General features: G+C 39.5%; 1 protein-coding gene across 1 annotated transcript; it reads left to right on the forward strand.

Annotated features, from left to right (window-relative positions):
* Positions 1-500: 500 nt before the first annotated feature.
* On the forward strand, positions 501-121,023 carry LOC128737948 (hepatic leukemia factor-like). The gene is made up of 5 exons (XM_053832731.1): positions 501-2,916; positions 82,971-83,119; positions 94,417-94,642; positions 94,840-95,081; positions 115,643-121,023. The coding sequence occupies exons 1-5, from the start codon at positions 2,388-2,390 to the stop codon at positions 115,727-115,729; spliced, it is 1,233 nt and encodes a 410-aa protein (XP_053688706.1). The 5' UTR covers positions 501-2,387; the 3' UTR covers positions 115,730-121,023.
* The last annotated feature ends 23,156 nt before the right edge of the window (positions 121,024-144,179 follow it).

Genomic DNA, 144,179 nt, shown 5'->3' on the forward strand with positions numbered 1-144,179 from the left:
CAGCTTTGAAGATCGATGCTGTGGTTAGGTTAGCCTGTATATGTTCATTCGCAAAAAGCCAAACACTAGTTCAGCGGGGTTGCAAGAAGCGATCGAACAAACACTCGCCTTTCTGAACGACGGGGAAGGCAACATGTATTGGAACCCGGGCACTCCGGTAAGCAAGCGCAGGTGAGGTGTCCAGACTGTTTTGAACAGCAGTTGAAGCATGTGTTAACTATAAACATTCGACCGGTGGTGTAGCTGTGTGCTATTGTCACTGTTGTGCGCAGCACGTCCGAGTTTCCCCGCCCGCTCGCCAGTGGCTGCCACCCGGGATTTTGCGCCCGGTGGGGGCTACCTCGCGCGTTCCATTGTATATTGTCGCTCAAGTTGTGCGAGTAGCACCGCTGATGATGATTATGATGACGACGACGATGATGTTGGAGGCAGCTAGATAGAGTGGTAGCTAAGCGAAAAGTTTTCAGTTTCAATACACTTTCGTACGTCAGTCACACGGGGAAGTGCTCGCTCGCTCTTGCCGGTTGTTTTTGCAGCAGGCTTTCAGTCGCTCGGTCGGTGGCTCGGAGGCACCGTGCGCCGGAATACTTCCTCTTTCACTCTCACTCTCACTCTTCACACGGTTCGCGCATTTCTCCTACCTCTTGACCAGCTCGATCGTCGTCGATGGGTTCGAACGGTACGGAACTTCGCGGAATAGTTTTTGGGCTGTGTGTTTGCTCTAGCCTTTCTTATTTCTTCGCTGATAGTGTGCGGTGAGGTGTGTGTTGGTTAGTGCTGTTTGGCGTTTTTTTTTTGGCAATACGGTGGGGGACCCGAACACTTTTGCTTGTTGTTTGGTGGCGGCGGTGGCCTCTGGAGACCCTTGAGACAGTACTGCCTGATGAGTCGGGATCCATCGATCGCTGAAAACGCGCGTGCGTGAAGTGCTTTCTCTTTTACTGTGTGGTACACGGCAAACCCGGACGAAGGAGGACCTTGTGTAATCAATCCATTGCTCGAGCAGCGGTGGCGGATTCGGCTAGAGAGAAGAAGAGTTAGGAAGAGTCCATCTCAAGAACCGTTTTCTGTTCTAGTTCTTCAGCCGGTGCTTGCTCACACCGAGGCTTGTGAGTGAATGTGTGTTTGCAAGGGGGAACAAGGCACGTTTTGTTTTGGTTCTGCGAGGTGCATAATAAAACATACGGTCGGTCGTAGGAAAGATTCTTGAGACGCAGAACAAAACCAGCTGATTAAATTAGTTACAAGCGTGAAGTGACTGGTAACAGTAAGAGTCATGATAATTAAAATTCTAAATTCGCTCGGTCATAGGTAGACCGTGCCATTCGTGTGTGTGCCTGTGCAAAACGAACGTCCGGAATTATCGCTCCTGGGAAGCTCGGGAACACTGGGAAGCAAACCACTTTAGTGCAGCAAGCTCTGATAGTGCTCGACTGTGTGTGGTGTTGGTGAGAACGTAGTGTTGATAGAGAGTGCGCATGCGGCAACTGTGTGATACCTTGCCTGGCTGCCTGCTGCAGAGCCGGAGATGCAATTTGATTAATTAATATAAACAGATCTTTCTGAACAGCGCCGTTCCGGTGAGTGGGGTGAGGTGAGGTACACTGGTGGGACAAGGTGGGACGCTCCCTCGTGAGCCCTTTAGAACCTCCCAATAGCAGTAGTGCGCGCGTTGTGCGATCGTAGTGTGGAAGCTCCGCTTTTAGAATGGAAGCTAATTTGAATTGAAAAATGAAACGCATGGAATAGCACGTACAAGGTCACTTGGATTTGCATTCACAGGAAAAAAAGTGTTAGCAACCACTGCAAGTCGCCTGGGGAAGTGTACGCGTGCGGAACTTGTGCCGTTGTTTGATAACTAAGCGTGAGAGAACTGATCTAGATCAGTGGCTCGAGACAACCGCAGAAGAGGCGCCCCGAAAAGCGCTAATTCGCCAAATGTTTTTCAAGTTTGACAAGTGTTTACCGTTTTCCTGACGAAAAGAATCGCGGCCTTTGTTGTCGCACGAAGGCAATGCCTTGAAGAAACAAACCCCTTCCTACCGCCACCGTCGTTTCACCGTATTTCCCATGTGCCCGCTCGCTCGAACGCAAAATTAAGAGTGAACCCTACCTTCCGTTTAAGCAGCTGTGAATCCAGCAGGTTGTGCTGTGGTCATATATGAACCCGAATTTCCAGTTATTCGGCGATTGGACGCATAAACCAGCCTACTCCCGAAGAAAGAAAGGGAAGAAACAAGTGAAAGCATTGTGTACTTAAACAATTATCTCCAAACAGTTTGGTGGTTCGGTCAAATAGAAAAGAAAAGACAAAATTGAAGAACGTAACGTGGTGACAACCTTTATCCGGTTCGGTGTATTGCTTCCGTTTCGATCCAGGCCCACAAATGAATATGGAATTCCAGCCGCTGCCACCGGTTTCATCGATGAACATTGGTCCGCCGACACCTGCCCCATCGCCCCATATACAAATTATCCCGAATGGGACCGGTAGTGCAAACGGTGGCACCAACAGCAACACCAATGCGGTGGCCAATCAGCTGCTCAATTCGATGCCACCGCCGATCCTACCGGTCGGTATGCCGCTGCAGCAGGTGGTTCACAATCTGCAGCAACTGACCAACGTTAATGGGTTGACCCAGCAACATCACCAGCAGCAACAGCAACAACAGCATCAGCAGCAACACCAACAGGCGCAGGCTCACCAGGCTCTGCTCGGTTCGAACAATACCAACGGGCTTAACGGGATCCATCAGAACCAGAGCCTGCCGCCGACATCGCAGCTTCTGCAGGCGATCCATCACAATACGAGCAACAACAACAACAACAACGGCCTCAACAACAACAACAATAACAACAACTCGATCACACAGTATCAGGTGCAGCAGCTCTGGAGACATCACGCCTATCTAAACGGTAATGTGTTGAGTTTTCGTTGAATTTTTTACGGGTGGTGGGTTGAAAGACGGGAGGGAAACGAAACTGTGTGAAGCCAGTGGGAAGGACAGTGGAAACCAACAACAGGGCACATGTTTCGCATGATTGATGCTATCCGGAGCCTTGGCTGTAGATGTTTGCAATTATTTTTACACTCGGTTCGGTCTATGCTGCTATTTATGTAAGGCAACTTGTCGTACTGACCGAGAAACGGTGGCTGCTTGTTCTGTTTATATTTTAATTTTTTCCTGTTCGTGAGTACTAATTGAGAAATTATACATATATGAAATATGTTGGCTATTTGATGGTTAAGGAACGGTTCAGATGTTACAAGAATAGTAATTATTTTTTATATCATTTTAGAATTTACTGGATGCATAACTTACTAACTAATGAGAATTTCCTGTGACTATGAAAAGTGACTTAATTAAAAAAAATTGTGTCTTACATGAAAGAATCTTGGGTTGAAGCGAACCGTTAAGTGATTTGAAATCCAGGTCAATATTGTTCCATTTAGAAATGATGCTATTTCAACATATTGATGTGTCATTTTGAATCATTTTTTGTTTCCAAAAAGGGTTTATGCCAAATTCAAAAACGAAAAAAAACATCGCAGTTTAGAAAAATTGTTTTTGTTTGTGGCGAAGTTGTACCCTGAAATCGAGCTCATCGCACATATAATTTTTTCATTTTTTATGGAAAAATTCATTACATAAGATGTTTAAAACTCAAATGATGCTGAAGATACTGATGATATGAGATGCTTTCAAATATTACAACAATTTAAACCTGTTATACAAAAAACCAGCTGATTTCATAATAGATATAAATGTCTTCAACCCTTTACAGCGATACGATCTAATTGTAAATTGCTATTTGCAAGCAATTAAGATATTCTATTACGACGCACATCATAACGTCTAATAGGGACATTATAGAAAGGCTGGCCATTATCCAACTCCAGAGCCCTAGGCCATTGGACTAGGACTAGGCCTTTGCACACAACCGAACTTGCCAGTAAAGTTTTGGGTGGACGGCACCATCCATTCAGGGAGATTGTCAGAAATTCCCATGCGAAGAAATCCCAAACCGGGAACTTGAGAATCGAACGCAACGTTCTTGGCAAACAAGTACATACGTTCAAAACCGATCGAATTGCGAGAATTTCTCGACTTACCACCAAATAATCTGCTACTACTTCATGATTTCTCACAAAGTATGCAATGGCCATTTTTGTTTATCAATATTAGAAAGTCTTTTCTATGTTAACATTGAAAACATTTCTGTCTGATTTTCGATCTGCAAATGAGAGGTTCTATGCGTCTCTTACGCTTATCACGCTAATGCAAATGCACTTGAAACGCATTTTTTCGCATTTCGAAATGATTGCTAACGTCATAAGTTAATTGTTATAAAATGCATTGAAATGCTTTTGTGCCGCGGTAATAAGCGTACATGAAAATAACCCAAGTATCAATTCTAAAGCCACTTGGTTCTACTTGAATTTTATAAAGGTTTTATTGCGGTATTAATCATTATCTCTGGGGTCATTGTGGTATTGCGCAATACCAAGAGGATACGAGTCCAAACAAACTTATAGCTAGCTAGAAAACCATAATAGAACTGCTAATAAATCAAATTTATTGTGGTTGCTTACATTAGCACGTTAAAACTTGTTGGTTGCACCACGTCTCTTATAAACTTACCATAAGTGTGGCGTGGCAATACAAAATGGCGCACCAATCAAAATTGATCTTATCGCGGTTACTTGTCAAACCGCAATAAATCTGTTAGTTTTATAGAGCTATTGAAACGGTAACACCCTAACCAAACAGTTTTTTGGCTGCTATTATGAAGAATACCGCAATTCAACACCAAAATCATTTTTTTATGCGAAGCCATATTGCCATATTGTAGTATTTTGTTTTAGCTCGCAAACAACTGTTCATCAAAGCAAAGTGTTTTGCAGAAAGAAAGTTATTATCAATCGGTTTTCCTGTCAGAGGAAGCAAATAAAATGATTTTGCTAGAAGTTGAGATTGACTAACTGAATATTTTCAATTTGTTAAAACAACCAGTTTTTGAAAATTGCAAAATTTCACTGGCGCGCTGATCATATCGACCTATCATATCAATATGCACGCTGAAATTAAATGCGCACATGCTGCAAACCAAAGAAATTACTTAAAATTTAATAAATATTCTATGGGATATTTTATCCTGGTTGCTATAAACCAAATTGTTCAGAATGATCTGTCAGTAAAATTTAAACTTTTCTGATCACGGATATATTTTCAAGTTGACAAGTTTTATTTAGCTTTTGCCAGAAAGCTGTCAAGCAGCGAAAGCTTAACCGGTTTTATTGCTGCTTTCAGCAGAGCGTGATACGACTACTTGAGCTTATAACCTGATTCTTATAGCAGTTATGAAAACATTCTAAGGAGTGGGCCACTTGGTCAGAAAGCAGTTTTATACCGTGCCGTATCGAAATCCGTACACCTAAGAGCTAGACAATTTTAAATGGTCAATATAAAATTATGATATTATAATAAGCAATTCGTCATGTTTTCTTTTGATAGTCTAATGCTCATTTTAACGTTATTTGGAATAATAGGAAGCTAAAATTAATCCTAGTTATAAAAAAACGAGATCAAAATGTGCATCTCTTGATTCAAAATCCGTACACTTTTTTATGCCTGATTCAAAATCCGTACACCTGTGACTCAAAATCCGTACACCATGTTAAAAATCAATCAAAGTCCGCATAATTTTGAATCTAAATCCGTGTAAGCTTGATCGAAATGAGTTTAAAGTTTGTGGCAAAGTTGTTTTTCTTTATTTGACTAATTGCTTTATAAAATATGCTTTTCTCGATAATTGACGCATTGTATTTTAGTCCTGCTCATCTAAGAGTCGTTCACACGCACAGTAAGAACACTACAAGGAATCAATCTTTTTGTTTTTAAGCCAAATTATGGGTAATTGTTCATTTTCGGTCGGAAAGTTAAAATATCAGGTTTGGTACTGATTAAATATTGCCTCTATCCATCCCACTTGTAACAAAACCTTGTTTGTGTTAAATGTTCTTACATTCTTTTCCTAATGTCTCAGGAAATATTAGGCTTAGAAACAAACTTTTTTAACATTTTAGAGTAAATTAACTTCACTTATAAACAATATATAACATTTTTTCTTGATTTTTGTTGCAAATTGTACGGAAAGCTAAAAAATTGCAGAAGAGACTCCGGTATTTCGAGAGTTAACTTAAACTTAAACTATCTCGATGCTTTTATTAAGGGATTATCCACCATGTATTATCGTAATTGCCATCTTCCAGTTTATCGACATATATTTAGCTTTAGTTATTTCCATTTTGTTTGGCAAAACATAGAATAGAGTTGGATCACTAAGGATACTGCACAGGTGTACGGATTTAGATTCAACTAGTAAAACTGAATCAAAATCCGTACAGTACTAATTATGATGAATAAATATTATTTCAATGCCATAATGAATGAAATTAAGCTGTAGAACGATAAACACCTTTAGTTCAAATTGATTTTCGAGATTTTAAATAGGAAAATCACTTCAAATGCGCCTTACACTTCATTTTATTGGAAGTTATTTTCTTAGCAAATTGCTAACAACACAACCAATTTAGAGAGAAATCTGATAGGCATTAACGTTTTAATTTTTATTACTTGTATTTGATGGCCTACTACCTATATTTTGACATTGACGTAATGCTAATAAACCACGGGTCTAGGCCTATTATTAATATTTTGCATTTAGACTTTTTAATACATATAATCAAGCAAATTGTATTAGGTGTACGGATTTCGAAGCTGTACGGATTTCGATACCGCATGGTAGCGGTCATCAGTAGGTTCTGAGCTCCATAGTTTTATTAGCGGTTTTATGAAATTGATCATGAAAACCACTATACGAACGTAATAAAACTTGGAATTGTTACTAGGGAAGAGACACGAACGGAATCTCCTTTTTGCAAATAGGATCTAAATACCTAAAAAATGAAGGCAGCCAGTGTCTTCCTCTTTCAATGCAATTTGAATTCGCTAATATAATCATCCTGGAAAATGACGTTTACTTGAATCAATCATTTTTCTTGTCAACGGTCAGGCCAAGTGCGCAGCATGTACCGCAGAGAGAATTCCAAGGAATCAAGTGAAACCAGAAATAATACCTAATTTCACTAAACTCCTTGAAATCATGGGGAAGGAAGAAAGCATGACCTCCCGTACCAACCGCTTACCATATAAATAATGATTTATTTACAGTCGTTGGGTGTATCTTTGCTAATGAAGGTTCATTGAAACTCCGGACCCTAGGGGATGAACTAATGGCGCTTAGACCAGAAGCCAGGCTGCAATTGGCCAAGGATATAGAGCCTTATTATGCTTTCTGAAAATAGATTAGTCTACCAAAAATATTAGTTTAAGTAATATAACACATGGAAATAGAGTAGTGTGGTTCAATGGTTGCCTAAATTTTAGGCAGTTTAACTACAGTTGTAAGATTAGGCACTGAAAACCACACGACCCCGCACCTCCAAGTTTGGCTACATTATACAATTATACAAATTGAAATATTTCCAGGTATGGCCATATAGAGGCGCTAGGTAGGGGCTTGGGATGGCTAAAGCTATGATTGGCGCTGTTTTCTACTTGTATTCCCCATTTCATACCCAATTCGCAAAAAAGCTGGTTATATAGGTAATAAACTAAAGGGGCCCTAATACACTTCCTTGGGGCACCCCAACAACCGAACTTAAAATGTCTATCTTAGATTGTTTTAGTGTAAAAATGGTACAATTTTTGCTTAAAAAAGGCAATCTTTATATGTACGATTTCTACTAGAAAGATACTTATTTTAATGTTATCACGACATATCACAACAAAAAGATTAACAAACTGATTTAGAGTGGGTTTCTTCTCTAAATAAATCTGGTAAACTATATTATGTAGATACTTGGTCTCTTCAGCAAAGTTTCAAGTAATTTGTATTTCTAAAACTTTGCCCAAGTTTAACATAAAACACTTCACTTAATATTCATTCATTTCTAAAATTGCAAAGCAATAAATGTTCAAATTCAGTCTGAAAAAGTTGCTAAGAGCTATGGAATACTTTATTAAAATGTAAAATACTTTTCAATTGATTTTTTCCGGCATTTTTTCGGAGTGCTGTTGGTGCAAGTTTTTGTTTTTTTAGACATGATACAACATTTTTTATTTAAAGTTGTTTAGTTTGTCCGAAGTGACGCCAGGATAATTTTTTAGGAGTGTTGATTTAAAAAAAAATTATAACTTTAAATATGCTTCTTGGCGATAAACAGTCTTCAGAGAAAATGTGTACTTTAATATATTGAATAACTTTGTGGAACCCTTGAAAGCAATAAAAAAATCGTGTACAAAGTTATTAAGCAGAATTTATTTTTCAAATAAATCACTATATTTCGTAACTATTAAGAGTTAGACAGCTACTACATTCAGCGAAGTTGTTCAATTTAGTGTTTTCTACAACTTTTCCGAAGAAAATTTTTTTTACGCTTTTCCAAAACAAAAATTTGTATCACCTTAATAGGTGGATTTACGGTAGCATAGTGATGGACAGTAGAAATGATGCACTATATTATATGAATAAGGCTTGTTCGCGACAAAATCTGGACACCTCAATTTTGCAATAAAACAAATTTGCTAGAAGTTTAATCCATGAAACAATTTTATATCATTTATGTGTGTATCGTTAATAATTATCAAACAAATTAACATTACTTATTTGGTCTGCATGAAAAATTGGCGAACTTTGGAGTTTACTCTTGCCATGAGGGTCAGTGCAGACTTGTTGGCAACCAATTTAGCTGCGTTTGTCCAAGATTTACGAAAATTATCTATAGTTGTTGCTTGTTGTTTGTGATGAGACAGCTCTCTCTTCACCAAAGCCCAATATCGCTCGATGGGGCGTAACTCTGGACAGTTAGGCAGGGATGGTTCGATCACTTTGACTCAATTTTGATTCATTTGACAGTACCGTCTAAACGGGGCCAAATATGACAATGTTAAGTATGGGACATTTGAAGAACCGGTTATTATCTATAATTTTGTTGAAAAAAGTTTTGTTGTATCTTTTGTAGTTACGGCACTACAATGCTAGTATCTTATTAGTAACTAAATGAACGTTCATTCGCGCCACTGGCCGTCTTGTTCCTGCCGGATTTGAAGCGAACACTTTGCAGGGTAGTTGTCCTGCATTCTTGCAACATACCCTGCCTGTCGTATCTGTCCAACTTCAGCTAACTTTGGGATACTGAGTTCGCCATAGAGCTGTTCCAGGTGATCCTCCGCCTCCATACTCTGTTCTCCTGTACGCCGCCGAAGATCGTTCTAAGCACTCGTCTTTCGAAAACTCCGAGCACTCGCAGGTCCTTCTCGAGCATTGTTCATGTTTCATGCCTGTAGAGACAAACCGGTCTAATAAGCGTCTTGTACAGGGTACACTTTGTACGGGGGTTTAACCTGATCGACCGCAATTGCTTATGAAGTCCATAGTAAGCACATCTCACAGCTGGTGTCATGGTCCGCTGTTACCAGTGAGCCGAAGTAGACAAATTTATCGACTACATGTTTAGCCATCGCATCGCCACAGATATTCTACCGATAATATCCATTTCATCGTCATCGTCAGACTCAGACGAATTGACTGGATTTGTTGCTGATTGTGCCCCGCGCGATGATATCCGCTCGGTTCATAACACCTTGTAGCACTATGTTGAACAGCAGGCAGAGGAGACGATCACCTTAACGAAGCCCTCTGGCTCTGTGTGTTTCGAATGAATTCGACAATCCACCCGAATTCCGAACACAGTACTGTCTACCATCCATTGCAGATTGAATTAGTTTGATGCTTAGCTTCCTGGGGGGCCTGTTCTCGTCTATGATTTTGCATGATAGCTCTTTTCGATCGATGGTATCATATGCGGCTTTAAAATCAACGAACAAATGTTGCGTTGGAACTCTGTATTCACGGCCCTTTTGGAGAATCTGCCGCAGATTGCTGAACTGAAGAACGAGAAAATTTTGCGAATGATGCATGCATCTATTTGCATGTCGAGCAGAAGTTGTTTCACAATCTCCTTTTACCTTCTTCATTGATGTGTGCTTGTTCAATGAAACCGCTGAACCAACGCTTTCGTCGTGTTGAACGTTTTACTCATCAGCTATGCAGCTAAATAAAATGGTATCGAAGCGCAGGCCCTAGGAATATGTAGTAGCAAGTTGTTCAATGAAATCTCTGAATTAGTTAATGAGAAATTTCATACCGTGTTTGCAGTTGTAGAAAGGGGATAAAGACTGAAAATTTGAAGAAGTCCGGCATAGTAAAACTGTTGTAGAATTAGACGACCAAATTCTTTTTCTGAGCTTTCGTGACCTTTGAGGTTCTAGATGCCCTCGGAGAAGTGTTTTTGAAATATTTTTTGCATCTTTTAACACAGTGATGGCCAAACAGCGGCCCTTCGAGATAATTCGTGCGGCCCGCGGACCGATTTGAGAGATGGTTGAATTTATGGATAATTTTTTAGTGACACAGGGATCACTCAGTTTAGTCGTAATGCCTCGTGCATGTTGTTGATCTGAATGCTTTCCGGCTTAAATCTTGTGGTGAGTCCTAGAAAATGGCTTTTGCCACTACGCAGAAATAAAAGAAAGCAACGAGGGATTAGTAAACCCCAATCGTGATTTGAATATACGACGACTTCATGGTAAGACACATTCATGATGTTCAACATGTTGTGTTACTCTCACTCAGTGACAATACTCAGACAACTGTACAACTGTACAAACTTCACAACTGTACAAAATCTGTATAGCTTAGTCATTCTGTTTTTAATCAGTATGTAAGAACTGTTAAGAGGTGTCAGTCCCGGCGTAGTGCTTAGCATTCACGCCGAGGACCCCGGTTCAAATCCCAACCCCGCAGAAGTCACGAATGACCCAAACTGGTTAAAGTGACTATAATCAAACAAAAAAAAAGAACTTTTAAGCCTCCCAGCTGGCTTTGACGTACAATACTGGTCTGACAAACCAGTCGTTATATGCTCGAATCTCAACGGTAAGGTAAAACAGAGGGTCTTACTCGTTGGGCTTCCCCTGGTCCGGTAGTCAATAATGTCTGTCGCTGTCCCTGGCTGTCTCTCTGTCTGCGGAAATTTCATATAGATGACATAAAACTTATTCTATGGAATCTAAATATTCATCAATTCTATGTTCCCGGTAGATTTATTGTCTTAGTGAAGGCACAGTCCATGGCGAAGGAAGTGTTTTTAAAATAAAATAAAAGCACTAAACCAATCCGAGAGAAAACAGACAATTGTTTGTCCGCAAATTGGGCAGTGCTAAATTTCATCTTTAATTGAAAATTGCAAAACATAAAAGGAAATTATAGCCACCAATTTTTCAATACTCATGATGAGGGTTATAAATTCGAATGTTCCAACCTTCAAGGCCCAAAACGAACCGAACCGAATATTCGGCAGGACCGTCGTCGGTAGCTTTTGGCTATCTGCCAGCCAGCCAGCTAGCCAGTCAGTCAGTCAGGGCAGGGAAAGTAAAAGTGAATATATACCAATCACCCGGCCGGCGGCGAGCAGTTCCGCATGAAGCGGTTCCAGCTAGAGATAAGTCTCTCGTACGGATCCGGTGCTGACCGAAAACGGCGGTTCCACCACCACCAACAACAACAACAACAGCCACAAAAAATCACCAACCAACCAGCCAACAAAACCCGACGACAACGCAAACGTGCCGACCTTTCTTCGGAATGAAGAACCGGTTGGATTCGACTCGTTGATTGCTGAGTCCACCATTGCACGCTGGCTGCCTGCTTGTTGCTGCTGCCGCTGCTGGTTTGTCTAGCTATGCAGAAGCGGAAGAATGTGGCACTGTCTCTGCAAGTAGGTACGGACCCACAGGCTATATTGCCAAACTCTACCGGAGAGTTCAGCGAGTGCGATTCGGCCGCAAGCAAGACAGAAACCGTCTGCGTCCCCATCATCGTATCGTCATGATCATCATCATCATCATTCGTGGTGGAAACGAAATGGAAAGTTGTTCGGCCAGGTAGGGATCGATCGGTGGCTGATCGCCGCACCGCTTGCTTGCCCGGCAGCAGCGGGTTGTGGGTGTGCGCAGGTATTTTTCGGAAGTTACCTAGCGAAAACACAACCTATTGAACTAAGTTGCTTAATCGATTTTGAATTGCGCCCATTAGTGGCTTCCGACAGATGGCCGGCTGATGATGACATCGACATCGGCGGTGTGCATGACTGCATAGATAGAACCTAATTTGCAGACTAAATTTCTTTTCTCACATCCACTGGAATTGAAAATATTCGAAATGTCAGCACAGGCTAGGTTATAGTTTTCAGGGGTTTTTATCAACCTGAGTACAATTCGCAATCTGTGAAGTTGTCATTGCAATATTTTTATCTATTATGATTATATATACAACCGTGATTTCTCTGTTTTGCTTTATTGCAAGTTAGCAAAATCGACTAGGAAAATCAACAGTTTGATTTTTCTCTTATTGCTCTTTAATTATCAATTTTGGTCACTGAAACCGTCATAATTATGTCATAGAACCTATATTGCAACTTCTGTATTACTTATATGATATTGAATGATATTCGTTTGAACCTGAACATGGCAAGAGCCTTGTTGTTTTATGTTTATATTCACAGTGTTACAAATAGCACTAAACTAAAAAATATAACCGGGAGTTTATCCCGCTTGACCTATCCTTTTTTAAAATGTACCTGAACGTTAGAATTACAGTAATGTAGATGATCATTATAAATAAATTTACTTCAGTTCTGTTATAAACGCAAAGCAAACCCGTGGTACAGGTATACCTCGATAGTACGTACCCTCGTTAGTACGTACCCTCCATAATACGTACATTTTGCCTCGATAGTACGTATCTTGGATAATACGTGCATTTTCCAGCAAAACTTTATTTGTTCCATTTCAAGCTTCACAAAGGGCAAAATCATTGATTAAAAAAAATAAAAATTAACTGCTATATCAAATCAATACCACTAAAATATATATTTATTCAAAGGTGTATACAAATTTGCAAATTTTATGCAATATTAAGCATAATACAAGAATGTTTCAAAGTCAAAAATTGTGATTCGTTAGTACGTACATTTCGGTAATACGTACGCTAAACGATGCAAAGGTGTACGTACTATCGAGGTATACCTGTACTTCACGGACAGAAATTCAATCTCCAAAATAAGCAAAATGACTCATGATTTAAGGATCCTCGCTTTTGTTTTATGAAAATATACCATGATGCACCATCATAATATCACGAATTTCTTGCGGTACAATACAACACAAGATGATGGGTTATTATTCATGATTTGGTGTTGCTTGATATGGCAGTTTAATCATGATTTCACAACAATCAACAGTTTTTGATTTCATGATTTTATTCATGGTATCTGAATCGAATTTCTTCCCGTGTACGTTTCGCTTTCAGAACGTGAGCAAGACTGAAAATTACCAAACTGCAAACAATAAATAAGAATCGAATATCAGGACAACATAGCCCAAGTAAAAAAATTCGTTTCAAGGTACATTTGAAGAGGTTTTCAGCACTCGCTACTTAAAACTGATAGAAAGTTTTGTTTTTCTTCAAAATTACAATAAAATTGTCATAAAACTGTTATGAAACTAGAGAAATCCATACTAACGAAGATTCTCAAGCCAAATTCAAAATCAAATTTCGATGTGTAACTATTTGAATAAATATTTGTAGGCGTCTGATGATAGTTGAAGCATAGTAGACTGAAACGTCACATCTCGTTTAAACTTGGGGCGTAGCAATATATAGTGGCGTATCTATGCAAAATTGATCTTATTGCGGTTTCATGTCAAACTACAATAAATCTGTTAGTTTCATAGTGCTATTAACAGAGCAACATCTTGACCAAAGAGATTTATTGCTGCTATTTGGAGGAATATTAAAGACCACAACTGAAAAAATGTTTTACATATTGCCACATACTAGTGTTTTTTTAACGCGCAAACTTAAAATCAAAGTTACGCGAAGTATGAGTTGCAGAAAGAAAGTTTTTATCAATCGGTTTGCATATCACAGGAAGCATCTAGAATGATTTTACTAGAAATTCAGATTGACTAATTGAATAGCTTTATTTTGCTAGTTTTTAAAAATCGCAAACTTCTGATGGTGCGTTAAGCTTACCCACCTATCATACCCATGTGCACGATAACATTTAATGCGTATTTGCTGCACAACTACGGAAACTGCTGAAAAATTATTATTCATTCTACCGGATATTCTACCGGATTTAACTTTTTTCTCACGGTAATATAATTTTCACTCAACGAAGCTGGCGAATCGAATGAATTTGGGTTGTATTTTCTTTAACCGATCAAGGCCGTTGAGATGGCGGGAAATCCACACCACCGTGCAATAACTATTCCAGCGTTGAACGGACAAACTTGCAGTACAAATTCTTCAAGCAATGTGAAGCTTTTCGCGGTTCTTATATACAGGCCAAAACTGCGGTATACTTTAGCAACGATATAGTTGATGTGCTGCCTGTAGGTGAGCTCTGAGTAAAGGAGGACCCCCCGGTCTTTGATGCAGAATTTTCTTTTAATTAGTTCACCACCGAGCTGATAACCGATTGGCCGTTTTTTCCTCCAGAACGATACAACTGAACACTTGCTAACGTTGAGCAGCATTCTATTTTCGCTACACTATCTTGAGAAGCTCTCCAGTTGTTATTGCAGGAACATGGCATCTTCTACTTTTTTGACCTCGAGATTAATGTTAAGATTATCACCAGCGGAAATCCAGGGCGCTTGTAGCGAAAAATTTACATCTCCGAAATCTAACACAACGATGAGTGGGCCGAGATAGCTGCCTTGTAGAATTCCAGAAGTATATAACTCGCAATAAACTCGCAGGATATTGAATCTCCGATTTGAACAGTCAGATGTCCATCAGCCAAGTAAAACTTCAGCCAGATCAGCAGGCTGCCGCCAAATCCCATCCTGTTGAGTTTGGCAACCGCAATATCACGATTTAATGCAATTAAACAGCAAAGAGGTCGGTGTAGATTGTATCCGTTTGGAAAGGCCTCTACTAAGTATCCGTAGTATAGGTAGTAAATGAAAAGAGATTCGTCGTGGCAGAGCGACATGGCATGAATCCATGTTGAGAATCGTCGATCCACTGCTTACTTTGGTAGAACACGGGTCTTAAAATTACTTTTTCGGATAGCTTGGATGTTGCACATAAAACAGTGGTACCTCGATAATTATCAATGTCCTTTTTGTCACCTTTCTTGTAAACCGGAAACTTAAACGCTGTTTTCCATAGCGTCGAAAAACTGTCACTAGATAGAGACAAATTGTAAAGATGACGAAGAGATGATTGTTAATCAAATAAGACAAAATTCCATTGAGGAAAACCATTATAAAACCGGATACGCTTTGCAATGCTCTGATCAAATAAAACTACTATAAGAAATAAGCAAAACCAATTTGCTGTTGGATTGTTACTTCCCGAGCAGGAGCGAAGAGCAAAATGATATCAAAATGTGTTATGGAAATCGAATAACTCGTATCAAAATTTGGTCTTGTTTTGGCTAACATAGTTGGTAAAATAACAAAAAATAATATCAAAATTTTGCTCCTTTAAGGCCAAAAGAATATCTACTTGTGTTATCTGAATAACAAAGCAATAACATGACTGTATTCAGAGTTTAGAATATATTAGTATTATTAAGGTATGGAATAACAAATGCAGTAGTATATGAGATATTAAAAAATCATTTTATACAATATTTATAATCTAAAATTTCTTTAATCAATAAAAAATTTTTTATGAAATATGTCGAATGTCATTGTAAGTTTAAAATAAGATATGATAACAAAATCAGTTATTAAACTTATCTTACAATCACTGTTTAAAATATCTTCTCAACAACAAAATGTGTTATCAATGTATCTCCATATTTGTTCAATAACAAAATATAGCATTATAACACAGTTTGATATTGTTTTGATATTATTTTGCTCTTCGCTCCTGCTCGGGTTGGGAGCCATAGAAATGAAACTGACACAATCGTTACTGGGATATTTTCTTAGCCCGAAAGAACCTTATCTGATAAATTGGTATTTTTCAAATTTACCGCACTGCACAGTAGTCCAGTTTCGAAAAATAGCGGACATTAGTAATTCTCGCGTAAGTTTTCAAAAGGACCTAAGTAACTATGAGAGATTCTCTTTGTGCCTCTCCTGTTTCGCTTGCCACGGCGATGCAAATGCACTTCAAGGCATCAGCTTTGCATTAATCGGTTGCTAACGTTACTATTTAGCTAATCGGTAAGAAAATTTTAGAAACAATACATTTATGTCGTCGTAATAATCGAAAGAGAGGCACATCGCACATCAAAGAGAATCCCTCAATGTTACTTAGGTCCTTTTGAAAAGTTTCGCGAGAATTGGGTGAAAATGCACATTTTTTGAAGGATGAAGAGACGGTACGGGAAAGAAATGAACATTTTTTGGAAAAATGGAAAGGTGAGAAGGGGGGGGGGGGGGTAGCTACGCTTGACAAGTAGTCGTTTTAACTCCTACTTTTTGTCCTATAATCTGAGATTATAACCAGATTCGAACCCACAACACCCGCCAAGGCATGCACCTTTGAACCATAGAGGCGCTGACAAAAGGAGACTGCAAAACCCACTTATTAAGATAGCGACGCGTCTGGTTGGGTTTTAGACAGAAATTATGCCTCTTCTTCCGTCTACTGTAGATAACCACCGACCGAGAAGTTTAAACCTAACTTGTTTTACTAGCAAGACGACGAAACTGTGCAGGCCCTTACGACTTGCAAGGTACTACACGTGACATAGATGCCATTTTCACAGATTCTTTCCCACGCATAAATTTGGGACCCTGTCATTTCCTCCGTAATATTTAATTTTTCTAGAGTATTTTTTCTGTAATATACATAGTTTATGAAGTATTTTAATTATCAGACACATTGGTAGAACCAGAACTCACAGGAACTGAAATAATTGCTGGATCCCAAATTTATGCGTGTGAAAAAATCTGTGATTCTGGCATTTATGCACGTGACGTTGTCCGTCTGTCAGCATGTTTTCCGCGATTCTCAGCGCGGGTTTTCGAGGAAAGGCCCCGTTCCTATGAAATAGACTAATCTCATGTTTTTAGTCCTAACCTTGAAATTTGGAATCGGTTGTGGTTTTAAATACATGGGATACACCTACAAATGTTCACTTACCCCTTTGGAATTCTGCATATCAAAAGAACCCGCTAGGTTCCCAACATCGTCATACATCGGACGATCGGACGTTCTCAATTGTCATACAAATGCGCTTTTCCATTCCCCTGTACTATTCAATCTTGCACGTGCTGCCCGGATTGAAAGGGCGGAATACCAATCGAGGTGGTACAACCAATAAAACAATTAAACTTCTTTGATTGCAATCACACGGCGCACTGCAGCAATGCAGCAATGATTCGCAATGGATCATTCCACCGCTAAACCCGTCGTGAAAACCTGTTTTGAATGACTTTTAATTATTATCAAATCGCACCGTCATGTAGGTACGCCTTGTTGCAACTGCCAAGATGCAAAATGCTTTTTCCCGGATGGAATAAAACCTTCCGGGCTTCTTTGACTTTGACTGAGATAACCACGCACATCCAAAGGCACACAAACACAAATATTTACACCCGCACGATAAATTGTCAAGCAAGTGAGTCTTAAGCTACACGAATTTGGCATACCGTGCCGTATCAAAATCCGTACACCTAAGAGCTAGACAATTTTAAATGGTCAATATAAAATTATGATATTGTAATAAGCAATTCGTCATGTTTTCTTTTGACAGTATAATGCTCATTTTAACGTTATTTGGAATAACAGGAAGCTAAAATTAATCCTAGTTATAAAAAAACGAGATCAAAATGTGCATCTCTTGATTCAAAATCCGTACACTTTTTTATGCCTGATTCAAAATCCGTACACCTGTGACTCAAAATCCGTACACCATGTTAAAAATCAATCAAAGTCCGCATAATTTTAAATCTAAATCCGTGTAAGCTTGATCGAAATGAGTTTAAAGTTTGTGGCTAAATTATTTTTCTTTATTTTACTAATTGCTTCATAAAATATGTCTAAAAATAAAAAATAAGAAAACTTATCCAATTTAATTCTACTATGTGTAAATTGGATAAGTTTTCTTATTTTTTATTTTTAGGTTTCGTATTCTACTAAGACGCTCCAAAAACTTCAGTCATAAAATATGCTTTTCTCGATAATTGACACATTGTATTTTAGTCCTGCTCATCTAAAAGTCGTTCACACGCACAGTAGGAACACTACAAGGAATCAATCTTTTTGTTTTTAAGCCAAATTATGGGTAATTGTTCATTTTCGGTCGGAAAGTTAAAATATCAGGTGTGGTACTGATTAAATATTGCCTCTATCCATCCCACTTGTAACAAAACCTCGTTTGTGTTAAATGTTCTTACATTCTTTTCCTTATGCCTCAGGAAATATTAGGCTTAGAAACAAGCTTTTTTAACATTTTAGAGTAAATTAACTTCACTTATAAACAATATATATAATTTTTTCTTGATTTTTGTTGCAAATTATACGGAAAGCTGAAAAATTGCAGAAAAGACTCCGGTATTTCGAGAGTACCAATTCAATATCTACTATATCTACTCTTATCGTAGTGACCGGAACTTAAACTATCTCGATGCTTTTATTAAGGGATTATCCACCATGTATTATCGTAATTGCCATCTTCCAGTTTATCGACATATATTTAGCTTTAGTTATTTCCATTTTGTTTGGCAAAACATAGAATAGAGTTGGATCACTAAGGATACTGCACAGGTGTACGGATTTAGATTCAACTAGTAAAACTGAATCAAAATCCGTACAGTACTAATTATGATGAATAAATATTATTTCAATGCCATAATGAATGAAATTAAGCTGTAGAACGATCAACACCTTTAGTTCAAATTGATTTTCGGGATTTTAAATAGGAAAATCACTTCAAGTGCGCTTTACACTTCATTTTATTGGAAGTTATTTTCTTAGCAAATTGCTAACAACACAGCCAATTTAGAGGGAAATCTGATAGGCATTAACGTTTTAATTTTTATTACTTGTATTTGATGGCCTACTATCTATATTTTGACATTGACGTAATGCTAATAAACCACGGGTCTAGGCCTATTATTAATATTTTGCATTTAGACTTTTTAATACATATAATCAAGCCAATTGTATTAGGTGTACGGATTTCGAAGCTGTACGGATTTCGATACCGCATGGTAGCTGCCATTTTTCAGATTTGATTTCCAACTGCGGAGATTAAAGTTGAAATATTCTTTAAGACGAATATAGTGATCTTGAACTTAACTGAGTCTCATTAACATTCAGCAGGTACACGGTACCTAATCACCTGCATGGTGAATATTTTCACGCTTTGCATGATATTATTTTCTGCATTGCTGTCATATACGATTAGATGTGCAGTTTGAGTGACAGATCTTTTACGTTCGAGCGGATTCCGAATGCAGGGCGCAATATGTTTCAAGTGAAATACCTTTTGCAGCTCCAATTGACGTCAAATATGACATATGGGTGCAAATTTGTTGCCGTAAGAATTGGCCATTGCAACTCAAAGCTAATTTCTTCGAAAATAAGCTCAGTTTCTTGGTGTAGCGTCAAGTGCACCGCAAAAAAAAACTTTCTCTTTTTCCCATGAACAACGAACGGATCACGGTTCAGCACTCGAACCGCCGCGAGGTTGACCTTTCCACTTAACAAAAAAAATCACCAACCTAGTCTATCAAATCGTATTGGATCAAAAAGAAAAAAAAATAATGTCACCAATGTGACCGTCGTCGGACCTCTAGCTAGTGTACAGTTTCGCCAAAAAAGACAACAAAACCGGTTCGTCTTCGATACGCACTCAGCTCTTTTTCTCCACTCGCCGAATACCGGACCGAAATGACCGAATGCGTAGATATTGTGCGTGTGCCGCCGTCGTCGTCGCCGTTCCCGCCACCGCCGGTGGTGGTTTCACTTTCTAGCATTTTTAATTAAATATTAATTAGCTGGTTCCGAAATTTTCCGGTTGCCAGAGGCTAGATCCCCAGAAACTGCTGGCTCCGGCTGGCGACGAAAAGTGCCATTCCAAAACAGTGCAGCGCCTGCGCTGTACGCACGCGGCTTCGGTTGGCTGTTGATTGTACTGGGACAGTTTTTCCTCTCAGCAAAGCTACCGGATAAACGATTTCTGATCAGGACCAACTAAAGCGACAAACCTCCTCTGCAGGGGAACGTTCATCACGCCATTTTCAGACACCTATTGACTGTTCCGATTGCAGAGCAAATCATTAAATCCGCATTTCTTAAGATTTACTCGCTCTGTTACGCAGTACCAAACCTTATTCATGCTTCTACTGGTCCTTCACGTGAAGCCTCAAACAACTTCCAACCACTAGCACTCGAGTCGCCTCGTTCGCACTGCAGCCTATGCGTGTTGCGAACAATGTCGTCGGGTAGGGTTGGGTATTTGCGTCGCCCACCGCGCGGCCCCGTAGGCGCTGGGTTGCGCGGGGAAACTTTCTCCAAAATATGTTTTACGTTTTTTTGTTTTCGTCACAGTTCGCTGCCTGCCGAACCGGGCAAGGAGTTTGTTTTTCCGTGTGTGCGATCGACGGACGATTGTATATTGCATACTTCTGCTGGGTACGAAACAGATGTTTGCCAAAACAAACGGCAAAACATTAGAATGCAGCACGCCATTTGGGTGCTGGAACGTGATTCGAGTAGTAAAATTCGATACCATTCCAAGTTTCCAAGCACCGAAAAACCGTTGTTCGACGACGTTGACAGATTTATTGACACATTTGACAGGTTTGTCTGCAAGCTTACGTTTCGACCTGTTGCGCCACCATCGCACCGTGTTGTTAGCAATCCAAAAGTATCAAACGAAATCGAAAGTGAGAAAGAAACATCATGGTGAAAAGAAACGAAAAATAAGCACCATTTTTCTTCCGCTTTCTGTTTCACTCGCTCGCTCGGGCCGTGCGCCGCCGTGCCTTCTTGGCGAGTTGTGGTTTTGTTTTGTTTACTTTTCGGCGTCTTCACTGCACCGATCATTCGTGATTCGCTCATTTCCGTCTGTTCCGCAGATTTGCATTTTTCGTGGACATCGCCGACATCGTCGTCGTCGTCGTCGTCGTTTGCTTAACCGCATCATTATGTGCTGCGGAGCAGCATAGGGGGGTTTAACCCCGTCGTCGCTCGGTCGGTCTCGATTGATGGTGTGGAACCCGGCGTGATCGATCGAATTGCTGCGATTACGCTGGCATCCTGGACGAAAGAAAGTCTTCCTAACCGATCGATTCGAGCAAGCGAGTGGGAGAGCGAGCGAACCGGTCCGGAATGAATCTCGACACTACCGACACCGGACTGAATGATGGTGCTGGCTGTCGGTGCTGGCTCGGTACGGCGGTTCGAGCTGCTGGCGAACGCGTCATCGCGCAACCGTAATGAGACAACCGTGCAATTGGGCAGGTAGACTTGTAGCTGCGCGCGGAAAAGGTTGCAGGCTTCCCAACTTTGTTGCCCGCCGATCGGCTGGAAAGGTCGAAGAGAATGCGATGATTGATATTGGACGATTAGATTGGTAGTCATGGATGTGCTATGGTTTGTAGTACCTATATTTGGGCAAAGTACAGTGACAGTGATGTCAATTAGGAGTTTGATTAATTCAATAAATTATGTTGTTGAATCCATTTTCTGAGTAATTTAGACTGGATCGTTTCCATTGCCCTGATATTGACATCATATAGAGCATGTCGTTTTTTAAACCAGAGTGTCTGTTATACTTTTCCGTAGTCATTAGTCTTCACTAGATCAAACACCACATCAATACCAAAATCAAATAACCAAATAACTCAATTCAATTTGATTGAATTTGCGGTACGAAGCTTAAACCTAATTTTCGGAGCTTAAAAATTATGCCTCCCTATTGTTTCTGGGGATTTTAGGACGAGCTAGTATTGGTGCTGCTCTGCTACAAATTTTTCGCTGACCTTCTTGGAACAAACAACCACGCGTCTCCTTTTTCTTTTGAATGGATAAAGGCCCCATGTACCGGGCGACTACCGCACTATTTTAGCCGAGTAGATAAACAACCATCCGTCAGTTCTTCTTGTAATAGATGTTTCTCGTAGACAATTCCTTACAAAAACTTTGACAAAAACTATGAACAACGGCTGGATTTTCACAATTGGACCTATCACCTAAAATACTGTACTTAAACAATGTTCGGGGTCTTAACCCTTCATATGATCGCTTTTCAGCTGGTAAAACCACTAACTACAACTTCCATTTTCTCAAAGTCTCCTAATCAAAGCAGAAGGAACGCAATAGTTGTGCTCTCTAAATGTTAATTTAGGGTCGTTTAGAACCACTAAATCAGTAACTATCGAGTCACGTTGTAACCGGTTTGTATCTTCAAAAAATTCAAAGACCTATTTTCCCAGAAAACCCCAAAGGAAGTTTTGCGATTCTGCCGGACATCTACTTACTTTACTTTAGTGACAACGGTGCGTTATCGATCCGGCGCCGAACGAAATATGGTCCTCCATCGTCTTGGCATGCAGTTTGCCAATTCCCTTGACCACCCCTAGAACGAGCATCATCCACGACAGCGCACATCGGAGGCTACGGTCTCTTCTTGGTTCTCTGTTAAAAAAATATTTGGCTGCCTTTGCGTCAGGCATTCTGGTTACGTGATCAACCCAACACAGGTTGCCACATTGTACTACCTTCACTATCTATACCTATAAAAAATTATTCTGTTTGTCTGGATGACCATTATGGACTCGGAAACTACTGAACCGATCGGCGCGAAATTTTTTAGACAGAAGTTTTTGAGGGCGGGAAGGTTCTTATGATGGTTCGAGGCCCTTTCATGCTTTGGAAGGAAAGGAAAGCACCCATACAAATGTAATACGAGTTTCTGCATAACTCTAGAACCAATCCAGCAAATGGAACCAAATTTGACATGTGAAGGCTTTTAAGGGCCAGAAATGTTTCTACATGGTAGTTCGAGACCCCTCACCCCTCTGAAAGGGGGTGCTCTCATAGAAATGAAACAGAAATTTCTGCCTAATTCAAGAAGTAATCAAAAAAATGGAACCAAATTTGGCATATGGATATTTTCAAAAGTAGGATTTTTTCTATGGTGGTTCAGAACCCCTCTCTCCTCTAGAAGGAGAGAGGGCTCCCATACAAAAGAAATAGAAATTTCAGCATAACTCGAGAACTAACCAAGCAAGTGGATCCAAATTCTATGGTTTCTATGCAGACCCCTTCGCCTCTGGAATATAATCGAAGTTACACATTAGAAAAGAAAAATATCGACCAAACCTCATGATTTTAGTCATGACCTTGAAATGTGGTCAGGCATATATTAATATTTTTTGCAACGATGGTTCTACAATTGATGAAGGGACAGTAAAGGAAAGTATTGAAGAAGGATTTTTTGGGAATGGTGGGGAAAGAATGGAAAGAAAGGGGGGGGGGGGGGGGTAATAGGTAGCTATGCTTAACAAGTTGTCTTTGTGACTCCTACCTTTTGTCTAATGCTGAAAGGTCCGAAATAATAACCGGATTCGAACCCACAACACCCGCCAGGGCATGTGTCTCGCTGGACCAGCGCCTCTGTGGTTCATAGATACACGGGTACCAGCGAGCCACATGCCCTGGCGGGTGTTGTGGGTTCGAATCCGGTTATAATCTCTGATTATAGCTTGGTTCGGCCCATGCACCTTCCAGCATTGGACAAAAGGTAAGAGTCACAACTACAACTTGTTAAGCGTAGCTACCTATTACCCCCTACCCCCTTCCTTTCCACTCTTTCCCTTCCATTCCCAAAAAATCTTTCTTCATTACTTTCCCTTACCGTCCCTTCATGAGCCATACAGAACCATCGTTTCAAAAAATATTAAAGAAAAATATTTTAACAAGACTCATTTCAAAAAACAATCATAATCGCGCCAGTTCTATTAAATTTTCATTCATTTAGTTGCAAGCGTAGCAACGCTCGCAACGGGTTTAGCTAGTATCAACATATTAGCATACTTAATACAGGTCGTGGTTCATGTGTCTGTGCCACACTCCATTTTCTATTTTGCCGTCAAATATTGATCATAGAATTTTACGCTACAAATACCAAGCGCTTGTGCGAAATTACTAAGTATACCATTTCAGCTAGTTACGTACTCTAAAGAAAATCAAATTTACGAGCGACAATTCCTCGTTGTACTTCGCGGCTTACCATCAAGCTATTAAGGTACATGAATTCTTTTACTATTTCATACCGTTATACAGCTCCACCTCGGAGTCAACATCATTTGCGATTCTGGCGGACATCTAGTTACTTTACTTTAGTAAAGTAACCAAACTCCCACACTCTCTACCAAAAACCATGTACCTCATTGTAAAAGTATTGATAGTTAGTTCCAATCTCGTTGCTTCCAATTTCGTTCATTTCGTTTGACAAAATCGTACGCAGTCTTGAAATTAACAAACAGGTTATGAGTCTGAAATAAACAGGATATGAGTTTGCATTCTGAAATTAAGAACTACATGTAAACGTATTTTGCTAGAGGCGTTTTTTTTCCTGTGTGGACTCACCACTGCGACCAGTATAGTTGATCTATTGTGATATCGCCCGGGTGTTTGCTGTATGACCTACACTGCATTTCTTTTTGCTATAATCGCTATTGAATGAGCGATATGCTGATTAAATTTTATGCGTGCTTGTGTGTATTGTGGGGTTTACCCTTCCTTCAAAGCATGATCTACTTTTCCCACTGATTCCTCGTTGCCAGTACTATCCCATATTATAGCTGTCCGAGGACTCATTCGTTCCTCTGACCAGTACATTTAACTATAGGAGGGACTTTTGCACTGTCAATAGTGGGTAAATTTAGAATTTAGCATGAAGGAAAAGTAAATGAGGTGGGAGGGCCTGAGAATAAACCCATGCTAAAGTCACTTGACATCGAATGGCTTGATTCTACTAAGATTCGAACCCACGACTACTCGCTTGTCAAAGCAGACTCGGTAACCTTGCTGCTACGGAGCCCCCCTTGCTAGAGGCTATAATTAAGATAACAATTTGTAAGATTTTAGAAGTTTTGACTGGAATGTGTATTGCGCAGAACTAGGCGTGGTTGCGATATATTTTACCCCATGGAAAATTTTATAAATATTTTATTTTATAAATATTGTGTATCGAGTTTTACCGAGTTTTGATGATGAAACTTTCATGGTAGGTTTTGTTGTTCGATCTAGAGATACGGCCAAAACCTAATGATTACCTACTTGGAGATGTCTGGGAAAATATGCACGAACACAACGTCGTTGGGTTCATACCACTCCATCACCGGTTTCCCATAATGGCACATAGGTATTCTTCATATTCTTCATGGCATAATGGGTATTCTTATTAATATATTTGGCCGTAGATAGTGTCGGGTGTTCTGTACGGCACGCGAAGTTTGCCGCACGCACAGATCGCCTGCCACATCAAGTACTTCTTGGCAAATTTGTCGAACTTCTTCTTCCCAAAGTTCTCCGGAACATCCAGGCGAGACTTGCCGACAAAAAAAAACTCCAGCTCGGGGATTTAGTTGGCGTCCGCTTTGCTGTACGTCACATCGTCCATTATGATGCATTCCGTATTCTCACAAATAACAATTCTAAAGCCACTTGGTTTTATTTGAATTTTATAAAGGTTTTATTGCGGTATAAATCATTGCCAAACACACTTATAGCTAGCTAGAAAACCATAATAAAACTGTTAATAAAGCAAATTAATTGTGGTTGCTTATATTACCACGTTAAAACTTGTTAGCTGCACCACGTCTCTTATAAACTTACCATAAGTGTGGCGTAGCAATACAAAATTGCGCACCAATCTAAATTGATCTTATCGCAGTTGCTTGTCAAACCGCAATAAATCTGTTAGTTTTATAGAGCTATTAAATGGGTAGCAACAGTTTTTTGCTGCTATTATGTAGAACACCGCAGTTCAACACCAAAATCATTTTTTTATGCGAGGTCATACTGCCAAATTCTAGTATTTTGTTCTAGCTCGCAAACAAATATTCATCAAAGCAAAGTGTTTTGCAGAAAAAAAAGTTATTATCAATCCGTTTTCCTGTCAGAGGAAGCAACTAAAATGATTTTGCTTGAAATTGATATTGACTAACTGAATATTTTCAATTTGTTAAAACAACCAGTTTTCGAAAATTGCAAAATCTCAGTGGCGCGCTGATTTTATCGACCTATCATATCAATATGAATGATTAAAATAAATGCGCACTTGCTGCAAACCAACGAAATTGCTGAAAATTTTATAAATATTCTATGGGTTATTTTATTTTGGTCGCTATAAACCAAATCGTTCAGAATGATCTGAGCTTTTTTAAATTATAGCGATGGCTGTCAGGCAGCGAAAGCTTAACCGGTTTTATTGCTGCTTTCAGCAGAGCGTGATACGACTACTTGAGCTTATAACCTGATTCTTATAGCGGTTCCCGATCAGCTGATTCTAACAAAAATGTTACAGAATTGTAGCTCCAGTTGATATTTCTATCAAAGTGTGTTAAAAATGTGATAGCAAAACTAGCGACACACGAAATGTTTTACAAAGAATCTATCTCGTTCTGCTACTTATAACACGGTTTGTTACATTTTGGTTAAAAAGCAGGGCCGAATACTGGTTTTTATAACTCATCTTGAAATAAACTTGATCAAATTATATCATAAATTGATATAATTGTGATATGCCTAGAGCGGATTTTGTTACAATTTTTGTTATTTTAACCACTAACGAGACCAAGTTTATAACAAAACACATAGGAGATTTTGTTATAAAATACTTGTTATTTAGAACTCATCCTGTTATAAATTTGATATTTTCATTTGATCGGGTTATGAAAACATTCTGAAGAGTGGGCCACTTGGTCAGAAAGCAGTTTTATAGTGGTTATCAGAAAGTTCTGGTGGAGCTCATAATTTTATTAGCGGTTATATGAAATTGGTCACGAAAACCACTATACAAACGTAATAAAACTTGGAATTGATACTCGGGCTGTTCATTGGTTCAGTTAGGTGCTTTTCTTACCTTGAAGACATGAAGTCCGGCCCGCTTCATTGTCTGTAGGACGAACCAGAGGGAAGAACTGACCTTTTTCAGCCACGTCCCTAATCGAAAAGTTCGGATTGTGCTTGAAGCAATCCCTCACCTTCCTTGCCTTCACGGGGTCCGTCGTCTTCGCTCACCCCTGGGTCGTCTGGGTCTCCTTGAACGATTTTACCACGCGGGGCACGGTCGAATGGTCGATTCCTAATTTTTATGGCCATTATTTATGTCCATTTTGGCTCATTTTTTACAATTTTGAAAAATTCCTGCTATTCCGCGAAGATTCCCACCTGTTTTTGCCGAAAATCTATGTCATGTGGTAGCTTTTTCGTGTACTATAGCTACGTACGAGAGTTTTCGATAATGTCAATTTATATAGAGCAAGAATAAAAACTGTCCAAAGGTTCTTCCCTGTGGAAGCCTGAAACGTGACTATTTTTAACTAAACTTGACGTGTTAATTTTTTTGAGTGTACACAGAACGAAAAAACGAATCTCACATTCGACGTAAACAAAAATCAGATATATTTTTCTGTCAAATAAAACGTAAATAGACTAACCCGTTTTTAAAGATATATTTTTACATCAAGCCAAATGTAATCGGTAAGCGTATAAGTGAAATAACACGTAATTTTACATGATTTACGATGCTCCATTTATGTGCATGTCAAAAGACGTAACCTTAAAAGATTTTTTCAAAGTGTGTAGGTTAGTATTTTTTCCAGAAATCTTGAATGAAAAATCGCTTATTCTAAAAATGCATTATTTTTTGATCAAGCATCGTGAACCAAACATTTTGCTTAGAAAAAGCAGCAAATTTTCTCAATATTCCAGCAAAAATATCACCTGGGAAATATTTTTCACAAAATAAGTTTGTTATTGTTGTTTAAAAATTTTAGTTATCGTATTCAAAAAGAACAGTAAATAAAATTGGCGTCTGTGTTAAAACTAAGAATAAGGAATGTAACAAACGGCAATGAAGCAGTGAAGCATTTTCCTTTCGATATATATTATTTGCAATGTCAGCGAGCGAGCAGAAAAGCAAAGCTATTTATACCTATCGCGACTCATATTGTAAAAGTCGTCCTACGACACGACGCGTCATATTGTGGAGCTCAACGCTATTGAGATCTGTAGTATATTTTAACGAACCGTTATTATATTTCAGCAGCTGTCAATATTCACACCATTTGCTCTGCTGAACTTGACGACGTTTCAAGTGTAGTGTTTTTCATATAGTGGCCTAAAAATTATACACATGATTTTCGTTGTAGATTTGAATTGTTGTAGACAGGATGGATGATCTTGTAGTTTCAAAATTCTTCGAATGTTTACATTTGCTATTTGTTTGTAGCACAAACAAAAAAATATGATTTTCAATAATAAATGCATTGAAATCATAAGAGTTTTCGTGATTTACAACAGTAGGCAATTGGCAATTGAGGCATTTGTATCAGTTTGTTGGCTCAGTACTTATTATAATATTAATTTTTTCAGTCGTAAAGAATGAAAACATTACAATAATCATAAGCCTTTCTTGACAAGATAAACTAAAGCTAGGAAGAAACCCTTTCATTTTTGTTGTCGTACAAATACATTGAATTATGTAAGGCGCTGCTGCTATTAAGGTATAAAATGATGAATAAAAGTAATAAAAACGAAAGATCCAGAGCAACTCCGTCTAAAACATTACCCAATACCAATATTTTACAACCATTTGTGCACAGAGCATGATTTACGACGTCTATAATCGTGACAATTTAGCAGGTTGACTGGCATAAACTTCCACTAGTTTACTCTACAACGAGAAAAGAAACCTTTGTGATATCCCTGGGCGAGGAATTTCTAATCCAGTAGTGCCTTCTACTGGATGAGGAAGTTAACCCGATGCACATAGGTGTACTTGTCGTGTGCTTTTTTAATAAAGAGTCTTGAGTGCTTTGAAAAAGTGCCTTTTCGAAAAATGTATCAATTGAATTCTATTGTTTTGAACACAAAAAACTACTTTTAAAATATGAAGATTCCTTTTATCGTATTGCACTCGGTTGTACAGCGCTATATGGGTTGATTGAGTAGAAACTTTACATTAATTTGTCCTATTGCTGTCAGTTTTAGGGTGAAAAAATCATACAAACATTAATCAACGCTACTTTCTACGCAGATAAATAACGCTTCTAAAGTATCGTAGCAACATAACCTATTAATAGTTTTGCCAGCAAGTTAGGAGGATGCTTTAAAGTAACCGGATCTGGCGGGCGGTCCAAACGCGTTGGAAAGCTCTGTAAGCAGGTGTTTACAACATTCAAAAAACGCTGTTGCTGCTGCTGCTAGGTGGAATACATAAAATTTGAATTTTTACAACTTTCCGACCGAGAAGGGTTCAGGTTCAACGCTGCCATGGCACTAGTAAGCATATGCTTGAAATCCTACAAGACCCAAGGCATTTGCTTTGATTTAGCATCTGTGGAGCGACTTGTGACTTTTGTCAAGGCCGGCACAACTATAAATGAAATCGATCCGGAAGAAAAGTTGATTTATTGCATCCAGACTACAATTCGAATGAATAATGTATTACAAGGCAGTTGGAAGAAATTATTGCATTTTAAAGGAGGTTTGTTCTGAAGCGAGTTTACTTTACTTTAAAATCGATTTAATATAATCGATTGTTTTAACGGGGGTGAATTTACACATTTTAGGTTTAACCAATGTTCACTTTTCCTCCAAAGTTATTATCAAAACAAAAATCCTATTAGGAGGTAATTCATAGTTGTTTGTTGGTTCCAACTACCCAAGTACAATGGTTTGTAACGATTAAATTTTATTGCCTTTGTCCAACAGCAAATCTGGTCAAGGATTTCCCAATCCGTTCCAATCCAACCCCAGCATGCTCGAACATGATGGTCTCATACTTCCGAAGCTCCATCGAACGTAGCTAGTCACTTTCGCAGTGATTACACAATTTGCGCAACCAAACCGACTATCCGACCGTCGTCGTCGATGGCCTCTCCTCTCCTCTCCACCCGTCTTCCGTCACGTCACATTCGCCAGCGTCATCGCATCAAATTGACAACCATCAACCCCCGGTCGGCGGTGGAGCTACTAAGTGACCGGGTGGTGCGGCGGGGGGTGGCGTGGTCTGACCAGTTTGCGGAGCAAACTCTCGCTTTCTTTCGCGAAAGTAGTTCGCGCTGCGACGTCCGTCACTGTCTCCTGCCGCCGAGTCCGTAGGACGATGAATCAAAGCCGGACGAAAGTAGGCTACCGATACACAGTACCATAGTTAAAAGTAGGTAGGGTACGGCTGGTAGGTTTGTTTATGCGAATCGAGGTACTGCGTGTTGTGCATATCGATGATTCGGTGAGCATAACACTATCCGCAATCCAGTCGACACTGACCAAAGGTGTTAATTGGAACTAGTCGATCCGGACGAGTTTCTGCGAAGGAAAGGAGGACACCACTTTTGCTTTCGTTTATGAGTGTTGAACGGACGGACACTCATCAGGCTATGATGGAACTTTCCGTCCGACCGTCGAATGTTCGGTCTAAGCTGGCTGCCGTGATCGTGATCACGTAATCAGCCGGACACATGGGACCGATGTTCAGAAATGAACACATACCCTCTGTGCGGGAATTGTGTCTTTCGCTTTGCTTACTGATCCACTTTCAAATGTCGTTAAAGCCGTACATGAATGCAATTGCACCATTCGCCGTTTTATGGACTCTTTTTAAGGCAGCGAAAATATATGCCATAACCAGACTGCGGAAGTGGAATGAACTGAAATGAAATAGAACGGCTGCTGGTTGTTAGAAATCCAACAAGCAAACAAAAAGTCCTGGATGATGATATTCACCTTCTTCCGGGTACAGTACCGATAGTTTACTTTGCTAGTTCGATCTGTCCGTTCCGATCTGCAAACCGACCGAGATTCCGAAACAATCGTCTCCGACAAAGACCGGAATTGTTCGGCACAAACCGCAGAAATTTAGTCTAGGGTGGGTTGCGAGAAGTGTGGAGTGGTGTGAAGTCAGTCAGTCAGAAATCATTTCCTCTTCGACGAGCTTTTGCGGAGAGCGTGCGGGCGCGGCAGTTGCTGCCGCCAAGGAGAACTGTGGGAAGAAGGTTTTCCAAAACCGCAACGATCTGGATCGCGCACGAGCTGTGCGGTAACCAGCCGGGCCGAGTAAATAGAGTGGCGGGCTTTGAAGTCACTTCGGCAAGGAAAGTGCTGATGCGAATGCGCCGCGAATGAAGTAATTACAAACAATAGAAAGCTGAAAGGAAGAGTTTCTCGCTCGGGGCGGCATGCTATTACAGTGGTTCGGTGCTGCTGCTGCATTACTGCATCTAATGTATGTGCGTGCATTATTATGTAGCTGCGCAGATTACATCACCGGATGATTGCCGTTTGATTGGAATTGCAGCATCAGTTTGGAATGGTTTTGTTGGGTTTTCTGAAAATTTTAGGATTTTTTTTGGCGAAATGCAGCGGACAATTGACATTATTGCAAATAATGTTACAGAGCCTGTAAGAATAATCTATCAGAATACGATTTTCCGCAACTATCCCCTCTTGCACCAAATTGTATATCAATGTCCGAAAATTATTGTAAATATCTCTTAATACATTCGGAATCGTGAATATAGCTTAACAAATCACGCACAAGTAGATATTCAATCGCCCATAATCATAATTATTGGCTGACATAAAATTTTCAGTCCAAAATCGTATAGCAGTATGGACGCAGTCGCGCTTAATCGTGTATTATCGCATATAAATACTTATATAAATAAATCGTTTACAATTATTCATCAAGCCGTATATCACCTGGAATGGAACGTATATGCCAGTTTTGCTCATTGAATTGGATATTTTAGGTACATATTTGTGCGTAATTCTCATTTGAAACTTCAATATGCATAGTACAGTACATACTAGTACAGTACATAGTCTTAGTACAGACGGCTGTATGAGCAATCTACACACTGTGCAACCTGCTCAATGAGGATCAACAGAATGTCAACTATATGTAGACATCGATGCATGTCATATGTTGGATATATGTAGCAACATTCGTTTTCCCACGCCTCTTGGCACGAATCATTTTGCAGGGATAATTCCTCCTCAGAGCAAGAAAAGAGAATCGCATTATTTGCAATTTGCTTAGTTTTCAATGCGATGCTTTCTTCTACGTTTTGTTTCTCCTGTGCTCTTTCTAAGTACAGACGGCTATATAAAGCAAAGCCTGGGTGCTAATTCCGTTATCGAAATTTGACCTCCTGTTTTTATACGACAGACTTCACAACCAGCTGTTAGAATACAGGACAGACGACTAAATAAGCAACCTGCAATTTCTGCAACTTGCTCATTGAGAAGCAACAAAATGTTAATAATTTGAGCACATCGATGCATTTCATACTAGCGAATGATGGATATGGTCCGTGCCACTGTTTCTTGACACCGATCTGTTTGTTTCGCGTTCACGTCTATGAGTTGTAATCTGCGGTAGCTGCCAAGAACAAACTCTAAAGTTTCTCATATAACGTGTACAAAGAGTAAGAAAACAACGTTGCAAATCGAGCGAGAAGCCAACGATGTCTAATCTCCCCGAGAGAGTATGAGTATGAGTATGAGAGCATTCAACGCCTACGCCGCTCACATGCACGCTGCACACACTCGCGAACGCACAGCCTTATATCGTCTTTCTGCATAGCCCACTCGCGAGTCAAATAACTCGTGAGCAATAAGCATTACATTTTGTTTTCTTTATCATCTGCGTCCTCGATTATATTATTGAGCGGGACTGTTTATCCCGGCGTGTTCATTAGAATGACACCATACGAGTGTGGGCTTCACAACACTGCACAGTTGTCCAGACACGAAAACTAAGTGGAAATTTACTTTTGCGGCTAAGCGTTTCATAATAGCTTCCTACAATGTTCAGTAAATATTTTCAACTCTAAAAGATAATTAATGTGAAATTAACGGCTAAGTTCCAGTTTGGCTTGTAAACATATACCACATAATAACTTTTTCTAGAAATGAAATAGAAGGATAATTTCTTCGATGAAGTTGTAACTAAAGATTATTTAAGTAACTTTGCCAAAGACATGGTGGGCGTATTTCTTATAGTTTCTATCTCATAGGGCGTTTTATGTGAAGACCTCTCAAAAATCACTTTTTCGCTAATTACTTCAAATTTAATGGTTTTATTGCATCATAATGTTTTACAAGCTTGTTTGTCTTATCAAAAGACATATTTTTGTAGAACTCTGTAAGTTGAAAACTCATACGTATAACGAGTTCTAACGCTTTTCCTGTGTTTTTTATTCTTTTTTATTTAGAATAGAATATCTCAAAAAGGGGTAAACGGAAAAAATCAAACTAGGCCGTTTCTGAAAGCTTGAAATTTTATTTCAAACATATGTGAAAGTAAAAAAACTGTTTTTTTCTTTAACTCGAGTGATTTCAGTTTAATTATTCCATGTTTGGCCATTTTCCACTGTGCAACATTTTCTAATATCTTCTTGAAGACGATTACTTACTTACTTACTTAGGTGGCTTGTCGTCCTAAGACAAAGCCTGTTGAACAAAATTTCTCCGTGTAACTCGGTTGAGGGCTACCGCTCTCCAATTTCTCGGACACCGAGTACTCTCCGCTAGATCTCGCTCCACCTGGTCTAACCATCTTGCTCGCTGCGCTCCTGGTCGTCTTGTTCCTACCGGATTTGAGGCGAACACCATCTTTGCAGGGTAGTTGTCCGGCATTCTTGCAACATGCCCTGCCCATCGCATCCGTCCAGCTTTAGCCACCTTCTGGATACTGGGTTCGCCATAGAGCTGTGCGAGCTCATTCATCCTCATTTCAGCTCATTCAGAGCTGGTTCATCCTCCGCCTCCATACTCCGTTCTCCTGTACGCCGCCGAAGATCGTTCTTAGCACTCGTCGTTCGAAAACTCCGAGCACTCGCAGGTCCTCCTCGAGCATTGTCCATGTTTCATGCCCGTAGAGAACAACCGGTCTAATAAGCGTCTTGTACAGGGTGCACTTTGTATGGGGACTTAGTCTGCTCGACCGCAATTGCTTGTGGAGCCCATAGTAAGCACGACTTCCGCTGATAATACGCCTCCGAATCTCACGGCTGGTATCATTGTCCGCCGTTACCAGTGAGCCAAGGTAGACAAATTCATCGACTACCTCAAACTCATCGCCGTCGATCAATATACTACTGCCCAAGCGGTGTCGTTCGGCCTCGGTTCCGCTGGCCAGCATGTACTTTGTTTTAGACGTATTTACCTTTAACCCAATCTTTTCTGCTTCGCGCTTTAGTCTGGTGTACTGTTCAGCCACCGCCACAGATGTTCTGCCGATAAGATCCATGTCATCGGCAAAGCAGACGAATTGACTAGATTTGTTGAATATCGTGCCCCGCGTGTTGATATTCGCTCGGTTCATAACACCTTGTAGCGCTATGTTGAACAGCAGGCATGAAAGACCATCACCTTGACGAAGCCCTCTGTGTGATTCGAATGAACTTGACAATCCACCCGAAATCCGAACACAGCACTGCGTACCATCCATCGTAGATTTAATCAGTTTGATGAGCTTCCTGGGGAAGCTGTTCTCGTCCATGATTTTCCATAGCTCTTTCCGGTCGATGGTATCATATGCGGCTTTGAAGTCAACGAATAAATGAATGAAGACGATTAAAGCCAAGTCAATAGTGCAAAAGAAAATTATCGTACAATGACATAATTTCTTCTGATTGTCACGTAAAATAGTCTTCGATTTTCAGATATAACATCAGTTTTATATCTGCACCAGCTGTTTTGGATGAATATCAATCTTTCATTACTTCATTACAAATGTGGTTAATCCCTACCATCAATAATGTCTTTTTGAGAAAATTTTCAATCGATAATAAAAACAAAATAAGTTTTTGTTGGTTATTCCACGGAATATTGCAAATTTCAGTTGTTTATGACATTTTTTAATCACAAGTAGGTATGTCGAGAGAGGCAAAAGAGAAAATAAAGCATAGAAACTTTTTGAAACTTCAACCTACTTGTATCAGAATATCGTTGATTTGGAAACACAAACAGTACTAATTTATTGAAGAGAATCAAAAAATGTTTTGTTTTTGATTTATTTTATTGTTGATAGCAATCCAAATTGGCAATTTGGTTGAATTTCCTGGCGTGAGATTACCTGAATTTACGCATACATTTATTTCGCGTTTGTTATAGGTACGTGTGGAAAAATTTGCAGCTGGTGCAGATAGAAAACTGATGTTATATCCGAAATTCTAAGATTTTTGGTCGGTGTTAAGTCAGACCGAACCAAGTGACAAAACTCTGACTTCGATAAAAATGCGTTCAGAGTATGCTGCTCTATATGGTTTATAGCTATTAATCTTTCAAAATCATCTCAGAATTCTGGCTGTTTGTAACATTTATGTAATCTGATAAGAGTAAAATGTAGCTAAGAAAATTCTTGATCGTTCGCTGTCATTAACTCAGCTTTTTAAATTATGCGACTTGGTCCGGTCTGATTTAGCACCGACCATTTTACGTGACAATCAAAAGAAATTATGTCATGATACGACAACTTTCATTCTTGCCATTGACTTGGCTCTAATCGTCTTCAAGAAGATATTAGAACATGCTGCATTGTGGAAATGGCCAAACATGGAATAATTAAACTGAAATTAATCGAGTTAGAGAAAAAGCCAGTTTTTTATTTTTACACATGTTTGAAATAAAATTTCAAGCTTTCAGAAACGGCTCAGTTTGATTTTTTCCGTTTGCCCCTTTTTAAGATATTCTATTCTAAAAAAGACTAAAAAACACAGGAAAAACGTTAGAGCTCGTTATACGTATAAGTTTTCAACATACAATGTTCTACAAAAATATGTCTTTTGATAAGACAAACAAGCTGACAAACATTATGATGCAATAAAATCATTAAATATGAAGTAATTAGCGAAAAAGTGATTTTTGAGAGGTCTTCACATAAAACGCCCTGTGAGATAGAAACTATAACAAATACACCTACTATGTCTTTGACAAAGTTACTTAAATAATCTTTAGTAACAACTTTATCGAAGAAATTATCCTTCTATCTCATTTCTACAAAAAGTTATTATGTGTTATGTGTTTACAAGCCAAACTGGAACTTAGCCGTTGATTTCACATTAATTGTCTTTTAGAGTTACAACTTTGGTGAACATTGCAGGGAGCTATTTTGAACCACAAAAAACTTTCCACTTAATTTTCGCTGCTGGACCACTGTGCACTGTAAGGAAAAGAGAAGTCTGTATTTTTATTCGTTAAAATATTTATCATTTCTCTCTCTCTAATTCTCTCTCTGTTTCACTCTCTGTTTTACTCTCTGATTCACTCTTGGATCCTCTTTTTGATTTTTTCTCGGATCCTCTCTCTAATTCTCTCTCTAATTCTCTGTCTGATTTTCTCTCTGATACTTTCTCTGATTCTCTCCCTGATTCTTTCTCTGATTCTCTCCCTGATTCACTCTCGGATCCTCCCTCTGATTTTCTTTTAGATTCTCTCGCTGATTCTCTCTCTAATGGCCCATTCCAGCGTTACGGGACACTATTCCTACTGTGCAGATCGATTCCTGTTTCATCAAATCCTTAGCGTTCTAGTGGAAATTGAAATACTCTTTAAAGTTAAACAATTATTTTACAAGGTATTTGTCAAGAAATTGGTGAAACAGGAGGCGATTCACACGGTAACAATGGGTGTCAATTGTGTCTCGCAACGCTGGAATGTGACTAATTCTCTCTCTCTGATTCTCTCTCTGATTCCCTCTCTATCACTCTCTGACGCTATATTTCGATCTCTCTATCTGATGCCCTATCTCTATCCTTCTTTGACCCTCTCTGTCCTTCTGATACTTTGTTTCTCTCTCTCTCTCTGAGTTTCTTTCTTTGACTGCACAATATGTGAGAAAATAACAAGCCTGCTTCGGATAGTTGAGTTCTGTTGAGTGGTCTGTGTTTAGAACAATATTTTTCATATAAATAATTTCAAAAAATGGTTAATATTTATTCAAAAAGCTCACACTTGCTCTAACTTTGTCAAAGATATCATTTAAATCTGTAAAAACCCTTTCGAGGTAAGAAAATTTTAAAAATTTCCAGCCAGCAAAAAATCGTGTTTTAGTTAACTTCTTTTTTCAAATTGAAGTCCAAAATAATGTTCGACATCGGAACGAAAATTGAAGTCCGGTACGGTCCGGTCCGGTTAAAAATGGCACGAACTATGTTATTCCGAATTTATTCCGGTCCGATTTGGCTCTGTTCCGGTTCCGGAACCTGAACAGAGCCAAATCGGGCCGGACTATATTAGTCTTTATAGTCAGAATAACAAAGTTCGTGCCGACTTTTAACTGGACCGGACCGGACCGAAACCCGGACTTCAATTTTCGTTCCGATGTCGAACACTAGTCCTAAAGAAAGCATGCTTTCAAGATCACCTACTAAATCATTTCGTTCGCAGCGTTGCCAACCTTCCAGTCTGGGTCTTCCAGACTGGCTGGACAAACAGACAATATCTTCAACATTTTTGACAGTGTACTAAATTTCCATGCCAGCGCCTAAAATTTTGTGTCTTCCGTGAGCCAAACCCCAAAACCATGGCTAAAAACTGTTTCTATGTCAGACTAAATGACCAACAGATTTTTGTCAAACATTTTTATTCTCGTTTGCCATATTTGCGTAAAAATTTGTTGGTAACCCTGGTCGATACAATGCCTGTCCGACATTCCCTCTTTTATACGAAGCCAATTGATTGGTCTCTAGGGTATGGAGAGAACATTTGCTCAACTTCCAGATATGTTACATTCAATCTGCACAACACGGGCTGTGACAACAGAAACTAGCATTTGGCATCATTCGGGGGCGGAAAAAACGGTTGAATAAAAAACTGAAAGCAACTAGTCGCTATGAGGAGCAAATTTTTCTGTTTCTTTACTGCTAAGTTAAGCAAAAAGAATCCTGGAGCAAGTAATTGCAGTAGAGCGTGACCGGAGGATATCCGTAATTTTGGTAGCCAGTTTTTATAGCAATATTCCGTATATTCCGTATACTCCCGGTTTTATTTTCGTCATTTAGCAGTACCTACCATTTGAAACCTGATTTCGGACATATTACCACCGACTTTGTCCTATTCTTATGATCCAATTTTTGATCACTTTGTCCAGTGAGTCTCCAATGATGTGCGTTATATTTACTTCCAAGGCCTAAATCGATGCTACTTTGTCAATCTAGGTCGTAAATTCTACTTAGCGCCATAAGAAGAGATCGGAGGCTCAAAATCACATGACCTTGGTAGCTAGTTGGTATGTCCGGTTTGCAAGATTATGTTAGCGCTGAACCTTTTCCTCCATAAATTTATTGTTTTGTGCACAGTTTGGTCTGGCAGATTTAATTTTGTAAGAATGTAGGCTTAAACTGCTGAAATTGATGACGATGACTTGTGATCTAAGTCACATTTGCAAGATCATCGCCAGAAGCGAACATTTCTTTAACTCAATGGATTGTACAACATTAATTGAATGAAATCCCAGCAAATATCGTTCTGACAATCGCTCGACCATCGATAAAGTACCCCATCTTTTCGAGGAAAGACTATTTGTGTTTACTGTTTTACTGCCGTCACCATTAACCGTTGAAAACGGTTGGAAGCTTTACTTTAGTATAAACTTGTTACGAGCAAGTGGCGAAATTTGACCCCTAAAAGTTTTCGTAACTGGCTTGAGTGCAGTGTGCGATACAGGTTTATGGTAGTACATTAATTCTCGGGAAATAGTAACTCTATGAAGTTAATAGCTTTGAATTAGAAAAAAATTATCTTCAACATCGGTTCGTCTTGCACAGACCATCAGAAAAAATGACACCTCACGGTTCCGCGCTTGATGTTGCGGCCAAATCCACCGCACGGAAACTCCTCTCGCAGTCCATAACTTTCCTGATACGCACCGAAAAAAAAAACAAACCTCAAACGCTGCCCCTTCATCGCGTGAAATTATGGGTGGAGAAATTTCCCATTTGAAGGCGCGTTCAAAATTTACGACCACCTGTCAAAGCCGAGAGCCGTCGTCGTCGTTGCGCAATCAAATCACTCTCTGATAACGCCAATTTACCATAATCCCAACGGCAGCAATCCGACCGATCGGCAATTTGAGTGGCCGAAATCTTTCACGTCAGCACGAGCGCGCAATATCATTACGCAACCGCCGAATCGGGTTCGGCTCAATTTCACACTATACCAGCGCAGCGCAGCGCCAGCAGCGGTGCCAGCGAGCGGTTTTTTTCGGCACCACTTTCTCTATTTTAATTAGCTGAATCGAATTATATGGCCGTTGCTTGGCGGGTTGTCTCGAGGCCGGACTCTTGATTCTGGCTTTCACAGGCACGCCAACTGGGCGGAGAAGCTGAAAACTGAATGAAAATCGCGCGCTATCAGCGCGGTGTTACCTAACGTCCAGCGGGTTGACTGAAATAAAAATTGATAAACAAACCGATTGGTCGGTGGGAAGCCACCACTAAACCATATTGGCAACCGGCCCCGGTAAGAAACTTGTTCAAACCGACTAAACCGGCTGGTTCCTGCCGTGGATTCGATAACATTGGGTTTTATGCTTTTTTTCTGCTGGTAATCCAATATTATTATGAGCACATTTCCCGCCTTAAGCGGGAGAAATTAATCGCGCGCGGCAAACTCATTTCCATCCCGTCTATTAAAAGCTTCCATCCTTACCATGGTGTTCAAATTGATTGCACTTTACGTTAATCGATGTTTCTCGAACGACCGGACCGGTGCGGTGGACACACACTTAGCAAACAGTAAACATGGAGACACATAATATGCCATTTTTCCTTATTGACCATAGAAATTTTTTTAAGATAGTCATAACTCTTGCTGAATGTAACACGAAGGAAGAAGAAAATCTTTGTTATTATTTCGGTACATTCAGCATCAAGAGCACCTCAAAAGAAAAAGTCACAAACATAAAGAATGAATAGAGTACACAGTATAGTACAGTATAGCACGGTTTTTATGGATTATTCCACAGATAAAATTTCGTTACAACTACTGACTTACAACTGAGAAAAACTGTCGATATTGAGGTTGCAGTTGTTAAAAAAAACTGAAAACTAAGCTTATGTAATCATTGAATGATCCCCAGCTTGGGGGTTGTGTTGGTTGGGCGAGTTGCTGGCTGCTCTTCATTGTTGTTGGTAGCACCCTGAGCCTGAGCGTAAAGCTTAACGTTTGCTTTTTCACCCACTGACTGAGTGCATCGCGCGAATGCTGAAGTTTGCTGTGCGCTTTCAGTTTACCACCTACAGTGCAAACACGTTGCAACTGCGCTCACTAGGTTTGTGTGGCAGAAATGAAGGAAAAGAAGAAAAGGGAAAAATATAAACAAAGTAAAACAACAACAACAACGCGAGAAATGTCGGAATCGAAATTGGATCCCAAACATTCTCTTCCCTGTGTGTTTGGTCACGCGGAAGTTTCTTCTTCCAAATGAGCGGGGTAGGGGAAAACTAGGTTTGTGGTGTTATTGCATTGGTGATTCACTTGGTTTCTGAAGTTCCGCTACAGTGAACTCGGCTCGACTTTGTGTCCATGTTACATTGTTCAATGTAAATCAGAGAAAAGAAGCTTATGTTTGATCAAAAAGTAATTAATCATAACGGCTGATCATAAACAAAGTTTTTGCGTTTTTCGGCCTTAGAACATCAATGTCAGTCGTGGGAAAATAACAACATTTCAAAGGTTCAAATCCCATGGTGACACTCCCTAACATCAGTGTTCGTGTAAAATGCAAACTAAACAGAGATGTCAAACAGTTGTGCTACGTTCGATGCAGCAGCACGATTTGTTGTCACCGTCGTCGTCGTCGTTGTTGTTGTTGTCGAGCGTGTTAAGAAAGAAATTGTCGCGATTTCGTGACCGAAGTTCACTTGTGTCGATTCCGGTAGGGGGACCTTTCCCTTTCGTTTCCGATGCAATCTGTGCATGTGCATGCGCATCAAACAAGTTTTTATATTTTCCTTCCACTTGAGTAGCTTCACATTTTAATTTCTGAAGGAAATATTAAACATGTTTGGCAAATAGTAATAATAAAAAAAATCTTTAAAAAAAATCCAAGTAAACAGTTCAACCTTAAACGGTTTGATTAACTATAGTTTAGAGGCCAAGTTGCAAGACAAATTTGACAAACTAGGTTGATCATATTCACTTTTGACCACGCGCGTCCATGATCACTCTCATGGGCGATAGTGTACCTCCGCTTGCTAATTTTTGCTTATTATCACACCCTATTATCATATCTGAATTATTCAAATAAATTTTAAGAGAAAGTTTGTTGAATAATCTAATGGAAATCTGTTTTTTGCGCGAACTCTTTCATCTACCGTTGTTTTGGAAAGTTTGGAATATTTGGGAAACATAATCTAGGGTAAGTTAACCTATAATGGACCCTTTACCTGTAATGGACATCGGGTACAGTTTCGGCCTTTATTAGTTTGTACTTCTTATTTCCGAGGTTATATGACATGAAACAGAAAGTACTAAGCATACAACACATTTCAGTTCACAAAATTTTATCTGCATTTAATTATTAATGCCTTAAAATCGACATTTTTAACAAGTGAGGGTTTATTATACGGTTAAAAATGCAAAATATGTGCCCATTAGTGGACCCTCTCCGTGCAAAATACACTAGAATTCCTATAATGGATGCGGTTGTTATCCTATTATAAACCACAAGAGTCCATGAAAGGAAAACAAACATTACAATGTGTTTTAAAAAATATGTCAAATGTAGAGATTTGCAACATAAATTAATATTCTTTTAAGGTTAATCAAAAGTTACTTGTATTGAAAGTGCCATCGTTTGGGTGTTGAGCGTTACCAGTTCAAAATAATTCATGGAAGAAGACAGCTCAAGTACTAAAGGGTCCACTAATGGTTAATTAACTCTACATTTATGTGTGTCATTTTTGTTACTTTTTTCAACAGTATTCAAATTAAAAGAAAACCTTCGTTACATGACATAGCAAAAGTTTAGTAAAACGTAATACTCTCTGTTTTTGAAAAACAGTTTTCTGAAGAAATTAAGTTTTGGTAGTGCAATGGAGACGCATGGTGTTTTACCAAATATTTTTTAGCAAGGAAGGGGACATTTTTAGTTCATTTTTGCCAAAGATTGCCGAAGGTCAAGTTTCGATAAAGAAATGTAACACCTAGGCTTTGCTATGACTAGGGTATTGTCGTTATCGTCGGGCCACTGTTATGGTCGGGCCATCACGATTTTACAGTTTTAGTAACTCACGATATATACGACACAACCATTCTTACTTCTTACTGTGATACATAGCTAACTTTTCACAATATTGTGAGTTTTAATCGTGTATTCAAAACACCCGTACTGAATTCAGTGGCTAAATTTTACAAAAAAAAAGTTTTCCAGGCGCAATGAACTTTTCTTCAAGAAATGATTCATGAAAGGCAATTATCGAGATAAATTTTGAAAATGTATGAAGCGTGTTGTGCTGCACACGAAGACTTTAGAAAAATCCCCTCCAGTAAGGTGTTTGGGAAGGCTAAGGTGAAATACTAGAAAAGCACTATTTGTAAAGGTCGGGCCACTTGAGTAGTCATGGATGGGCCACCATAATTTTAAGCGCAGAAGCGCAATAATCGCTAGAGAATGTCAGTCACGTAAAATGTGATGAAATAAAGCAAAATTAATACGATAAAAACCAAGATTTTTGTTTTTTTTTCATTACAGTTGTACACTTCGGAAAAGACGACTGTAGCAATATTGATTTTCCAAGATCGCCAAAATTTCGCAAAAATGCAATTAAAAATAGGGTATTTGTATCTATATGAGGCGTTGTTCTCGGAATTAATTCTGTTCATGTGTCTATATAGAATTTCAATACGTTTGTCTTACATTTTCTGCGGTGGCCCATCCTGTACAACATGGCCCGACTATGACAACATTTTTTGTCTTCACGTAAATATCTATAACTTTTTAATTTTTCAAGCAATCAGTTCAAAACTTTGCGGAAATATACCTTATTCTTAGACCTTTGCAACGATGTACTTAGATTTCCAAAATTCCATTTAAAACGAAAGCTATGGGCGAATTCCAAAACGTGGCCCGACTACGATGGCACTCCCCTATACGCGGTCATGACGTAAAGTATTTTGAAAAGGGAGGAGTGTGTGATGCGAAAAAGGATTAATTGGATGAACTGAAAATTTACTATATGGACCCAATCGGCATGTTCAATGGCATATGGGGCTCGCACCTACGCTCTTTCGGTTGGTACACAAATGTTTTACTCATTAAACTACTGCCGCCCGTTATATTAGGTAGTCTAATACCTAATTTTCTTTAATTCTCCCAATTTTATCATTCTCCGCATACACACCACACAGTTCCTATGCTACAATATTAATTTTGCATGACATGACTCTTTGTTTCTACCGCCGGAGAAAAGCACATCCGGTGGTGGTTTTGCTTACAAGACCTGCCGCAGTGATTGTCGGCAACGCACTGTTTAGTTCTATCGCACTGACCGAGTAGATAACAGTCTATCTTCTCGGCGGTAGAAACAAAGAGCAGTCATACAATAATAATGTCGTCACGTAGGAAGTGTGTGGTGCGTATACGGAGAATAAAAGAATTGGGAGAATATAACAAATTTAGATATTAGACTACCTAATATAACGGGCGGCAGTAGTTTAGTAAGTAGAACATTCGTATATCAACCGAAAGAGCGTGGATGCGAGCTCCACCCTCCATTGCACAACCCGATATTATTTGGGTCTATATCGAAAATTTCCAGTTCACAAGGCCGCGGGAAGCTGCAAAGTTGACGCAATGCTGGTCGTTATCGTTCGTATCGGTGTTTAGTTTGGAGCCTAACTGTCGGCGTTTATATCGCCAAAGACGATCTTGATATTCTGCTGCAAACAATTGTCGTACCTTATCGGGTCTACACGTATCTGATGGTCTAAATAAAGAAACGATCTTTTATTCTCAGCATCTTCTCGTCGATCGCGATTCAATCCATCATGCGATACTGCATTCTGTCCATCACGAAGAAGGTCGTTCCCAGTTCGAGGGACACTCCATCCGCCCTTGTAAGAAATACGAAATATGTTCGTCCACACCTTTTCTCCATGGCGACAGATCGCATATCGGGATTGTAGTTGTTCGAGCAACACCTGGTTTCCACCAACGAAACTTGGTGATTTGCAGTTCTAGACAGGGACCTCGTCGGTTGACACTGTTTCTTTATATTTACCAGTGTAGGGTATTGTCGTTATCGTCGGGCCACTGTTATGGTCGGGCCATCACGATTTTACAGTTTTAGTAACTCATGATATCTATGATCCAACCATTGTAAAACTTCTGACTGTGATAGCTAACTTTTCACAATATTGCGAGTTTCAATCGTGTATTCAAAACACCCGTAGTGAATTCAGTGACTAAACCTTACAAAAAAAGTTTTCTAGGCGCAATGAACTTTTCTTCAAGAAATGATTCATAAAATGCAATTAACGAGATAAAATTTGAAAATGTATAAAGTGTGTTGCGCTGCACACGAAGACTATAGAAAAATCCCCTGCAGTAAGGTGTTTGGGAAGGCTAAGGTGAAATACTAGAAAAGCGCTATTTGTAAAGGTCGGGCCACTTGAGTAGTCATGGTTGGGCCACCATAATTTTAAGCGCAGAAGCGCAATAATCGCTAGAGAATGTCAGTCACGTAAAATGTGATGAAATAAAGTAAAATTAATACAATAAAAATCTAGATTTTTGTTGTTTTTTTTTTCATTGTAGTTGTACACTTCGGGAAAGGCGATTGTAGCAATATTGATTTTACAAATCTCCAAAGTTTCGCAAAAATGCAACTAAAAATAGGGTATTTGTACCTATATGAGTCGCTGTTCACGGAATTCATTCTTTTCATGTCTCTATATAGAATTTCAATACGTATGTCTTAGATTTTCTGCGGTGGCCCAACCTGCGCAACATGGCCCGACCATGACGACATTTTTTGTCTTCACGTAAATGCCAATAACTTTTATATTTTTCAAGCAATCAGTTCAAAACTTTCAGGAAATATACCTTATTCTTAGACCTTTGTAACGATGCATTTAGATTTCCAAAATTCCTTTTGAAACGAAAGTTATGGGCGAATTACAAAACGTGGCCCAACCACGACGACACTCCTCTACAGTGTCATGTCGTCCTTTAAATCAAAACCGTCGCTGCACACTGTTTCTGTACAATTACTGTGCCTATTTTTTGCGAGAGTCGAGACCAATCTGAAAACGGACATAACATTACAAAAAAACTTTCTTTTATATACGTCATGCTAGTCTGTCATGCGAAATGTCACGACATTTTTTCCTGTCGTGACTTTTTTCTTGGTTTTGTATAGCAATTACCCGGATTTGTCGTTTATTCATACCAGTCATGGTTGCAGTTTTTGACAGGCAAACGTGAACAAGGCGTACATGTAAATTATCAATACGGTTTTTACTTAACATTACCATTTGTGCGATTTAAAATTTTGAGAAGACTGTTTCTATGTGACCTAGAATCGATACATTAAAAAAACATTAAAAAAAAATTAAGATGTACTCAACAAAATGCATACCAAGAGTTACTTAATAAATTCCGTTTGTACTTAGGTATACAAAAGTGAAATAAAATACCAAAATTACTCATGTGTGAGTATGTCTTTCTATGGGACTGGGCACCGGACATTCGATTCTATTCGATCCAGCTGATCTCGATACAACTATTTCTATGAGGTGTATAACAGCGGACACAATCCAAATAACAATTCTATAACCGCTTGGTTTTATTTAAATTTTATAAAAGTTTTATTGCAATATGAATCATTGCCTCCGGTTTTATAATGATATTGCGCAATACCAAGATCATACAAGTCAAAAACTACTTATAGCTAACTATAAAACCGTAATAAAATTAACAATAAAGCAAATTTTTGTGGCTGCTCATATTATTACGGTAAAACTGGTTGGCTGTGACACATCTCATATAAACTTACTATAAGCGGGGCGTAGTAATACAATATGACGCACCAACCAAAGTGAATTTCACTTTGTCACACCACAATAAAACTGTTACGTTGCCATTAATATGGTAACCAAGGTTAGTCAAGAGAGGTTTTCTGATGTTCAAATTTGTTTATCATCCCCGCTGGGTTACCTTTGACGATCATCGAAATTTTCAAAGCGGAAACTATTGAATGTATATAAACAACGTCGATGGTTGCTAACCAATCGCTCCGCGCACTTCTGTTCTACAAACTGTGAAAACTAGATCACCTGTTTTAACTCACCTTGATGATAACACCCTGACCAATTCATCAAAGAAAACTGTGATTTTCAAAAAGGAAGTTATTATTAAACAATTTTCATGTCAGATGGCAACTAGAATGATTTTGCTAAATACTAAGATTGACTAATCGAATATTTTTATTTTGTTTAAACAACCGATTTTCAAAAATTGCAAAATTTCGGTGGCTCATGCTGCTTCAGCTTCAGCTTTTAAGTTGAAAAAGCTGACAGGGTGATTTGGATTTCTACGCAGCTAGATTTGTGCTTTATACCTTTGTCGAACAAAACGAAAAGCATAATCAGTTTAAATGCTACTTTCGCAGAGCGTAATAAATCTACTTGAGTTTATGGCTTGACTCTTCAAGGGCTTATAAAAAGCTTTTGAAGAGTAAGCCTTTTGGTCGGAAGGGAGTTTTATAGCGGTCATCAGAAGGTTCTAGTGGAGCTCATGTCATAGCTTTATTAGCGTTTTTAACTTAAATTTTTAACTTATCTTTTCCTTTAGAATGGCTTGCAAGTGTTCTTTTGCTTATGGTGCAAGGTGCTTTATTTTCACTTACGAGCAAGGAAAGAAATCTTTCCGGTTCTTTTTGCCGAAAATATCCTTGCAGGTAGAAACCAAACACCATGCCCCTCCATTGCATTATCACCACAGTATTGCTTAAGAAAAACAAACCAGAATATGTTTCTGAATTTTGAATGTATAGTGTAACTTTCACTTTCTAGAAAAGTATGGAAAATATGCGTGTCAAACGATACAAACACTAAAAATGGTGAAAAATTCTTTAAAAAAAATTACCTGAAAATTGTTTCCGGAATATCCACCGCAGAGAATCTTTCGTTACATTTCTCAAACTAATGAATATTTTCTAATCTAATCTAATCTCACATTAACGCAGCCAATTCTTGAAGGCATCCTGGAAAATGACAATTACTTGAATCAGTCATTTTTCTTGTCAACGGCCAGGCCAACTGCGCAGCATGTACCGCAGAGAGAATTCCAAGGAATCAAGACGAACCAGAAATAATACCTAATTCCATTAAACTCCTTGAAATCAAGGGGAAGGAAGAAAGTGTGGACCTCCCGTACCAAACGCTTCCCATATACATAGATAATCATTTATTTACAGACGTTGGGAGTATCTTTGCTAATAAAGGTTAAATGATGCTCCGGACCCTCGGGGATGAACTAATGGTATTTAGACCAGCAGCCAGGTTGTAATTGGCCAAGGATATAGCGCCTTATTTCGCTCTCTGAAAATAGATTAGTTTGCCAAAAATGTTTGTTTAAATCATATAATACTTGAAAAAAAAGTCGTGTGGTTTAATGGTTGCCTAAAACTACATTTGTAAGGTTAGGAACTGAAAACTGCGCCATCCCGCACCTCCTAGCTTGGCTACTCAATTATACAAATTGAAGTATTTCCAAGTATGGCCACGAGGAGGCGCTAGGTAGGGGCTTGGGATCTCTAGAGCAATGTTGGGCGCTTTTTCCTAGTTGGCTTCCCCATTTCATACCCTCAAACTAATAAGGCCATTACAAATATTTCATAAAGTTTTTGTCCTTCCGGTGTTCGGCCACTGAAGGGGGGGGGGGGGCGAAAAAAAACAAAGTGAATTTTTTAATCAAGCAAAAAAAACATGGATTTTAAGAATTTTTATTTAAGGTTTAAACGTGAAAACCGAATCTATTCTTGCTTATAATATACACTCAAGTCGCTTTTTACGCGCAGGATACGTCCCGCGTAAATCAAAACCGCGTAAAAATAGTCGCGTAAAAAAAACCGCGTATAAAAAAACCGCGTAAAAAGCGACTTCAGTGTATACGTTATTATTTTCTATGCAAAAATATACGAAAAAAGACAAAAACGAAGGAAAATTTTTTTGGACGATTTTCGGAAATTCCATTGTTCGAATTTCTATTTCTGTTTCGTGCTAGAAGCGTTAATTCAACTCTGAGACTCGTTTTTCGAGTTTTTCATACTGTAGAGCCCACCAGGGCCCGACAACGTCACTTTTAATTGCATAGCGTCACTCAACAATGAAGTAGTGAAGCTTCGGTTTCAACAGAAGCAGCACTGCTTCAGTTTCAAACTGGCTTCAGTTAGCGTCAGCGAAACGGGTTTCACTTCATAATGACTATCGGTTTCAACTTTTCGTTTGTATTTTTCTATCAAATATTCAGAAGAAGGCCAGCAATTTTGATTGCAAATGGATTGAATTTGAGTAACATTTCCTAAAATGCAACGCATATTAAAGTGAACCTAGTCAATGTCCTCAAATCGTGCCTGACTTTCTGCCGTCGTCAATTGAAGCAGCCACCAACTTCAACTGAAGCTTGCATGAAACGTTCTGTTCAACAAATGAACCAAGTCACTTCATGTATGAAGCGAAGGTAAGAAAAAGTCAGTTTCATTTATTTGTTTCGACGATGCCGGGCCCTGGAGCCCACAGACAATTGATTTTATAAAAAGAAATTTGACTCATATCCTACAAATTATTTTTTTGCCCCCCGATTTTTCAAGTCAATTTCCATGGGGGGGGGGTGACAAAAACTTTAAATATGATTTGCAATGGCCTAAGTATTTTCATGAAAAAAATTAAAATAAACTGTACAATGGAAAAGACCTACAATTTGAATTAAAAATTCAATAAGAAAATAATCTTATTAGAAGTTAGTCTTAAGTCGTAACTGACAAATGATTAGAGTAAAATACATTTTTTTTCCTTTTTTTCATTTTTTGTTTTCGATCAAGTTGAAAATTTCATTCAAACCATCAAATCAGTGAGGGTCATTCCTGATTTTGTCTAGCAGATATCGCTTGAAAATGTTCATATTATGTACTAACATTGTGTATTTCATCATAATAAAATTGGTTGAACTAACAAACTCAACTAGAGATTGAGAGCTGTTAGTTCGACTCTCACTTTCGCTTAGTCAACATTTTTCGTCTGAGATTAAGTAAGATTCTTAGTTAATCCAAGTTTCCGTTCTTCATATGAAGAACTAGATCTGCTCCGAAAAGTGCAATATTTCAGTTTGTATTCGCATCTGACCACAAGCATCAAACCGTCAAGGTCCCCTCGAATTGAGGTCACAGTTTTTCTTCTCCCAAAAGGGAGAAAGCTTTCACTTGAATCATTTCGCTATTTATTACACTTTTTTATGACACTGCTCGCATGATGATGCTTCCTATTTCGGTATATTTTTTCTCTACTAAATATCTGAATAACCTACCGCGGTATGAGATTTACTCTACGCAAGCGGAAACAGCCCGAAAGACGAGCGTTGCTGCAGGTTCTTGATGAAATACGACTTAAACGAGGCCTAACGAGCTGTATCATTTTTATTACTCTGCGGCTTAACATTCGCTCCTGTCTACCTACATGACGCTTTCGCTTAGAAAATGGACATTGATGTGCCCATAAATCAAGGAAACCGTTCCAGCTGAGAGATGAATGTGTAGTAAGTTTGTTGCAAAATTGTTTCTATTTGTACTAGCGAATTTGCTTATGAATCAGGTATTATATCTCAGTTGGGTTGGATGCGTAGGTTAGAGCCAAACGTACAACTTTGTAATTGTTTTTCTAAGAAAATATTAAAATTATTTTATACAAGCCATTTTAAATTAAATCGATTTTTTAAAATTGCTTGAATCCTGTTTCGCCCGCACCAATCAGCGAACAGCCAGATCCAAAGGCTCTAATTAATAAAAATGTCTCCTCGATCTCTTATCGAGATCTTGTTAGGCACGACTCACGATTTTGCGCCGACTGGTAAAACGCAAAATCCAATTCTAGCCTCGTCACTAATCGGCAGCTACCTACCAGCCGGCAAACGTTCGGTGATATTTGCAATTCAGCTCTCTCTGTCTTTCTGTGTCTATACACCCCCGTATCCACCCGATCCGGTTCCTTTGCAAAGAGTGAAAGTGGCACTATTCACCTTCAAATATTGCAGTCCAATATTTTACCCTTGGCTTGTCTGACTCTACCTGACACTTTCTTCGCGCCGGCTGACGTTCCCTTGCTAAACTCGGACCGGACGATATGATGACTAACAACAATTGGCCCTTTTGAGCTCTGGCAAGGTCCACTGAAGAGCAAACCTTGCTGAGTACAGCAGATATGACAAAGAAATACATAGTTGCATATCGTTTCTCCTCTTCCGAATTTATTAATCAATTTACTAAATAATTCATAGATTAAATTGACCTTTGATTTCGTGCGCATACAGCTTTTGCCATCTGCTAGAGCCAAGTTAAGGCTGACTTCACTTCCTGGGCACCTGATGTGCCAACAGACTGTGAGATTCACATTGAAATCCTAAAGACAACTTGTTTACTTTTATCTTTTATTTTCTTCCTTCCAAGACATGCGACTTAGCCTATCTTTGGCAAATGTCACCCGACGCAAGGGTTAACCGGGGTGGTAACAGATAGGAGATAGAAACAGTGTACCGCAGATCCGCAAGCTTCATTTGGGCTGTCACCTTGAATGTTGCACCGCACCGCACCGGTATCGGCATGGCCGCCGCGGCCCGGCAGAAAGATTAAAACTTTAGCGTACGGTGAAAGTTCCGATTTGTGATATGGCGAAGAAATATGAAACGAGATTCGATTATTCGGTGTCATTTGGGGTGCGGAGGTGTCAGTTTTGATTGGCTGTTAAAATTTGTTGATCCAAATTTACGGCTAGATTTTACGGTGCGTCGGTTTCCGGAACTAGACCTGCCCCGAAATAGTCGATTTATGGTAAATTGAACAATTTGCCACGTTGTTACTACGGAGAAATTTTTGCTAGGATCACGAACGGTTTGGCATAAAGGTGGTTGCTTATCACTGACGAGTTTATTTCATATTATAACTGGTACGTTAAAGGTCATGATAATATGTAAAGACTCAGGCAAAAGGAAAATAACCTATATGATGAAATAAACGTGGGTGAATTGTGACCGAATGAAAATATCAAATTAAATTACTTAACGCTAATCGCCCGTTGCCCACAGCAACGATGTTTGCATACAAAGTAGCTGCAAACTTATGGGATGGAATGTGACACAACATAATTGACGAAGTTGAGCACAACATTAAAGAGTAGCCATTTACATATAAACTAGTCCTCTGTTTTGGGCGATGTTTTCCATATTTTAGCCCAGCTTTTTCTTTGCATTTCGGCACACTTTACATAGATTACGAAATACTAAAATATGCACACTAATCTTTAAAGTCACTAAAACTAGTAGGTATATCATAGCAAATAACAGCCCATTTCATTATCAAACAGGCTTACCAACAGTGTCAGTGCACTTCCGGAAGTGAACTCACCGGAACCGGAATGTCTGAGCATTTGCAATAACCTCAATTAGCATCACAATGGTCAATGAAAATCATCTGCTACCGTTACTCAGCCTATACAAAATGCAGACATTAAACATAGCTCTAACACTAACCACTGTCACCGCGATCAGTTGACCCATTTCCATGTAAAATTAGTCACTGCCTAAGCTTACACCCGTTGCGTTGTTTCAAAAGCATACAAAACTTTTCAACAAATAACGTGCTTTTTTGCTGTGTCATTGTTCCTCTCACCAGTTTATTACGTGCAGCCAAAAACCAATAAACAAAAAAACAAACGCCCAAATTAAAGCTCACTTTCGATTTTGTTTATTTGTCTTTTCACTTCTTTCACTCTATCATTACAATTACAAATCGCAAACACAAAAGCCGTCAAACTAATGACAGTGCGCGGTGCAACGCAGTCAGGCAGGAATCGGGTGGCGAGTTCGCCGTTTGAAGCTGCGTAAAAGTCTTTTCGGATTGGACAGTTTAGACGGTTTTTTCGGCAACATTAGAGGTTATGTAACCATATGGTCGGCACGATGCGATGCTTTCTGCTTTGTACCTACCTATTGGTTGCGATGAATAAATTACCGTGATTCGTTTCGTTTCTAATTGGACATTTTCCGGGGCAATTCCGCAAGCGGAATTGGTTTTGTGATTAACGGGGCGGGCTGGTCAGGTGCTTCTGTTGGTTGAGTGAAATGGAAGCGGTATTGTTTTAACGTTGGCGATCTGGCTGATGTGAGTTTTAGTTTGAGAGGGGTCAATTAATTAAATCGAACTCGTCGTTTTAGTTGGTATTGTTTTTGAAATGTTTCGGTTGTGCAATGATTAGATTAGTGATCAAGAAAGGTCCATACCGTACTATCCCCAGGTGACGTTAAAAATGCGTAATTGAAGGGAATTTACAGATTTACAGACGAGTCGAGCAGTCAAATCAAGCAATCGAGTCAAGCAGTTGGGCAGAGCAATCGAGTCGAACAGTAAAGTCAAGCAGTCAAATAGAGCAGCCTAGTCGTGCAGTAAAATCAAGCTCTTCAGTCAAGCAGTTTGGTCGAACAGTTGAGTCGAGCAGTTGAATCGAGTGGTCGAGTCGAGCAGTCAAGTTGAGCAGCCAAGTCAAGCAGTTAAATCGAGCAGTCCAGTCGGGCAGTTGAATCGCGTAGTCTAGTCGAGCAGTCGACTTCGAATCGACTATCGAATGGTTTAGTCAAGCCGTCGGGTCAAGCGGTTAAGTCGAACAGTTGAGTCGGGCAGTTGATTCGAGCAGTCGAGTCGAGTAGTTGAGTCAAGCAGTCCAGTCGAACAGTTTATTCGAGCAGTTGAATCGAGCAGTCCAGTTGAGTAGCTGAGCCGAGCAGTCGAGTCGAGTAGTCCAGTCGACTAGTCCAGTCGAGCAGATGAGTCGAGTAGTCCAGTCAAGCAGTTGAATCGAGCAGTTAAGTCGAACTTTCGAATCAAACAGAAGTCAAGCAGTTGAGTCGAGCAGTTTAATCGAGCAGTCCAGAAAGCCGATTAATCGAGCAGTTCAGTCGAGCAGTTGAATCGAGTAGTCTAGTCGAGCAGTTGAGTCGAGCACTCGAATCAAACAGTTTAGTCAAGCTGTCCAGTCGAGCAGTCGTGTCAAGCGGTTCTGTCGAGCAGTTAAATCGAACAGTTGAGTCGAGCAGTTCAGTCGAGTAGCCCAGTCGAGCAGTTGAATCGAGTAGTTAAGTCGAGCTGTCGAATCAAACAGTTAAGTCAAGCAGTCCAGCAGTCGGGTTGAGTGGTTGAGTCGAGCAGTCTACTCGAGCTGTTGAATCTAGCTGTCAGTTGAGTCGAGCAATCAAATCGAGTAGTCTAGTCGAGCAGTTGAATAGAGCAATCGGGTTGAGCAGTTGAATCGAGCAGCCGATTCGAATAGTCCAATCGAGTAGTTGAGTCAAGCAGTTAATTAGAGGAGTTGAGTCGAGTAGTCCAGTCGAGCAGTGGCATCAAGCAGTTAAATCGAGCAGTTGAGTCGAGCGTCGAATCGAACAGTTGAGTCGAGTAGTCTAGTCGAGCAGATGATTCATGCTGTCCAGTCAAGCAACCCAGTCGAGCAGTCGAATCTAACAGTCTAGTCGTACAGTTCAAGCGTGCAATTAAGTCGAGCAGTCGGTCGAGTAGTGAGTTAAGCAAATGTGTCAAGCAGTCGAATCGAGTAGTTAAGTCGAGTAGTCCACTCGAGTAGTTAAATCGAGCTGTTCAGTAAAGCAGTCAAGTCGATCTATCCAATCAAGCAGTTGAGTCGAGCAGTCGAATCGACCAGTCCAGTCGAGCAGTCTAGTCAACCAGTTGAGCAATCGAGCAGTCCAGCAGTCGACCAGTGAGGAGACTGAGAATACAACCCATTGCTACGAAAGCATGACGTCCTGTCAGGGACCTGTTTTTAGTAACCGATAAGCCCCTTATGACATCCTGTCAGAGACCTGGTTTTCGGTACAGACATAAGCCTCTTATATAAATAGAAGATAGAAGGTGGAGTGTATCTGGGCAAAAGTAGAACAATCTCACCAGCAATCCTTCGAGTGAAATAGAATTGAGTCATTTGAGTTTCCATCAGTGCATCTTATATCCAATAATTAAGGGGGCATAGTACTTTTTACACCATATTTTTTGTTTTATTTCAAATATTTTTTTCTCGATAGCGCGAAAAGCGAATCGATTCGGGTTTTTTGCATTTTAAACATTGCACTTTATACTAATACTAGAGGACCCGGCGCGTGTTGCTGCGCCATTTTAAAAAGGGGGTAGATGCATAATGCTGAAGGTAATTGTAATCTTGCAACCAACAGCTTTCTTTTTGACAAACCAAGATATTCCTAAATCATACCGTAAATTTCTAAGACCACGTAGCAATTTTAGATTTATTACTAACCCTTAAAATAGCGAAGTTGACAAAATCGCAATAAATATCAGTGAAGTTCGTTTGAAAGCAGTTGAAAACTGGTCAGAAACCATAAACTTAGAGTAATTTCAACATTTTTTCTTTATATTTGCATTTCAACAAAGTATTTTTCCTCCAATTTTGTTTTTAATATCATTATTACCTTTTGTCACATTTATTTAATTTGATTCATTATCTAGGCTTCACCGATTTATTATTAACAATTTGTTCCAAAATTATTCTATCTTTTCGTATGGACGGAATCATCTAGTTTTTGGTGGTATTGTTATTGACTAATGTTTTATGGAAGAATCTAAAATTTCTCAAGCTCAATTACTTTTTGAATTATGCAAAAATTTCTGGTTAATTTGTATTTGTAATTTGTCACAAACTACCGTAAAAAAACTTGCGTCCAAAAACCCCCATATGCCACATTCGGTTCCATTTGCTTGATTAACAGTCGAGTTATGAGGAAATTCATTTGTGTTTCATTTGTATGGGGTCCCCCCCTTCCAGAGGGGAGAGGGGTCTTAGTCCGCCTTAGAAAAAAATCCTGTCTCTAGAAAACCCCACATGTTAAATTTGGTTCCATTTGCTTGATTAACAGTCGGTTTATGCAGAAATTTTTGTTTCGTTTGTATGGGAGCTCCCCCCTTCTAAAAGAGGAGGGGTCTCAAATCACCACAGAAAAAAGCCCTGTCTCTAGAAAGTCCCACATGTCAAATTTGGTGCCATTTGCTTATTTAACAGTCGAGTTATGCAGAAATTTGTGTTTCATTTGTATGGGAGCCCCTCCTCTTAAAAGATAGAGGGGTCTCCATCTACCATAGACAAAGTTTCTGCCTCTAAAAACCTTCACATGCCAAATTTGGTGCCATTTGCTTGATTAGTTCCCGAGTCATGCAGAAATTCATGTTTCATTTGTATGGGAGCCCCCCCCCCCTTCTAGAGGGGGGAGGGGTCTCAAACCATGCTAACAACATTCCTCACATCAGACGTAATGCGTATGCCATGTTTCATCAAAATTCGTCGAGCGGTTTGCTAGTCTATACCGTTGCCTTCATTTCTCTCCGCTCGCTGCTCAACACTTTCAGTTCTTCTCTTAATCCCTCTACGTTCTGTTTCCCTTCTTTGTCTACCAAGATTGGTCCTTTTTGGTGGCATAGTGTTAAAATATTATGTTAAGTATTGTAAAATACAGACAATGCTGCTAAAGCTTTGATTTTAGGTTTGTAAAATTCAACAAATTAATTGGTGTTGACATGAGATTGCTTTGATGTTTTTACTTTTTCGACAGTAGTGAATGTATGCGATTGAAATGCAGTTTGTTCCATATGCAGTATTTTCGAAATTTTGAAAACTTCCACATACAGAAATTGAACAAAACCATGCTAACAACATTCCTCACATCATACGCAATGTATATGCCAAGTTTCATCAAAATCCGTCGAGCGGTTTGCAAGTCTATACCGGACACACGAACAGCATTTCATTTTTATATATATAGATTTACAATTTTGTTTGCATATGCGAACTTCTTCCCCTCTCCCCTACGGCTCCTTGAACATGATCATTCGAAAAAAACATGATTTGCGGTACCATGGATTGGAGCTGGTGGGCTTATCCGAATTGAAAAATTCCAAAACGACATGAAAGTAAATTAAATTATCTCGTGTTTGACCCATCCTTTTTTTTAAAATTCGAACGCATAACAAAATGGCGGACATTCAAACATAAAAGTAAGGTTTTTAGTCGAAAAAATTGACTTTAAACATTTCTAAAAAATACAAAAATTGTAATATCAAAAAAAGGATGGGTCAAACACTAGATAATTTTGTTGGCTTTGAAACAAAAAAAGAATCATGAGAATTGCTTGAGTCGTTCTCGAGATATTTATGGTACCGACTTTCAAAACCTGGTTTCGAGAAAAACGACGTTGAAGTTTTTATACGCTGTGTAATCGCTCCAGACATGCGCGGTACAAATAGCTGTAACTTTGCCAATTTTTGGAATTCATCGAAATGACTTGAAACACATATGGTCAAAATGTTAATCTTTCGAAATAATCAATAAAAAAAATTTCGAATTTTTTAAATTGAAAAAGTACTATGCCCCCTTAATTTAATTTTTCCTTCTGATATCCATGCGCATTATATAACCTTATTACGGCCGAAGTTTTTATTGTACAGATAGGAGGTGCTTTATGAGCTAAAACGAAACAAATAATTAAAATAACATATTAGGCTTACCTGCTTCTAAGACCGTCTGGCTCAGCCGTCTATCCAAAATCTCAGTTTTGAGATCAGGCATCTGGGAACCACGTAACATCGCACCCCCTAGCTTAGCTACTCAATAGAGTTAATACTCTATACCCGGTAATCCGGGTATGGCCGTGTGGAGGCGCTAGGTAGGAGCTAGGGCTGGCAAAGCTATTTTGGTCACTTTCTTGTTTGCCTTCCCCATTTCATACCCACTATCTTGTTGATTTGAGAATTTCACGAACAAGCTCGAAAATATTGTTGAATCTTAAGCCCCAGACACAATGCATACAGATTTTTCTACGTTGCGGAAATTTGACAGTAAACCCATGAAAAAACTGTCAAATTGCCGCAACGTAGTAAAATCCGTATGCCTTGTGTTGTGGGCCTTTAGATTGATACAAAATACGCTTTTAATGTAATAATTATTCCGATACATCAGGAACTTGCGATACACCCTATTCGGTGATGCCAGATCAACAGATTTATCCGTAGATCTACACATTTTTCCGTAGATCTAGGGATTTAGGAATTTTCTATAGACTTACGGTTCAGAGGCTCATATTTACCATAAGCTTTACGGAAGCATTGAAAGTTAGTTACACAAATTTCACAAATTACACAAACGGAGGCGCTGGAACTAATTTTAATCTGCCCGAACATTTAATTCACATTGCATTTTAATGACCGAGGTGCTTTCTTAAGCAGTCCTAAATTTTACTGACTTGTCCCAAATTATCACTGTTATAAGCTTATGACAATGACATCAAATGCCGCAAGTGCTCACATGACTGCTACAACATGGTATGTTAAAATTGAGTGCCTGACTTTTAGAAAGTTAGTAATCAGTGTTCAAAACAGATGTGTGGAGATCCTTTTCAGCAGTAGCTAGGCTAAAGATTCGCTTCAGCAGCTGAAATAATGCAAGGTTTTTGAAAGCAATTTTTAATTAGGCACTTTTCTTAACGAAACACGTTTTACATGGAGCAAAAAAAAATAAATAAACGTCCTCAAATGTAGTGAATATGGCAGGTGTGATAAAATTTAGTAAAGGTCTGTTTTGCGCGGATATTCCCGGGTTGCTTCACTTCGCACACCGTTTCTTGCACTTTAGGCTATCATAATCCAGCATTTTTCGTCGCAAGTAGCAAAACGATACAGAGGCGGCTTTTGACGTAGAACTACGTCTCACGGCATGGTTGTGATTTTGAGATTTAAGTGTTACAAAAGAATAAATAAAAGATTTTGAACGCTAACTTCCAATTTAAATTGGATTTTGATGGCTTGCATTCCGTTCGAGTCATAAAATATGCAGTAATTGTACGGTATTTGCTAAATGATTTCCCTAAAGATTTTTCGTGTGATCGGTTTGCTTCCCAGACACAGAAAAGTACAGACCCTTCTACTTTTTTGTAGCGCGCTCCAGGCGCACTTTAAACATTCAGAATCGGCTTTCTACATGTGCGGAAAGGTACAACAATATGTTTTTGTGGCTTGACAGCACTGCACTGGTACACTGTGCCTGGATATAGTAAACTGAAGAGTTTGTATTGTAAAAAATTATTACAGCGATACCTCCGAACATGCTCTCTTTCGGCGAGATTTTCGAAATTTTCCTTGATGATGAAATAACTTTTGCGTACGTAATGTAAACGAATAGCCTTTTTTTCGTTCCGTGTGTATAATGTATAAATGAAAACAATAAAACTAATAGTTGTATACTTATGTGAACGCTATTCAATAATTGTTTACCTTTGCACTTTTCGAATATGGTTTTAATAGCTACATTTTTTAATAGCCATCAAATAAAAGGGAACATACACATCCTATAAATCTGTGCACATTTTTCATCCTCGATTTACGAAAATCAATAGAGTACGTTCACGTTTATTAGTCGCATCGTACCCGTTGAAAACCCTTTTTTGTTCAGCACTCAAACAAACCAGTTGTCATTTATATTTGATCTTCCGGTTTTTTTCTTATCGATGTCCGCTGGCACTATTTTACGCAGGTCAATTGTCACTTTTTATTTCCACTTTATGGTTAAGTCTAGCCTAGTGTTAATACGTACGTACGTGTTGCTGCTCATCATCAATCTATGCGTCAAATGCGAACAAAAACAGCTTCAGCCAGCAATAGGTGCAATATTGGTAAATTGGTTCAACGGTATAGAAAATGATAGCGAAAAGCAGCAGCAGCAGCATCCTTTTACGGTGATGACTAATGATGAATAAATGGATGATAATGTATGAATGCGAGTTTCGCACGGCGCAAATTTCCGGTCATACGACACAACGCGTAGTAGTATTTGAACGTTTGTACTGACAGCTGAAGAAAAGACTGTACGCGAATAAAACAAGACACATTGATTAAACACATTGAAAATTGACGAAATTTTAACTGAGACGAGCTGATAGTGTAATGCCTGTAGCGTTGGCTGAATTTCATCATAATCTATTTAGCGGTAATCGCGATGACATCGCAGCAAGAGCAGTTCCGCAAAAAAAAATCATGTTCGCAGTCGTGAAAAACTCGACCTTGTGTCCCGAGTGGTGAACTCATTCAAGGAGACTCAAACAACCCATCAGCGGAGGTCAGACAGCGGCAGAATACCGAAGGCAGCTGACAGCTTGGTGTCGACCAATAGCTTTCACGGGGTCGTTCGGTATGGTCCGAATCAACAAAAAACAGACTTGTGAAAGCATTCTTTATCGATAGATTTCTCAGCCGACTATCAGAGTACAGGACCATTATGGGGCTAGTGCAACAATCCTACTGACTTTATCTAGTCAAAATTAGATAGGACACTAGGCGAGGGTAGTTTAATTGCAAAAACACTTGGGTATCGACCGAGACAGTGTCGATAGGCACGGCCAGCAAGAATTAGCTTCCGGTAGCATCTTAAGTAACAATTCTAAAGCCACTTCGGTACACTTGATTTTTATGAATGATCTATGTTACTACCTCTGGTTTTATTATGGTATTACGTAGTACCAAAATAATATGATTCAAAACAAATTTATAGTTAATTATAAAACGTTGATTTTCCACACCTGTAAATATCAATATGCACGATAAAATTTAATGCGCATATGCTGCAGGAACTACGGAAACTACTTGAAATTTATTATTTATTCTCTCTGACATTTTATTCTGGTCGCTATAGGCCATATCGATCAGCATGATCTGACAGCAAAACTCATACTTTTCTTTTTATGGCAATATATTTTCAAGTTAACGAAACTGGCTGACTGATTTAGCTTCTTTTGCCAAGCTAATAAGTTTTGTCGAACAAAGGGAAAAGCTTCATCAAAATATGGCGGTGGCTGACAAGCAGCGAAAGGCATAAGTGGTTCTAGCAGAGCATAATAAGCTTACTCGAGCTCATGGCCTGAAGGTTATAAAACCCTTCTGAAGAGTGGGTCATAAGGTCAGTAGGCAGTTTGATAGCGGTCATCAAAAGATTCTAATGGAGCTCACAGTTTTATAATATTGAAAACCTCTAAAGGAATTGTGAATGCTGCTAACGAGTTGAATTGGTAAATTCCACATACAGTCAGTCCACAATCATAAGTCACACACAATTAATCTCTATATATAAAAGTTAGCGTGAGTTTATTTATATGTTCCACAATAACTCCAGAACGCCTTGACTGATCTCCACCAAACTTGGCACACTTATTCCTTGATATAAGGGATTCAGCACGGGGGGGGGGGGGGTTGATAAAAGGGGAGAGAGGTGTTCGTAACACGGGGGAGGCCATAACTCCGAAATGCCTGGTCGGTTCTTCATCAAACTTGGCACACATGTTCCTTGACATAAAGAACTCAGAACTTAAGGGGTTGACAAAAGGGGAGGTCCTAACTCCGGAACGCTTGGATGGCTCTTCATCAAATTTGGCACACTTGACATAAGGGAATCAGCATTGGGAGGTTGCCAAAAGGGGGAGCTTCAACAAGGGGCTAAGTAAAAGGGAATGCGTTTTTCTTGCATTTAAACCGATTGCAGTTGTGCGAATAATTTTGAGAAAAGAGAGATTCTACTGAAGAGGAATATATGGTAAAAAAACCTTTGTTTAGTTTCCATTATAGTGCTTTTCATAGAGGAAACCAATGGATAATTAGCTACGTGACAGAAGAGGGAGCTGACTGGGAACGAATCGACAAGTAGGGGGACGAAGATCGTGTGTATAAATGTATGTTTCGCCATAGCTCCGGAACTTCTGGACTATTCTGCATTAAACGTCGCTTGTCAAACACATGTACTTTGGCATAAAAGAATCAGCGCAGGGGGGTTGACAAAAGAGGGAGATGGTCTCTTACAAGGAGAAAGAAAGGTTCAAATAGGTAAAGGGGCCCGTTTCTCTTGAAATTGGAATGATGACAGTTGTACAAGTTGCTGAATTTCTGAAAGAGGGGATAGGGTGGCCATTAACAAAGGGAAGGTTCAAAAACGGTTTTTTGTCGATTTATATGAATTACCGGGAAGAAGTCAGATTTACAAGTGGCTGGGGGACAAAATGAGGGAAACTGACAAAGAGAGTAGACACTTTAAAATGAAAAAAGGGTTTTGTTTTTTGCATTATGAGAATTTTCGTCACAATAACATATGTACAAGTGACTGAGAGGCGAAGAGGCCCCGAGTAACATCAGGTAATCAGCTAGTTGATTGATAACATTGTTACTTATAAGTAGCACTAACAATTTGATCAATCATTGGGTGATATTTAAACGGAAATTAGCAGTTAAAGCTAAAATGACCCACATTTGTGTGTGACCCATGATTGTGGACTGACTGTATTTGTAATTGTACTTCGGAAAACATGTGTTAACCGGTCGTTTGAGAATTGGAAACTGTCTGTTATTCTGAGGCAACGGTTGATTGGTTGCCTTCCGCGTGTTGAGTCGACAACTATCAAGTTTTATATCGACTTTCCTAGGCATGTCTACTATGGTTGGAAACTCTTCAAACGGTTTTTATAACCTCTTTAAATGTAAGGTTATATACTCTAGCTCAAGTTTTATTACGCTCTGCTGAAAGTAGCAATAAAACCGATTATATTTTTCACTGCTTGACAGTTAGTGCCAAATTTAATGGAGCTTTTCGCCTTGTTCCACAAGTCTGCATAAAAAAGCTAAATTAGCCAGCTAGCTTTGCTTTACTTTAACATCTAACTGATCGATTTGGTTTATGGTGACCATAATAAAAATTCTGAGAAAATAAACAATAAGTTTTCAGTATTTTCCGCAGTTGTGCAACACATACGCATTAAATCTTATCATGCATATTGATATGATAGGTTGCTAAAATCAACACGCCATCGCAATTTTGCAGTTTTTGGCAATCAGTTGTTCAAATAAAATTAATATATTTTCTATTAGGAAATCAGAATTTCCAGCAAAATCATTCTGGTTGCATTCTATGACATAAAGACCAATTGATAATAACTTTCTTTCAGCAACTCACACTTTGCTTTGATGAATTTTTGTTCACGGGCTAAAAAATGCTAGAATATTGTTAAATTCTAATATTCTTCCTAATAGCAGCAATAAATTTTTTTGGTCAAGGTTTAATGGCACTATAAAATAAAATTTGTTTATTGCGTACTAGACATTTCCTCACTTCCCAAAAAATGATTAATGCGGTGTGAATGGCAACCATAAACAAAATCTAATTTGTATCCATACGCCATTGTATTGCTACGCCTTCTCAAAGAAACACCTTAGGTATTTGTATAAGAAGTGTGGAACAGCCAATTAGTTTTATCGTGCTAATACAAGCAACCACAATAAAATTGCTTTATTAACAGTTTTATTATGGTTTTATGGCCAGTTATCAGTATTTCTTCACTCGTATCATATTGGTATTGCATAATACCATAATAAAATCAGAGGCAAACCAACTGGATTCAGAAATGTTACTTGAGATTTCGACTCTGGTTAGACCAGTATTATTCTCAAACATTTGACTGAGATTTTTTTCTAAAAAAGTCGTTTATCTCGATACCTCCCCATGCCACTGACAGTCAAGACTCGATCTTATAAAAAAAGCTTAAAGAGTTTTGGCCGTGTTAGATCGACTGATAATCGTAGTACTTGAACTTATGTTTAATTACCGGGATAAAAGTCCAAGTTTAAAAACAAATTTACTAAAAGCACGTCTCTTCATATCGAAAAGACTAGGATAAAATTCCTTTTAGATATAAATCTCGATCTCATGACCGATTCCAAAACTGATCGATTATTGTTTTGATTGCTTGTCTTCTTTCACAATGAGATGAAAAACAATTGTTCTTTTCTATAATTAGAAACGTCAAGCAAACGGAGAATAGTTCAACGAATGTTTATCCGAAGCTGAGCATGAGTTTCCACTTAGTAATTGTTCCTAATAATAATCACTTGGCTGCATTCCTTCCTTCAGTCAGCTGTTTCGGTTGGTCTAGCTCGCGCGGTGAAAATGAGTTTCGAATATAATTACCGCTTAGCTTAGACATTAATAACTGCTCTCCATAGAATGTTGTTGTTAGACAATTTAAACCAGACAACCTACTACAATTTGTGAGTGCGATTAATCATCAACGTCCGGGCGGTTGAATGCTGCCAACCCTCGGCCACCATTTGCTAACGGTTAGCTGTCTTCAACAGCCGCCTCAATGAACGTTTAGCTTTTTTACGATCCGAAGCCAATAAATCTACCGGTTTTGTCGTGGCCGGTAGCCTGTGGCAGACCTCGCGTCTCCATTGGCCCCAACCGATGACGGTTAACGATACAACCACACAGAGGCACACTCACAACACAACAGCAAAACTAATCTAACCCACATTCTATCGTTGATTAGCTTCATCGAACAAGCTTCCTATACAAAACGGCTAATCTAATAATGGGAAATAATCGGAAAAACGAATAACGACCGGCAGCAAGCAACGACTGGTAGACACTTCCGCCAATTATTTTCCCCCAATGTTCATCTATCTCTCTCTATCTCTCTCGCACTTTCAATCTCTCGAATATCAGTGTTTACATACTTGAAGCTGGTTTACTAGCTACTAGCCTAGCACCTGTAGCAGTAGTGGCAGTTATGTCGTTCCAAGTACCCATTGTTCCGAGCGCCACCCACCCGATCCGATCCGTACCAAGCAGATAGCCGGGGCCCAACCAAGCTGACAGGCCGGCTTGGATATCTACAACAACCAGGAAAAAGATGCCGAAGAATAGATGCAGCATAGATTGCCTCGCGGCGTGCGGCACCGTGCGATAGATGTGCTACGAACACGTTGTTTTACTCGCTTTTTATGTGCGGCAATTGTGCGAATCTAGCTCAAGGCAGGTGGACGTCCGCTGATTTGCTGGGTTTTTTCGTTGTTGTTTCTAGCATATACTACAACGACAAAGTACAATCATCATTGGACAGGTTGCAGTGTTTTCTCTGCTGGTGCAGATTGGCCGGTTGCAAGTTGCAAGTAAAGCTAACTACCGGTTCATGATTTATGTCACGGTGCGTTTGAAGCATGATTAGTGGAAATGTATGTTCTGTACATGCAATGACAGTGCGTATTGAGCAGTATTAATCACTCGAACGGTCGAGGTGAGCTGGATCACGTGCTGTCATTTCCGATAGCTTGTTTCTTTCCATATAATTGAATTCTAAAGAAAAGTCATCAATATTTCACTGATGGTGAAGAAACTAAATGTTCGCATTTATCGCAAACAAACCTTAAACCAGGCGTCTCCACCGCCCTTTCGTTGTTTAATATTGATATTTGTCCACCGTAAACTAATCATTTGACAAACAGAAAATTGGAGGCAAATATTTATAATTCCAAAGCTGCATCCAACGAAAACTATCTCCTTTCGCTGATCGGTAAACAATTGCATGACCGTGATCAAACAAAACTATCACTTCTGCAAATTGCATTAGTAAACATTGCCGGCCGATGGACGATGGCGAAGTTATGCGCCAAACCGATAAGTGTCCCCATGAAAAAATTAACAATGAAAAACCTGACTCTATTTTTCTTGGCGAAACCTTTGGACCCTTAGCTAAAACCTTAGCCACGGACGTAAACTACGGGGTAAACAAATCATCAAAGCGCAATAAAAACCTAGAAATAATGTGCGAATGAAAAGTGGAGTAAGTGAAAACTATTACCTTTCCCTCAGTTCCTTTCTGCCCAGACCAGCCCAGCCCAGCCCAGTCCAGCCCAGCGCTCCACCCGTGGTATTCTGTGGTGCAATTCACCTCCTTTTTGCACTCTTTCTCCTCGTATCACGTACCTACACACACTCGCACACTTTCTTCGCGCGGCCTTCGTCGATGCCATTTATTGTTGTTGTTGCTCGAGGAAGCAAAAGGGTTGTGTAATTGACCATAATTGTAATTATGTATTTTGCAATATTACCTCATACGCGCGGCGGCGGCTGGTGCGGCGCCGATTGAACAGGTGGGACCGGGGCGTGCACCCTCCTCCCTCTCAGGTGGACGGGGGGAAATATTCGTAACACCGACATCGCATAGCTGGGCGCGAGTGTGCCCAATGCGATGAATCTGGTGGTCGGTAGGCTAGGTAGGTGCATGCGGTTTGCGATTTTCCACTGCACTGTAACAGAATAATGTGAAGCTGTGCGAAAGTTTTTTTTTTCGCTGCATTAAATGGAACATCGAAGTGTTGGGCATGGCATGCGGGAGTGGACTGTGATATTATTTATTATTTGGCTCGTGTTTTGTTGCGAAAAGTGGGCCAGGCTGGGCCGCATGCTTCCATCGTTATTTTTGCAATTGAAAAACCCTTAATTGCGGGGTTTTAATGGGTGTTTCTGTGAATAGACTGTCGATTAGATAGGTGTTTGTTGAAGGAAGGTTTGAAGATTTGCTGTGCAATCAATGTACAATTTAATCAAAACAATTATCACAAATTATGATTTCATTTGTAATCGCTTGTTCAGTTAACTAGGGAAACATTCGTACAAACGTGGCTGCGAAAGTATTATCAACTAGAATTTATAACAGGTTTCGACCGCTGCATACCATTTACGAGCTACTGAATGGTTGTAGGCACTATAAGTGCCTTATTTCGTCTGTAACCAAAACCAGACCTCTGACAGGACGCCAAATTTTCGTGGTAAGAATCGCCTTAAGCGAACGCCCAAATCAATTACGCCCAATTCCAAATTTAGTTTGAAGTTCAATTTGAGTCCAATTGCTAGTAACATTTCAAACCACATTTGAAGTCTAATCTAGGTCTAATTTCCAATCCAAATTCAATTCCGGTTTCAAGCCCAACTTCCTTCAAATTGGCCCAATTTAGTTCAAGTAGTAAAATAAATCTAATATCAAATCCATTTGGAATTCCTACCGCTTCCCGCTTTCATGCCCATTTTCCAGTGCACTTTTATGTTCAATCTCAAGTCCACTTACAAGTCTAATTTTAAGATCAATTTCATGTTCAATTTGAGCAAAACTTCCAATTCTCTTTTAACCGAGTTGATGTCTAATATCAAGAAAGTTTTCATATCCAATTTCAAGTCTGGTTTGAAGTTCAATTTTACATTAACCCTGAAATTACAGGGATACCTCGATATAACACAATTTATAATTTCTAAAAGTTGTCTTATATCGAAATTGTCTGATATCGAAACATGGTTTTTTCAAAAAAAAAATTGCATTAGCGGTCGCCAGTTTTGCTCTGGGTTATGTGTTTACGGTTTTTGAACTACTTATTATTGTTTTAACTATTAGTTTTTTACTATTTTTGGGGTTATTTTGAAATAATGAACATCTTCATGGTACCGATTTCAGAATGGAAAATCAGCACTAGTATCGTTACCAGCTATGTCAAAGGGATTTGTTTCGATATAAGACAAAATTGTCTTATATCGAGGTTGTTTTATAACGAGGCTGTCTTATATCGAGATATCCCTGTAAATAAAAATAAAGCCATTACAAATATTTAAAAAACAATCCTACAAATTATTTTTTTGTCCCCCGATTTTTCAAGCCAATTTCCAAGGGGGGGAGGGGGGTGACAAAAACTTTGAAATTGATTTGCAATGGCCTAATACGAAAAGCGAAAAAGAAAATTTAATTGTAAAAAAATCTACTATTTATATTTATTCGTGACAGATACGCATGGTACATAATGCGTACCTGTCACGAATAAATATAAATAGTAGAATTTAATCGGAAAGTTTTCTTTTTTATTTAATTTCAGGTTTCATATTCTACTAAGACGCTCCAAAAACTTCAGTTTAAATTCAATTTAGTTCAATTTTCCTATTTTCAATTGGCTTTTAAGCAAAACGTTGACTTTTGACTACTTAAATTTTACTCTGATTTTGTCTATTGATTGATTGGTTTTCCAATTTTGGCTTTAACGTTTAAATTTTGGCTTTTATCTTTGAGCTTTGACATGTAATTTTGAATTTTTGGGTTTTGAATTTTTACTTTCAACTATCGATTTTTAATGTTTGATTCTGTATTTTTGACGTTTGTTTTTTAATTGTCAACTTTACCCTTTGATTTTTCATTTTTGGCATTATGGTAAAGTTTTGACTTTACTTTTGGCTTTTGACTTTTAACTTTTACCTTCTGCCTTCTACCTTCTGCCTTCTGCCTTCTACCTTCTGCCCTCTATCTTCTACCTTCTACCTTCTGCAATCTGCCTTTTGCGTTCTGCCTTATGCCTTCTGCTTTGAGCGTTTGGCCTTCTGCCTTCCGCTTCTTGCCTTTTGCCTACTTTCGTCTGCCTTGTGCTTTCTTCCTTTCACTTTTTGCCTTCTACTTTCTGTCTTCTTTCTCCCACCTTTTGACTCTGGACTTTTGACACAGAGTTTCAAAGTTTTTTTACTTTTAAGTTTTGACTATTGACTGTTGTCTGTTGGCTGTTGACTGTTCACTGTTGACTGTTCACTGTTGACTGTTCACTGTTGACTGTTCACTGTTCACTGTTGACTGTTCACTGTTCACTGTTCAATGTTCATTGTTCACTGTTCACTGTTCACTGTTGACTGTTGACTGTTGACTGTTGACTGTTGACTGTTGACTGTGGACTGTTGACTGTTGACTGTTGACTGTTGCCTGTTGACTGTTGACTGTTGACTGTTGACTGTTGACTGTTGACAGTTGACTGTTGACTGTTGACTGTTGACTGTTGACTGTTGACTGTTGACTGTTGACTGTTGACTGTTGACTGTTGACTGTTGACTGTTGACTGTTGACTGTTGACTGTTGACTGTTGACTGTTGACTGTTGACTGTTGACTGTTGACTGTTGACTGTTGACTGTTGACTGTTGACTGTTGACTGTTGACTGTTGACTGTTGACTGTTGACTGTTGACTGTTCACTGTTGACTGTTGACTGTTCACTGTTCACTGTTCACTGTTCACTGTTCACTGTTGACTGTTGACTGTTCACTGTTCACTGTTGACTGTTCACTGTTGACTGTTCACTGTTGACTGTTCACTGTTGACTGTTCACTGTTGACTGTTCACTGTTGACTGTTCACTGTTGACTGTTCACTGTTGACTGTTCACTGTTGACTGTTCACTGTTGACTGTTCACTGTTGACTGTTCACTGTTGACTGTTCACTGTTGACTGTTCACTGTTGACTGTTCACTGTTGACTGTTCACTGTTCACTGTTCACTGTTGACTGTTCACTGTTGACTGTTCACTGTTGACTGTTCACTGTTGACTGTTCACTGTTGACTGTTCACTGTTGACTGTTCACTGTTGACTGTTCACTGTTGACTGTTCACTGTTGACTGTTCACTGTTGACTGTTCACTGTTGACTGTTCACTGTTGACTGTTCACTGTTGACTGTTCACTGTTGACTGTTCACTGTTGACTGTTCACTGTTGACTGTTCACTGTTGACTGTACACTGTTGACTGTTGGCTGTCGACTGTTGTCCGTTGACTTTTTCCTTTTGATTTTTATGCTGTTGCCTTTGAATTTTGAATCCATGTTTTAAATTTTAAGTTGTGACTTTTGGTGTTCCTTTTACTTTTATTTTTTTACTTTTTACTTCCGACTTTTACTTTCTAACGTCTTACGGCAAGTTTTAAGATAGGGCGTCATTCCAAAAAATCGAAAAATGCGAGCGTCACGAAAAATGAAAGGTTTTGAGCGCTAATAGCTCAGCGGTTTTCCGATCGATTTCCAATATTCTTACACCAATCGATCGGAAAATCTTCTGAGAATTGCCCCAAATGAAGAAAAGTATGGATTCTTGATGTTGAACTATTGAAAAATTGAAAATAATGAACCTATGTTTTACCAGAATTCTCGCTTCGTGATTGGTTGGAAGATTCTTTACGATGATCTAAACCTATACCAATTTGATATCTGTGCTTGGGAAGTAAGCAAAAATAAGTGACGAAGTTTCCTCATTTCAACAAGATTTCTTATCACCGCGGTTAAACCTAGACCATTTTGACGTCCTTGCTTGGGAAGTACGCCAGAAAGAGTGTTAAAGCCCCCTCGTGCCAACAGATTTCTTACGAACGCGATTAAACCTAGTCCAATTTGATGTCTGTGTTAGGGAAGTATGCCAGAAAAAATGACACAAGTTCGTTGTCCCAACAAATCGCAAATTCTTTACTGCGAGACGATTAAACCTAGGCGAATTTGATATCTGTGTTGGAAAAATGTGCTACAGCTGTAGTGTTCGGTTACAATACGACTCTGTATGAATACGCATGCTTGCCGTTTCATTAGAAGTGTAGTAAAAAGATGTGCTGTTGATAAAATAGGATTGATTTGGTAAAATCCCTTCAACGTGGGGAACCATGGGTAATAAAAAGAATCTTTAATTTCAGTAAGGTAGCAGGAAAGCAATAGTTTGTGTTCTTGATTTTGTTAAATTGTTTCCAAATGCACATAGAAATAACTCTGAAATCTATTGAGGATTGAACGTATGCAATGTTACTACTTTGATGATTACAAGCATGAATACATGCTACTATCACTACAAAGCGACTTACGTAGTCCTGCGTCACCTATATATGCGGTCGTGTCTTGTACACAACCCCTCTGATTTTTTACTTCTGATTTTTTATCTTCGACTTTCGACTTTTACTTTTGATTTTTGTTGTTATTGTAAAATTTTAACTGGAATTTCGATTTTTGGTTTTGGACTTTTCATTTTCGATTTCTGACGCTCACTTTTAAGTTTTTTATATCTTTTAACTTTTGGGTAATATATCAATTTGACATTTAACTTTTGATTTTTCACCTTTAACTTTTTATGTTTACCTCTGTTTTGGGAACCGTAGATTTCGATTCTGCCACTCGATTTCTGACTTTTACTATTCACCGTGTAACTTTTGCCTCTTAACTTTAATTAAGACATTTAACTTTCGACATTTGCTTTTTCACTTTTAAGTTTTGACTGTTAATTTTTAACTATTGGCCAACTTTTGACAGTTAGAGTTATAAATCTAGTCTTAGCTTTTTATGTTGATTTTGGGTGTTTGACTCTTGGTTTTCAAACTTTGACTCTGACTATTGATTTATAACTTACTTTGGCTTTCGACTTTTTGTTCTTTAATTTCTAACTCTTTGACTTTTGACTACTGTAATTTTTCCCTTTTGATTTTGAAATTGGAATTTTTAAAATTTATCGTACAGATTTGGGACAAAGCGTCTTAGAAATAAATGAAATATAGCATATGGTCATAATTTGAGGGTTTAATAATGAAAACAATGTTTGAAACTACACGGATTCCTGTTTTCTTAAGAGATTTTTTCCGATTTTCATGGGCATCTTTTATTACAAAAGTACATAATTCGTGAATAGAGCGTCGAAGAACAAATTTGTATTTATGAAAATGGAAGAAAATTTTCTGAGAAATCTAGAAAAAATATTAGTTGGAGAAATTTTTTCTACAAAAACTTTCCAATACAATCGAAAACTCTAAAAAAACGGAAAACCATAGATATGAATATTTGAAGACAATGAATGCTTAGGAAAATCAAATTGTCTGATCAGAAATTCAAATAACCAACAACACTAGCATAGAATTCATAGATTATGTATTTGCAAATACGAAAATAATATTTTGGAAATTTTCTAAAAACCAGAACCAGGCTTGATTTGCTCTTTTTACTTTATTTTTGCTCTTTTGACTAAAGCGTCCCAGTTAAACAAAATTCGAAACAGTGATGCATAGATCAATCGTACAGTTGATTATTATCTACAATATTGTTGAAGAAAGTATAGTTTTATCTTTTATATTTATGGCGCTTTGGGGCTGATACCCTGCTGGTAGCCAAAAGAGCACTCTTTTTGCTATCAATGGCATTGCAGCTCTGTAACACTATAAATACAAAAGATTAAACTATACTTTCTTACATAATATAGTAGATAATAAGTAACTCTACACTTGTCCTATAAATCACTTTTTCGAATTCTGTTTGGCTGAGGCACTGTAATCAAAAGAGCAAAAACAAAGTAAAAAGAGCAAATCAAGCCTGGTTCTGGTTCTTAGAAAATTTCCAAAATATTATTTTCGTATTTGCAAATACATAATCTATGGATTCTATGCTAGTGTTGTTAGTTATTTAAATTTCTGATCAGAAAATTTGATTTTCCTAAACATCTATTATCTTCAAATATTCATATCTCAGAAATCAACCATCGCCGAGTAAATACTCTTTCAGAGGGGCTCCGTAACCGCAAGGTTACCGACTCTGCTTTGACAAGCGAGTGGTCGTGGGTTCGAATCTTAATAGAATCAAGCCAGTCGATGTCAAGTGACTTTAGCATGGGTTTATTCTCAGGCCCCTCATTTACCCTTCCTTCATGCTGAATTCTATATTTACCCTCTGAAGCCTCTTGACAGTGGAAATGTCCCTCCAATAGTTCTGGTCAGAGGTACGAATGAGTCCTCGCCAGGGACGGCTATAATATGGGATAGTACTGACAGCGAGGAATAAGTGGGTAAAGTTTAAGTTTAAGTTTAAGTTTAAGGGAAGGGTAAACCCCAATACACACAAGCACGCATAAAATTTAATAAGCATATCGCTCACTCAATAGCGATTATAGCAAAAAGAAATGCAGTGCAGGTCATACAGCAAACACCTGGGCGATATCAGAATAGATCAACTGTACTGGTCGCAGTGATGAGTCCACATATGAAAAAAAAATCTTTTATGAAAATGTAAGAAAATTACCTCAGCTATCCTAAAAAAACCCGCCGGTGACCCGCCGTCGGAAGCGCCGTCGGAAGCGCCGGCCGCTGCGGGGAGGCCGCCCCCGGCAGAAATCACATCTGTCTAGGTTTATTTGTTTTCCTAGGTTTACTAGTTCTTTCCTTCAGTTGGGTCGGAACAAGCGATAGCGAGTAAGGACGGATCACTCTTTCTTTGTGAGCCGATCGAAGCACCAAACAACAAAATCTGGCTAGATTATCAGTTATGCCAAAAAGTCGTTATGCCAAATAACCATTATGCCACATGATCATTATGCCAAAAGACCGTTATGCCAACTGGATTTATGCCAAACAGCATTATGCCAAATGTCTTTATGCCATATAGGGTAGCCCCGATCAAACTGATGTATGTGCTAGTAAAACACCTCCTTCTCTCAGCAAATGTGCTGAAAGTGATAAAAATATGACATGACATGACATTTGGGAATATATCAAAGGTGCCCACTTAAAAATAAATAGTTTTCTTTATTGGAGCTGATGCCTAAAAGACTTTCCGATCAATTGCTGAAATATTCATAATCGATCCGGAAATCGCTAAAAGTATGGCTTCGAAAAGAGATCACACTTGCAATAGAAATGCTCCGCATAACGAACATTAATTAAAACTACAGCGTAGATCAGTAATGACAAAGCGGTCCGGAACATAACTCGAAAGTTCTGCCGTGCAGAAATGATCCCATCTTAATGCTGCCGTCCTAGGTACTTTACTACCCAATAACAACCGATGAACGATCATCATTCATCGCATGATCGTCATTCTCTGCTTCAATTGTGTACTTCAACCTAGCGTTTCTTTACATCGCCTCTGTCCCCGTCCCTGGTTACTGCAACTATTTCAATCAACACCGGAGGAGCTTCACTTCATACGCCATCCTCACTCAACACAGACCTCTGAATACGCGTCGATGATGTTTGCAGACATTTCTTTTCGTATTCCTCCGACTTCCCTACCACCGCAAGGGGGACTTCCACCACACCACCGAGTGGTTATTGCAGAGATTATGCAATTTACCACTCCGGTTATGTTACCGCAGCGAAGTGGCCCGGCAGCAGCAGCGAGTCAACATGTAGTAGAAGTAGAAAAAAATCGAAACAAACAATCGACACAAACACACGATGGGGAAAAGAAAGAAGAAAATCAAAACAAACAGCACACACGGACGGGTACGCGCGCGCTCGAACGTGTGGCCGGTGAAGCAAAGAGCTTGTGCTCCACCTCGCTGCGCTCGGTTTCCCTGCAGCCCCCAGTAGTGGAGGTCCGGTGGACGTGAAAGCTTTCCATCGAGTACAGATCGCTCGGAGTCAACTCGATCTGCGCTGTTGGATCTGCTGGCATCCAACTCCGAACGTGGAATTCGGCAATTGCGGATTTGTCACTAAGAACTAGCGTCGGTGAGACGTGTTCGTTTCGGGAAATAACCGCAACTGATTAGATGAACGTTTTTCAGAAGAATGGTATCGATAAGAAGCATGACCATCTTTGAAAGTGAGAAAATAAATGTGAAAGAAGAGCACCATAATGAAAGCTTCCCATTAAAGCCATTAACTCGGCTAATAATTAGCCGATTACAAAACCATCCCGTCGGTGCACTTCCGAAAACTGGTTTCGCAATCCAAGTGACGAAGCACATATTTTTTCCACTTTACTCCAAATACCGCACGAAAACCTGTCTCCTACCTGTTCGTGGTGGCGGTAACGGCGATAGCATCACGACAACGACAACGACTACGACGTCGATGACACGTCGACGTCGAGTCTCAATCTCCGTCGGCAGAAGAAAAACCTGCTTCGCGGGACACGTTTGCCTGCGGACAGCGGACGAATGTGTGTCAAACCAATTTCTCCTCTCAAACGGTTGTGTGGATGGAAGGATTTTCTGCGCTGTTGGTTTCCTTGTTTTGGCGTTTAGCGAATGGTTTAGAAGTTAAATATGGAGCAACGCAGTTAAAGTACATCTGCATGAACTGAAAGTAGTGGGTAGTCCGAAATTCTGACTGTCCATTTTTTCGTATCACAGGCTAGGTTACGCTTTATTTCAGGGTTACCAAGGAATTCCACTCAGGATTTCAAGCTAATGAACGCTTAACTGATGGGCAAACAACCACTGACAGCACCATTGAGAGCACAAGAACTCGCAAGCAAGCGATCACTTGCTTACAAGCTTTTTTGTAGCACTTAAAGGGTTATTTACAGTTAAAATTTTCGAAAATTGATTTTCTTTCTATTTCATGATCGTAGTGTACCTAGATTTAGGTATTAACACAGAAGATTTCGTGTTGGTCTGTCAAATATTAACAAAGCTACACGCACATAAGCCATTCGTCGTATGTTCGAATCTCGGCTGGGAGAGGCTGTTGGAGTCAATAGGATGGTAGCAACTAGCCCTGCAATTGTCCTGTATTCTAACAGCTGGTTGCTAAGTCTGTCGTACAAAAACAGAATGTCAAGTTTCGATAACGGAATGTAGTACCTAGGTTTTGCTTTACACGCACATTTGTAACGACGAGTCAGAGTGATTGAAGAAGGAACGCCAAATTTTGAATGCGTGTTTTTCAAAACTTTCAAAGTTGGTTTCTTATTTTTCAAAAACGGCATCCTGGTATTCATACCAGATTAGAGGATTTGCCTGGAATGCGGAATTTGTTGTTTACACAACAGCAATCGAGCCGTGCAGATGGCAAACCACAGAACATCACCTTGGCGATCCATTGCCAAATTGAACATTCGGGGTGACTTCTTCATCTCCACTCTACTCGGTCCTGGGCTACTCATCTCCTATTCATTGAGAGTCTCGACATACGAGAGCACGTTGGGTCCCTCTATTCGTGATGTCGATGGGGCTCTTGAAGAGAACGGATTTCGCTGCACAGTCGTGCGGTATCCTTGCGACGTGACCGACCCAACGCAGTCTCCCAACTTTCGCCAGGTGTATACAATGGGAATCTCTCCAAGAAGTGCCAACAGCTCCGCTATCCGTTTGTACTATACCAAAAATAGTTCGCAACGCCTTTCATTTAAATACGGCAGGCACACGTATGGCTTTCGTAAGCAAAGTTACGGTATTCCGTAGAGGATTACCGATCTGATTAGCATTTTGTACATCGTCAGCTTTATGCGGTTGCACATGTTCCTTGATCGAAGCATCTTGCGAAGGGAAAAGTAGGCTCGACTTCTAGCTTGACTGCACGGTTGAATCTCCTTACTCGTATCCTCACCGCCGACAATAGGTGACCAGAGATCATAAATATACGAACTCGTCAACCACTTTCACATCATCGCAGTCACTAGTCACTGTTCGTGAGAGGCAAACCTGAGCCTGAGCCTCTTCCTACCATACATTTAGTTTTCAGTGCATTGATTTGTAGCCCGATTTTCATAGCCTGCGTTTTTAATGTGGCGTAGATTGCCTCCGCCGTTTCAAGGTTTCTAGTAATGATGTCCAGGTAATCGGCGAAGGCTAGGAGTTGGCTATCACTTGCTCCAGGGTAGCTTTGACCAGCCGCGTCAGTTCGTGCGGAAAACCATACTCGTGCATTGTGCCATAGCTATTCGCGCTTGACTGTATCGTATGCTGCCCTGAAATCCACGAAAATATGATGCGTGGGCACGTTGTACTCCCGACTTTTTTGGAGGATTTGTGGGAGAGTTGAAAGTTTGATCCGTAGTAGCACGGGCCCCATAAAGCCCGCCTGGTACTGCCCTACGAATTCTCTTGCTATTGGGTAAAATCTGGAAGAGCACTTTGTGGGTGACGTTGACCAGCGTAATGACGCGATAATTACAGCAATCTAGCCGATCGCCCTTTTTGTAGATGGGACAAACCACACCTTTCATCCACTCTTCCGGTAGTTTCTTCTCCTCCCGAATTCTTGAAATTATACAGTGAAGTGCCATTGCTAACGGTTCTTGGTCATTTTGGTAGAGTTCTGTCAGGAATCAGTTCTTTCCGGCGCCTCTATTATTCTTCATTCTCACCGAATTTCTTTGAGATTGAGAGTCGGCACGCCGCTGTCGTTTGAAGGCATTCCTAGGCAGGGCTTCGACCGATCCTTTTTTTCTACCGCAGTCACACCAACGCGCATTCAAGTTCACACCGTCCGTTTAGAGGTGGAATACGAACGCTATGCATAACACAACAGGCAGTTTGCTCAGTCAAACGCCGATGGCACACAGCAAAACGAACGCATTCTAGAGCTTTTTGACATTTTCGTTTCGATCAAGTTGCCTTTACCGTTTGGAGCAGCGAATGATTGCAAAACAGTCAAATGACTGGCAATCACCACGCTAACCAAAAGCAACCGCACCATCGTATGATTCAATACTACAGAAAAACAACCACTACATGTGCATGGAAGAAGTCGGTCGGACTCCGTCCAATACAAACAAATATTTTGCTTGCGTCGGACCGACGTCCGGGTGACAAACTATTACTGTGAGCAGCCGATTTGGAAACAAAAAGAGAAACGAAAAAATACGTCACCGTATGCTTCCAGTCAGTTTGCAGTTTTTATTCTCAAAGCGCAAAGCAAAACGGGAGATCGACTGTTTGCTTTTGCTGAGATGCCGCATGAATTGTAAGACGGCAGCAGCGCAAGCGGCAGATTGACTGGATTCAAAAAACAGTCAAATGATCGTTCAAAAAGCGGAGTTTGAATGCGGAAAGTTCGCATTCACGGCAGTCACATTCAACTTGCGATCCCTTTTCAAGCCCTGTGCCTAGGTTAACTTCTGTTCCGTCTCCTTCTGTTATATCGCCATTGAGATGCATATCGAAAAACTGCTCCTACCTGTCAAACACCTCGCGTTCTTTTTTAATCCGGCTTCCCGGATCAGGCTTCTGAGTGTATCTTTTACATGAATGTTCATTTTACACGGGGGAGGATGTGGAATCCTGCTATTTAAATCATATTAGAGAAATTACCTGGAATGTGTAATGTGTGTTGTTCACACATTAACTGGGAAGTTGCCGGTAGCATTTAACTGGCACAGAGAGAAAGTGTCGAGTCGGTTAACAGTTTCCCGCGTAAATATGAGTTGGGAGTTACGTCACGCAAATGGCGAACCACAGGACATCACACGATTCACTTAAAATTTTTACAGAGGCGTTTTAAGAATTTAGTTTTGAAAATAATCGAAAGTTTTCCATCATCGATTATTACTTTTCATTTTACGGCCAATTTAAGAGCAAAACATTGTCCAAAAAACCGATTTATGTGTTTTAGAAGCCGCCATTTTATCAAAAATGACTGTTTCACTAATTGCTTCGATGAATTCCAAGATAATATACTATTTGGAAAGATAATTTCCAAGATAATATGGCTATATATAATATAACGTTTGACTCTTTACAATTTCTTACTTACAGGAATCTTCAATTTATTCAGTTGAAGGGTTTCTCTTTAAAAAATCGACTTTTTTAAGCTAGGAGGCTCTATATAACCCCTTAATTCACACCTTCATAGCCTCAGTCGCAGCTTCATGTTTGGCTTTGTCTCTACGACTTTCGTCCTCGATCGTTAAGTACTCGTATTGTAAGGTCATGTTGTCTCGTACTTCTTGTAAGAATCGCCGTATGTTTTGGATTTATTGTCCAAAAAGCCTGTCTGATTCAGTTATAGTATCTTATTACTATTATTATAGGTCATAAATATGTTTCAGTAAGATTACTGGAAGTGTTTTATTTGGGATATCAACAACTAAACGGTTTAGTTCTCTGAAACAAATTGATTTAGGGTAAGGAACGAGTTAAGCAGTGTCACCTATTTTAATCAGTTGAAAATAAATGAGCCGAAAATGCACTTTTTTATTCATATTTTCAAAATCTTTTGATAGGATCATCTTCACAAATCACTTAACCATACATTTGATTCACACAAACACAATTTACTGGGTTTCCGACAAGAAATATGATGTATTAAAAATTGTTGTCCAAAAACATACATTTTTCAGCTGCTCTTCAGCAATCGCCACCTCGCTACTAACGAATTCATCAAATTTTCAGCACTGATTACAACCACTCTGAAAGTCAAGCACTCAATTGTCACATAACATATTATTCACTCTCTTTTTTTCTATTATCTAAGGCTTTGTCACTAGCCAAAAGTTTTATTATTTTATAACAAAACTGAAAACAAATTCTGAATTGACGGAACCTGTTCACCAGTAGCAACAGCTGCAGCAAAACTGATAAACTATCGTGCTGCCAAGACACTGTTTCGGTTCTGGAAATAAGAATTATAGGTTTGAAATTAACTGAAACCTCCAATGGTGAAAACGTGGTTCAATACTTTCAAGAGAAATGTATGTTCATAATTAATTTTTCTTTATTAAAAACAACAGAAAAGACAGCTTTTTCAATCATTTTCGAAGATTTTCTCAGTGATTTAATGAAGCAACGATGTGTTTCAATGTTATTTGCTTTGACAACACTGTTCTGAGTCGGACCGTGCGTACTGCTATGTTTACCTCTTTTATTCTCCCACCATCCTTATGAACAGCGATTGAGACGTCAAACTCGCAGTTTCCCATAAGAACACTAGAGAATTAAAGGGACGACGAATACCGTTTGCCGAACGGTGCGGTGAGTGTATGCCCCGATAAATAATTTAGACAGATGGCATTTCACGCATCTATGCCGATACGCTATGCCGATTACGCATCCAATTAGTAGGTCGCGGATAGGAACGCGAACTTACTGAGTAGGGGGAATAGTTCGAGGGATTTTTTACGGGGACGTAAAAAAATTCAGATTTCAGGATTGCTTAAAATAGCACCTTGAGGGTGAAAATATGTTCGGTCTGATCAAAATTAGTTCCGCCGCTCCAACTTTTAAAGCGGAAAATCAAAAGTTTAGCACAACAATAGTGTCTTCCAATGGTAACAGCTAGAAGAACTAAAGATAGCAAGAAGATTGGTATGCCGATATCCCCCACTTAGTCAACCCATCGCTTGTAATAAGGTAAAACAATCAGTGACCCGCTTAGACTGCTTAAAACCGGTTCTTTACCCTATTTACATCTTAGGATCTGATGAAAATAAAGAGATTATCATTTATGCTCTCAAAAGTTTTCTTAGCTAGATGCTAGGTAGAAAATGAAGGAAAAACAAGATTTCTGGCGCGCCGTCGGAGTTCGATATCAATTTTTTTAATTGAAATTTTAAATTGACACCTGATGAAAGTGGATATATTACGCTGGTATATAATAATAAAGAACCGCAGACTATCACCTCTTAAACCTAAAGTAGACAAAATCAGAAAAAATTATACAAGCAACGTACCGTAAAGAAAATCTCAAGTTTCAAATTGCGCACACAAACACCAACCACGAGAAAGAACTAACCATCTCTCCCTACGGCAAATCGCATTACGTTACGTAACCGGTAAGGAACTGAAAGTGACCCAAAGAAGTACAAAAGAAACCATTTCCCCAGAGACCCACAAATCGACTTTAAAACAACCTCATGCTACTACCATGCGCACAGCCCCTACGAATTATGCCACTGCGGTCGGTGGTGCTACCGCAGGAAGGCAGGCGCAGGCAGCCACACCATCATCATCATCATCGAGCTGATCGAGCCTTGTTTATGTAGGCTTACGGGTCTCATACATAAACAAAACCCTGTCGCAGCGCGATCAATCAACAACAGGTTGTCTTACCGAACTGACCGACAACCGTCATCATAGTCATCATCGTCGTCGTCGGATCCATCCATCCACATATCGGGTTGCTAACCGAGTGCCGTGTTCACGAGCATTCCTTGTGCGCCCTTTTTTATTTCTTTATTCAAACGTTTGGGCTCGGATGGACGGACGGCTGGGCTTTTCCGTCATGTTCGCGCTGCACTGCCTGGCCACGTACGGCATACAACATGCCCGCCCGGTGCACCGTTAATTACCATCATTGCTGCGCCGCCGTCATCAACCGTCTTTTATAGCTGATATAATGCACACCAGGCAGTCTGCAAGTGCTTTTCGCTGGACAAATCATTCAGCTGGGCACGTGAAGGCGCTGCCACTTGGACTATGCCAACAGGTCACCGAGAGCAAGGTGGATGCAGGGGCTTTACCGAAATCGAAAGAATTATCTTTTCTCTTTTTTCGATTAAATTATGAATAAAGCTTGAACTAAGGAAGCACTAAACCATTTTTTAGTGCTTATTATTACTCATTCGGCAAGCTTCAAGTAACTTCATCTCTCAATGCAGTGGTTAGTGGGAACGGATTGGATGCACTCATAACCAATTGAACTAGTCAGACTCACGCACTTTTGTCTAGCTCGTTCATATGTGGGTCTTCGAGAGGTTCGTAACAAGGCGTGCAAAATTGCGATCGCATTATGTGAACCGTCCGTACGACCGTCACTCGGTGGCGCGGCGGCTGCCTCCTCAGCGACGAATTCTGTAGGGACGGAATTTGGTTTCTGGGTTTGCTGTGCGGCAACTTTACGACCAACCACCACACTGAACCGGGGTGTTCCGTCGTGCGCAAAGGGTGTTCCGAAGGGGAGTGAGGCGGTTCACAATTTCACTTTCGCTTTCGTTGTTCGAGTGGAGTTGAGCTGCCGGGCCAGGTTTATTATTATGCTAAGTTGTGTGGTTTCCTTCTTCGTATCCGCCGCTTCTTCACTGTTTACTATGGGAGCTTCTTGTGGGCTTGTTTGCGGAGTTGATTTTGATCCAATCGCCATGCCGCTATGTACTAAGTTGGCGTTGGTGTTGGTGTTGGTGAGTTCACACCGTTAACCGATGCAATGGATGGAAGAGCAGCGTGACTCGTGCGGAAGATGGTCTCTTTCAGCGTATGTTTTTCACGAGATGCCGTGGGTGTTTTTTGTTTCATTTTTTGTTGCTGTATTCGAAAGGAAAACAAAAGGTGCGGTAATCGTTAATGAGATTTATTACGCCGCCGATGAGTTTTCTCGTGTGAATTGCGACCTCTCGCTCGACCGGTTCGTGCATTCGTCGAGATTTATGAGCTGCTGTTTGCAGTTGATTTCCTCTGTTTCCTCTGCCCATTTCCGCTTTACGATTTTAATAGGCAATTGCATCCGAAAAATGATGACGAGATGTTATAACATTTCAGCGAAGTTGCGATGTTCGATGAAATTGATTTTTTTTGGAGTTCCCGCACTCTACGAATCGCAAATCGCTTGCTAACCCGTCCCTTTTTGAAACCGTGTGTCGGAGTGCTGTTTTTGACGTAGGACTACGTCTTACGGCAAGTTTTGAGATAGGGTGTCATTCCAAAAAATCTAAAAATGCGAGCGTCACGAAAAATGAAAGGTTTTGAGCGCTAATAGCTCAGCGGTTTTCCTATCGATTTTCAATATTCTTACACCAATCGATCGGAAAATCTTCTAAGAATTGACTCAAATGAAGAAAAGTATGGATTCTTGATGTTGAACTACGGAAAATTGAAAATAATGAACCTATGTTTTACCAGAATTCTCGCTTCGTGATTGGTTGGAAGATTCTTTACGATGATCTAAACCTATACCAATTTGATATCTGTGCTTGGGAAGTAAGCCAAAACAAGTGACCAAGTTCCCTTATTTCAACAAGATTTCTTAACACCGCGGTTAAACCTAGACCATTTTGATGTCCTTGCTTGGGAAGTACGCCAGAAAGAGTGACAAAGCCCTCTCGTGCCAACAGATTTCTTACGAACGCGATTAAACCTAGTCCAATTTGATGTCTGTGTTAGGGAAGTGTGTCAGAAAAAATGACAGAAGTACGTCGTCACAACAGATCGCAAATTCTCTACTGCGAGACGATTAAACCTCGGCGAATTTGATATCTGTGTTGGAAAAATGTGCTACAGCTGTAGTGTTCGGTTATAATACGACTCTGTATGAAGGTGAAATTAGTCATCATCGATTCTGCCAATTTCAAAAGCGGTTTTTCTGTTTGAAACAAAAATTCGGTTTATGAAAATATATTCGCTGTGTTCAGATTGGCAAGAAGAATGCAGTATATACATTTTTATAAACACAATCCCGCTTTTGGGCCGAAAACCTGCTTCCGAAATTGGGTTTTCCGACGAAAAGTCAATGACTGATAGTTTCCCGTAAATACGCATGCTTACCGTTTCATTAGAAGTGTATTGAAAAGATGTGCTGTTCATAAAATAGGATTGAATTGGTAAAATCCCTTCAGCGTGGGGAACCATGGGTAATAAAACATTCTTTAAGTTCAATAAGGTAGCAGGAAAGCAATAGCTTGTGTTCTTGATTTTGTTAAATTGTTTTCAAATGCACAATCTTTTGAGAATTGAACGTATGCAATGTTACTACTTTGATAAATGTTACATACAACGCATGTAGCATGTATATATGTTGCATATAGCATGTATACATGAAGAATCGAATGATTACAAGCATGAATACATGCTACTATCACTACAAAGAGACTTACGTAGTCCTGCGTCACCTATATATGTGGTCGTGTCTTGTACACAACCCCTCTGATTTTTTGTGTTTGTGTTAGTTTGCAGTTTTTTATTTGAGCCAAACAAATCTATAATTAATAGTAGTCTTTCTATTTTCAGGTAAATCAAGCAATAACAAAGACATCTGCGGCGACGACAAACACAAAGAGGATGGCGACCCGTGGAACGTGGAAGCACAGGCGGCATTCTTGGGGCCGAATCTGTGGGACAAAACGCTACCCTACGACTCTGATCTCAAAGTGCACCAGGTGAGTGACAATCTGTTCTGAACGAGAAGAAGTGCAACTCAGAATTTAATACATAGATACTAGCGAATTGAATACAGATATCTACCATTCTACTTCTAACTGAAATGATTTCGCATCGCCTAATCGAATGCCGATCGCAAAAGTAACGATTGATAGTTTAACACTGATTAAATGGGTAATATAATCAATTGTTTCAGTTATTACGTATTTAAAAATATGATTCGATTTCACTCTTTTGAAAACAACAGAACTCGCAGCTGTAAAGAGTCAAAAGCCCAGCCAGACGCTAACGAATCTTTGGCTGTGTCGAGCAGGTATCTGATGAACAATTCTTACAGGAAGCTAGGAATAAATAAGTACTTCCATTACTCAGCAAAACTGTCAGTGTTTCAGCGTGTGTTTTGTTTCTGTTTATAGCAAGATAATTCAATTTTGAGAGTATCCGAGCATTTTCCATTTCGAGTTCAATGAGTGTTAACAAACTGGTAAACATTGTTGTGTAACCAACTTCAGACAGTTGTTGCAACTATCACAGTGGCAGTAGCTGTTTATAAGTTTGCAAAATGACAGTTCTGCCTGAGTACTGTTTACCAACGTTCAAAAGCATTTTCAAATTCAAATAATTAGTTACCTATTTAGTTGGCTTAACATTTTATGACAAGGCCTGCATAATGTGGACTCACCAGACCTCGCTCTATTTAACTTTTCGCTTGCCACCTCACTTGCTGTGCCTCTCTTCGTCTTGTTCCTTTCGGATTCGAAGCGAAAATCATTTTTGAAGGATAGTCGACGGGCGTTCTGGCAACATGATCTTCCTAGCGTATTCGTAGAGCTTTAACCACTTTCTGAATACTGAGTTCGCCGCATAGATGCGCGAATTCGTGGTTCCTGACTCGTCTCCAAACACCGTTCTCTTGTATACCCGGTTCTTAGCACCCGCCACACTCTTCTAGCAGTGCCCACGTTTTATACCCGTGAAGGACAACCGATCTAATTTGCGTGTGCACTTTGTATGGAGTCTCAGATTATTCGACCGCAAGTATTTGTGTAGTCCATCTCCATAGTAGGCATGACTTCTGCTCATAATACGCTTTTAGATTTCACGGCTGGTATTGTTGTCCTCCGCTACCAGTAAGTCGAGGTATACGAACTCTTCGATTACCTTAAACTCATAACCATCGAGTTCCACCGTACTACATAAGCGGATCCTGTCACGCTCGGTCCCGCCCGCTAGTATTTACTTCGTTTAAAAAAAAGCAAAGCCATGGGTTTATACCGTCTTTAGACATTACCCTTCTTTATCGACAGACTTCGCAGCCGGCTGTTAGAGTACAGGAAAATTACGGGGCCAGTGCAACAATCCTACTGACTCTAACTAGCAAGTTACTTCGTTTAGACGTATTTATATTCAACGTAATCTTTCCTGCTTCGCGCTTTAGTCTGGTGTACTGATCTTCCACAGCCTCAAATGAAGCGTGTGAACTCGGAGTTCGCGGCAGGATTTGCTGCATAGTGAAGATTTGGTCCGTTGCAGACCGACCCTCCATGAAGCCGGCTTGATAACTTCCCACAAAACTATTGGCTATTGGCGATAGTCGATGGAAAATGACTTGGGACTGCATTTTGTAGGCGGTATTCAGGATAGTGATCGCTCGGTAGTTCTCACAATCCAGCTTATCGTCTTTCTTATAAATAGGACAAATAACCTTGTCTTTCCACTCCTCCGGTAGTCGTTCTGTATCCCAAATCTTGACAATCATTTGATTCAAACATCCGGGTCCGGGCTCTTTTTAACTAGTTCCGCACCAATGCCATCCTTTTCCGCTGCTTTGTTGTTCTTCAGCCACTGGATGTCTTTTTTAACTCCTCTTGTCGATGGGGGTGGGACACCTTCGTTGCTTGCTACACCAATGAGGTCGCGTCCTCCACTATCATGGTTTTCGCCTGCACGCCATTCACGTGTACTTCGTAGTGCTGCTTCCACCTTTCGATCGCCGTTGGTCGTCGATCAAGATACCTGCAACTTTATCTCTGCACATTTCGGATCGCGGCTCAAACTCTTGGCGAGATTCGTTGAGTCTCTGCGGTACAGCTGCTCGAGTTCTTCGCAATCGTTCTCCTTCTGGTGGTACTTCTTCTCCTGGAAGAGTCGGGTTTGGTGTCTCCGCTTCTGTTTTTTGTACCCGCGCTGCGTTCTTCTCATCGAATATCTGCTGATACTTCTCGTCAAACCATGCGTTACATCGTTTCGGAACCATACAGCCTAAGACGTTTTACGCTACGCTGTTAATGGCTGTTTTCACGGCATTTTAACAGTCCTCAAGAGGGGCTTCATCCAGCACACCCTCTTCCGGTAGCGCAGTTTCAAAAGATAACGCGTAGCTTTCGACGACATCCGTTTGCTTATCGTATGTTGTTGACAACAGATAGTTTTTGACGTATCTTCACCATCACATGGGAGCGCCCCGGTTCTGACGTCGATATCTAAAAAGTGCCGAGCACCTATCAGAACGTGGTCGATTGGTGATTCCGTCTGGTTGGGTGATCTCAAGGTATACCGATGGCGAAGGTTATGCTGGCAAATGAAACGGTGGTTCTACAATTGATGAAGGGACGGTAAGGAAAGAAATGAATTTTTTTGGTGAAGGAGGGAAAAGAGCAGAAAGGTGAGGAAGGGGGGGGGGGGGGGTATTCGTAGCTACGCCTAACAAGTAATCGTTTTGACTCCTACCTTTTGTCCAATGCTGGAAGGTGCATGGGTCGAACCAAGCTATAATCTGAGAACAACGTCAGTCTATTCATCGGAACTGGGCCTTTCCCCGAAAACCTGCGCTGAGAATCGTGGCTAACACGCTGACAGACGAACAACGTCACGTGTAGAGTGTAGTGCCTTGCAAGTCGTAAGGGCCTGCACAGTTTCGTCGTCCTGTCAGTAAAAACAAGTTAGATTTAAATTTCTCGGTCAGTGGTTATCTACAGTAGACGGCCTTCGTACCTTGGTTTTCACCGGGGTTGGTTACCCGATCTTCGCCGAGGTTGTTTGTATCCCGGCTGGTACCACGAGGAGGTAGGGATGGAGAGGCTATGGACCACTGTAGGGTCTATTTTATGCCTAGTGCGCAAGGCACGGATGGTATGCATTACCCAGCCGTTTACCAACCAATACACACACGCAGACGTATTCTTGCCGGAAGTCGTGCTTACTAGGGAATCCACAAAACCCTAAGGTCTGACAAGCTACTCCCCCAGTCGAGTAATTGAAGACGGAAAGCCATGGACCGAGTTTGTAGGCGGAACATTGTTATGCAGGTGAAATCCTAAAGGACATCGCGCCAAGATAAGTAACTAAGCGTTGGTAATTACCGCAATCAGGCCGATCACCCTTTTTATAGATGAAACAAATTACATCTTCCTTCCACTCCTCCGACAATGGCTCCTCCTTCCAAATCCTGAAAATTATGCAGTAAAGTGGTTAACTTTCGGTCCACCTCTTTTTTATAATATTGCAATTGAGGTGCTGATAGAAGATTTCATTCCATCAGCCGACCAATACTGGAATAGATTTTCCATTTCACGAGATCTGTCCTTCTTTTTTCTCGTCGTTACTTGCCTTAATTCTCCCTCTTTGCATCACTCAGATATGTTTTCCAAGCTCTTTTTTTCCTCTTCATCACTTCTTAGCATTTCCCGTCAAACCACTTATTTTGGGATTCGGGGTTTCTTCACCTAGCACCGCGCTTATTGCCGGTTGAGCGCATCCTACTCTATCCATCTTCGAGATTCGTCAGAGGAAGGTAAAGTCTCATTTAGTAACCACGCGTAGTTCTTGGCAGCTTGCGGGTTGTCTAACTGCCGAATGTTTAACTCACAAGGACGCTTTCGTAAACCGTCGATAGCCTTGAGGGGCTAACAATCAGAATATATTATCGCTTCCCCACCGACCAGGGTGTTTATATCCGCGATGACAATCTTGATGTCTCGTGGCGAACAGCTGTCGTGCATTGTCTCCAGCAGCTTGTAAAACGTTTCCTTCTCGTCATCGGATCTACTTTCGTGTGAACAATGCACGTTTACGATAGTGTAGTTGAAAAAATTGCCTTTTGTCCTCAACTTACACACCCTCTTGATGATCGCTTCTCAGTCTCAGCCCGTTGGTCGCTCCAACGCTGTGGTATAATTGGGCGTGGTTATTACGGATCCTCCGCACTTTTTCGTCTTTACGACATATTTTTGCAGTGCCACGATGCCAAACTTACAGAGTTCTAGCTGTTCGCACAAAATTCAGCGCGCTACAGTTCCAGGTACTAAGCATCCTTTTTGTTCTTATTGCGTCACCTTTGTTCATGCGCGTTGTTCCGACTTGAATTTTTTAAATAGTTCATAGCAACTTTGTTTAGGTAGGTTGCCTTACTAGGGCCTCGCTTTAGTGCCGAGACAGCACATTTTTAGTTGCGCCACCCGCTTCGGATCAAACGCTGTCTTAAGGCATTCCTAACCATACCCTAGGGAACCTTGGTTGAGAAATCTTTAATCCGCCAGGAGCCGCCCCTGACATGAGAACAGATGCTCAAGCCCAGTGCTCAGAAATCTCAAATACTGTTTATGCAATACGCCCGAATTGATACAATATACTGCTTATTTTATTGTTTCCAGTGTGGGTAAGACGGACAGTTGGTTGATTCTACCAGTTAAGCATTAAAATTCGTCAATGTTTTGATGGGCATCCGACCATCTTGCTATCTCATGATGTCTGAACGTTCCCATCATTATTTAGGACTATCAAATTTTGATAACATACAGGAAAACTGAAAATTGGAAGTGATTCGGCGTGCGGATGTAACTTTTATGTCATCGATAATAAGCTTGTTGAGTGGTTTAATTCCAAAATGTTGCCCATAGCATGAACTGTTTCGACGGAATACCTTTTCAAGTAACGTCTGCATTGAAATAATACGTAATTTTATTTGCGTATGAAAAATTATGAACACTTTAAAAAAATGTATAATGATGGGGTGAAATGGACAACTGCTAGTGTGGGTCAGATGGTCAGTGAACATATAATAATATTGTTGATTTTGCTTCTTAGTATTATCTCTTGCATAAAAATGAAAATTTAACCGGCAAATGTAGACTTCAAACAAATTAGCAGCAGCCAGACATGAAACAGTTTTTGGAATGCTTGTTCATATTGCCACTGCCAAACAATTTTCTATTGGCTGCCTTTAGTGGTAGGGGGTGAACTGCCCCCTTCATTTTTTGCACGCTACACCACCATATTTTACGTATTCAATTTGTTAAGAATCAAAAATAATAATATGCTCTCAGTTGGGGCGATTTACAATACCTGTCCATCTTACCCTCGCACATTGTCCGCTTCACCCGCAGCACTAAAAAAGTTCACTTTTTCGGACCATTTTTAATACTCAAAATACACTAAACAACATTTTTTGTTAAATATTTCACTAGCTGCTTTTGAAAACAATATATTGAACTGAAGTAAACTGCATTTAGGTTTTATAAATCATAAGTTCTCTGTATAATATTAGCTGTTCTTCTTAACCTGTTCGTCTTACCCACAGTTCCCCTACAGATGAAATTAACTCAGCATTGCCTACGTGAAACCAACGACTCGAGCCAATCACTTGCGTTCGTGCTCGTGTTGTTCTCTACATTCATTCATTCTCAACAATAGTGAATGAAATCAAACGGGAATCATTTATTCATTCAGCCCACAACGACAAACGAAATTACAACAAACGTAAACATTGCTCCGAAGTTTTTATTAATTTCCTTCAGCCAGGATTTTAAAAAGCAGGCAGTTTAAAAAACTAAACTTTATGATCTAAAATATCAGTCAAGAGCTAGAATATTGGCTGACAGGTTAGTCGAGCAATCATTCAGCACAGCAATTTATGAATGAATCGTTTTGAAGCGTAGAATGTCGAGAAAGGCAAACACTGTCAGCAGCTCAGTAGTCATGTCCATAGGCGAACAGATAAAAGAATACTTCCAGGGGAAAAACTCTATGCACTGAATGCAATTTATATTCGCCTTCATGCAAAACTGTCAATTTTTTCGAGCACTGCTCAAGGCTTACAAGGCTATTCCTCGTTTCGAATACTTCAATCCTCGTTAGTTGAGAATAGTTTCGCTGTAATCTTGCCATCTGAAACAAGAGATATTTCTGCGTACCTGGAATTAGTGATTACTGTAATGCTATTGATAACCAACGTTCCATTTAACGATACCTTCTTCGAATTCTTCTTGAGACGCGTAAATAATTAAGCTGAAATAAAATTAATAATGGTCGGTCAGACATCGTCCGACACAAACGTACCTTTTGCTTGCGGCTCCCCGACGTCGTCCGATTAGTTCTTACAGGGAAGCAATCAACAATGCATGAAACTTTATAAGATACAAATACTTTAACAGGAACCGGAACGCACCAACTCCTGTTAGGTACAACAACAAAGAGGGGAACCTGATTACCGAATTACATTTCGATGTACTGTTAAATGGTGAACACGATGGAGCTGTCAAGAGAAACTGGATAACGATTGAGGATGGCAGACAAGCTGTGGATCCACCAACTTCGGACGAGGTTTAAAAAACAGTTAGAGAATTAAAAACTCGAGAAAGCAACTGGAAAGGATTGCATCCCCATCGGACTTTTGAAAGTCGGGAGCCATCGATCAGGTTATACTAAAGGTATGGACTGAGGAGGAACTACCTCTATTTACAAAAAGGACCACCGACTCGAATGCAGCAATTATCGAGACAATTCTGCATACAAAAAGCCTCCCCCATGCTGTTTCTTAGTCTGAGCTCGTTGCAAGAAACCTTTGTTGGCGGCGAATACCAGTGCGGCTTTCGATAGGGACGCTCCAAGACGAACCAAATGTTCACCTTGCGACAAATCCTCGATAAATTCTAGGAATTCAACTTCCAATCGGGGCCTGCCACAAAAGACGATCATTAAGACTGTCGCAGTGACCTTTTAATCCAATGCCCTTCTGGCATACAAAAAAAACTTCCACACTCACTATTTGTTTATAGACTTCAAGGCGGCGTAGGATTCAGTTAAACAAAAGGAACTATGGCGGATTATACTTGATGGTTTTCAAGAGAACTGATTGGCTGATACGTACTACTCTTGATGGTTCAAAAACGAGTGTCAGAATATCGGGTGACCCGTTTGTAATGTTACATGGTTTGAAGCAAGAGGCCGGGCTATCGAATTTGCTGTTCAACATTACATTGGAAGGTACGCGGCAGGCGAAAAGCAGGTGTGCAAATAAATGGTACCATCATCACAAAATCTTACATGCTTAAATTAGTGTTAACCGTAAAGTTGTGGAGGAGGAGTACACGCATCTTAATGAGCGAACTTCGAAAATAGAGCTTAGTATAACTTCTACCAAATCAAAGTATATGGTGACTGGTAGAATGAAAGAGTGGTGAAATACTGTACCGCACTAAGAGCTACTTGTCCACTGTTCAGCATGACCTTATCCTGGTCGGATCTCGGACCTGGTCGATCCGTCTGTACTAATTTATTAATTACTGCAATCGACTTGGTACATTCCAGCAAATGATTGATCGGCTTCGCTCGTATCTGATTTTGCCCTCCCAGTTGGCCTCGAGGTAAGACGCTGGTCTAATAAGCCAGCCGTCGTATGTTCGAATCTCGGCTGGGAGAGGCTGTTAGAGTCAATAGGATCGTAGCACTGACCCCGCACTGTCCTGTATTCTAACAGCTGGTTGCGAAGTTTGTATAAAAACAGAAGGTCAAATTTCGTTAACGAAATTAGCACCCAGGCTTTGCTTTTTTTCATATCTGAGCGGCTAAGTACTACGCGTAAAATTTGGATCCAGTACATCGTCACTCTTTAGCAATAACTCCGAAGTTCCTCAAGGTAGCAAGGTTGGGCCTTTGCTTTTTTCGCTTTTCTTTAACGATGTTGCGATTCTGCTGGAACTTGGCTTTTGAGAGAGTGGATCCAGTTAGCGACCCTGAATGTTGGTGAACACTAAATTGACGTTCAATTTACACCGCGAGTCTATTATTTCTAAGGCATCTTGGCAACTTGGATTTATTGCTGCGATTGGGCGTAACTTTCATGATGCTCACAGCCTTAAATCATTGTACTCTCATGGCGACATATTGATAACCTGCCACCTCACATGAATAGATGTCGTCTACTTGATGTTGACACACTCGAGTGCAGGCGCAAAATGCAGCATGCCATATTCGTGGCTAAACTCATCAACGGCGAAATAGATTTTATGAAACTACTATCTATGCTTAACTTCCGAGCATTGCAGCGGCATTACGCTCAACGGGTTTGCTATCAAACACCATTTCACCATTCGTTTGGAGCCGAATAACCGATCACGGAATGTATCAGGACATTCTCAAAAGTCGAAGAACTGTTAGATTTCAGTTTGCATTCGCACTTATTTTCACAGAAAATAACAAGATCTAACTTACTACAGTTTTTGTAATAAAAAAAATTTCATGTAGACTATTTACAGTCACATGAAATACCCCAATAATGAATAACAATAAATTATAATTAAATAAATGATTCACGAAATATACCAAATATACCAAGATGGGGATATTGTGAGGTGCAATTACAATATGGCAAGCTACAGTGGGCTGGTCACGTAGGTGGAATGCCAAATCAGAGATCATCGTAAACAGTATTCAGTCCGTGTCCGTTGATTGAGCGCGATTGACGAGCGCCCAACACCGACATACATGAAAACTAAAGAAAACTGAAATGAGAGAATGACCAAAACACGCAATAACTCGCATCATTAAACCAACGACACTTATTGATGATGGAAATTCCAACCAAACTAGTATCGCTGGTTTAATGATGACAAGTACCCGAGAGCTACTGAGTTACTTTGGAACTCCTTTTAAGTTCTCTAGTTGAGTTTCAGTTTTCTCCTGAATTCGGCACTGATTTGATAAGCAGATTGGCGCTGTTACCACTGTTGTTCACGGACACAAATTCTCTTTGTCCTGACATAGCTCTGCTAATGCCAACACTGTCATAAAACAGCAGCATCTTGTTTATTATTTTTGAATCTTAACCGTTGCCTGATTTAATGTTTCGAGTAGACAACAATCCTCCTTTTACAGTTAGGGTTTATTTCTAATTCCCGTCGTAGTAAGGAAAGCCACTCTAATTTTCATCATTTCTTAGGTGGATTTAATGAATACTCCAAAAGCTCTGCTGCTGATTTGACTCAAACACACTTACCTTCCGATCCGTGCCCTTTGAATTCCCTAGAAAGCGATTAATAAGCATAGCATAGCAGTTGATTGAAATTACGCAACTGACTTTATATCTTAAATTCGTCGTACCGTTTTAAAGTCCGTCCATCAAAATTTTTCATCGTCCGAACTAAAAATCACAATAATGTTTACGAAGCTAGCGCGCATGTACCTGTGTAGGACAGTATGACAAATGTTATTCTGGAAAATTTCTGTAGGTTGTGCAAGTTTTCCCGGCTGCAAAATAACAATAATGCGTTGCGTGAGTTATTTTCATTTTATGAATGACGGAAATTGAAACGATTAGCCGACATTTTCTTCTTCGTCGCACGAAAAAACGTTGGAAATTTGGCTGGTAGGACTTCTTTAATGATAAAAAGCATTTAAATAGATCTCAGCTCACTTTGATTGATCGCGTATGAGAGGCAACAAACTAAAATATTAGGGAATAACTAATTTTGCATTGTGTTTCATAAAAATCGCTGATATTTTTAATGATTTGTGTTGGATATGACGGGAATAGGCAATTACGACGAAGCAGCAACATACCCTAATTGTTTTGCTTGCTGTACAACATACATATCTGTTGTCAATGTTTAAAAAGCTTATTACTTTCTGATCCTCAAATCTTCAAATCTGATAAAGTAGTAAATATACGTAAAATGATCCGGATGATGAAGTTTATAATTAATATTATTTCGGCTTGTGCTAAATGTTTCGGTGTTGAAAAAGAGTTTTTCCTTCAGATAAAAAAGAACAACAATTGTAATATTGCATCTGTTGATTCGTGTTGAAGTCATCCATCTCAGTCTTGTTTATTCAACTGACGACTGCCGGATTTACTAACGCTACTATAATGTTCAACGTTTCCATCTTCTACCGCCCATTACTGTCAAATCACCAGCTACCAACAGCCTAGTAAAGGTCGACGAGCCGAACTGAACGTATCGAACGGAAACAAATCTCATCTTTCCAGTCAATTTCGTTTAGATTCACTTTCCGTTTCTATCGTCATGTTTTGAGCTTTCTTTGTCTTGGCCAGCAAAACCTACCCGAAGCTGGAAGCCACCTCAAAGAAGAAGTAATTCAATCGATCATCCTTCCGAATTGCGACATGCTCACGATTGGTTTGTTCGATCAAATTGTATATCTAATCAATGTGAATAATATAAATTTACATTTGAAAGTTTAACCTATCCACCGACCAGACAACCTTTACTAGATAGGCATAATTTAAAAAAAAATAATAACAGAAGAGACGTGTGATCTTACAAAAGTGTTTTTTCTAGAATCATATTTAGCCTGCTAATTTACAACATCATATGAATCGAGTATTCAAAAAAAAAATTTTTTTCGGACCAGTCTTGCCGACTGATACCGATCGTCATCAGTCCGACTAATTTTACGATGGAAGTAATCGGTCCAACGGATCAATCTTCTGTGAGCATTGGTAGCCCGAACGGGAGACTGCCGTCTGAATCGGACGAAAATTAAGAAAACTTTCACTTTAAGCCGAAAACTGCGGCAGCACAGCATGAATGGTGCGATTTTGTTGATGTTTGACGGAGGAGGAAGGTGGGGTAAGGTAAAGCCGAAAATTTGAGACGGTTTATTGCGCCGAACTTAAATATGCCGTTAACGTAAACCGGGTGGACCGGGCGGAGTATTTCCTATGTGCCCCTTCTGCCGAGCACATTGTGGCCTGGCCGTTCGTTGTTCGTTTTCGTGGTTTGTTTTCATCGTCAGTTTCGCGTCTGGCAAATCTGTAGACAGACAAACTGAAATAATTACGGTAACAGTAAAATGCTGCTGTAATTTACATACACTTCATGCTCAGTAGGTACATAACGGCTTTACGGGTCATTTTGATTTTGCAATCAGCGATCAGTAGGCGGTATGGTTTATTTTTAGACGCCACAATTTTGTGAACCCTCTCTGTCCGAATTCAATTCGCTAGTAGTGTTGTGTCAAAATGAGAAATAATCTAACGCATTTTAAAACTTTTCAGTATGCCGACCTCGATGAATTCCTATCAGAGAATGGCATCCCGGTGGATGGATTGCCGGGCAGTCACCTGGGCCACTCGACCAGTATCACCGGCCGCTCCGACAGCCTGGGACACTGTGCAGGCCTTTCGTTGGGTCTCAGTCAGGTGACGACGAAACGAGAACGCTCCCCATCGCCAGACTGCATGAGTCCGGACACGATAAACCCACCGTCGCCGGCCGACTCGAGTAAGTATGGCCTCCACTGGATACTCCCACTTCCTATCTTTCCTGTTAACCCCGGTCGTAGCGTCCATCCCAAAGAAAACGGATGAAAACATAGAGCGAAAGCGAAGTGCAGCTTTCTTGTTGGTTCGGACCGTTTTGATTTTCCTTCTCAAGTGCGTCTCCCTCATAGTTGTAAATGTTAGTTTTCGATGTTGCAGCTTTCTCGATGTCCTCGACGACCAGGGACTTTGATCCCCGAACACGGGCTTTTTCCGACGAGGAATTAAAACCGCAGCCAATGATCAAAAAGTCCCGGAAACAGTTCGTGCCGGATGATATGAAAGACGACAAGTACTGGGCGCGGCGTCGGAAGAACAATATGGCTGCGAAGCGATCACGCGATGCCCGACGAATGAAAGAGAATCAAATCGCGCTCCGAGCTGGTTACCTGGAAAAAGAGGTGGGTTTGCAACTTCTGATCCGATAGGTTGGTGTGACGAGCAGCACACCAACCGGCGTGAACGAGCTTATCATTTCGTTTATTATACTGTTTTAGAGATAATATATTTCATTTCATCCTTTGGACCGTCGCGTTGCTATAAACTTTTCATATCATTTATATTCACCGATCAGCTGTTTGCAATTTGTTATAGCAAAATCCCAAACATATGGAGTACAGCCACTAATAATGGTAACAATTCAAGTATTCGGTAATACCAAACGAATAGCTTATCAGAATCAAACTTGGCTCAATGAGATACTCGCTGAGACGAATCAATTTTTTTTCGCAGAAAGTTCTAGGAATATCCATGAATTCTGACAATAAAAAAGTGCAAGGTTGCATCAGAGACCCTACCGCCTGTTGACGTAGGACCACGTAAAGCTGTTATTTAAAATTATACTTTTACTCCTTTTTTGGCTACCAAATTTAAAACACAACTAAAACTGAATTACTGAAAACTGACTTTTAAATTTGGAACAAACGTAAATGAACAATTTTGAATAGTTTCGGTGATCCCTAAGATATTTGATAAGTTAATTTGTAGTGAAAACCAAATTAATTCAAAGACATCTTTAACCATTATTCTGTGGTTTTTGAATAGACCAATTGTTGGATAATTTATAAAACTTGTTTTGAAACATCTACTTAGAGTTACCAAGTATACAGCTAACAGCTACCAAGTACATGATTAGAGATGACAGTATATTTCCAGAGGTTTGACTCTTGGGAGCGCTTGTTGTAGTGAGTTACACTAGAAGTCTTGGTAGTAATTCGTTCGAAGATACTTATTTCGTTTCAAGAATTACCAAAGAGTGTATCTGCTTCATGACCTTATAAAGGTACATTGCGACTTACTACACCGATTTTTCTAGTCACCCTTGGAGATGTTTTACGAGCCTTGCGCGACTTTCACCATTAATTTTCGGTGCTAACCGGCAAAATTCACGTGCCATACGTTTGAACGCTTCACAGAAACTAATTAAATGTGGGTCATTCTATGCCAAGTGACCGAGAAAAAGTTCTAACGTGTAGTCGACCTTCACGGATTTGAACCAAATTTTGCCAAATTGTTCGTTTTCGGTCAGAAAGTAAAAATCCAAAATTTGGTACGGATCGAACATTCCCTCGATTAATGGGAGCGCCTCCATTTTTACGGAAAATACCCGATTTTGTCAAAACCTCTTTTTTTCTTTTGCTCATATCTCCAGAAATATTAAGTTTAGAAAGACACTATTTTCACATTTTCAAAGGAAATCATCCAAGGAATTCGAAAAAGATATTTTTGAGCACCAGTACTGATAAACATTTTTATACTCAATTTGAAAACTGAATTTACATGTTTCTCTCAGTGAAGACAATTTTATATCAACAATTTCAACTTCATCGTGTTCCGCAGATTTTTTTACATAAAAATCACTCATCGCCCCGAGATATTTTTTGTCGATCCCGAGATACAGCGTCTTAAAGCAAGTAATTGGGTATTTTAATTTTCCCAAAAAAGTTGCTTTTTTTACCTCATTTGATAGCCTGTCGTTTTCTGAATCTAACAGTTATTTTTTATTTCAATTAAGTGAATATTTGATGAAAAAATTAATAAAAATCGAAAATAGAATGATTTGCTGTTTGACAGATATCAACCAAGCCGATTGATTGAAATGATGTCAGAAGTTCTCTTCCTCTCTTCTATCTTTCTGATAGAGCTTTTCATTTTGACCGAGCTTTTGACAGCTCCCATATGAAACCTGTATCGGCTGATGACCATAGTTTATCTATCCATTGTGTTGTCTAAGGCGAGCTGAGAAGAAAAATGGTTTACTTAGAAGCTATCATCTTATCCCAAAAAAAATTTTTAAATGAAAAAAATGCTTTTTTTATTACTTTCACTCGTCAAATTTGAAAAAGTCTTCATGTGACTTTACAGTGACATCATATATTATCATAATATGCGAGAATTTAAATACCGCTAAAATACCCAATTCCCCATTTTCAATGTCAAACTAAGAGCAAAATAACTTTTTTTTAAGCAGTGATTCTCTACGCCATGTAAAAATACTTTGGCATATTGGAAAAGCATTTATACAGTATACAAAAAGGTTTTTCTTAACAGTGTTGCCAACTTTTCAGTTTCCCGCATGACTAGTTACATTAATTAAGGGACTATTAGTCTCCTAGCAACATTAAGGGGAAACCGAAAATGGCTCAAAGATGGCTGGATAAATGGCTACCGTTCGATGCATGTATTGTTTTGTGCCTTAAAAATGCATATGTATTGACAGAGCACGAGTGCTATTAGAATTTCCAAAATCTTGTCATTCCATTTATCGACCCGGTATATATCAACAAACGCTCAGCAAAACATAATTGCTTATGGAAAATAAATTCAACCAATCATATAGATGATTACGTGTTCATAAAACATATAATCTGGAATTTGTTAATAGATATTTAGTTGCGCACATGTTTCGTTGCACTAGCGCTTTCCGAAAAAAACAGCACCACGGTCTCCAAATTTTGCCACATCAATGAGCTTTTAAAGAGCTTTCTGCTTTTGCAGCATTGATAAGCTTAGAGAATGTAAACAAACTAACAGCTGACCAGCAATTAAAAACTCGCCTTCAATGCAAATGGATTAATTAGCCATCCTATTGAATGAATAGAATCAATAGGATTGTTGCTGCAAACCGTAGGTGAATCGGAATGTCTTGATAAAGAAAATAAACCATATTTCGGGATGTTCGTAGTCGGTGCGGTTTAGAGATGGTCGGGTAGCGGAAAATTTGCCCGAAACCCGCACCCGACTCGTACCCGCCGGGTTCGGGTCGGGTTCGGGTATTGGAATAAAATAATTTGCGGGTTCGGGTCGGGTACGGGTTCTTAATTTTTGATTTTGAAACCGGGTACGGGTCGGGGCGGGTATCTCTATTGACCACATTTAACACTAAAGATGGTCGGGTACCCGGGCCTGTCCCGTACCCGACGGGTTGCGGTCGGGTTCGGGTATCAAAAATAATAAACTTGCGGGTTCGGGTCGGGTACGGGTTTTTAATTTTTTTCTTAATCGGGTACGGGTCGGGTTCGGGTCGGGTTCGGGTATTCAAATTTTCATACCCGACCATCTCTAGTGCGGTTGGCTGCGGATCAGCTGTGTTTATGTTTGCAAGCTTTGCCATTTGACATATATTACCAATACTAATGTAACATTCAAATAAACGTCTGGGTTTTTTACGAACACATGAGATGTACAGTACAGTATGTGTCGCTCTAACACAATAACGTTAGCCACTTTCGGTGTCTCCTTAAACGCAATAAACAAGAAAAGTAAGAGCTCCTGTCTATTGGCGAGATTAAAAACAGTTTACAAGGCTATGATCAAACAACTAACGTTTATTTTTCGCCTTTTTGAAGTAACATTTCCTCATCTAGTGCTATAAATCAAACGGAAAACTGAAAACATGGCAACACTGTTAGGAAAAACTTTGCTATATATTGTATAAATGCTTTCCCGATATGACAAAGTAGTTTTACATTGCGTAGAGAATCCCTGCTTAAAAAAGTTATTTTGCTTATAGTTTTACATAAAAAATGGGGTATTGCTTGATTTAAAACGTTGTATCTCGGAATCGGCAGACAATACCTCGGGGCGATGAGTGATTCTTATGTAAAAAAATCTGCGAAACACGATGAAGTTGAAATTCTTGAGTTAAAATTGTCTTCGTTGAGAGAAAAATGTAAATTTAATTTAAAAATATTTGACAGCCCTCGTTCTCAAAAATAATATCTTTTTCGAATTTCTTGGATGATTTCCTTTAAAAATGTGAAAATAGTGTCTTTCTAAACTCAATACTTCCGGAGATATAAGCAAACGAAAATAAGAGGTTTTGTCAAAAAAGGGTATTTTCCTTAAAAATGGAGGTGCTCCCAGTAATCGAGGGAATGTCCGATTGACACCAAATTTACGACTATTGCTTGCTGACCGAAAACGAACAATCTGGCGAAATTTGGTTCATATTCGTGAAGGTCGATTACACGGGGCTCGGACACTTCTCGTGGAATGACCCATATGTGATAAGTCTCCGTTTCACTAGTTTTTTCAAATTCTATCATTCCATCATCTACGTAATTAAAGGGCGTAGCTTGTCGATACACTACTAGCAAGCCGCGAAACTGTTAGTGTTTTTGCAACACGTAGCAATAAAAAATGACAGTGTTTTGTGTTGCACTTCAATGTATCTGGAAGGACTCGGCATAAAAGGAAAAGCTGCGGAATTCAGAGCTAAAATATCCTATTTCAATAAAATGGCAATAACTAGACTGAATGGTTATTAAAACGATGGATTTCACTACCACATCTACCTGAAAAATGCAATAGAAGAAGAAGTTCATACCCGAAAATGCTCTAACGCGTGATTGGCTGGAAACTTATGTAAATTCACGAAAATTGTTCGGCTTTATGTAAAAATTCGAGCTGTTTGCTGTAAAGATCCATCTTTGTGAAAACCTCAGAAAAGACACACGTAATCCAGCAAAAACCGTTCAGAATTGACTAAGCTATTACCGTTCAAAATCTATCAGTTTTTCGTGTCACGATCGTTTTTGTTTTCGCAGCATGCCACCCTATTCAAGTAAGACGTAGTCCTACGTCAAAAATGTTATCTTCAGTAAAAATTTCCGGTAGATACCCAAGTAACAATTCTAAAGCCACTTGGTTTTACTTGAATTTTATAAAGGTTTTATTGCGGTATTAATCATTACCTCTGGTTTTATTGTGGTATTGCGCAATACCAAATAGATACGAGTCTAAACACACTTACAGCTAGCTAGAAAACCATAATAAAACTGTTAATAAAGCTAATTTATTGTGGTTGCTTACATAACCACGTTAAAACTGGTTGGCTGCACCACGTCTCTTATAAACTTGTGGCGTAGCAATACAAAATGGCGCACCAATCAAAATTGATCTTATCATGGTTGTTTGTCAAACCGCAATAAATCTGCTAGTTTTATAGACCTATTAAAACGGTAACACCCTGACTAAACTGTTTTTATGCTGCTATTATGAAGAATACTAAAGTTCAACAGCAAAATCATTGTTTTACGCTAGGCCATATTGCCATATTCTAGTATTTTGTTTTAGCTCGCAAGCAAAAATTCATCAAAGCAAAGTGTTTTGCAGAAAGTAAGTTATTATCAATCGGTTTTCCTGTCACAGAAAGCAACTAAAACGGTTTTGCTAGAAATTGAGTTTGACTAACTAAATATTTTTATTTTATTATAATAACCAGTTTTCAAAAATTGCAAAATTTCAGTGGCGCTTTGGTTTTATCAACCTATCATATCAATATGCACGATGAAATTGAATGCGCACATGCTGTAAACCAACGGAATTGCTTAAAATTTGTTAAATATTCTATGGGATATTTTATTATGATCGCTATAAACAAAATCGATCACACTGATCTGTCAGTAAACCTTTAACTTTTCTGCTCACGGATTTATCTTCAAGTTGACAAAGCTAGCGAACTGATGTTTAGCTTTCGACAGAGCGAAAAGCGTGAAGCTTTATTAAATTATGGCGGTGGCTGCTAAGCAGCAAAAGCTTAATCGGTTTTATTGCTGCTTTAAGCAGAGCGTGATACGACTACTTGAGTTTATAACCTGATTCTTGTAGAGGTTATGAAAACATTCTAAGGAGTAGACCACTTGGTCAAAAATCGGTTTTATAGCGGTCATCAGAAAGTTCTGGTGGAGCTTATAGTTTTATTACTGGTTTTATGAAATTGGCCATGAAAACCACTATACAAACGTAATAAAATTTGGAATTATTACTTGGGTAAGGACCTTACGGTTGGTGGATAAGGTATACTAAGTTTGTCATTAGACGGTGTAAGTACACAAGTAAATACTGCTCTTTTTTAGTGCACAACAAAAATAAAGTTGTCGCGAGTACTGACCGATTTAATAATTGCTGCTGGCTGTAAATCCGCGATAAAATGAGTTAGACATCAACAATTTATTACAAAATGATGATAGACACTTTCATGATGTTCTGAAATAGCTTGGAATGGTAATATATTTGGTATGCCCCATATTAACCCCAGCCTGGGCACCCCAGTGGTCTTGATACTAGATTGGAAATAAGACATAAACTTAGGCTGGACATTAAATTAGACTTTGGATTTTAATTTCAACTTAGATTCGGACTTGAAATTGGAAGCAAAATTGGTATGAAATTAGACATGAAATTAGATTTGAATCTGGACCAATTTAGACTTGAAGCCCTACTACAAATTAGACTGATGATTGAACTTCGAATTGAACTCAAAACTGGACTTGAATTTGGACTACAAAATTCGAATTGAAATACGACATAAAATAGATCTTGAAATGGGACAAGAAATCGGACCTGCAATAAGACTTGAATTGGTTTTAAAATCGCACTTTAAATTGATCTTAAAGCTAATATGTTTTTGTTTGATTACAGTCATTTTAACAGGTTGGGTCATTCGTGACTTCTGCGGGGTTGGGAATTGAAACCGGGTCCTCGGCATGAGAGGCGTGAATACTTACACACTTAAAAAAAAGTACCGAGTTCGGTAAATTATCGTAAATTTTACCGAACTCTGAGCAACAGAACGTTCGGAAAAAAAATTTTATGATGCCAAACATTACTAATGATCCGTAAACGTCGATTGGCGCCATTGAATTTTACCGAACGTTCGGCTGCTCAGAGTTAGGTAAAAAAATTTAAATGTGTACCACTACACTGGGATTGACCCCTGTTGCTGTAATTGGACTTGAAATGGGACTTAATTTTAGACCAATTCAATTTTGAAGGTTTACTTCAAGTTGAATTGGAAGTTGAACTTTAAATTAAACTTAAAATTAAACTCGGTTAAAATTAAAGCGATTATTAAAGCATATTATTGAAATTACGCAACTGACTTTATTTATTAAATTCGTCATACCGTTTTAAAATCCTTCCATCAAAATTTTTCATCGTCCGAACTAAAAATCACAATAATGTTTACGAAGTTAACGCGCATGTATTTGTGTAGGACGGCATGACAAATGTTATTCTGCAAAATTTCTGCAGGCCAGGCAAGTTTAACGACAATGCCTTGCGTGAGCTATTTTCATTTATGAATGATGAAAATTAAAACGATTAGTCGATATTTTCTTCTTCGTCGCACGAAAAAACAGTAGGAAATTTGGCTGGTAGGACTTCTTTAATGATAAAAAACATTTAAATAGATCTCAGCTCACTTTGATCGCGTATGATAGACAGCAAACTGAAATATTAGGGAATAACTAGCTTCGCATTGTGTGTCATGGAAATGATGACATTTTTAATAATTTGTGTTGGATAGGACAGGAATAGGCAATTACGACGGAGCAGCAACATACCCTATTTGAATTTACAAATTATTGTAGGGAATTTAGTAGCATTTCTGCTCGTTTTTTTTTGTCAACAGAACAGAACCACTTGAATGCTCGGCAATACACCCCACGACAATGTTAACGCCATTTTGTAGTTTGTAGAATTGTTTGTCGTTGCGGATAGCCAGCTGCAAATGGCATGATGTCTTCTTGCTGTCACGAGCGACAGCCTGCAAGTTCCAAAACGTCAGTATCCAAAATGAATAACAAAGTAGAAGGGTACTTGCCCCAACGCGTTCAGCGTAATTTTCTTTTCGCAGCAAGTCTATACCTATAAAAATGTATTTCTGTCTGTTTGTCTGTCTGTTTGTATGTAGGGGAACTGTGGGTAAGACAGGTTAACTAGAGCATCTAATATAATACAGATAACTTATGATTTACAAAACTTAAATACAGTTTACTTCAGTTCAATATGTTGTTTTCAAAAGCAGCTAGTGAAATATTTAACAAAAAATGTTTTTCAATTAGTATTTTGAGTTTTAAAAATGGTCCGAAAAAGTGAACTTTTTCAGTGCTGCAGGTGAAACGGACAATGTGTGGGGGTAAGATGGACAGGTATTGTAAATCGCCCCAACAGTGAGCATATCATTATTTTGGACCCTTAACAAATTGAATATGTAAAATATGGTGGTGTAGCATGCAAAAACTGAAGGGGGCAGTCCACCTCCTCCCACTAGAGTCAGCCAATAGAAAATTGTTTGGCAGCGGCAATATGAACAAGCATTTCAAAGTCTATTGCATGTCTGGCTGCTGCTAATTTGTTTGAAGTCCACATTTGCCGGTTAAATTTTCATTTTTATGCAAGAGATAATACTAAGAAGCAAAATCAACAATATTATTATATGTTCACTGACCATCTTACCCACACTAGCAACTGTCCATTTCACCCCATCATTATACATATTTTTAAAGCGTTCACAATTTTTCATATGTATATAAAATTACCTATTTTTTCAATGCAGATGTTACATAAAAAGGTAATAAATCGAAATACTTCATGTTATGGGTAACATTTTAGAATTAAACCACTCAAAAAGTTTAATTTCGATGTCAAAAAAGTTACATCCAAACGCAGAATCACTTCCAATTTTCAGTTTTTCTGTACTTTATCAAAATTTGAAAGTTCTAAATGATGATGGAAACGTTCAGAAATCATGAGATAGTAAGATGGTTGGATGCCCATCAAAACATTTACGAATTTGAATGCTTAACTGGTAGAATCAACCACCTGTCCGTCTTACCCACCCTGTTCGTCTTACCCACAGTTCCCCTACCTTATAGACTAAAAATGTGTATGCAGGGGTTTTTGGGGCCGGGAAAAGTTCTTATGATGGTTAGAAGGGACACAAGTTTTCTCATAACTCGAGAACTAATCAAGCAAATGGAACCAAATTTAACCTGTGGGAGTTTTTGAAGGCAGGATTTTTTTCTATGGTGTATTGAGACCCATTCTCCCTTGAAATACAAATTTCTGGATAACTCGAGAACGAATCAAGCAAATGGAAACAAATTTGGCATGTGAGGGCGAACTAGAAAAATTGACTTGGCCGACCAATAAAACGGTCGAAAAAAATTCCGGAGCTATAGCCCCCCCTAGAAATGAGCGCTAGTTCCGCCAATGCTGGCATTTCGCGTAACACTATATTTCGCGTTACGGTCAACCGAGAATTGGTTTTCCGCAAAATGGTATTCGGCGAAATGGTATATAATCACGGCGAATATTTAAATACTGTCAGCTTTATTTTATCTGGCGTAGTAATGCTGGGGGTTGTTTTCTACTTTACTGTGAGAAAAAATTTAAAATCAACTGCCAGAATGAATCGTCTAAGGTTGACCTGCTCAGAAACTTGTAAAACTCGAGATCGTGACAAAGGTAATCCGAGACTTACGGTTAGTGTACAGCACAGTTTAATTTATGGCAATGCAAAGTTTGCCAGGTCAGCTAGTGGTAAATATAATCTAACCAAAATTACAAACCAACGCGACTTGTAACGCGCCAACCGGAAAGCCTCAGCAGCTATGCGATGCAAAATATCATCTATATAGCGGTTAGTGATGCTCATAAGTCACGATGATATATCGCTATCAGAGTGGATTTGCTTCAACACCTTGTAGTTTTACATTTGGTGTGCTTTCTTCTTCTTTTCGACTGAAACGTGAAAACTTAAACGAAGGCCATTCCAATAGTCTGCGTTTACTTCGCATGCTTTTCAGCGACTGATGCCACTTGCCACTTGCTTTATTGCATCACATTTCTGGTACAATTTTAGTCCGGCCCATTTTTCAAGTTGCCATTTAGTTACATTTAGTTAGCCGCCCAGTTAGCTTCGGGGTACGATGCTGGCCTAACAAGCCAGTTGTCGTATGTTAGAATCTTGGCTGAGAGTAAAGAGTCAGTAGGCACCAGCCGCGTAATTGTCCTGTACCCTAATAGCCGGCTGCGAAATCTAAAGAATTAATTACTTTCATAGCCGAACTTCTTCATCGACTGTTGGTCTGTGATATATCAAGAGGTGAATCGTTAGATAGCATCAGCGTCTGGTGCAAAAAATCTATTGGATGAACTGGAAAATTTCAATATATAGGTATACACCAAAAATCGGGTTGTTCAATGGCAGGTGGGAATACAACCCACGTCTCTCGATTGCCGGTCGTAGTGTGTTACCTCTACACCACCGCCGCACCCTTATATTAGTTGCTGTAATATCTAGTTTTGTTTCGATCTTTCAACTTTACCATTCCACGCACGCACCATGCACTTATTCAGCAACAATATTGTTTTTGTATGACTGCTTTTTTGTTTTGTGCCGCAGAAAAGATAGACGGTTATCTACTCGGTCAGTGCGGTAGAAACAGGCAGTGCGTTGCCGTGGGTCTCCCTGTAAAGTCTAGTAATTTAGCACCAGCGGTGTTTCTTTTTTCTTTTTCATTTCTTATATATGACTCTATACGCGGTCATAACATACTCGTTTTTGGAAAGAGAGTAAGTGCCTAATGTAAAAAATGATTAATTGGATGGACTAGCAAATTTCGATTGAAATCCACATTTTGATCATGTTGACGCCGAACATTTCAATATAGAGTTTCCAAACTGGCATTACGAAAGCAATGCTAAATCCCCTAATGAATGCCATGGATCCACATTTTTTTATTTTAGGTCCTATTCTTTTTCAACTGATTTTAAATATAACCGAACACGGGGCTTCATAGTAGTGTACAAAAAAACTGTTTTTAAGGGATAACAAAAACCTTTGCAAATACCCCAAGAGAGCATATATTTTAGGACTTTTCTTGCATCCAATTGGGACCAATCATACCATCGAACCAGCAGCACAAACCGAAAGCATCAAAACCATTATCCTATAAACCTACTAAACAGACCGTAAACCATTAATGTCCAGAGAAGCGGCTATAAATCTTACCTTTGTGGGCAACTTGTTTCGGTTGCGTCAACTGGTGTTGACGACTCCCTAGCTCCGAGGTGACTTACTTTTGTCAAGTAACAATATGTGTTTTATTATACGTTTGATTCTAGAGACCAAAATTAGTCATAAAAGCCGCCAATAAAAACTCAAATCGTTACTTGGGTTGTTAATTTGTTTTTCGATCTATTCAGCTTTGCACTTTCATGCCAGGTAGGCCAGGAAATTATGATAAATTTCTGCTTTCATCATTTTTGCCTGGAAGCTACTATCAAAGGCTTCTTCAATGTTACGTACGTAAGTACATATAGTCTGGGTTTATTGCTTATGAATGATTTTGAAGTGTAAGTATCGCATTTTTTGCTTCAAAGCAGTTTACATCATGCAACTGGTGATACCATGATTGCACATCTCCTTCAGAATTGGACTTCTCCCATTGTTGATTAGAGTTGGGTAAGCTCCGTTTTCACTTGTAGTTGGAACGATCTTAGGAACGATCACTTTTATCACAGTAAATCTTACAATTTTTCAATTAATTTCGATTCCCACAGACCCTGGAAAGGATTCCTGATAACTTACTATGTCATAGCCAGATCCAATGTTAGCACTACGGACTGGAGCGAGACTGCATATGCGGATCCAGTCCTAATTAGCAAAACTCTTAGTGTATCAAAGGGCATCTTTGTAGGCAAGGTGTTTGCCTTTTTATGATGGCCATGTTCGTTCAAACGTTTAAGTGTGCAAGTGTTTACCCAGTTTCAGATTCAGATTCTAGTTTCAGATAACTTAAAAATGTTTGGTTCTTGAACCGATTAGTTCCTAGTAGTTTTGGCCAAATGTAGAAAATTGAAATAAAATAATGAATTTGTCGGCAATTAAGTACTCTTCCGTCGGGATCAATATGAAAATAGCTTTATTATGGCGAAAAAAGATCGGTTTAGGAATAGTTCCTTGAGATGTGTTCCGGAAACCAAGAGTTGCCATTGAAATAGTCACTATTTCTGTCAGTCTGAAGTCCAATTTCATGTTCAACAACAACTTTAACTTCTGGTCCAATTTCAAGAGCTATTTCAATTTTAAGTAAAACTAAACGAAGTAATTCGATCGAAACTTGAGTCCGATTTCACTAGTAAAATTTCAAGTTCACGCCAATTTCAAGTCCTATTTGCAAATACAATTTCAGTTCCAATTTAAGCCCAATTTCAGGTCTAATATAATTTCAACTTCAAGTAAAATTTCTAGTTCAATTTCAACTCCGATTTTAAGTATAATTTCATTTCATTTTATGAATCTATTTCCAGTTACTTTCTAAGTTGTAATTTCAAATACAATATGTGTCCAATTTCGAGTAAGATTTCAACTACAATTTCAAATCCTATTTAAATCTAAATTCCTATTCCATTTTAAGTGAATCTTAAAATATAATTTGAGTCAGATTTTAACTCCAATTTGAAGCCCATTTTTAAATTCAGTTTCAAGGTCAATATGAGTTCAACTTTATATTCAATATGAGTCCAATTTAAATCCAATTTCAACACCGGCTTATAACCAGGGTAATTTCAGATTCAAAGCAAGTCCAATTTTAAGTCTAGGCCCGATTCAGGTCCATTTTCCAGCTCAGTCTTAAGACCAATTTCAAATAAAATTTTTTGTTCAAATTGAAGTCCGAATTCAAATTCAAATCTACATTCTACTGGTGCACTGGTGGGCCCACCTGATTGACGCACATTTTCCGTCTTTTCTATAAAGTTTAATATAAAAATCAGAACGGTTGTGTACAAGACACGACCGCATATATAGGTGACGCAGGTTACATAAGTCTCTTTGTAGTGATAGTAGCATGCATCCATGCTTGTTATCATTCGATTCTTCAAGTATACATGCTATATGCAACATCTATACATGCTACATGCGTTGTATGTAACATTTATCAAAGTAATAACATTGCATACGTTCAATCCTCAAAAGATTTCAGAGTTATGTGAATTTGGAAACAATTTAACAAAATCAAGAACACAAACTATTGCTTTCCTGCTACCTCACAGAAATTAAAAATTCTTTTTATTGCCCATGGTTCCCCACGTTGAAGGGATTTTACCAATTCAATCCTATTTTATTAACAACACATCTTTTCACTACACTTCTAATGAAACGGCAAGCATGCGTAGTCATACAGAGTCATATTATAACCGAATACTACAGCTGTTGCACATTTTTCCAACACAGATATCAAATTCGGCTAGGTTTAAGCGTCTCGCAGTAAAGAACTTGCGATCTGTTGGGACAACAAACTTGCGTCATTTTTTCTGGCACACTTCCCTAACACAGACATCAAATTGGACTAGGTTCGTAAGAAATATGTTGTCACGAGCGGGCTTTGTCACTCTAGCGTACTTCCCAAGCAAGGACATCCAAATAGTCTAGGTTTAATCGCGGTGTTAAGAATTCTTGTTGAAATGAGGAAACTTTATCACTTGTTTTGGCTTACTTCCCAAGCACAGATATCAAATTGGTATAGGTTTAGATCATCGTGTAGAATCAACCAATCACAAAGCGAGAATTCAACATTCAAAACATAGGTTCATTATTTTCAATTTTTCAATAGTTCAACTTCAAGAATCTATACTTTTCTTCATTTGGGTCAATTCTTAGAAGATTTTCCAATCGATTGGCGTAAGAATATTGAAAATCGTTCGGGAAACCACTAAGCTATTAGCGTTCAAAACCTGACCACTTTTCGAGAAAGATTTTTTGGAATGACACCCTATACCAACTACCTTCCTGAAAGACGTAGTCCTACGTCAAAAATTTCATAGCCGGATTCGTAAGTCCAAAGTTTTTAACCCGGTTTGGCAGGTTAGGTATCTGTGCGATAAGCAAATTAATTCGTGAAAATAAATCCGCCGTCCTACGATTACTTCATTTTTTATCAAGACCAAAACACCGAAGTAACAATTTGGGTTTTATCACACTCTTATGATTGCATTTAAGACTAAAATTGGTCATAAAAATCGCTATAAGAATACAATAAAACTCACATTGTTGCTTGGGTGCTCTGAACTGTTTATTTTCCGTTGCGAATTAATTCAAATGAGCCGCTTACGGTTTGCTTGTTTGTTAAGTACTAATCCTTTTAAACAAAAATGCTTACATTAGTGTCATTGACTAGAAAGAAACGGCAAAATACCAACAACTAGGAACCGACTTTATGAAGAATTGGTACAACTAAAACTAAAAACCCGTTAACCGAAAACTTGCAGAAATTTTTCGTTTCGACAAATAAATCCCGAACGCCTGCAATATAATGTTTGTGCAATATAATGGTTTGCAACTACGAACACACTCGTTGAATTTGATGTTTTTGTTTTCATAATTTTCATTATCACCTTCTAGTCATCACAGTTCTAGTGCTGAAGTAAAGCGCAAATCAGCACTAACAGTTTCGATATAATCAGTCTTAGAATGCTGAAATAATATGGTGAATGTTGTTATTCTAGACGTCAATCCCCTGCAAGTAGCGTAGACCATAGATTCCACATAGCCACACAACTTTAAATCAATTATGATTAGCGCGGTGTGGCATGTTGCGCTGTCTTGTTAAAACCATACCTCCACCATATTGCGGACACTCTGCTGTGGTTTAAGAAATACGGTAATCATAACACTGCAGTGGTTACCGTTAATTGTGGCTTTAGTAAAGTAACTTTACGACCGGGTTCGTTTTCGAAAAATAACAATGGTTCCAATAGCGACTTTTCCAGGATGCAAAATTGTGTAAATGTAAATCTTAGGGAGAGTTTGCTCTAACTCTTTCATTCATACGGTTGAATGGCTCATGGATTGTATTTACTCCAAATGTGGCCATTTTGCTTATTGATTTTGGTATTTTGGTTCATTAAATGCGTAAAAAACCGCCCAGCTAGCTTCGAGGTACGATGCTGGTCTAACAAGCCAGTCGTCGTATGTTCGAATCTCGGCTAGGCGGTGCTTGCTAGTTAGAGTCAGTAGGATTGTTGCACTGGCCCCGTAATTTTCCTGTACTCTAACAGCCGGCTGCGAAGTCTGTCGATAAAGAAGAGTAATGTCTAAAGACGGTATAAACCCATGTCTTTTTTTAAAATCCGTAAAACCGAAGAATTTGCCTTGGAGTTTTCTGACAAAAATTGGGAACTTCGGTTCTTTTCATATCGCTACGTCAGTACCGAGCCTAATGAAATACACTACAGGTTCAACAGGAAATAACTGTTTCGGCACTGTTCTTAGCCACCGGTTGTTAATACTTCGGTAAAACCAGGCTTTTTTTGCTCATCTTAGTGATAGTTGCTTCTCACAACGGCCAATGGCGTGGTCCGTTTTCTGTCCAAACGTTTGGTCTGCCTCCGAATAATGCCTGAATACTGTTTTCTCTCAAGCCTCCCAGTTGGCATCGAGGTATGACGCTGGCCTAATAAGCCAATCGTCGTGTCTTCGAATCTCGACTGGAAGAGTCTGTTAGAGTCAATAGGATCGTAGCAACTGGTCCTGTAATTGTCCTGCACTTTAACCGGTGGCTGCGAAGTCTGTCGTATAAAAATAGAAGGTCAAGTTTCGATAACGGAATGTAGCACCTAGGCTTTGCTTTGCTTTTTTTACTGTTTTCTCTTATAACCACTCATCTAAAGAGCACACCTACAAGCAACGCTAATCTTTACTTCACACACTGGAGACAAGAGATTATTTCTTTCGTATGCCAAAGACAGGCATCGGACATCGGACAGGACTGAAACGGTTTGTGCCGTGACCTGGAGAGCATACATTCCGGCAGAAAAGGAGGGATGAAACAAAACTGATGCTCATTCGGGGGCAGAGCATAGCTGCAAAGTGCTGCAGAAGTGAAAAATCTCCTCGCTTTTCGGGGAAAGTAACTTCCGACCGAGAGAGAGCAATTTAATTCATCGCCTGTGCTTTGCCAGTAAAACGCTGATGATTAAGATTATTTTCAGAGTACGGCATAGGCCTAGGTTGAACTCGGTGTCGCACATATTGCGCTTCGTAAAAGTACCTCGAGAACAGTGATGCCAGATCCACAGATTAATCCGTAGTTCTACGGATTTTGGAATTTTTTACGTATCTACGGATAAAGTGCTACGGCTTCGGCTTTTTTTTAACTTTACGGAAAAAGTTGAAAGTTTCATTTAGTTTCATGCAGTGAATAATATCGTGCAAAACATAACTTTATTCTTTCCGAAGCAAAGAAAGGAACAGCATAATTTTCTCTAATGAGAAGGATATTAAAGAGGGAAGATTTACATTAATGCTGTCTAACAACCCACATCGAATCTCGACTGGGCGGTGCTGCGAGATAGAGTCAAGAGGGTCGTGCACTAGCTCCGCAATTGTCCTGTACTCTAACAAGTGCTTATAAATCAGAAATAATAATAAATTATGCAATACGCTTGAATTGATGCAATATAGTGCCTATTCTTTGCTGTTTCTCGTACAGATGAAATGAACTTAGCATTGCCAATCTGAAACCAACGATTCGAGCGAATCACTCGCGTTCATTTTCATGTTGTTCTCTACATTCATTCATTCTTGATAATAGCGAATGAAATTAAATGTGAATCATTAATTCATTTTTGACTGCCGACAGAGGCAAACGAAATTAAAATAAACGTAAATATTGCTCCGAAGCTTTATTTAATTTCCTTCAAACAGGTTTTAGTTGATTTTAAAAAGCAGGCAGCTTGAAAATCTAAACTTTAAAACTTAAAATATCTTTCAAGAGCAAGAAACATGACTGACAGGTTCGAAGAGCAATCACGCAGCACTGCAATTGAGCACTGCTGCAATCATGCAGCACTGAATTGTATTGAAGAGTAGAAAACTAATGAAGACAACCACTGGCAGCTGGGGTCCATCCCGGTGGCGGTGTAGTGGTTAGCATTCACGCCACTCACTCCGAGGACCCGGTTTGAATCCCAATCCCGCAGAAATCGCGAATGACCCAAGCTGTTAAAGTGACTATAGTTAAACAAAAAAAAACATTGTCAGCAGCTCAGTTGTCATATCCATGGGCCGACAGATAAAAGAATACTCCCAGGGCTAAGACTATTCCCGTTGACGAAGTTGCTGATATTGTTCAGTGTTTTGCATGAGAAAAATAGAGAGGGAACTATTTTTGCTTTTGTCATCACCTACACGTTGACAGTTCGGCATGTGGTTTTCTGTAAGTGTGAGTATCCTACGAAATCCCTTTTACTGCTGTCAACGCGAATATGTGCTAAATGCGTTTTATATTCGGCTTTATGCAGGGCTTTCAATTTTTTCGAACACTGACTCTAACAGCCGGCGGCGAAGTCAGTCGATAAAGAAGGGCCAAGTCTTAGAAAGATGTGTAAACCCAAGGCCATGCTATCCATAAGAACTTGTATTTTTCACTTTGGCATGATATCCTTCATTTTCAGGCTTTCGCATTCTGTTCGTAGTATATTCACATTTATAGTCTTAATACTGTTGTTTTCCTGTTTGGAGTACGACAAAAAGGCAAAATATTTTCGTTTTTAGTTCTTGCCATATTTTGACAGTTTCTAATTTGATTTTTGTAGTGTGATGAAATTTCAAAATCAAGTGAATAAGGTTGTTGTTTATAACCAATTTACTGGAATCCTTGTTCTGTATATATTATTGTTCTATATTGTTTACGTAAAAAGAGCATACGTGATAATTAAATACTCTTGGACATTTAAGCCTTCAGAAAGCAATTAAAAGATGACTAAAATACGTCGAAAGGACAACGAAGAAACGCCGACAGGACAATACGTTGAATAGCTAACGAAAAGGCTTCAAAAATACGATGGAAATAACGTGAAAGTACGATAAAACGACGACGAAAAGTCGCTAGTACTGTGACAAAAAAAAACCATGACGAAGAAACGTTTAAAGAGCGCAAACAGACAATAAAATATGGAAAAAAAGACGACAAAAACATTTTTTTTTTTGTTTCAACAACAAACAGGATAAAGCGAAGAAAGCGCGCCAAATTACGACGAAAAGACGCCGAAACAGCGACAAAACGGCAAAAAGTCGTAAAAAACTACAAGGTATACAGCCCTAAGGGTTGTACGAAAGGGTGACGTAGGACTATATCAGATCATCAGATCAAAGACTAATGTAAACTGTATTTCTGACATATGTATGTTTATAAGAATCTATGATTGCCCTTGTTTAAGTGAATGTTTAAAAGAGAAGAGCGAAATATTCAGATTCAATTCTTCATTTAATGCAATGGTGGCTTTGAAAATACGTGGACGGGGGTTCATAAGTAACCTTTAAGACATAGAAATTTCTTTTAACAATCACTTGTGTGCATCATAAAGGTTGAAATGGTAATGAATTATCCTCCTAGCACAGGGTTGAGTGAGGGATCTCAAAGCATCATAAAATAAAAGAATTCAAAATAAATTCATGCCTCCAAAAAACCCCACACGCCAAATTTGGTGCCATTTGCTTGATTAGTTCTCGAGTTATGAAGAAATTAGTATTTCATTTGTATGGGAGCCCCCCCTCTTAGAAGGAGAAGAGGTCTCAGTACACCGTAGAAAATTAATCCTGCCTTCTGAAACCCCCACATGGCAAATTTGGTGCCCTTTGCTTGATTAGTTTTCAAATTTTGAGGAAATTTGCGTTTCATTTGTATAGGAGCCCCCCCTCTTACGCCCCCCTTAAATCGCTCTCTTACCCCCCTAAAAAATTGCTAGTCATTTTATCTATCCAAAGACATATAAATTGTTCAGTTTCGTTCAGTAGTTTAGTAATTATTAGCATTTGAAATCTTTCATTCAAACGTTACACTTCTATTTTCGTTTTCACAAAGTGCTACCCAGTCCCAGTATAGTAAACAAAGACGTAGTCCTACGTCAAAAGCGACGAAAAATACCGATAGAAAGATGGCAAAAAGATCATGAAAATACATCACAAATTTTACACAAAGATGACAAAAAGGTGACGAATACGAAGAAAATGCTAGAAAGAGACGAAAAGACAGCAAACAAAAGACAAAATAAGACGAACAAACAGTGAAAGGACAGCGAAAAGACAACGCAAGCATAACGAAGAAGTGAAGACAAGTAGGCGAAAAGACGATGCACGACAAAAATACTGTAGAAAGACGTAAAAAAACTATAAACAATGAAAAGATAATAAAAAGACAGCAAAACCGCAACAAGAAATGCCAAAAAAGACTACAAATGCGGACGCCATCAAACTAAAATCGGCACAAAAAAATAAATAAAAATGACAACAAATCGCTGAAACTTAGCTTTGCTAAGGGGTCACACAAAAATTTAATGTTTTCCATCAGCCATCGGTTGGATCCTACTTGACGTGTGACGTGGCACTCCATCCTGTTGTAGGACAACGTGTTGATCCTCAGAGAAGTCGGCCTTCTCCCAGGAAAGCACATGGTCCTTCAAAATATCGATATACATTTCAGTATCAATGAAAACGCGTCCGTGCAAACGTTTGGCGTTTGGCGTCCGTGCTTCCGCTGCTTAGGACCATCCTGTAGAGACTTTTTAATGCAATAAACTGTGGCCAAATGATATCCTACCACCTTGGCAATCTCTTTCGGCGTCTTCTGGGCGAGCAACAAACTCGTAATCACTTTTTTGGCGTGCATTTTTCCAAATTTGCAATAACACGAATATACTGTGAACAGAAATAAGTCATGAGTTTGAAGTTTAAACATTTCGCATTTTTTAACATCTCGATCTCTGACCAATCTAAAACTCACGGCTGGAAGCTAAATTCGGCCAAAACTGCGTCTTGCCTTTGTGATACCGCTAAGAAGGGTACCGGACAGTTCTTGCCTGCCAAACCAAGAACTTTTCGGCAAATTTGACCATCTTCTTTTTCCTTTCCTTCCTACGAACGGCCTACGAACCGTGATATGGCAATGCAATACACCTGCCCCAACAACTAATTTGTGTCTGCCTTGATGTAAATCTCGTCATTCATCACGACGTACCTCGATTTCGTCACCCTCGGTACAGCTTGCTGGCGCGAATTTTAGCCATCGTGTTTTGTTTGTCGTTCCGGTTCGAAACCTTCCGAACCTCAAAAACGTAGAAGCGAATCGAATATTCGACCGACGTTCGAACAGAGTCAACACCTTCCTGGCCTTCGCCAGCCTTCAGCTGTGCTCGCTTTTCTGCCGCTGGGTCTCGTTGTATGTTCTAGCCTTCCCGGGACACCGTCAAATAATGGCATTCCAAGTGTTTCCCGATCCATTTGTGGAACGTAGTCGAACTTTTGCGACGGCCTAAATGACTTTCTTGACAAATTACCACTATAATTTTGGAAATTTTCTGCAGTCTCAATCTCTCGCTAGAATGATGCATTAACTCGTTTGAGAATACTGTCGAATGGTCCTTAAACTTGCTTTGTATTCCAGTGCGGTAATTGTTTATATATTTCGCAAGCAGCAGTCCTAGGTGCATTTAATAAATCATCACATCATTAGTCTTCATATTTCATTTAACATGTGCTCGTCCTCAGCATGGTTCTGCTCCGATAAAATAGCAGAATTACGATAGAGAAATAGCCATCGGATCAAAATGTTTGCAATTGTAGTATTTCCAGGATAGTTTAGAAATTTTTCACCGTTATAATTCTTTGTAGAACATGAACCTGCACCGGGAAGTGGAACAACTGAAACAGGAAAACATGGAACTACGTGCCCGCCTATCCAAATATCAAGAGGTATAATCTTAACTCAACGCATCCCTAGTTTACCACACACTACGTCCACCATTATCATCATCAACAACAACAACAAACACAGCAAACAACAGCTACTAATCTAAGCTAGTACAGTTCAACTATCCGTAAGTGTCACCAGCATCCGTAGGCGACTAAAGTAAAAGACAGCGGCAGCAGTAGCAGCGCAGCAGCAGCAGCAGCAGCAGCATAAGCAGTAGCAGCAACGTTTTATGTTGGTTGAGAAAGAACGGTACAGCGGAAGTAACGCAACCATACGGCGACAGCAGCAGCAGCAACAGCATCGTTACCAAAAAGAAATCAAGTAAAGAAAAATAGGCACTGTATAGAATAAAAAGGAAGAGACAGAAATGGTTAATTACTTTTTAGTGAAAGTTATTCGTAAACTCACCGAAAACTGCAACGCGTATTGCAGCTCTATTCTACAAAACAACAAAAAAAAGAACACTCACATATTACAAACGCATGCGTAGATTCACATAATTTCACGCAAGAAAAAAAATAGTGCAACGTTAGGCTTCTGAAACAATAGTGATAGCTGAAAGTAGCGACTGTTAAACAAAGAAATTAAAATGGGAAATATGTTATAGGACGACCTGTGTCAACCCAGCCACACCACCACCACCACCACCACCAGAAACACATCACTCTACGCGTTTTGAACGATTTGATTTTTATGCTTCACACTGTCAGTTTATCGCTAAATCAGATTAGAAATCGTGCGTGCGATCATCCTCCATGTTCTAGAAGTTTAGATGTTCGGACTTCTATTTTCCGTTGTTTTCTTTCTCGGATAATGTTAGTAAAAGAAAGCTGTTTAAGTTTTAAATAGGATGATTCTATACTTTTAAGTCAGTGCGTCGTGTGTGCATGATGTGTGTCCGTTCTCCCAGAAAACAGTAGAAAATGAGATGAAAACAGTAGACAGAGTTACTGAACGTAAGAAGAGGCAAACAAATCAAGTATAAAAGTATAAGACTGCGTCAACGGCTTAGAACGCAAGCTCTTGCCGCCGTTAGTACGCGTTGTTAGAAGTTAGTGCGTTATGTTTTTTTTAATTCTGCTTGATGTTTGATTCGTTATACATACATACAGAAGGAAGAATGAAAGTGTGAATAAAGCAAAACTGAAAATCACATTTTAAGACGAAACACGATAGGTGAACTCTATCCGGGAAAATTGCAATGATCATCATGATGAAAAAGAGATGTTGTTAGGCAGCAGCGATACGTAGGCTCGTTTCCACCCCACCCCCGTTTTTTCCGGGTGGTTCGTTTCAATGATGGTTTTCAGCGGTGGCCGCTAGGAAGCACTGCCGTCGGCTGAAAGCTCGAGTGACGCCGATGTGACGCTTGCATCGGTGATGCTGCGATTGGAGCGTGCCGCTTAGCGGTACCGTTTGTTTTCGAATTTTGGACTGTTAGCAATATTGAATTATTTTGAAGTTTTCAAATTTTTTTTGTAAATTTAACAGAACATTATCATCTTGAAAAAATTGAAATCATGGTGAAAATTTGACCTTTAGGCAAAATTCTTGCTGATAAAACAGATCGGCAGGATTACGATTTATTGATTGTAATGGTGAATAAAGTCAGACAGACAATGAATTCAGTTTAGTTCTTATTTTTTATCAAACTATTGCTTATTTGAGATATACTTTAGAAATTACAAATTCTGAAACGCTCCCGTCGCAGTAAAACTGACATGTCCAGGTGTTTTGAAACTCATTTTATTGATTGACTGTAGTCGTCCCAATATCGCAACTAGTGGAAACACGAATTAAATTTTATGTAGGGCTGTGAGTTAATATTAACTGACAAAAAATGCGATTACCAATTTGATATCCCAAACGAAAACAGACACCCTGTTAAAAACTGATAACATTTTCCACTGTTTTGTTAGTTTTCTTACAACAACTAACGATACAAGACTAACTAAACTAACACTGGCTTGCTCGAAATAGTACTGAAAACAATTTTTAACGCGAACTCCATTGTTTGGAGGAAGAAAATGCAATAATGGCCAAACAGCGTATCGCAAAATTTAACCGATTTTCTACACTGCACTTCACGCCAAATATTTCTCAATTATTCAGACATTGGTTAAACATTGCAGGCAGCTTAGTATCCATTCCAAGTGACAATGCAGGTTTTATTACAAACTTATGGTGGTTCTGGCGACAAAAATTGGTCATAAAAATCGCAATAAGAGTACATTAAAACTCAAATTGTTGTTTGGAGTGGCAACGCAATCGGAACTTTGAATTCAAGCATCGAATATACCAAAAAAATATAAGCAAATTGCTTTTCAAACATCGACTATTCAAACGAGTTTCTCTTAAAATCTATATATTAAGTATATTCAGTGCTTGAAAGTGATGTTACGAATGTCAAACTAATTTTTTTTCTGGATAATTTCTATACAAAACTTTGAATTTAGATTTTCTTCTCGATTCGGGTTGGCCATCTGTTTTTGCCAAACCAAACCGGAGGAAAACGTCAGCAAGTACTGTTACGATTGTGTCAATTCGATTCACTTCAAATGGGCAGACCCCCGCCTACGCGGTAAACTGTGCTCCTGAAGCAAGCAACCCTGTAAAAATGTTGTTTTGAACTAAACAAACCTGTAATTGATAGAAACTATATCTGTAAATAGCATCTGTAATGATAAGAAGTTAGCGAGCAAAACAAAAGAAAGAGAAATTAAGCTATATTTACAAAACGCACGTACTGCAGAAGAAATTGAATAACTGACGAATACAAGAATTACTAAAAAAAAAATAAAACAAAAAACTAGTTGAGCCCGGCAATGGTTATAACATTATTTTAGGTAATTTATTCTGAAAAAAAAGATCAAAAGAAAATTGTTCTAAATTTGGTTCTGTTTCTCGTTCCGGACTGCTTCCGTCTGAAGGAATGATCATAGGAAAACGGCAGCTGCCCTCTCAGAAGGTTTCGTTGTGTTTTTGCGCCGGTGGTAGCCTTCCCTAATAGCAAGCACAGCAAAGCCAAGCAAAAGCTTTCGAATCGTTTTTCAAAACAAGTAGCAAAATACACATACACGTACCCGTAACTGTAGAAAAGCCCTGAATAGTGAAGCATAACAAAAAAGTGTATATTAATTAGTGCTGTTTTAAGAAAAAGGGAAGTGACGTAGTTAAACAAAGCAAACTAAAGCGAAGTATGGATCGTTAATTAAATGGAAAGGAATTAAGCAAGCAAACAAGAAAACCAACCATTAGTAGTCTGAATCAAAAAAAACCTTAGTGATAGTACCAAGATTGAAAGAGAACCTGTAGTTGTTAGTGAAAACAATATTATTAGTAAGTAATGAACAAAGAAGAGAAAAAGTAAATCAAAAAAACAAACGAGTTGATTGTGGACAGCGAAACAAAAAAAAACAGAAGAAAACAAACCACTTAAGCCTGTGTATAAAATAAAATAAACAAAAAACAGAACGATACAAGTTGCGAGAGCATCCTACACGTCCCTACTTTAGTTGGAAGGCTAAAGTCAATACAAACAAACAGTGCTGATTGATTGATTAGTAGATTGATAACGTAACCCACGAAGCAAAACACACAAACACACTCATAAACTCACCCACTCGACTGTAACGAGAGAAATAAGAATCGTAAAATGATGTTACCGGTAAAATTTACCTAGTAGTTGTAGTAGAGTAAAATAAAAAGCATCCCATCCAATCGCGTATAGAAAGAGGAAGTCGTTCGCAATACAGCACCTAGTGTAAAAATTGTCCTGCAAACATCGTTACGAAGTCAAATTCGAAGTCACCGCACCCTTCTTGTTTCCGTCATCGTTGTTTTGTTTTGTTCATTATTCTCCCTCCCGTCCGAGCGAACCCAACATTAAGTTTTTGTTTGTAAATTGTTATTATTCTTACGTAGAGCAAATATGTGGGCATAACCTACTACTGTAGTAAATTGCACCTAGTTATCCGTACACGGTAGCCTCTAATTCTAGACACTTTCTCTCACGCAAACAAACACTCCCACACAAACATACACACTTACTCACCCACATATAGAAAGCGCGTCTCGGTTACTTCGTATTAGTGTCACTCATTTTTTTCTGTTTTGTAAAGTAGGCGAAACCAGCAGCAATCATCCGAAAAGATCATGTCTTATTTTTCTCTTCTTCTTCATTGTGCATACCGTACCGCATCGATGTCGGATTTTTTCCGGGTTTTTGAAATCACAAGATAACTTATTACTAACATTACTTGACTATTAACGTAAAAATGCTTGTAATTTCAACTAAATGTGCAATTTTTATATGAAATTAATTTGAAATGTAGTATGAAAACTGGCTAAATTATGTAAAATCTACACTTATTGAAGGAGTGTTACATTAACACTCAATTAAACCTGTTCTATTTCGACCAAGTCCAGGTTCAAAAATATGATCAAACCAGAACAACGGAAATTTTAAGGCTAATATTTTACAATTTAAATTTGATTGAAGTGCTATTGGAACATAAATAAAAATTTACGATTAAATTAAAGTGCTAAACATAGAATTTATCTGTGACGATAAAACCTTACAGGTTAAAACCCTATGCGTCCGGACATCGGCGCGGTACGGTAATTATAAAAGTGGTTAGGTGTTGATTTTTATTGATGATAAAACATTGAGAAAAATATTTATTTTTGAACTTTCGGCAATATACCTCCTTTCTATTCTCCTTTCACCATATTTTTAGGACAACTGCTTTATTTACAAACAAACAAACAAAACAAAAAAATCATCCTAGTTTTTTTTTTGCGAACAATTATATTAGCGTACTACTACTTAAATGCTTTCACAGTTCAAATTTCGTACTCTGTTGAATTGATTTATCACATAGAGCCAATGTCCAGAGTTCGTGTGCGTGCGCGTACAATTATTTACGTCTTTCTTACGTACCTAGCTGTCAACTTCGAAAGTAAGCTATACACAAAACTCTCCTGTAAGGGCTTTCGTTTAAGCGGAAAGGAAAACATTGTCGTAAAAGGCAAAATATAAGAAGAAAAAAAACTGTAGGAAATGTAAAGAAGCAAGCAGAAGCAATAAGAGAAAAAGAAAAAAAGCTAACACCGAGGTAAAATACTATACAGCTAAGTTTACAGTTTAATATAGAATGTTTGTTTTCTTTGTTCCAACAGCAGGAAGGAAAAACACTATGGATTAACACTGTTGTTGCCCCGATTGTGTCGCGGATAAAGTCCGCAAGCGATCGTTACTTTATTGCTATTATTTTTTTGAAAATAAAATCAGTAAAACAGTAAACTTACGTTCGTTGCTTGGTTTTATTGTTATGTTCGGTTAATTTTTGTTTTGTTACCTTGTTTTTTTCTCAAAATTCCCACATTTCTTGTTTTTGTAGTGGGAATCTTTTAAATTCATGTAACATTCATTGAATTATTTGAGTTGATGACATATGTTTCCGTTTTAATTTCTTACATTTGTACTATTCGTTTTATTTACACGTTCCAATCTACTTACCAAAAAAAATAGCGAAAATTGCACCTTGTCGATAGTAAAAAGATTTATTCCGCCAATCGTGCAAAGGGTGGTATGGAATACTGACCGCTTTATTGCGCTTCAAATCTGTATAATAGTTAAGCATCTAATTAATTTAAATTTAAGTTTAGTCAATGACTAATTATAAAATCCGCCACGCGAAATTCGTATTTTTGAATACATTTTAGTTTAAGGGTTCATAAGTCTTGATCTTTAGCTCTTGTCGTATTAAGTTATTGCCTCTCCATTGTACTTGGTCCTGGGCTAATCGTCACCAATTCGTTGAGCGTCTCGACACACGCAACTCGGCTTCAACCTGGTCGAGCCATCTAGCACGTAGGGTCCCTCTATTCCTGGTGCCGGTGGGGTTCTTAAAGAGAACGGATTTCACTGCACAGTCGTCCAGCATTCTTGCGACGTGGCCGGCCCACCTCAGTCTTCCAACTTTTGCCAGGTGTACGATAGGAATCTCTCCAAGCAGCCTGTAGTTCGTGATTCATACGCCTCCGCCACTCTCCGCTTTCCATTTGTACTCCACCAAAAGTAGTCCGCAACTCCCCCCCGCAATATCTCCCGTACACAAAGTTACTGTCTCAAGCGTCCACTAAGCGACGTACGCAAGAGATACATGATCTTGTGAACAGAGGATAAACACCTTTTGAATTGACAGCTCGCACCGTTAGGCAGGTATAAAGCGGTTTTTTGAGGTTACATCTCTATATCTTCGCCAGTAGATCCACCAAAGTAATCCAACACCCTGTAAGTGACGAGCTGTTCATGGTGACCCAGAAACGCAAGCGGAAGTAGCGCCATCGGTGGGACTTGATGAGCCGAAGAAGGTACCGTGTCAGAACCTTACCGTGGATGATGAACAGCGAAAACAACACGTGTGGTTGCCTCAACCGCGTCATCGCGAATTTCTTGGCTACGATAGTTGCCTACCTTTGCTGAAAATCAAGCCTCTCGTTTCGATACCTTAGTTACTTACTTAAGTGGCTTGCCGTTGTGAGCTACTGGTCTCCAATTCCTGGAACACCAAGTACTCTCCACTAGATCTCGCTTGATCTGGTCTAACAATCTTACTCGCTGCGGTGTTGGTCGTCTTGTTCCTACCAGATTTGAGGCAAACACCATCTTTGTAGGATGAGGATAGTTATCCGGCATTCTTGCAACATCCCTGCTCATCGTATCCGTCCAGCTCTAGCCACCTTTTGGATACTGGGTTTACCATAGAGCTGTGTGAATTCATAATTCATCCTCCATACTCCATTCTTCTTTAAGCCGCCGAAGATCGTTCTTAGCATTAGTCTTTCGACAACTCAGAGCACTCGCAGGTTCTCCTCGAGCGTTGTGCATGTTTCAAGCCCGTAGAGAACAACCGGTCTAATAAGCGTCTTGTGCAGGGTGCACTTTGTACGGGGGCTCAGTCTCTTCGACCGCAATTAGTTGTGAAGCCCATAGTAAGCACGACTTCCGCTGATAATACGCCTCCGTATCTCACGGCTGGTATCATTGTCCGCCGTTACCAGTGAGCCAAGATAGACAAATTCGTCGACTATCTCAAACTCGCCGCCGTTGATCATTATACTAATTCCCAAGCAGCGTCGGTCAATCTCGGTTCCGCTGGCCAGCATGCGCTTTGTTTTAGACGTATTTATCTTTAGCCCAATCTTTTCTGCTTCGCGCTTTAGTCTGGTGTACTGTTCAGCCACCGCCACAGATGTTCTGTCGATAATATCCATGTCATCGGTAAAGCAGACAAATCGACTAGATTTGTTGAAGGTCGTGCCCCGTGTGTTGATATCCGCTCGGTTCATAACACCTTGTAGCACTATGTTGAACAGCAGACATGAAAGACCATCATCTTGACGAAGCCCTCTGTGTGATTCGAATGAGCTTGACAATCCACCAGAAATCCGAACACAGCACTGTGTACCATCCATCGTAGAATGAATCAGCTTGATGAGCTTCCTGGGGAAGCTGTTATCGTCAATGATTTTCCATAGCTCTTTCTGGTCGATGGTATCATTGCGGCTTTGAAGTCAATGAACAAATGATGCGTGGGAACTCTGTATTCACGGCCCTTTTGGAGGATTCGCCGCAGTGTAAATATTTGATCCATTGTAGACCGACCTTCGACGAAGCCGGCTTGATAAGTTCCCACGGTGATCGCTGGATAGTTCTCACAGTCGGGCAGATAACCCCATCTTTCCACCACTCCAGTAGCTGTTCCGTATCCTAAATTCTAACAATTAGCCGGTGCATACAAACGGACAGCTTTTCTGGTCCCATTTTAATAGGCTCCGCTCCGATGCCAACTATTCCAGCTGATTTGTTGTTCTTAAGCTGCATGGTTCAGGTGTTTATCGAAGTGCTACTTCCACCTATCTGTCAGAATACTGCTAGTCTTATCCCGACACATTTCAGCTCGCGAGCGTTTGCGGGATCCGTTCAGTTTCTGGTAGAACTTTCGCGTTTCCTGAGAACGATGCAGCCGCTCCAACTCCGCATATTTCTGCTCTTCCAGGTAGCGCTCTCGAAAGATTTGGTTTCGGTGCATCTTCTTCTGTTTGCACATTTTGGCCACCCGCGCAGCGTTCCCCTCATCCATCACCCTCTTACATTCATCGTCGAACCAATCGGTCCGCTGATTCCGGGCCACATGCCCGATGGAGCTCTCCGCTACACTGCTGGTGGCTGTTTTGATAGTGTTCCAACAATCCTCGAGAGGGGCTTCGTCCAGCTCTCGTCCTCTTCTGGCAGCGCAGCTTCGAGTGAATGCGCGTAGTTTGCGGCGTCTGACTGCTTCAGCCGCGCGAGATTTAACGAGGTTGCGTACCCCAGCTGACACCACGTGGAGGTTGGGATAGGAGTTAGTGCTCATAAGTGATAGATCTGCTCATGTTCATCCTTTGTCAGGCTGGAAACCGTGACTTTGATGACAATATTGAATGTCCCGTGGCGAACAGTTATCGTATGTTACTTCTAGCTGCTCGTAATACGCTTCCTTCTCATCGTTGCGTCTATCTCCGTGCCTGCAATGTAGTCCTACTAGGCGCTAGCTACCGAGTCTCATGATGGCGCTACCATCTTGGTTTTAGCATTCAAGAAATCACGCTCCTTAATTCTTTCGTGTCGCTGTCGTAAGTCGCACTTCATATGGAGAGCAGATGCTAATTAGGCTAACGAAATGCTTCTCCGCCTTATAGCGGAATCACAGTCAAGAGCCTCCCTGACATGGGAACATATGGTCAAGGCCCTACTACGACCCTACGAGCTTGATTTCCACCGGTAGAGAAAGGAGTTACAATAATTGAGCAGAGCGGGTCCACTGGGCTGACCGGACGTCCCGGATTTTGCAGGACAACTCGCGATTTGCACGACTTGTTCTCGATGACCTAGCATTTCGGAAAATGTCCCGCATTGTTTAATTTCCTCAACGTGCCAGTTGAATGTTGGATCATTGAGAGACATGGGATGGACACCAATCGCTATTTGGTCGAATGCTGATGTTTTTGATATACGACACGACATACTTCACTGATGCTGAAATGTCCCTTTATGGGAACCGGTTCAGGATTCATAGTGTCCCCCCGGATCCATTATCTTTAGATGTTATGAAAATAGAAAATATTTTCTGAAAATTCCCCAAATTTGGTGAATAAATATTGAAAGTTACGAATATTTTAGTGAATTTTGCGGTGTTAAAAATGATGTAGACCTTAAAGGGGTTAAAAAATCATTGCACATAAGATGAGTTGGATTACCTGCGAACGACCGAATCACGAATGGCCGAATGACGTAGAAAACATTCAAGGCCTTTGACCTGCACAAATGTTGGGTGAATACTGTTCTTACTTACTACTGGACCAAAACCTTCGTGTGGTACATTCGTCGCCCTGCCACAAAGAACAAACAATTTTTTCGAGAATTCTTGGATAAAATTTCAAATTAAAATCGCCTAATATGCTAGCGCCACTACCATTATAGTTTCTCGGATGAATTATTCTTTTCTAGACTAAGTGACAGCAGCTTACCTCTGGCGCTATTATACATGGACTTCAACCATTACACTACCCAAGCAGCACTTGCAACATCTTCCATGTGGCTATTAAGTCTTGTTTAAATTGCAAAAAACTTCACCGGTTACAGTATTGAAACACGCAACAAATAAACAACTTCATGTTATTAATATGTTGGATTCAGGTTATCCAATACTTATACTGGCTGTCACAAATATATTAGTCTATATCTAGTAACATGAAACTTCATCGCAACATCGTGTTATTATAATGCCATTGCTAAACAATAATGTCACATGATGTTGCATCATGTTGATTACGGCATATTGTTAAATAAAATGTAACCAAACAAATACAACCAATGTAACATCATATTCTGCCATATTTTTATGAAAAAATATTTTTCAACGAAGGAATGTTTTTATTTCAACAATAATTACACGAACATTCATCAGGAATCCATGGCATTTACTAAAATATTATTTGATTGCAGTATCTAGTTCGATTTTACACCGCATTTTTCCATCGTAAACGAATTCTTAATCTGGCTGGGTTAATTCTTTAAACTTGAAAATAAATAAATTAATAACTTTCACGAGGCGCATCAAATAATACAAAGCAAAATTATATTTTGCACGATAAATTTTGAATGGCATGGAGATTAGCTCATAATAGGCCCAAAAAACTAAAGTCGCATTAAGAATATTAATATAAATAATTTTCGTCTTGGAGCCCTGAGAGGAAATCCCGGTTCCCGCTAAACATAATTCGTGATGAAGTTGCTCATAATTGTTTGGTTTTTGTGCGAGGGAAAAAGAGAAGAAAGTATTTTTGTTTTTGTTTTCACGCAAGTTTTGACAACGCGGCATAGGATTTCGTGGGAGTGCAAACAGGCTTAAAATCTCTTTTAGTATCGTAGTAGCAAGTTTTGACAACGCGACATAGGATTTCGTGTGAGTGCGAACAGGCATAAAATCTCTTTTAGTATCGTAGTCGCGAATACCTGCTTGTATTTAGATAACGCGCATTGGTTTTTGTGCGAGAAAAAAAGAGAAGGAAGTATTTTTGTTTATGTTTTCACGCAAGTTTTGACAACGCGGCATAGGATTTCGTGGGAGTGCGAACAGGCTTAAAATCTCTTTTAGTATCGTAGTCGTGAATGGATAGATAACGCGCATTGATGTTCCATAAAACATCTGTGTAACAATTAGTTGCATATAGGCTCCACCTCTTGCGCTTTTTCAATCACATAACAGTTCGATAAAGGTAACTGATGTGAACTTTTACCATATTTGAATGTTTCAATTAGAGTTGCGTAACCCTTCATGCAACAAATGGTGCTGCTTGGGTAGCGCTAAAAACTAGCTATTGTGAGGTTGAAATAGAATTTTATGCGTCTTTACGAATCCAAAAAAGAAACGTTTAGTTTTTTAGAATTTCAGTTTAGTGCTTGCTTCAGATAGTATTGGAACCAAAATAATTGCGTGTATTTCAGTTATTTAATATTGAATTCAAGATATTTTCTAACACAAATGTGGCATTTTCTTCATACTTTTAAGAAAAAATAAGGATAAAATTATTCGTCACGGTTTCGAAGGAATTCTCGAACTTTTCCTGTAATGTAGCTCATTAGGCGGCGCACATTTTCTTCGTCCGTCGTTTTGGCAATCTTATTCCACCAGGTGTTCATCTGATGGATGTCTTTGACCACTTTTCCCTTTGCCTTGAGTCTCCTGTTCATGATTGTATTTCTCAATAGGGCGGAACTGGGGGCAATAGGGTGGGTTAAGATCTTTCGGAACAAACTGGACCCCTTTTTCTGCATACCATTCTTGAACAACTTGGTTGTAATGACAGCTTGTCAAATCTGGCCAAAACATCACCGGATGGTGGTGGGATCGAATAAAAGGCAAAATTCGTTTTTGGAGACACTCCTTCTGGTACAGTTTCGAGGTCATTGTCTTATTTGTAACGAAAACTTTCGTTTTTCTGCCACAGCTCCAAATGCCTTGCTAAATCATAAATTTTCATGCAAATTTGTTGGCAAAAACAAATTTAAATTTGCTTGGAACATCCCCCGAGCCGTTGCCAAGTAAATTTTTGACCTGACATTTACCTGAAGTCAGTATTGACATAGGTTTCGGCGTCTATCGGAAGACACCCGTCGAACTTGGTTAGCACTCGATCGTATAGATTTCGAGCACGGATTTTGGCCAAACTATTCTGTTTTACGGTTCGGTTTGGCTGTTTGCTAGCTCGATACGACTTGATTCCTTCCTGGAATCAAATTCTCCTCACGGTACTATGGGCAACACCGAGTTTTCTGGCCAAATCACGGTCCGACAGATTGGAATTCCTTTTGATGGCCTTCAAAATCTTACCACGCAGTTTCCGGTCGACAGTTCCACTCCGATGATTAGCTTGAGGCTTCCGAGTCGTCGTCAATGTTTCCTTATACCTTTTGATAACGCGCCATACGGTGTTTCAGGGTAGTTTCAGCTGTTTAGCTAGCCTAGATGCAGACAGGGTTGCCACATGCACAGATTATTCTGTGCTTAACAGATATTTGAAAGAAATCGCCTGTACAGAATCTGTATGCATAGAATACAGATTTTCGCCAAATTACACAGATTAAACAGATTTTTGAGCTTTTACATGAGAGTGACAGAGACGGAAATAGTCAGCCAAATGACTCTCTATCTCTTTCAGTCTCATTGTTTTGCATTGGACAGATTTTTGCACAGATATTTTTCCTCGCCGTACAGATTGTCAGATTTTTCCAACAAAAAACATAGAATTATATGTGGCATTCCTGGATGCAGACCACAATGGATTTTCCAAATAACTGTGCTCAATTTTTTCCCTTCTTTCGGCTTCCATGTTATTTGTTTACAAAATAAAGTCATTTTGCGGAATGTCAAAAATACATAGGTGAAGCTAACAAAATTTCCGACAAGTGGGCCCCAAGAACTTCCAAATCCGTCCACCAAGAGCGCCACAATATGAGCAAAAGTTTGTTCCAATTCTAAATGAAGCAAGCTTTATATAACGCGGAGTGTAAAGATCAACACGTCACAAGGTGCAACTTTAACCGCTTAAGTAAGTTCTTAATTTAATCCTTACTTCGAATAATATTCTTAATATTACGAACTCCTACTGTTCTACTTGGTTTTTAACTCCTACTGGTTACTTGGTTTTTAAAACAGTTAAATTCACAAACCATCAACTAAAGTTTTCCGTGTTTTTGTATTAATTTCAAATTACGTACACATTTTTTTCTGGTTTTCATATATTTCTTCTGATATATGGTATTGAGCACATAAAAACAAGAGTTTCACCGCTATTACATGTAATAATAGTTCCTATGAGAAGTATGTAGTGTTTAACATTGTTTTAAAGTTACCAGCATGAGAAACATTCAATCAAAAAAGTATAATCAACCCATGCATCGCAAGATCGACTCCTATATAGACCTACAAATCGGAAACCATCCGATCGTAATATCACAGATCATTGGGACTATACGATTTCTTATCAAAAGAACCTAGATCACCGTAAGCTGTCTGTACTGAGCACTATCTGTTTATAGTTTTACGGCTTCTAGAACCGATAAAGGTAGTAAGCGAGAGTGAGAAAGCAAACCTGCTAACTAATTATAGGAAATTCCCCTTACACCGACTCACCGACTAATTAAACTGATGATGTACTGAAAGCTAAAGAAACAAAATAAAAATACTATTAACTGTACAACTTTTAGGATCTCAAAAAAAAAAAAAATCTTTACACCCTATTTAACAATAAATCCAAAAACCAAAAACAGGAAGCCATTCAAATTCAATCACCTCTCAACCAATCACGATCACAGAGTTCTGCAAATAGACAGCGCTAAGTGGCTGTAAGGCTAACCTTTTTAGTTTTAGTTTTGCGAATAATAATCTACAAACAATATAAAAGTGTTATTACTCTACGCTGAATGTTATTCGAATTTAGAAACGAAAAAAATCAACTCATAGAACAATAATAGGTTAAACGATATTCTTTTGTAGTAAAATGATGAGCAAAAGAAAAAAACGAAAAAAAAACAAACACACAAAATAATTGGCGGCTTCGTTTCAATTGAAGCAGACTGTAAAGTAGATGTAAAACGCATTTTGAGAGTAGAATTTTCTAATCAGTTCCACACAGTGTTGTTGACGTTGACGCCAGTTTCGTTCGTTTCACACTCACCGATACAAAAAAGTAAAAAGTAAAAAATAAAAAAAAAACACAAAGCCTAAGCTGGCAAACCGAAAAGAAAAGAAGTAATCAGATCACTGTGCTGCTGTTATTTACAAAACATATTCGCCCTCAGCATAACGAGGGGGAAGCGCTAATCATCATCAGTATCAGAGCAAACTAGAAAGTCACCACAATAATTGTTGAGTTTTCCACAAAGAAAAAAAACATCGTAATTCGTTAAAAGTTTGTAAAATCGTAGGCCGGTGGAAAAGTGAAAAAAAAAAACTAAAACTACATAAATAGGGGTAAAATGCTTCCGTCCACCATCCATTCTCAAATCGAGCGAAAAAGAAAGGCAAATAAATCGAATAACGTTGTTGTCTCAATGTTGCTTTTACGCTCACCTTTGATAGGTAGCATACCTTTCTCTTTAAGTAGGAAACCATTCGTTTACCTTATCGTTGACACTGTTTTAGCGTCGCCATAATTTAACCACTTAGTGACAATTACCACTATCTGTCAATTTAGATGCTTACGTTTAGATGCAATGAAGCTGATATCAATTTGTACGTAGAGAAAACAAAACAAAACAAAACATTTACATAGAGAAGAAACAAGTCAAGTGTAGGAGCTGCATAACGTAACGAACAAACTAAGCAGAGAGAATTAGGAATTGGATAAAACACGCCTAGCAGTAGGCTAGCATGGACGGCGCGGCACGTGACGTCTTTCGACTTTTTTAAGGTTCGTTTCCAAATCGACGATACAAACGCAGACAGTAGCATCACAGCATTACAAGTTAGCTGCAGTTGAGTCTGTAATCAGCAGATGTAGATTCCTCTCTCTCTCTCTGATTACGCACTCGCTACTAGTGAAAACTATTAGTTTATAGTGAGTTTCACCATACAAACACAACGTTACTTGCAGATCAATGGTAGTGTCTAACAATAACGCAAACAATAACAGTTGAAGCCCGCAGCAGAAGCGGTTTTAATCTTAAGTAATACAATTCTTTAATCTTTCCCCCTCCTCATCAATGTAGGCTCGAGTAGTTACGAGTTCCGAGAAATTACTACTGACAAGGTGAAGAGTTTTAAAAAGTGTAGTGACAAAATGATACTGGGCAGACGATCGAGAGCATGTTTAATATACGTTCGTTACAAACAAAAATAAAAATAGTAGCAACCAACCAAGGTCGAGGATGAAATAGTTCAAATAAACTTCACATCGATAAAGCTGCGACAACGTGCGGTAAGGATAACAACAAACAACTGTACAAGCTTAAATCAAGTCTTCTAGAAAAAAGAAAAAAATCATTAACCAAACTTAAGAAACAAAAAGCAAACAAAACAAACAACAACATGCTATTGCTATGGAATATTTTTGGCGAGCTTCGCTTCGCAGCCCGCAGCTTTTCATATCTTACGGCAAGTCTTTCATTCGCGTTTTCGTTTCACCTCCCCCAAACCCCCCTCCATAAACACTTTCGAAATAAGTACGTATACTAAAGAACCTGAAACGTCAAAACCCCTTTTGCTCGAACTGATGATTCTATATCCCATAACGATATATCTGAAACAGGTGAAAAATTTTCAGCTACTCTTTCCCATATTTGGAACCAAGAACCAAAACAACAACAACTACTACAACGTTTTTTCCGATCCTGAGACGTTATTTTTTATATATCTTAATATTTATCAAACAAAAACCTCCCCGAAAAAAGACTTCCAGTTCGTTAGTGCATATTATATTTACCAGTTTACAAGATATTAAACACGAACAACAAGTGTGAAACCATAAAACAGGAAGCCAAAATTCAGCATGTCTTTGAAGAAAAAAAAACGGTTCTTTTTATCAGAATATTGTTCAAGAAGACTACCGGAATGGGTACAGCACCCCGGGTACTGACGGGTGTCGAATTTATTATAAGCATATTTAATGTTACGAAAAGTGTGTGCGTGTGTGCGTATTACAAGCTATGCACACTACTGTAAGGACAAATACGACACTTAACTAGGAAACACGAAGCTGGACTGTGACTACCGTAAATGGGAAGAAAGTACCTACGTTGAAAAGAGACGATGTTGGTTACGGAGATTGAGTAGGAAGGAAAGTTTGTCTTATTTTAGATCTAGGTCGTTAAAGACATGAACAGTAAAAAAAACTAAAGTCCCGCGCAAAATTGATACTTTATGGTTGCGGTTGTGTAGATCTGACAGATAATCTGTCAAATCGTAAGGGAGAACTGTCAAATTTACGCAACCGCGATCATAAAGTACAAATTCTACGCGGGCCTTAAGACCGGAATACCGTGATCATTTTTTTAAATGCGTTAGGCCGACAGTTTACCAATAAGCAATAACTCTTCCGTCTGCAGTTCACCGATATGTACCGTGAAAATAGTGCATCAATTTTCACTCGAAAATTGCTTTCAGGGCTACAGCAAACAGTGTGATAAGTCAAGTTATAAGTCAAGCAGCTGGTATAATCCTTGTTCTTTTCAGCGTGAACTTCGTCCGGCGGGGGCATTGGGTTTGGTCTCAGCGTTTTCCGAATCTGTGTAAATCCGAAATATAAATCAAATCACAGGAGGTCTACTGTAGCTTCCCGGAAAAGTCGTTCTAACTCTTCGCGATCAGCGGTATCATGAGTGAAGTGAAGTTAAGTGAAGTACGATGTAGGCAGATAGTGCGGAGGAACTTGGTATTCACGACCCTTTTGGAGGCTGCCCCAATATAAAGATTTCGTCCGTTGTCAATCATGAATTCACATAACTTTGCCCAAACCTAGTTTCTCGTAAAATTGTGAGATAGCGTATCGCCGTCATCCGTTATACTGATATAGTCATTCCTCCTGCCGTCTTGGTATTCCACCTCAGCGCCATACAGGTTATACATAGTTGCTAGCAGGGAACATGGGAGTCCAAAGGGTATTAGTGCCGAGGTGGAGCTGGATTGGGAACGATATGAAGTAGCTGAGGATTTCATATACCTTGGTACGCTCATGACATGTGACTACGAAGTTAAAGTTAAAAGTTAAAGTTAAAACCGCAAAGTGAAACGATAAATTACAGTCACGAATCGGACTTTCCACAGATTACGCAGCCAGCTGAAGTCCCGTAGTTTGCAAATTCGCACAAAACTAATCCTCTCGGTGGCCCTATACGGACATGAATCGTGGTCGATTATCGACAAGTACTTAGGTTTTTGAGCGTAAAGTTCTGCGATCAATACTTGGTGGCAAAATGGAAAATGGAGTGAGGTGCAGACATATGCACCACGAGCTGTATCAAGTAGGTATACAAATATGCTGTTACAGTGAAGGTAGTGAAATGTGGCAGGCTACAGTGGGCTGAGCACGTGGCCAGAATGCCCGACGAAAGAGTAACCACAACTATTTTCACCAGAGAATTAGAGGCCGTAGACTTCGTGGCAGACTTGGCACCTAATTGCTGCGCGCTGTCGAGGACGACGCACGGTCAGTTGGTATTTGAGTGGGTTTGAGAACGGCAGCCTATAGGATCCTATACTATAGGTCTATAGGATCTATAGGCAGGGTCGATAACGGACTGTAGAAGTATTCACCACCAATCCAAGGACTGGAGAATCTATCTAATCGATAACGGACTGGAGAAGTATTCACCACTAATCCAACATTCACTGCTTCACGTTTCAATTTGGTATACTGCTTAGCAACCGCCTGGAACGTCCTTCCGATAATGTCCACGTCGCACAGTGGGACCATTCTAGAAAAAGACGGTCAAAAGTCTTTTCTCCCTTTTCCTGACGTTTTTGAGCTTAGGTGTCTTCGGAGAAGTTTCTTAAATAAGTATTCTGCATCTGTTGATATTTTCATACAATTAGATATTAAGGGGATAAACCATTTGAAAAAATTAACTTTTTATAGAAACTAGATAGCATGTTCATGTGTTCAGCAAAGTAGTAGAACTTTAAATTTCATTAAACTTTGCTGAAGATACTAAGTATCTGCATCACATGGTTTGCGAGATATAATTGACTTTCTGTCATGACCCCCTTAAAATCAGTTTATTTAACTTTTTGTACCCAAAACCTCATCTAACAGGTTTAAAATGTTCTACAAACTTTTTGATACTGTCAAAATACATAACTTTATAGAAGGTGTAAATATTGTATGTTACTTTATTTGCCTTAAAAATTTATTTGAAGCATAAATTTTACCGTTGTTACGTATTTGTTTCCGTAAATAGGCACCTACTGGCAGCTAAAGTTAGCATTGCTTGACCCGCCATAGAATATAGTATAAGTATGCCAAAAATCACAGCCGGGTTTGCGCGGACATTTTGGTTACTTCAATTATGAATTACATATATATATATATATATATATATATATATATATATATATATATATATATATATATATATATATATATATATATATATATATATATATATATATATATATGCTGGTTTTAGTAGGTTATCAGGGTTTTTCATTCCTATATTCTTCTTCTTCTTCAGCAGCATAGAGCCGGGGTGGCTCGTGCTGTTTCAAGCACTCGTCTCCATTCAACTCGGTCTTGGGCCACTCGTCGCCAATTTCCTAGTCGTCTCAGAAGTCGCAAATCGCTCTCGACCTGGTCGAGCCATCGTGCACGTTGGACCCCCTGTTCCTGGTGCCGGTGGGGTTGTTGAAGAGGACTATTTTCGCCGCACAGTCGTCCGGCATCCTTACGACGTGTCCGGCCCACCGTAGCCTGCTAACTTTCGCTAGATGTACGATGCGAGTCTCCCCAAGCAGTGCCTGTAGCTCGTGATTCATACGCCTCCGCCACTCTCCGCTTTCAGTTTGTACTCCGCCAAATATCGTCCGCAGCACTTTCCGCTCAAACACGGCAAGGGCGCGTATGTCCTCCGTAAGCAGCGTCACGGCTTCAAGTCCATAAAGAACTACCGGTCTAATAATGGTTTTGTACATTGTTAGCTTCGTGCGGCGGCGTATGCTTCCTGATCGTAGCGTTTTACGAAGGGCAAAGTAGGCCCGATTTCCCGCTTGGATGCGCCGCTGGATCTCCTTACTAGTGTTGTTGTCCGCGGTCACCAGCGATCCCAAATACACGAACTCTTCTACCACTTCTAGTTCGTCGCCGTCAACAGTTACCGTCCGTGGGAGGCGCACATTTGTTTCCTTTGAGCCTCTTCCTTTCATGTATTTGGTCTTCGACGCATTTATTTTTAGCCCAATTCTCCTAGACTCCGCTTTCAGTCTGGCGTAGATTGCCTCCGCCGTCGCAAAGTTCCTGGCAATGATATCGAAGTCATCTGCAAAGCCTAGAAGTTGGCTGCTCTTGGTAAAAATCGTGCCTCTCGTTTCGATGCCCGCTCGTCGGATCACCCCCTCAAGAGCGATGTTGAACAGCATGCAGGATAGACCGTCACCTTGTCTCAACCCTCGTCGCGTCTCGAAGGGACTCGAGAGTGTCCCAGAGATGCGTACAAAACACATCACTCGATCCAATGTAGTTCTGATCAGTCGCGTCAGTTTGTCCGGAAAACCGTATTCGTGCATTATCTGCCATAGCTTGTCTCGATCGACTGTATCGTATGCTGCTTTGAAATCAATAAAGATGTGATGCGTGGGCACGTTGTACTCCCGACATTTCTGCAAGATCTGTCGGATAGTAAAAATTTGGCCCGTAGTTGCGCGAGCCCCCATGAAACCCGCCTGATAATTCCCTACGAAACCTTGTGCTATCGGTGACAGCCGGCGTAACAGGATCTGGGAGAGTACCTTGTAGGCGGCATTTATCAGCGTAATACCGCGATAGTTGCAGCAGTCTAGCCGATCACCCTTTTTGTAGATGGGACAAACCACTCCTTCCATCCATTCCTCCGGTAACTTTTCCTCCTCCCAAATCCTCGAAATAACCCAGTGTAGAGCCTTTGCTAGCGTTTCTCCACCATGTTTATAAAGCTCTGCCGGTAGGCGGTCCTTCCCAGCGGCTTTATTGGTCTTCAGCAACCTGATTTCTCGTTTGACTTCTTGGAGATCAGGTGCTAGGACATCACTATCTTCCATGGGCGCTCCTAGGTTAATTTCCGTTCCGCCTCCTTCTGCGACTTCGCCATTGAGGTGTTCATCGAAGAACTGCTTCCACCTGTCGACCACCTCGCGCTCGTTTGTAATTAGATTCCCTCCCTCGTCCCTACACATGTCAGGTTTCGGTGTGTAGCCCTTCCGAGTTTGGTTCACCTTCTCATAAAACTTGCGCGTGTCATTAGCTCGGAATAGTTGCTCCAATTCTTCACGATCTCTGTCCTCCTTTTGGCGCTTTTTTCTCCTCAGGATCGTGGTCAACTTGTTCCTAGCTCGTCGGTACTTGGCCAGGTTCTCTCTAGTGGCAATACTTAGATAATTTTTCCAAGCATTTTTTTTCTCCTCCACCGCTTGTTGGCATTCACCATCAAACCAATCATTTTGTGTACTCCGAGGCTCAATACCTAGTGCCGCGGTAGCGGCCTCTCCGATGGCCGAGCGTATTCTGCCCCAACCGTCTTCGAGGTTTGAAGCACCTAACTCCTCGGAAGAAGGCAGTGCCTCATTCAGTACTCGCGCGTAGTTCTCGGCAGCTTGTGGGTTATCTAGCTGCCTGATGTTCAGCCGAGGAGGGCGGCTTTGACGTGTCCGGTATACGGTGGACAGCTTTGAGCGCACATGTACTGCTACTAGGTAATGGTCAGAATCGATATCCGCACCCCGACGGGAGCGTACGTTCGTGATGTTAGAGAAGAACCGGCCCTCTATGAGAACGTGGTCAATTTGGTTCATTGTACGTTGGTCAGGTGATCTCCAGGTGGCTTTGTGGATATCCTTGCGCGGGAAAAAGGTGCTTCGGATCACCAGGCCTCGGGAAGCTGCGAAGTTTATACATCGTTGGCCGTTATCGTTTGTGTCGGTGTGCAGGCTATGGGGTCCTACCACCGGTCTATACATTTCTTCCCTACCGACCTGGGCGTTCATATCCCCGATGACGATCTTGATGTCCCGTGACGAGCAGCTGTCGTACGTTGCCTCCAGCCTCGCGTAGAACGCTTCTTTCTCATCGTCGGATCTACCTTCGTGCGGGCAGTGCACGTTAATGATGCTATAATTGAAGAAACGACCCTTTATCCTCAATACACACATTCTCTCGTTGATCGCCTTCCAATCTATCACGCGATCCTGCATTCCGCCCAGCACTACAAAGCCCGTTCCCAGTTCGTTGGTAGCGCCACCGCTCTGGTAAAACTGGGCCTTTCCGCCACGTATCTTCCATACCTTCTCTCCTTTGCGACAGATTTCCTGCAGAGCTACGATGCCGAGTTTGCGGGGTTCCAGCTGTTCAATCAGCACCCGCTCGCAACCTGCGAAATTTAGCGATCTGCAGTTCCAAGTCCCGAGTCTCCATTCGTCGTCCTTATTCCGTCGCCTAGGTCGATGCCGAATATTCCGCTCCGAATATGCTTGAATGTTGTTAGTTTGTGTTGTTTAGGTGTGTAGCCGTACTGGGGCAACACTACCCAGTCTCGTGATGGGGCTGCCATCTTATAGTGCCGAGACTCACTACCTCCTTCCCGGTTAGTATACGACCTTAGTTTCCACCGGGGTTGGTTACCCGATCTCCGCTAAGGTTGCTCGTATTCCGGCTGGTACCACGAGGAGGTCGGGATCGGAGTTGCTGGATAAGAGGCTAACGACCACTATGGGGTCTATATTCCGCATTATCCGGCCGTTTACCAACCTTCATTCCTATATGTTCATAATAATTTCACAGGACCTCGTCCATGTCTGTTTCATAATCTGTTGCAGAATACTTTCGTTCTAGGACTTTTGTAAAAGTTTGTATGCTGCTGGTAACAACCGCATTGATTTTTTACTGTTGGTCTTCTTAAAGTTGAAATCAACGGATCCGACGACATTAACAATCTTCTGAAAACATGTTCGTTTGTCGATATTTTGTTCAGAAATCAGTTTACCTAAATAATTACATACAATCATGATTCATTACTGTTAACATACCTTGAACATTTACGTGCACGCTTTTCTCTAAAAAGTTTTATGTCTTTGTTACGGCACTCTTGCGGTTTTTCCGATGGACAACCGACCAGTAGAACAGCTGCATCTATTATTTCTGCACCGTGAATTAAAATTCGACGTACCGATTGTGGCATATAACACCAACAGTATAGTAGAACATATTTCATGGCTGTATCATAGCAATAAATTCTAAAACTTTCAGCATCGACAACATTTTATAGGATTTAACGTAAACAGACGCGTTGACAGTCGTGTTTCTGGCACTTGCTGTACACTGAATACAATAGGATATCCAAGCGAACTGAAAGCTCGGTGCAATTATATTATCAAATGAATCCGGTAAACTCATATGTAAATTCATAATTGAAATAACCAAAACAATTCAAGCCAAACTCAAAATGCCTGAACAAACCCTGCCGTGACTTTTGGCACACTTATACTATATACTATGGCGGTTCAAGCAATGCTAACTTTAGCTGCCAGTAGGTGGCTATTTACGGAAAAAAATACTTATAAAAACGGTAAAATTCATGCTTCAAATCAATTTTTAAGGCAAATAAAGTAACATACATCATTTACACCCTCTAGAAAGCTACATATTTTGATAATATAAAAAAGTTTGTAGAACATGTCAAACCTGTTAGATGAGGTTTTGTGTACAAAAAGTTAAATAAACTGAATTTAAGTGGGTCATGACAGACAGTCAATTATATCTCGCAAACCATATGATGCAGGTACTTAGTACCTTCAGCAAAGTTTAATGAAATTTAAAGCTCTACAACTTTGCCGAACACATGAACACGCTATCTAGTTCCTATAAAAAGTTAATTTTTTCAAATGCTTTATCCCCTTAATATATAATTGTATGAAAATGTCAACAGATGCAGAATACTTATTTAAGAAACTTCTCCGAAGACACCTAAGCTCAAAAACGTCAGGAAAAGCGAGAAAAGACTTTTGACCGTCTTTTTCCAGAATGGTCTCACTATGCGTCGTCAGCGAAACAGATAAATTGACTAGATTTAGTGAAAATCGTACCCCGCATGTTAAAACCTGCACGTTTCATACACCTTCTAGCGAGATGTTCAACAGCAAACAGGAAATACCATCGCCTTGTCGAAGTTCCCTGCGTGTTTCAAACGGGTTTGATAACGCGCCCGAAATTCTCACACAGTACTGTACCCCCTCCATCGTGGTCTTAATCTTGTTAGCTTCCTTTGTCAGCTTCCCGGAAGGGCCGTTTCCATCCATAATTTTCCATAGCTCTTCACGGTCGATAGTATCGTAAGCGGCCTTGAAATTTATGAATAGGTGGTGCGTAGGGACTTGGTATTCGCGACACTTTTAGTGCAGCGAAAATTTTTGGTCCGTTGTAGATCGCCCGTCCACAGAATCGGTTTCATAGCCTTCCACGAATTTACTTGCTAGCGGCGATAGACGGCGAAAGATGATCTGAGAAAGCACTTTGTAGGCGGTGTTGAAAATGGTGATAATTCGGTGTCGTCCTTTTTATATATTTGGCATATTACTCCCTCGTGTCACTCCTCGGGTAACTGCAAGTGCAATGGGAAAGCCAAATGGCTACTTCACCATTACTTCCAAAACATCTGGCATCTGGCTCTTGGGGACATTTTTGGGCTTTGGGATAATTTATCATGCAACAGATCATTACATACTGTTGATTTTGGCATTTTTAGCACCTTAGCAAACATTGATCTAGACCTGAGAGAGAGGAGCCAGCTGGGATTGTTTCTGTGCATCGAACTGTCGGGTGAAACCGGGTAAGAACTGTCACTGTGAACCGGGCTAATTTGATAGAATAAAACAGGGGCTGTATTTATTTGAGATGAAATTTCGAACCCCTCGCAAACCCGAACATGCTGACTTGGTTTAAATGGTGCTATTTGAATTTTCTACATCAAATATAAGAAGAAGGAGAAAACGAAAAAAATCAATCTGTCACTGAGCTGGCTTCTCTCTGTCAGATTTCCAGGTGTTTGCGCAGAATTTTTTCATGCCGCTTGGATTCCATTTAGTGCTGCTTCGCTACGTGGTGGAATAGTTTGACTAAACTTGCACCAGTTGTTCTCAATAAACATCTATACACAATTATGTCAAATGGTTCCAGTTCCTACCAGAAGAGGCGTACCGGTGACGCACGAGGGGCGTCCAGATTTAATCAGCCTTTAGTCTATCTTCAGGATGTCTGGTAACTTCTGGAATCTGAAAGTGCTAAAAGGAACTTTATTTTATTTTGACATTTGAAAAAAACTTTTACAGTTTTCGAAGTTTCAAATGAAACGCAGCCTAAGAAAAATGTAAAACAAGAAAAAAAGGTGGTCAAATTTTTTTTTATCTTATTCTTCTTTTTTACAGATTATGCTTTATTTCAAAACTCAAACGATATAACAATCTTCTACAAGCATTTGCAAGCAAAACAAAACAAAACAAAATTCATTTCAAAGCATCGTTGAGTTTTATGCAAAAAGGGTACAAGTAATTTGAAGACCATGTTTTAACAGGAGCTGTATTTTATTGCGCTGGGCTTGTTCCGCGCCGCACTTGAATACTTCTGTGCACTATTATACTTTTTATCGACGTACGCCTTAAGCACAGAGAACAGACTACCAGGTAATTGACAAAAAGTGTGTAAAAAGTTTTTATGTAATCTACAAATAATCCTTCAATAGAGCACCCCTCGAGCAGTAAGTGGCACACTAAATCTTGATGTCGCTGCCATCGCTGCTATGCAACTAGAGCACAAAGAAATATTGATAAAGGTACATGGATATTTTTTGATGCGTTTGGCAAACTATGTCTGGAGGGCGCTACCGACAGATTTTACACACAAAAAATCGATTACTTCCTTCGAGCCTGTTAATCTGTTCTCTGTGCCTTAAGTACTCTGCAAACTGAGAAACCCGTTTTTATGTAGGCAATTCCTGTGGCTCTGGTTTGTGTTTTTGCTTCAATCTGTGAGGTTTTATAAAGTATGTATATTTTTCTACTAGCAGTAGCCCGCGTGCGTCGCTTCGCGTCTAATTGAGGCTTAATCGGTGGTACTCAAACAAACTTTCTATAACTTTGACGAAAAAAGACCTTTTGCTGTTTCTAGATTCACTTTATCGGAGATAATTCCGGTATTACCAAAACGCCTAAATGTACCTCAAACGCTAGATGCAACTACGTTACTGTTGCTCGTCTAGACTGCAATCTAATGTGGTTGGTTTGAGTCTTCACTTACTCCGCGCTGGGGTTTTAACCAGGATAAGATGGTGTTCGTGACGTGCTCGCACCAGCTGTAGTTTAGATACACATGTATTAGTTTCAGTTTTGTATAAAGCGTTTAGGGAGTGAGCTGGGACTCCTGCTACGAAAACATTACGTCCTGCCAGGGGCCTGGTTTCGGTAACAGACGAAATAAGACGCTTACAATATTAGATTCATGCACATGAAACAGTAAGGTAACGGGCACGGATTGCCTGTACATAGGCTCGTCGCTTATTCATAGAGCACATTGCTTCTACTTTTTCACACAACGGGCGACAAACCGGCAACATTCCTCTATTCAATCTCCGTTAGCAATGTTGTACAAGAAAATATTGAACGAAAATCAATCAGAAACGAACAAATGCATAGACACCAGATGCAAGCCGACAAAACGTAACATCACTGAAACCGAACGCCAAACGATTCCACGCGATCAAGCGACACAAAACAATGCAATCGAGAGGAAAACACGTGACAACAACAAAACAAATGAGTAAATCACCGCTGCGTGAACTCGAAGAAAACCATACACAAAAAGTGCCTGATAATGTGGATTTTTATTTCCGTTAGAAACAGAAATCGAGTATTTAAGTTAAGTTTCGATATTGCAGTTGATGTTTTCGACGGATAAATGTCCCATTTCCAAGAGTAAAAATCTCGCTAAGGATTTTTTATTTTTTCGTAGCAGCCAGCTCTTCAGTAGCGCTGTTTTTGCCACAACATAATAAATGTTACTGTAGAAGGCATATTACACTTAGTTTCCACCGAGTAGCAAATGCGGTTAAAATCATACTTATAGATAAATATCCTTAACCGAAAACAGACATCGCTGAGCTGCTCGCATTCGCATAAGGCTAGCTCTCTAAAATTATTAGATGGAAACTATACCATTATATTATGCGTTGAAGAAATCTATGTGAAGATTTGTTTTCAAGTTTAATTGTTACTCACACAGTCATTATAGTTATTCACTACGTCAACAGAGATGATTAGAGAAAACAGTTGCAAATTAAAGATCATACTCATAATTATACAGAAAAACAGATCGCAAACTATATGTAAAACTTTCGCAGACAAAAAAGACACCCAATATGGCTATTCATCTAGAGAACTGGACAAACAAAAAATGATAATAAGCGTCACTATAAAATCACGCATACAATATCATGCAAAAAAGGGGAAAAACGAAATATGATATCACAAAAAATGTATGAAATTATACAAAACCAAATGCTGATTTTAGAGAAATATTATTATCCCACAATTGACCGTTGAGCGAGGGGAGAGAAAGTGTAGGCCCTGCTAGAAGCTGTAATTTAGACAGACTTATTGTTAATAATAAGCAAACGAGAAAACACCCGAAAGAAAACATTCACCCTGCAACACACGTTCGGTTAGGTGCCGTTGGGCGGTAAGACTTAAACACACAAATAGTAAAAACAAAAATACTTAAGCTTTAGCGATGTTGTGACACATTCAAAAAACAACAACCAACCGAATCGGATTAAGTACATACATGATGGTAGTTGTGAAATGTTGTTGAAAAAAAATAACAAACACACACACAATTTGCTGACTGAACGGAACCAACGTGCTGCGGTTGAGGGTTCGAACGTATAAATACAGACGGACGTGTAAGTCATAATAGTGTGTACAAGTTATAGTGAGTAGAACTGTTGCCGTTCATCAAAGCTGTAGTGACGGCGAAAAGTCAACTTGCCGGGACGAAGTAAAATAAAATGAACAACATAAACTTGATGCAAACAAATAAAATAAAATTCACCATTAAACAAAGAATATGATATATGCAGAAGAAAGAACAAAAAATACAAAATGAAAATGAATAAAACAGGACAGCATAACCCATACCCAAGGAAACCACATTGAAAGAAAGAGAGAGCGCGAGAGAGGAAAAGAAACAACAAAAAAACACATTGACTCATACACATACGCAGTTCATGAAATATGTAATATTTTGTGATGATATTATTATAATATAAAATATTGAATAAAAGTAATCGTTTCAAACAATTTTTTTTGTGTAGATTTATTTCGTGGTTATTCGTTGAAAATTGATGTCCGGGTTCCGGTCTCCGGATAAAAATCGGAATGAATTTTTTAGGTCCGATTTCGTTCCGGTCCGATTTGGCTCTGTTCCGGTTCCGGTCCGGAAGTCCGAAATTGTCCGGATGCAAAATTAACCAGTTTTAAAAAAGTAGGTAAATGTCAAACTTTTGTAAGTAATCTGTAACTTATAAAGTGACTACTTTTTCTCCCTCCGTTAAGGGTCTCCATCCGATCATTTAAAAAAAATTGAAAAATGCGGCACGATTGACTAGTGCTCAGCAGTTTACCCATAATGGAAAATTCCAAAACGATGAAAATATATTCAAATTTTCTAAGAGTTGGAAAAGTTATAAACTTTTAAAATAAGCGGTGTTCGAGAAAATCGGACAATTTCTTTTCTTAGTTTTCCGGGAAAATAGTATGAACTCGAGTTTTTAAACACGGTTTTTAACAAGTCCATATCCTATGTTGTAGGCGACGAAAACGGATTAATGATTGGAAAGTAGGAACATGGAACTGTCGGTCTCTAAATTTCCTCGGAAGTACTCACATGCTTTCTAGAGAAGTGAAGAGCCGCAAGTTCGACATCGTAGCGCTGCAGGAGGTATGCTGGAAAGGAACGATGGTAAGTGCGTTGGTGCCATGCTTCCAAGCTGTTTGTGATCCGCGGTAGCTTGTCAATGACAGGCTTAAAATTTGACCACAGAGTGGGGTGAAACAATGGCCTGTTGTTCCGGTCCCTCTCACTTATGTAAGTATTCCAAAAATATGTAAGGAAATTCTCCAATTCTTCAGGCATCGTTCCTTCCATCGCGACGTACGCCACCTGTATCCGATTTTGCGGCAGAAAAGACAAAGCCTAGAATTATTATTACATTATAAAATAATAAAAAAAATAAAAAAAATTAAAAAAAATAAGATCAAATAAAAGTACTTTATCAACAAACCTGCAACCGTTTTACCGCCATGAATATATCTGTGTTGGTCGAGTAATGTTGTTTTAGTCCGCGTATATTTAATTGTTTTATTATATTTTGTCTGAAATGAAAAAAGCATAAGAAGCATTCTGTTTCTGCTTGTTTTTATTGAATAGTATCCCATCAATGGAAAGCATCGATTTTCCTCTCTGCGACAACACAATTTTGACGACAGGTGCACTTTCTTCGTTGTTGAAACCAGCAACATCGGATAATTCGCCGGATGCACTCATTTTTCACAGGACAACTACCAACTACCGTGCGGAAAGCAAACCGTGTTCAACAACAATGGACACAACTGTTCG

Source organism: Sabethes cyaneus, chromosome 2 (assembly GCF_943734655.1).
Source record: "Sabethes cyaneus chromosome 2, idSabCyanKW18_F2, whole genome shotgun sequence".
In the NCBI taxonomy this organism is placed as follows: domain Eukaryota; kingdom Metazoa; phylum Arthropoda; class Insecta; order Diptera; family Culicidae; genus Sabethes; species Sabethes cyaneus.

Excerpts from the sequence above, each read along its gene's own strand:
- LOC128737948 (XM_053832731.1), top strand. The coding sequence starts at position 2,388 with ATGAATATGGAATTCCAGCCGCTGCCACCGGTTTCATCGATGAACATT. Across the intron at positions 2,917-82,970 it reads ACATCACGCCTATCTAAACG|GTAAATCAAGCAATAACAAA; the intron begins GTAATGTGTTGA and ends TTCTATTTTCAG. Across the intron at positions 95,082-115,642 it reads CTGGTTACCTGGAAAAAGAG|AACATGAACCTGCACCGGGA; the intron begins GTGGGTTTGCAA and ends AATTCTTTGTAG.